This window comes from Rattus norvegicus, chromosome 3 (genome assembly GCF_036323735.1).
Source record: "Rattus norvegicus strain BN/NHsdMcwi chromosome 3, GRCr8, whole genome shotgun sequence".
Classification (NCBI taxonomy): domain Eukaryota; kingdom Metazoa; phylum Chordata; class Mammalia; order Rodentia; family Muridae; genus Rattus; species Rattus norvegicus.
The window spans coordinates 80,115,234-80,257,733 of NC_086021.1; the positions used below are offsets into that span (position 1 = coordinate 80,115,234).

Below are 142,500 nucleotides of genomic sequence, written 5' to 3' on the forward strand. Positions count from 1 at the left end.
GGAATAAATGTAACAATAATAACAACTATTAAGGATTCAAGAGTCTTATATTATATGAATCTTTATAATTTCTTTTGGAACCACCAAAACTGTGATGGACAGGGTGAGTTATAAGCAAAGTACCTGACACACAAGTGAAGTTATTATAGTGAAATGCATCATTTTGTAAGTCAGTATTGATGTTAATTAAAAATATCTTCTCGAATACCATTAGCAGTAGCCATGCAAAACAGTGGTCACTTTTACTCTAACAGTAATGAGAACACTATCAGTTTAAGTATATTTCTTTAGTGTCTTTTTTTTTAAACCGAAATTTTCAGTTATACTGGTCACATTCTTTTTAAAAGATTTATTATATATAAATACACTGTAGCTATTCTCAGACACACCAGAAGCAGGCATCAGATCTCATTACAGATGGTTGTAAGCCACCATGTGGTTGTGGAAATTGAACTCAGGACCTCTGGAAGAGCAGTCAGTGCTCTTAACCACTGAGCCATCTCTCCAGCCCCCCCCCCCTTAAGGCAAAATCAATTTTATTAGATCCTTTAAGTTATACCAATTAGCATGTTTAGTTGCTCCCCTCCACCCTGCCAGAGCTGAGAACAGAACCCAGGACCTTGTGTTTGCTAAGCAAGCCCTCTACCACTGAGCTAAATCCCCAACCCCTTTCTAGTGTCTTAACACTATGCTCAAAATACTTTGAAAGAATGTAGATGGACTAGAGAAGATTTGTCCTAATAATTAGTTTTGGAAGTGAGATTTCCCTGTGCAGCCTAGGCTGGCTTGAAACTCATAATCCTTTGGATTCAGTCTCCTGAGTGCTAGGATAACAGATATGTGCTACCATACAAAATTCCAAATAACTTAAAAAATTCTATTCATTTCTTATTGTGGTTATGTGCATGATGGTGATGGTGGTGGTGGTGGTGGTGATGGTAGTGGTGGTGGTGGTGATGGTGGTGATGATGGTGATGGTGGTGATGGTGGTGGTGGTGATGGTGGTGATGATGGTGATGGTGGTGATGGTGGTGATGGTGGTGGTGATAGTAGTGATGGTGATGGTGGTGATGGTGATGATGATGATGGTGGTGGTGGTGGTGGTGATGGTGGTGGTGGTGGTGATGGTGGTGATGATGGTGATGGTGGTGATGGTGGTGGTGATAGTAGTGATGGTGATGGTGGTGATGGTGATGATGATGATGGTGATGGTGGTGGTGGTGATGGTGGTGGTGATGGTGATGATGATGATGGTGGTGATGGTGATGATGATGATGGTGGTGATGGTGATGATGATGGTGGTGGTGGTGGTGATGGTGATGGTGGTGATGGTGGTGATGATGATGACGCATGTGTTCACACACAGACAAGGTGAGCATGTGGAGGTCAGAGAACAACTTCCTGTAGTCACTCCTCTCCATCCACCTTTCATGGGTTTTAAGAACTGAACTCATATCTTCACTCACTGACCCACCTTGCATGCCCCACCTAGTAACTTAACATTTCTTTTTAAGATTTACTTACTTTATATGTATGAGTGCTTTGTCTGCATGAAGTTTGCGAACCAGGTTAATGCATTTCCCATGGAGGTCAGGGGAATGTGTTGGATTTCCTGGAACTGGAGTCAGAGGCAACTGTGAGTAACCAGAACTGAATATGGAGTAAGAACAGCAAATGCTCTTGACCACCGAGCATCCCCTCTCTCCCCTCCAGCAGCCCCTCAAGTATCTTTTTAAAGTGGCAGATTCTTTTCAGATAATTTTCTTTAAAAATATTTATTCATTTTATTTTTACATGTGTGAGTGTTTGGCCTACAAGCATGTATGCATCCTAACATGCATGCCTAGTGGCTTGGGAAACCAAAGAGAGCACTGGGTTCCTCGGAACCGGATGGAGTTGGAGACGCTTGCTAGCCACTGTGTGGGTGCCGAGAATTTAACCCAGGTCCTCCACAGAAGTGGCAAGTTCGTAACCTCTGAGCCATTCTACAGCTCCCAATTATATATTCTTAAAGATCTTTTGACAACTATGAAGTTTCTCCTTAGAAAAAAATGAACATTTGAGCACGTGTTCAACACTCTACATTGAGTTTTGTGGTTCTCTGGAAGAGCAGCCAGTGCTCTGAGTGAGGTAACCAAATCACAGAAAAACACACATGGTATGCACTCATTGATAAGTGGATATTAGCCCAAATGCTCAAATTACCCTAGATGCACAGAACACATGAAACTCAAGAAGGATGACCGAAATGTGTATGCTTCACTCTTTCTTTAAAGGGGGAACAAGAATACCCTTGGAAGAGAATAGGGAGGCAAAGTTTAGAACAGAGGCAGAAGGAACACTCATTCAGAGCCTGCCCCACATGTGGCCCATACATATACAGTCACCAAACTAGATAAGATAGATGAAGCAAAGAAGTGCAGGCCGACAGGAACCGGATATAGATCTCTCCTAAGAGACACACCCAGAATATGGCAAATACATAGGCGAATGCCAGCAGCAAACCACTGAACTGAGAATGGGACCCCCGTTGAAGAAATCAGAGAAAGGACTGAAAGAGCTGAAGGGGCTTGAGACCCCTTATGAACAACAATGCCAACCAACCAGAGCTTCCAGGGACTAAGCCACTACCCAAAGACTATACATGGACTGACCCTGGACTCTGACCTCATAGGTAGCAATGAATATCCTAGTAAGAGCACCAGTGGAAGGGGAAGCCCTTGGTCCTGCCAAGGCTGGACCCCCAGTGAACAGGATTGTTGGGGGAGGGAGGTAATGGGGGGAGATGGGGAGGGGAACACCCATATAGAAGGGGAGGGGAAGGGGTTAGGGGGATGTTGGCCTGGAAACCGGGAAAGGGAATAACATTTGAAATGTAAATAAGAAATATCCAAGTTAATAAAGATGGAGAGAAAAAAAAAAAAAAGAGCAGTCAGTGCTCTTAACTACTGAGCCATCTCTCCAGCTCCTCAGGCTCCAAAGAGCCTTTTTGGTGGAAGTGGTAAGAGTGGAAAATCTGCCTTAGGTGGATCAAGAGACAACTTGGGAGAAAAATTTGAGATGGCTAGTTTTAAAGAATTTTAGGAAGGTAGAAAGGGACAGAGACATAATGACAGCATAACTATTGGGATGGATTGATGTGGGGAAGAAGTGAGGCATGTCAGAGTGAGAATTTGTGACAAAGGGGTGAGGAGGGAGGGAGGGAGGGAGGGAGGGAGGGAGGGAGGGAGGGAGGGAGAGAGACTCAGAACATCTTTGAGTTGAAAGGCCTTTGCTAGGAGCATAGCAACTGTCCTTTAGAAGCATGAAGAGGATACTACATACACAGATACTGTAAGACTAAGAAAAAAATGACACACAGTGTATAAGAGGTCTCTTGTCATTCCTTCTAGCTTCTTGGTAAATCAAAGTCATCTGCTGATATGAGAAAAGGCCAAGGGAGATTTGGAGATCTGAGGAGAGAGAAGGCACAGGAACAACAACTCTGTGTAGACTTTGGAGACCTGTGATTTAAGCAGTGTATTACTTAGGGTTTCTAGTGCCATGACAAAGTGCCGTGAGTAAAAGCAGTTTCAGGAGGAAAGGGTTTTTATCTTACAAATCTCAGGTTACAGGTCACCACTGAGGGAAGTCTCCAGAGGTGCGGGGTGGGGTGGGGTGTGGGGTGGAGTGGGGTGGGGTGTGTCAAGGCAGAAAGCAAAGAAGAGGCCACACAGGGAGCACTGCTTACCAGCTTGCTCCTCCAGGTGCACACTCTGCATCTTTACACAACAGGAATCACCTGCTCAGGGCGGCCCACTTCTCAGTGGGCTGAACTATCCACATCAACCCTCAATCAAGAAATGCCCTACATGCTTACCTACAGGCAATCGGACGGAGCCATTTTCTCAATTGACTTTTCTTTCACTGGATAACTCTAGTTGTGTCAAGATGACAAAACCCCAGCCAAGACTGGTGGACATGTTAACACAGGCTGACAGACACCCCCTTTCCAGCCAGAGAAGTGTCATTCTCACCCCTCAGTAGGGAAACTTCTCTTTGCAACAACCAATCAAAATGCAGCACTATGGGTCACAGTCCCAGTGGGCACAGACACCTACAGAGCACTCCTACCCCTAAGGCCCGGGAGTCATTGAAGAAGAGGGAATGAAAAGACTGTAAGAGTCAGAGGCTCCTGGAGTTTGCTGTTAGGATGTATCGTCTAGGAACATCAGAAGCTACAGCCATAAAGTCTCACCAATATGACGGCTCAAGTGTGAGCGGAACAACAGATGAGCTACAGTGAGTGAGTTATAGATCTCTCTCTTCAGATCTTCACCTCTTCCTCAGCCTTTTCTCATCTCAGCAGATGACTTTGATTTACCAAGATGCTAGACGGAATGACAAGAGACCTTTCACACATTCTATGTCATGAGACCTCAACCTACACAAGAACTACAGACAACTAAGGAATGCTGAGAGTGGGAGAAGTAGTCTTCCCCAGAGAGGAGTATACCAGTTGGCTATCCAGTATCAGATGGTTATTCCTTAAAACACACACACACACACACACACACACACACACACACATACACAGGTCATTTTATATATATGGAAAAGGGTGTGTTTATAGATTTAGAAATATACATGTATACATACACATATGCAACAACAATGAATGAAACAAGAAAGAACAAGAATGAGGAGGAATATATAGGGAAGGGTTTTGAGGGAGAAAAGGGAAATGATGTAATTATACCATTATCTTCAAAAATAAAATAATTTAAAAAATATGGGCTGACTGAAATAAGTTTACAGAATGACAATTGCTTGGCCCTACAAAGACCTGTGGAAATTGCTCATTACACGTCCTCTTACGCAGACCTCCCTGCACCCTGAGTGCATGCGTGCGTGCGTGTGTATGTGCATGCGTGTGTGTGAGAGAACGTGCGTGCACGCAGAGGTTAACTTGGGGAAACTTCTTCAATCACTCTCCTTTATTTTGGGATACAGGATTCCTCCCCATACCTGGACCTCCTCAATTTGGATAGGCTGACTGGCCAGTGAGCTCCAGGGATCCTCCAGTCTCTGCCTCCCACTGTTGGGATGACAGAAGCTGCCAGGCCTGGGGATCCTTGCCCAGCAGGCACTTTTACTGACAGAGTGAGGTACTATAGCTGGGAACTAACAGAACTGAGAGTGACAGCTAGGTGACGTGTCTCCAAAGTCAACAGGGAGATATAAACTTTGCTTTAACAATATTCATGTTTTAAGGCCTTCTGCGTGGCCCTGGAGTGGACTACCAGCCGTGCCCTGCAACATATGGCTGAGGCAGTTCCTCTGGAACTTTTGTTCCAGTGTTGCAGCCTACGTGGAGTTGGGAACAAGTTCCCTAAGAGCTGACAGAGAGAGAGGAGAAAGCAGAGCCTAAGTATTAAGGAAAGGAAGGGCTTCTGCCCATGCACTGGCCGCATCAGCCTTTTCTGCATGCGTAGGCCGTAAGTGCTATCCTGGGCACCCTCTGGAAAATGCGAAGCTGAACTAACTATCATGTACTCAGAGACAGAATTAAAATTTTATATCTATACTTTAAAAATACGAGTGTTTCATAAATATAAGCCATTAAAATTATTTAGATTTTACAAAGTAGACGGGGAGTGGGAACTCTTTTATCAGATTGGTCTCAGAAAGCTCGCTGACTGCCAAAACACAAGTGCCGAGAAGGAATTAGGTGCAGACGACTTGGGGAAGCCGTGTATGCGGCCAACTTGAACTTCTCTTCTGTTCCCACTGAAGCATGTTTTGGAAAATCTGTGTATGCATCCTATTGTACAGAGAACTTCAAAAGACTTAAGTGGACCACTGCAGAAACCTCAGAATATTGTCTTGAGAATACTTCAAATATTTTCAAAACACATCAGCATAAAACATCTGCACTGTGAGCTGAAGATGCCAATCGGGCTGCCAGCAAAGGCAGAGTTTAATATTCCCAGATGTTATTATATAGTATCTATGATGTGTTGGCTGGGCAGGGTGTGCACATTTGTACATCACAGTACTTTTTCAAGATGTAAATGTAGTCCCCGAAGATATAACAAGAGCAAGGCTGAATAAATTGTCTGGAAAGTAAAATTCGTATTTCTTTTTTATTCTTAGCTTAAAATATGGGGGAAGGGAGAAAGCGAGAAAACTAATTTCTCCATTAGACATCACTTGGAAAATTGATCTGCCACCTGTGAGAACATATGTGCATCTAAAATGAGCACCTCGCCCGCAGTGGGGGTGCACACCTTTGATTCCAGAGGTGTTACCTCTCTGTGAGTTGGAGGCCAGTCTGCCTATGGAGTGAGTTTTGGGACAGCCAGACTACACAGAGAAACCCTGTCTCAAAAAAAAATCCAAAAAGAACCTTGTTTTAAAATAATTGATTGAACTCTATGCAGAGTATTTGGAACAGAACAAAGCAAGATAATTTTACAACCAATAAGTCACATCTCCATCGAAAAGTATTTTGGGGGCAGTTGGTAATGGGGAGCAACCTTGTCCTTGTGAGAGTTGGCAGGAAGGACAGAACAGTGCAAATAGTTCAATTTTTGTTTTACCAGCAGTGCGTCTATCAATCGTCTAAAACATGAGCTTCATTATGGCATGTCCTATATGTATGCGATGTACTTCAACTGTACTCAGGGCCATCGTCCTCTGCCCTCTCTCTCCTTCCTTTTAGTCCTGCCTCTTACTCCCTTTATGTTTTCATATCTTTTAAAAATTAGACTAGGTTGTGCAAATAATAGCAAACATGTATGTCTGGCTGACTGGCTTACCTTACTATGATGGTTTCCAATTTATCCATTTCTTCCTTGATCACACACACACACACACACACACACACACACACACACACACACTCACTCACCGCTCTTTAATTTGAGAACAAACCTACAATGTTTTTGAGGTGTTAGGGTGTCTTCACGTCTAACCGTCTGTGACCATGTGAGTTAGTCAGTCCCCATCCTTTAGCCACCATCAACAACAAGTTGTTTGGTACCCATTACTTTACTATATTCTGCTAGGCAAGAGAGGTACTAAAAGGTTTAAGACTTCTCTCCAATCTGATAAGATGTGTTCAGTAGATTAAAATCAATGAAGTAAGTTGATGCACACCCAGAAGGGCCCAGGTATTTGAGAATACTTCATAGACGGCACTTGCAAAGGGTGAACAAGATATAAGAGGGGATAAGAGCTTGACAGAAGAAATGCAGCCACCAGAAATACAGGCGCTGGACTAGTCAACGCCTGTCGTTGAATAATGAGTAGAGCAGTTTGGTTGGAAAGAACTGTATTATTATTTTATGAGCCTTTAATCCCAAATTGTGTAGAGCAGCTTAGCTGTTATTTTAGCAAATGTGCTGGCTATTGCTATATTTAGCTAGCCTTGGTATATCAGGCTGTCCGACCGTTTACAATTACTTTTATTAACCCTAGGGAAATTACTGATGTGTAACACTGACGCAGTAGAACAATGGGCAGATACTTACTTAGTCAATGCAGTACACAACTCTACGGGCATAAAGTTTCTTGCTCTAAGGGAACAAAGTAGTTGCTCTTGCGAATAGCTGCAGGGAGCCGGGGCAGGCAACAAGATGACTTCGCAGGAAAAGGTGCTTGATGTACAACTGGATGACTTGAGTTTGATCCCTGGGACCCACATGATGGAAGGAAAGAAGCAACTCCTACAGATTGCCCTCTGACCATGTGCGCGTGGCATGTATGGACTCCAGGACAAAGTAATGAAAATGTTTTAAATGCCTTAGGTCAAAAGCAAATAGGATCCTATAGCCAGTTCAGTGCTTTAAAGGGAGCTTCCAGTGACTCTTTCTTTGAAATATGATCTTCTCCACACCCACGATGAGACAGATGGCCTGGGTACAGTGAAGACCTCTAGGTCTGGCCCAGGTCCTTTATCCCCACAAGCTCTAGGACAGTGTTCTTGCTTCTCTTCACTCTGACACAAACACATCTTTACCTAGTGTCCTCGAGCATACTACACCTTAAGTGCCAGTAGCCCACACACCGTCTTTGTTCCATCCTCTGCAAGCAAACCTAGAAATCACGGAAAACACTTTCATTGCTACTTCTACACACACACGCACTCACACACACACACACACACAATACACTCACACACACACTCACACATACATACACACTCACACACACAATACACACACAAACACAAACACACACATACACACACTCACACACACAATAAACACACATACACACACTCACACACAAACACACACACTCACACACACAATACACACACATACACACACTCACATACAAACACACACATACACACACTCACACATACACACACATACACACACTCACACACACATACACACACTCACACATACACACACTCACACACACACACACACACACACACACACACTTCTATGCACAATGCACACACTAAAACAACCAGAACAACAATAAACAAAATCCTAAATTAAACTATCCATTCTCTTGCAAATCCTGCTCTGGGTGAATACCCCAGTCACTCGGTCAGATAATATGTACCCCAAGAGAGAAGCACAGTGAAGACCAGGGTGGGTGGGTGGGGCAGATGGGTGGGTTGTAAACAGGAGGCAGCTGGAGATAAAAGGTTGCCCTGAGTAGGGTTATGTCTATCTTGGTCACTGTACTTCATAAAGTCTGCCACAGTACCCAGTACTCAGTAAATGTTTGTAAGATTAAGATTTTCCCAAGGATGGAAATGGCCACCGGAGGAGAATATAGAGTGTCCTGCTCTGTCGCTTTCCACCTTACTTTTTTGAGACAAGGTCTTTTGGTGAACCTGGAGGAAGTAGGACAGGGAGTGAGAAACAGGACCTGACACTGAGTAAATTGATTGTCAAGATCTATTAAAGAAAACTTCTCTATAGGAATGTATATATATATTCACATATAGATGTATATATTCATATATATTCACACATATATGTATATCTATACATATAAATGTATATACATGTGTATGATATATAGATACACATATATGTATGCACATACATATATTCATAGGTATGTGATATATATATACATATGTATATGTATATACATGTACACACACACACACATGCCTGCAATGCAGACTAGGCATGTAAGAAGAGGATAGGCAACAATGAAGACAGTTTAGATTTTGAGCTATGGTTACCCCAGATACCAGATATAGAATAACAAGACCAATTCTGCACCCTAATACCCATGAGAATGGACCGTCCACTCTGCTCTGGGTTTGCTCAAAATTTCCCAGAACTTAAACAAACTTACAGCCTAGAATTGGTGGGATTTCCACAGAGCACGCACTGATACAATTACCTGTATTTATGTACCCACTTATCTCTAGACTGCAGTGCCCTTCAGCTTTAAAAAAAAAAAGAACCTCACATCAGTTTTGGATAATAAAATAATCGCCACCCTTTAAGTTTACTACAACATAGCATGCAAAACCCTTCCTGCTATATGGCCACCACTTTTATTAAGTGAATGTGGAATCTCAGCGAGCACATCTGTGGTAAGTCCCTTCAGTTCTTTGCTATCTGGCTTCCACTGTAGCTATCATTTCTTCTAATGTATTTATGAAGAAAAGCTCCATCGTTGTTTCTGCCTCACCCTAGGTACCTGTCAGGCCATTGCCCGTTTCACTACTGGGTCCAGCTTTGATGGGTTCTGGGAATCCAGATGGCCAGACTTGTCTGGTAAGCAAGTGCTTACCCACTGAACCACTTCCCCAACCCACGTTATTTGAATACGAAATATCATCTCCAAAGAACTAGAGTGCACAAAGTTACTCAAAGAAAAATACTCGAGTCCTCAGTCTCTTCTCCATTTTTGTCCCTGCAGTTCTTTTAGACAGGAACAATTCTGGGTCAGAGTTTTTGACTGTGGGATGGCAATCCCATCCCTCCACTTGATGTTCTGTCTTTCTACTGGAGGTGGGCTCTATGAGCTCCCTTTCCCCACTGTTTGGCATTTCATCTAAGGTTCCCCCTCCCTTTGAGTCTTGAGAGAGTCTCTCACCTCTCAGGTCTCTGGTATTTTCTGTAGCCTCCTCCCATATCTCCCAACCCCCAAGGTTGCATATTTCCATTCATTCTGCTGGCCCCCAGGGCTTCTCTCTTGTCTCCTACCCCACCCCCAAACCTGATCATGTTCCTCTTTTTCCATCCTCTTCCCACCCTCCCTCCCTCTCACTTCCCTTCCCCCCATTGCTTTCTCCTCCTTCCCAAGTATGATGGAGGCAATCCTCACTCAGGCCCTTCAGCTGTTAACTTCCCTGAGATCTGTGGGTTTTATCCTAGCTATTCTGTACTTTTTTGGCTTATATCCACTTATTAGTGACTACATACCGTGCATGTTCTTTTGGGTCTGAGTCACCTCACTCAGGATGATATTTTCTAGTTCCATCCATTTGTCCGCAAAACTCAGGATGTCCTCGTTCTTAATAGCTGACAAGAATTCCAGAGAGTAAACGAACCATATTTTCTGTATTCTTTCTTCTACTGCGGGACATCTGGGTTGTTTCCAGCTTCTGGCTATCACAGATAAGGCCGCTATGAACATAGTAGAGCCTGTGCTCCTGTGGCATGGTGGGGTATCTTTTGGGTATATGGCCAAGAGTGGTATAGTTGGGTCTTCAGGTAGATCTAGTTCCAATTTTCTGAGGAACCTCCAGATTGATTTCCATAGTGGTTGTACCAGTTTGCAATCCCGCCAACAATGGAGATCCATGACAACATGTGCTGTCACCTGAGTTTTTAATCTTAGCCATTCTGATTGGTATAAGGTGGAATTTCAGGGTTGTTTTGATTTACATTTCCCTGATGACTAGGGACTTTGAATGTTTCTTTAAGTGCTTCTCGGCCAGTTGAGATTCCTCTGTTGTGAAGACTCTGTTTAACTCTATACCTCATTATTTGATTGGGATGTTTGGTTCTTGCAGAGGTTAGCTTCTTGAGTTATTTATATATTTTGGATATTGGCCCTCTATCGAATGTGAGGTTAGTGAAGGTCCAGTTACTGGCCCAACTTGGGATCCATCTCAAGGGGAAGCTCCAAGACCTGACACTATTACTGATGCTGTGGTGCTTACAGACAGGAGCCTAGCATGGCTGTCCTCTGAGAGACCAAACAAGCAGCTGACTGAGACAGATGCAGATACTTATACTCAACTATTGGACTGAAGTCTGGGATCCTGGTGGTTGGAGCGGGGCCTGGTGGGGGGCATCCTCTTGGAGACAGGGGGGAGGAGGAATGGGATGAGCAACTGTGGGAGGACAGACTAGGAGACCATTGGACTGTTAAAAAAAAAAGTAATAAAAATTCTTGAGTCAACCATGACTACATTGACTACACTCATTTGCTTTGCTGTTACTGAAGTCTTCCTGGAAAGGCCTGTTTTCATTCTCTAAGCTTTCCTTTCTTCCTGGCTTTTGCTTTACTGCTTCTCTGCCTCTTTCCACTCTGTTCCTGCCTGGGTGTTCTCTGTGTATTTGTTTGCTTTTCTATTCTTTCATCCTCAGGGATCACATCTTCTTTCTGACTTCAACTCTCACTTAGACACAGGAATGGAGAAACCATTCCTGTGTGGTGGTTATTTTTAACTGCCCGTGTTACACAAACTAGGATCCCCTGGAGAGAGTCTGGGTGAATTGTCGAGGTTGGGTAGGCGTGTTGAGGGTTGCCTTGGTTGTGTTAATGGAGGTAGGAAGACCCAGGATAAAGGTGGGTGGCACCATCCTTTTTGCTGGGGAACTGGACATTGTGAGGAAGGAGGAAGTGAGCTAAGCACAAGCCTGCGTGCATTCGTTTTCTCTCTGCTTCTGCTTACGAATGCAGCTCGTTATGTGGCTAGTCCTGCCTCAGTTTCCCCAAGATGACAGACTGGAATTGGAACTGTGAGCTGAACTGAACCTTTTCTTCCCTTAAGTTTCTTGTCATAGCAACTGGAAAGGAAACTAGGACTCCTAACTTTTCTTAGGGTTCCAGATCAGTTTCTCTTGTATGTCCTGCTGGCTCCTCCAATTTAACACATCTGTGCTTCTCTTCCTACGAAAGCCACCCCTTTCCTTCCCTCGAGGACTTGTTGCTAGGATGTTGGGTTTGGGCACAAAATGCAGTTATAAATATTAAGTAAAAGCTTCACTCACATTTTCATTGATTGGGTACCGGGGAATGAGTTGTTTAAATACACGTTGTTTATGTACACGCCTGTGAAACGTGTCGAAGGTACAAGACTGTGGCGGCAGATGTGATATTATTTCTAATGTCTGTTTTTATGACCAAGAGTCAGTACTATTTGGTCACCAAAGTCATTAATATTTTAAATGTGAAATAAATTGCCAAACGTGAATAGCCTTTGTATAGATGAACAACAATCACTTTTGGCCCACAAAGTTAGAGGAAAAACCCATTTTAGTGGCAATAAAGAAGATTAAATACTCAGATGTAAACATAGCAACAAACACACAGCCTAGATGCGAGCATCTTCAAGTATCCTGCGAGGCAGGGGCCGGCAAGTGAAGAGTTGTCCTCTGTTCTTGCCCCACAAGAGTCAACATTATAAAGACGCCAATTCTCCTTAAATCCTTTTATAGAGTTATGCAGTTCCAATAAAAATTCCAAGAGGCTTTTAAAAACAGCTATAGACGTTGATGCAAAGGTCGTGTGGAAGAATAAACACACAAGAATAGTCAAGACAACACTGCAAAACAAAAATTACAAGGGAAGAAAGACACTGAAGAAGATAAAGGACTCCATGTAAAGAGGAAAGGGATTTTTAAGAAAACAAACTTTGTATCTACCCATTGGTGTTAAAGATATGCGAAGAAGATAAAGCAGAAAAGGAGACTGGTTACTGCAGGGAGGAGACAGGAAGTGGGGGCAGGGAGCATAGCAAGAACAAGAAGGCAATGATACTTCTGTATCAATCTTTTTGGTTTTTTTTTTTAATGAATCTTAAGAGTTAACATATTGAATGAAGGGCCTCATTATGATATTTTCAAATATACATGTCATTATCAAAAAATCTTTCTGTAACTGGTTTTTAGAATTATGGTAATGAGACACACATCCAACTCCCTGATAAATAAAAGTAACTTCAGCCAGGATGTGAGAGAAACCACAGGTAGAATCTGAAGAGTGAGATGTAGATATATAGTGTATGAGCAATATGTAACACCGAAGTGGGTAAAGAAAGAAAACACTAGGGTGGAAAATCGTATCAGGACTATAAACTGTAAGACAAGCCAACACATACCTTCGCATAGAGGCTGGAGAGATGTGTCAGCAGTTAAGAGTGTGGACCGCACTTGAGAAGGATCCACGTTCACTTCCAAGTATTCAAGTAAGGTGGCTCACAATCAGCTGTTACTACAGCTCCAAGGGATCTGACACCCTCCTCTGGACTCTGAGGGCAGCTACACACATGTAAACACACATGTAAACACACACACACACACATTCACACCACCCACCCACCCACACACACACACACACACACTCACACCACCCACCCACCCACACACACACACACACACACTCACACTCACACCACCCCACACACACACACACACTCACACCACCCACCCACACACACACACACACACACACTCACACCACCACCCCCCCCCCACACACACAGACAGAGAGATACAGATATACAAACATATAATTCAAAAAGTTAAAAATAAGGAGCTGAAGAGATGGCGCCACTGTTAAGAGCACTGACTGCTCTTCTAGAGGACCTGGGCTTCAGTCCCAGCACCCACATGGTGGCTCATAACCATCTGTAACACCAGCCATAGGGAATCTGATGCCTTCTTCTGAGGGCACCAGGCATGCAGATGATGCACAGAAAACATACAGGCAAAACACACACACACACTTACACATACACAGACACACACACTCACACACACACACACACACACACACACTAGATATATAAATAAAACCAACCCTGTAACTACCCTCGGAAACCTAATTAGATAAACTATGAGAGAATCTTAGACATCAGTAGTAAGTATGTAAATACTCAAGAATTAAGGTTAATAAATTATCAGGAAAACTGATATTCAAGTTTTTGTTTCATTTTGGTGTATTTTAATCTGGTTCATACTTAAAGTATGTATTTTCTTACTACAACAAACCTGGCAGGGCTGGCATGCTACCGGTTTTTTGTTTTGTTTTCATTTTTTTTTTTTTTGAGATAGGATTTCTTTCTGAAACCCTGGCTATCTTGGAGCTCACTGTGTAGACCAGGATGTCCTGGCCTTGAACTCACAGAGGTCTGCCTGCCTCTGCTTCCCAAATGCTGAGGTCAAAGGCGCGCGGCACCACGCTCATCAGTTTGCTGATTTCAGGTTGACAAAAAGCCTACTTTTTCTAAAAGCCTTGTTGTTGCAATGCTCATTAATATGATAACGGATATTATGAAATATATATGTGTGTCTTATATGTAAGCTTATCTAAAGAGGTATATGCAATCTAATTATATGGTCTTGATTTTGCTATAAAGATCAAACTAATTTTATTAGAATTTGTTTTTTCAGATATTCTCTTTATTCACTCTGGTTTCAAGACCACAATTGTTTTCGTGTTTATGTTTTGTACATGAAAAATCTTTTTGATTTGCTTTATTTTTTATTTTTTAAGAAAGTCTCACTATGCACTCTAAACTGGCCTTGAACTCAGTGTTCTCTGACTCCGTCTCCTGAGTTCTGGGGTTACAGGCTTGGCCATTGTTCTGGGCTGGCAACTTTTATACAGACATAGACATGGGTGCTCTTTTCTCTGCCTCATGGGACTGTAGTTACAAACCTTCTGGAGAAAGCTAAATGAGGAAACTACTCAGGAGAAATGAATGGTTTTTATCTCTCCCTAAGCTAGCAAAAGGTCCCCTTTGAGGTTTTTTCATATATTTTATGCATTTCTATTAAATCTTTGGTTAATAAACAATTAGATGGGTTTCCTTGTGATGTATATGTGTTTGTGCATGTGTGCCTGTGTGTGATCATGCTTTTTTGTTTGAGGCAAGAGTTTTGGTATGTATCCTAGGCTGTTTTTAAAATCACTCTCTTACGGCCTCAATCTCCTGCATATTCAAAGCCACCAAATGCGACTCCCAGTTTTAAAATTCTTCAGCCTTGGAATGACGTACCAATGAGCTGTGAGAGCCCTGCTTCTGTTGCCTGACTGAAGTAGTAGACCTCTGGTAGCCTGACTGCTGTCTTGTACAATACTACTTATATTATAAATGCAACTTTAAAAACACCAGAGGCAACAGACAAACAACATCAGAGGCGGAGTATTTAACTTAAAATTAGGGTCTTTCTTGCCATAAAATATACACAAAACTAAGAGGATCTGGATAGAGTTTGTGTGGATTCGTGTGAGTGTACTTTCTCTTTCAAAGGAGAAATATTCAGTCATTTAAAAAGATCCCAGAGGGGGAAGGTGGGAACAATTGCTGTGATTGGCAGGTGGGTGCTTCTAGCTGAGATTGGCTCTTTTCTATTTCTTTTGAGTTTCTGTATTTTATTTCTGAAAAAACATTTTTTTAAAAAGTTGGCAAGACACCAAATATTTCACCTGATCATCATCTTAAAGTGATTTCATTGATTTTGAAGAGTTAGAGGGTATGATGTTTTCATTTTATGGAGGAAGGAAAAAACCCTAAAGTGTTATGATGAATAGAAGCGCGCTGTGCCTTTGAGGGATTGTGAGGTTCAAGAAGTGTGTCGAAATAAGTCGTTCACTCTCTCCACAAAGGCTATGGTTTTGATACCCTTTCCGGTTACTGAAAGGCTTTCCCTACAAGGCCAAGCACTTAGTTCTTAAGATACCAAATTTCAGTAGGGCATCTGTATTTAGCAAAGGCATTTCACTTGCAGGAGCTGTGGTAGCTTTTGCAACACTGTGACAGCTTTAACCATTTCTTAGGCCACATTGCCTGTAACTTGCATGGGCTCACATTTTCTTTAACACTCATTCCACTGCATGGAAATGACCTATTTGTGTCTCCGACTTCTCAATTGGATTGCAAGCACATACAGAGCAAACACTAAATTTTGTTTCCCTTAGTAGCTCTAGAATCTATCTGAGGGCCAAGCACCAAAGTGGGAATGAGAGAGTAAAGGAATCTTTATGCCCTAACACAGATCTGACTGGAAGGCAAAGGAAACATGGTATCCATGTTATCTTGCATTTCCTTCTAGCTGTCAGCTTTACATCAGAGGTGGCCTATTTCTCCATCACAGGACTTTTCTCCAGAGGGACTCCAAGTGCTCTGTGCTTTCAGATTTTAGTGTTAGAGGACCACCTCCTCACCAACTGTGTCACATACGTTGTGGAAACCATTGTTTTTGAGTGAGTACCTTAGTCATCATTACTATTCCTTCAGCCTTGTTAAGGAGCCAACAGGTAAATCGTGACAACTTGGTTAAGAGTTACAATTCACACCAGATCACAGCCAAAAGCAAGAGTGTCTACACTGGTTTACAAGCCTGTGTACTTCTAGATCAACCCATTACTCTTGCCCATATATTGGTAGGGAGTCTACAGAAGGATTTGGATGCTGTTCCTCCTTTGTGTTCTTCTCTTGCTCTTTCTTTCTTTCTTTTTTTTTTTTTTAGTTCTTTTTTTCGGAGCTGGGGACCGAACCCAGGGCCTTGCGCTTCCTAGGCAAGCACTCTACCACTGAGCTAAATCCCCAACCCCTTCTCTTGCTCTTTCAAAGATCTATCTATTTTCTGTATCTGAGTACACTGTCACTATCTTCAGACACACAGAAGAGGGCATCAGATTCCATGACAGATGGCTGTGAGCCACCATGTGGTTGCTGGGAATTGAACTCAGGACCTCTGGAAGAGCAGTCAGTGCTCCTAACCTCTGAGCCATCTCTCCAGCCCTTCTCTTGCTCTTTATGTAACAGGGCATCTCTGCTGTGGAACTACTTTAAGGTGCTGTCTCAACAACTCAGTTAATGAGATCTGTGTCAGGCAGGACTTGGAATCGGAATGTTCTAAGTACTTCTCATATTAGTCATCTTCAAAGGCGTTCTAGCCCGTGATGGAAGAGGGTTTTGTGCTTGTGTTTGAGACTGGATCTTTCTATGAAGCTCCATGTGGGTTTGAACCCACAATTTTCCTGCCCAGCCTCTTGAGTGCTAAGATTTCAGATGTGTGCTGCTGTGTCTGATTAAAACAGTTTTTTTCTAAGTGGCACAACAAATATTACAGAAAATTTAGAAGAGAGCAAAGAGTTAAAAAACTCAAATCCCAATCCCTTCCATAACAAGATTTTTGAGAAAAATCATTGCACTTTTTATAACTATGTCTTTACATAATTAAATTCACAATAAAATATATTTTTCTGCTGCTTTTTTGTTTAACATTACACCATTCACACTGTCTTCTCGCTGTTATATACCATTCATGCTGTTTTCTATGCTGTTATATGGACTTTATACATGCTAATTATAGATTTAGGGAGGGTATATCTTTGCTAGCTAGGTCTGTAAGGGTCAGACACACATCTAAGGATGACACATGTTATTCTATTGCAGACATCCCTAGCTCTGTTCCTTTTAGTTAACACAATCACCTGAATCCCTCTTTCCCTCCCCTGTGCTAGAGAGAGCAATTAAGGAATCACTACATTTAAGACTCCCTTTACAGAAATGAAAAATATGACTCATCTAAGTTCCAAAACAAGTGATAGCCACAGTGTAGCACCCCTCATTCCTTCCCTGGTAACAGGGCTCTCTGCCCCAGCCCCACAGCCTGCTCAGCCATCCAATCCAATCACTTGGACAAAGTGCTAGAAGTGGGAGTGAGAACATGCAGCTGAGGACGACTGCATTTCTTCTAGGGCAACTTACAAGTTGAAAGCATGTCAAGTTGGTGTTGCTAGCAGCCATTTCTTGTTACCTGGAGAAGGTTCACTTTTAGATAAAAAGAAGAAAATTGAACAGAGATGAGGATGGTTCCAACAGGCCTTCATTAAGTCTGTGAATTGTTGCTTTATCCTTTGTATCACAATAGACCAATGGACTTAAACTTGCTTAAGTTTAGGTTTGATTGTTTTTATAAGTTGCAATCACAAAAGTCCTAATTAACATAGTTCCTGTGACTTTAGATAAGACATCACTAAGACATCAAATGGTAGTCAGTAAAACAGAAAGACTTAGCTCCCAATAACAACTTAGGAAAGTGAGTGAGAAGATATTTAGAAGAATGTTTTGGAAACTTAGCATTTTACTTTATTAAAAAAAACCTGCGGGGGTTGGGGATTTAGCTCAGTGGTAGAGCGCTTGCCTAGCAAGAGCAAGGCCCTGGGTTCGGTCCCCAGCTCCGAAAAAAAAAAAACAAAAACAAAAACAAACAAACAAACAAACAAAAAACAGAAAAAAACCTGCTAATATTTGAAAACTCTTTGCCCATAACAATCAATCGTGTAGCTATTTCTCAAGTGTAGTCAGTAATCTTTTAGTTCATATAACATTGTATGCCTTAACTAGAAGACATGACGATCAGAAAGTCGAAGGAAAAGGAATAAACTTGATAGCCCTGGTCAGTTACGTTCCTTAGGTATCCAAAAGGGAGAGAAAAGTCATGAAGAGATATACGGATGAGCCACCATTATATTTCTAGATCCTTTAACCATCTTTGTGGAGCTAGGCATGATGGCACAAGCCACCTAGCACCTGAAGAGGACAGTCCAGGATACATATCAAGATCTGACTCACCCCAACTTAAAAAAAATTATAGAAAAGAAGAAAAGGGAAGAAAGAGAAAAACTGTTTGGAGTAGTTTGGAGTTATCTATAGCTTTTTGTTTCTTAATTGTATAACATCCTATTTGGGCTAAATGAATTGGCCATAATTAAATCTGTTGATGGTAGAGGAGGGGACTAACTTGAGAAGTCTGGAACTTACTATTTTACTACCAAAGCAGACCCTTTTGAAGGAATTATTGATAAGAGTTTTCTCTTGCAGACATCCTTCGAAAACACTTACATTAAAGTATTAATATTTTGTCAGAAAAATGAAATGTAAATAAAAGTCCTAATATTTTAATGCTTACATAATTCAACAATCAAGTGTTTTCTTGCTATGTAACTCAGTAGCACAAAGTCTAGGTTAGAGACTCGCAACTTTTCTATGACAGAATCATTTGGCAAGTAAGTGATTTTATTAGGGCAAACAATAAGACTGTTAATGTCCTGCATTAATAATTTATTTTCAGTAATTGTGAGAATATCTTCTTAGTAACATATGGATTCTGCAGCACTTTTGTTTTATAACCTCATTCTTAAAAATTCCAGTGGCTTGTTTTCTTGTATTTCCCTTAATTGTGGTGATCTTAAACAGATCTTCAGTTTTAAATCTGCCAGTTGTTCTAATACAGATGCATCAATGTATTTTCTCCAGTTGGCTCTTTCTTACAAAGCAGGCTTGTTTGTGGGCACCGTCAGGACATCTGCATCTTATTGGATTTAATTTTTAGTAATAAAGACCTCCCACATTACACATTCTCCTCAGCCTAAATTCGTTTGTGTGGGAAGCGAAGGAGCTGTCAGTCAAAGAGGAAAAGTAAATCCATATGCTGTGGAGGGCTCAGCATCCTCTGCTACAAGAAGAAAGAAAGAAGGCCAAGCACAGACAGTACCCCAGCAGCCCTCATTTTTAATGTTTTTTAAAAGGCTGGCTGCTGTGGTCTGAATGCTGGTACCCCATCACACTCAAATGTCGAAACCCAATCAGCAGTATGATAGTATTTAAGAGAGAGAGGCCTTTGGGAGGGTTCCTTCCTCACACATGGAATAAAAACCCTTATTACAACACTTGGAAAAATGGTGTTTTTTTTAAACAAGTGTAACTTTACACTTCTAATACTGTAATATTTATATTTTTTTCAATTGTAAGCTATAAATTAAAAAAACGATTAGACTCGTGGGATCTAGTGCCTTTCGTTTACTAGTCCTCCCTTCCAAACCAGACACAGGATCTACTGCAGCCTTGACTTTGGATTTAAGAGATTTTCAAAATGAGCAATAAATCTGCTGCTTATAAATGACCCAGTCCAGCTAGGTGTGGTGGAGCACACCTTTATCCCAGCGCTCCAGACGCAGAGGCAGGAACATCTGTAAATTCGAGGCCAGCTTGTCTACATAGTTCTTGGACAACCAGCCAGGGCTGTGTAGAAAGATGCTGCTTCAGAGAGAAAGAAAGGGGGGTTGGGCAAGGGAGTGTGTGTGAGTGGTGGGAAATTAACCAATCCAAGGTCTTTCCTTCTAGCGTCGATGACAGGTGAAGACACTTGCTGTAGTAGCAAAGGCAGGAGTGTCTTAACCAGTGCTTCAGAGCCATCTCAATCCCATTTTATCCATGTTCCTTGCGTAGCATGGCTTGACTGAAATTAGGCAGAAACATCCCATTTGTCTCGCTTGTGTTCTCTGCATGTGTTTCCAGTCTCTGGCTCTAGCCTTCTCCATTTTGGGGTTCACCTCTACCCCTTATACTTGCTTATTGTTTTCACAGTCAAGTCCTGGGACAGCACACTAAATCTGTCTGAAATAGTCAGAACATAGCATCTGGAGCTTCAGAAAGGCAACAGATAGAAGAGGCTAGCACAACTTGGTGTGATAATAGACTTTCAGTTTTTCAAAGCCATACATAAAGCCCCTTGTGTAGAGGACAAGAATGGAAAGTTGATTGGCAGGAAGATACCTAGAACAGCTCATATCTCTGGGTCAGTATCAACCTCAGGATGAGGAGGAAATTGGACACCACATACACTGTTGGTGTTTCTTCTTCAGCACAAACCAGGGCAGCCTACTATCCTCCTTGTGTCTCTATAAGCCTCACATCAGCCTGAACTTCAACCAGAGAAAAGATGCTTTTAGAAGTACGTTGTGTCTATTTAAATCAGGAAGTTTAAGTTTGGTTTAACAAGCTTCTTATTTGCTGTGGGGGCTACCAATACTTCTATGGCTTACTCTTCAAAACCTTCTACCATTTTATGTCCTCTGAGAAGACTTCTATATACTAGCCTCTGGTATCTATGAATGTGATCTTATCTGCAAATTGGCACTTTGCAAATAAAACTAAGAAAAAAATATATATGTAGTGAGAGAGTAGGCCTTATCCAAGGACTGATGCCTTCACTGGAAGATAGAATTTTGGCAGAGACACACAGGGAGAATGTTGCGTGATGATGGAAACAAAGGTTGAGGTGACTTGTCTAAAGTCACGGAATGCCAGGGATGCACATCCTAGAAGCTGTGCAGAGTGAGGAAGGACATTTATTTCTATGTCCTTGAGAGAAAACATAGTCTTGCCAACACTTTTCACCTCAGACTTCTAGCTTTCAGAACTAGAGAGGAAACACATTTGTTGTTTTAACCACCCAGTGTGTGGTAATCTATTTGGCATCTCTAAGAAAACAATATGCTGCTACTTAAGCAAATGAACAGAAATATGGACAATAAACTGTAATGGAGGGTCAGAGGTCTGTGAACATAAAGGAACAACTGAAGAGGAACTGACCTGGCCAGTACAAGCTGATGCAAGTGTAGGCATGGGCTAGGCCACCAAGCCTGATGACTTGAGTTGGATCCCTGGAACCCACATGGTCGGAGAGAACTAAATATCAAAAGTTGTCTTGGGTCTACACACTGACACACACACACACACCCTTCTGAGCCACATTCTCATCAGCGAAAGGGCGCTTTGGCTCACCAAATGATCTCTGAAAATCAAGTGTAATTTTTGTGCTAATTCTGTAATGTTTATGGTTATTCGTCAATTGCAACCTATAATTTAAAAAATGATTAGGCCAAGAGGAAAGACTCGCGCCCTTGCTTTACTGTTCCCTCTACACTCAGAAACAAGTAATTGAAGTGTTTTGTTCTCCAAGCTTCATTTTGGATGCTTGGAGTTGAAAGATTAAACTATGTCTCCGCTCACGAACCTCCTTCTGGCTAGCGCATTTGAACACATAACCAACACTAATATCTGTCTATGGACCCCAAATCCTGAAGTTAGTGGAATTGAGCCAATTCCTGGGTTTGGCGCTTCAGTAGTCCCAAACCGGGCACTTTAATCTCTTTAAACTTGTTTCTGTTTGGTGAATTGCTGAAAGGTTGCAATAAAATCCAAAAGCGCCGTTACAGGTACATAAACATGTATCCTGAGACACTATGCGGAGAGTCTGATCTCCAAGGGCTCTCACAGGTCCCGAGCGCCCGGGGCGGAGCAGCCGGAAGTGCCGGCGTGCGCTGTCAGCGACGCCGGAAGTCCTCTGTCGGCCTGGCGGTAACCTTGTGGGCCTGGCCGCTACTGCTGAGGTGAGCTCGGCGAGTCTGAGCGTTGGCCCAGCGAAGCTCGTTACCTGCGGCGGGCCGCCGAGGTCGCGCAGGAGGGAGCCGAGGGCTGCGGAGCTCAGGCGCGCGCGCAGGGCCTCGCAGCCGACATGTCTCTGGTGGCGGAAGCGTTCGTCTCCCAGATCGCAGGTAACCCGTGTGGGCGCAGACTGGGCGACGGGGAAGGCGACGGGGATCCGCGTGGGGTGAGGGCTGGAGTTTCCCTGCAGCCGTGGGTCAAGGGTGTTGAGCCCACAGCCCGTGTGGAGGCGGCCATAAGGCTTGGCCTCACTTTCCGGATGAGGAAACTGAGGGCACATGGCCAAGGTCACCCTGCGGGGACAGAATCCTGTCCACATTCCCTCCGCTGCGCTTTGTTCCCTTTCGCAGCGGTTTGTGTGTGTTTGTGTGTGGAAGAGGCCCGGGGTTAGCGTTGAGGTGGGGGCGTGGCTACAGGTTCAGCCCTCGCCTCCCCCAAGGCTTCTGTGGGAGAGGGGCAGCCTCTCTGGTCTTGGGTTCTCAAGTTTAAGGAGACTGTCCCTCTTGAGCCGCCCTTCTTTACCTGTTGTTGTTGATGGGTCTCCGAAGTTCTTCTCCAAGCCATTTGCAAAGTCTGTAGGATTCTTGAACTATTCTTAATTTGCAGGCAGTTTAAAGAAAGTAGGCATCTTTGACTTTGTGGTTCCAGCTTGTAAATATATATATATATATATATATATATATATATATATATATATATATATATATATTTCATATTGAAGTTTTTATTTTGTTGAAAGTGGCTATGATAGAGAAAGAAGAGTTAATGGAATGAATGTTAATTAACTCCAATAGTGTTTTCAGCGTGTGAATAAGGAGATAATCACTAAGATAAACAGGTATATTTGGTATAAGTTAGTATATTGGAAATGAAAAGTATAATGTGTTATCAACATTTCCAAATGCTTTCCACTGTATTGAATTTGTGTGAACAGATTTCCTTTTTCCTTTAAAGTAGCATTTTATAGGAGAGAGGATAGAAGACATATTGTAAGCTACATGAAAGCAGGGGTGCTTGTTTGTTCTCCATTGTATCCTAGTACCTGGCAGTTCTGTTAAAAACCTGTGACTTGAGTAAGTAACACTGAGATTTCAAGTAATGGTTATTTTGTTTCTGATTTTATCACTTAGGTTGAAAAAGTTAGGCCTATGAAGTGAGATAAGTGGTTTAATTTAGCCCGATGCTGTGTTATAAATCATTTTACAGTGAATGTTCACATTCTGAATTTATATATTCCAATGTGTGATTTCTCTTCAATAAGAAAACGAGGAATGATATTTGTTAAACTTTTAATAAGTTCAGAATTCTACCTCAGTTAGTGAAGTTTACAAATTTCCAGGAATTTTGTTATGTTGTCTTAGGTTGTTTGTAGCGATCTGTTGTACCAGAAGGAAGCATTTAAAGATAGGTAATTCAGTAAATAGTAAATAGTATTGGAACAGCTCCTAAGTCAAAGTATTGCATGAATAAATTCTAGATGTATTAAAGATTTAAATGTAACCCAAACTTACAATAAAATAATTAGTAAAAAACAAGGATAAATATAAGGTATTTTAATAATATTGGATAGCAGAAGGAGTTTCTAAGCAAAACATAGAGTATACACTCCATAATAGAAATGGTTGTATAAGAATATGGAAAGTTTTTGATGTTAAAAAACACCATGGAGAGCTGGGGGTGGGGCTCTTGCCTGTAGTCATAAGCACTTGGGAGGCTGAGACAAGAGCATATTGCAGGCTTGAGGCTAGCCAGCCTGGGCTTTATAAGGAGAACATGTTTGAAGTAAAACAAACAACAACAATAACACCTACACCATAAATATATACATAGAATAAGAAAATCATTTAATTATTAAAAAAACTCCCAAAAGAAAGGCAAAAAAATCTGAATAAGTATTTTATAAAAGCAGAAATACAGATAGAAAGTGAACAGGTGGAAAGATGGGCTCCACAAATAACTGACCATCCTTCTATTTAGGCGAAAGGGAATATGCTAAGCTCTAGTACTGTCAAGGACTTACAGAGAAACATTACTTTCTAACCTATAGTGAGAGTAAACAGCAATATTTGCTAAAATGTTATACTTTAATCCAGAAATCACCCTTATGTGGATTTATTTAGTAGAAATTTGAGGTCCAATTTTTAAAAGAACTATACAATAATCTTCATTATTTCTGATAGTAAAAAAATAAGAGTGTCCCAGATGTATATCAGATTATGCTATAACAATCCAACAGTTTTGATTCAGTATCTAAAATAGATGAGTTGTCAGAGAGGTGTGTGTACCTCATTGTCAGCACTATTCATGGTAGCCAAGATGTGAAAGCAAACCTGGTGTTTGTCAGTAGATGAATGGATCAAAGAGATGGGCATATACACAAAAGGCATGCTGGATATCCATGACAAGGAGCAATTCTTCCATTGAGTCCATTCTATATGAGTCATTTAGACGCATGCATGTTTTGTTGTTGTTTGTTTCCTTTCATGGTGACTTCAGGTGGAAGTAATGTCATCTTTCTTAGATTTCTATTGTGTGACCAAAAGCAACTTGGGAAGGTGGGGTGTATTTCAGTTTATAATTGAACCATAGTCTATCATGAAGGGAAGCTAGGGCAGGAACTCAAGCAGAGACTATAGAGGAGGAGGACCACTGTTTCCTGGCTTGTTCTCTGTAGCATTCTTAACCTGCTTTCTATAAACCCACCCAGGACCACCTGCCTAGGGGTAGCACAGCACCCACAGGGAACTGGACTGACTCTCGGATACCAACCATTAATAAAGGAAATGCCCTACAGACTTGCCCACAGCCAGTCTGATGGAAGAATTTTTCAATTGAGTTCACTCTTCCAGAATATGTCTAGGTTTGTGAAAACTTGACAGAAACCTACCAGCACAGATGTATATTTCAAAATAGCCAAAAGGATAGATTTTTAATATTATCACAGAAAAGTTGATGATTGATGATAGACACGTTAAGTAGCTTGATTTACTCTTTATACATTATGTACCTATGTTAAAAATATTATGTTTGTCATTTGAAAAAGCAAATTTATTTCTGGCATGGTGATAAACACTTGTAATAGTAACAGAGGCAGGAGGATTGCCAGTTCCAGTATAGTCTGGGCTGTATAGAGAGATCTTGGCTTGGTGGTGTTGGTAGGGGGAAAATAATAATAAAATACATTTATAAATATGTATACTTGGGTGTTTACAGACACTGATAGTTAAGAGATGTGATAATATGTTAGCTTTCAAGCTAGGAAAGTTTAGTATGATATACACCCTGTGTGAACTTATTAAATAGATTCTGTATGGGCAGGTATATGTTTACCTGAGCAAAGAAAAACAATTAGAACAATTCAACTAATTCTCCTCAGGAGTTTCAAGAAAATATAAACTGTCGGTAGAAGATGGAGGAACTGTGTTTCTGATTTATTTGAATTACCTTAGTGAGCCTGTTTTACTTTTGTAATTTAAACAACTATACATTTTCAAATTAAAAGACTTTACTTAGGAACAGAAAAAAAAGAAAATCTGGGTTTAACCTTGACCTTTAAGTGATTTATAAATGTAACTCAGATCCAATAGCTATCCACAGTATTTTGTTTTGGGTCATGATTTAGCATTCTTAGAAGGAGGTTAACCTGTAGGGTAGAGATACATGTTTACATAGTTCTGTTTTAACAATAATTATGATTTTTTTGTAACTGATAAATATCTAATATATATGGTAGTTCGGTTATTCTTCCTCCCAGTGGTCATGAGCTAGCACACATGTTGATATTTCTTCTGGAAACATTTAAGGCATCTTAATGTTAAGCTGGTATCTGTGATCTCTCTCTCTCTCTCTCTCTCTCTCTCTCTCTCTCTCTCTGTGTGTGTGTGTGTGTGTGTGTGTGTGTGTGTGTGTGTGTGTGTGTGTGAGTGATATTTCTGCACTGCCTGCCTCAAGAGACTGATTTGTAAAGGGCATATTTATGCAAGCTGCTTTAGTGTGGATCTGCAATGTTCCCCAAAGACCCATGTTATCCAAAGTTTTGATCCCCTCTGTGGCATTGGGAACTTGTGGCATTTCTTCAAGTAGAAAGTTTAAGAGGTGCTGGTTGCGAGACCATCATCCCTTTTGCTGTGTCTCCACCGTGAAGAGTTTTATTTAGATACACCTGCTTCACCACAGGTCCAAAGCAGTGAGTCTGCCCTACTGTGAACCAAAACCTCCTAAACTGAGGCAGAGACAAGCCTTTCTTGTTTGTAAGTTGATTATCGCAGATGTTCTGTTAGAGTAATGGTAAACTTACTCCTAGGGCTTTCTTTGTCTCTTTCCTAGCAGTGCACCTCTGGCTCACAGCTCCCATTCTGATTCAGTGGGATTGTTGTCTTTGTAAAGTTTTATTTTCGTAAAATATTCGTTGTGACTTCTAGGTTCAACACCTTCCTTGGTTTCCCAACGTCAGTAGGGCTAAGTGGTAAAAGCCTGTCTATAACTAAGTCCAGGTCTGCTACTTTAGCTTCCGCTCTTGTCACTCCCTTCCTGAACCTCTAGACTTTCTAAAGTATTTGTAATGTCCACCTTTAGCACACACTGTTGTCTGCTTGATATGGCCACGTCAACAATTCTGGTTCCTTCTTAAGACTCAACGCCATTTGAGTGTGTGTGTGACTAGGACAGTTTTTCCTTGTCAAATGAGATTCTTTTTTAAATAATAATAATAATAATAATAATAATAATAATAGTAAGATCCATGGTCATTATAGAAAAACGAAAATAATACAGAGAACTATAAGGAGTGAAAAATCACCTGACAGCCTGCTGCCAAAATTAAGACTTTAAAATCCCATCTCATATTCAAAACTTTGCTGAGCAAATCTATCATTTCTTTCTCCTAAATTAAAAATACAGGCATAGGTAATACAGAGGGTGCATTTCTTTTGTCATATGATATAATGGGATCTCTTCTCATGTCTATGATGAAATTACTTTCTGTCATATTTGAATGGCTATGTAGTATTTCATTGTAGTAAAGAAACCATAATTTACTTGTGAAAACCCAAAAACCAATGGGTTTTTAGGATTTTTTTTTTTTTTTTGTTTGCTCTGTTTTGCTTTTTTGAGAGAGGGCTCACTAAGCAGCCCTGCAGTTTGGCCTGGATCTTACAATGTAGACCAGACTGGCCTTGAACTTAAAAGAATTGCATTTGCTTATGCTTCCGAGTGCTGGGGTTTGGGGGATGTTTCATCAGTCAGTATAAATGAAAGGTTGGAGACAGCAGATGCTCTGCACACAAGAATACCCACACCAGCTCGTGCCGTTGCATGGCTGACCAAGCACATAGAAAATGAGAAAAGCACTGTTAGGACCAAGGGATCTAGGAGGACAGGAAAGCATTTTGGGACCAGGTGCTATTTGTAATGTGTGATCTCAGGGAGGACTTAGTCCCTTTCTTACAGGGCTTTTAAAAGTTTTAAAAGGCTTTTTTAAAAGCTTTTAAAACTATGGATTTCAGTTGTTTGGTTTCCTTCTCAGCAGCACCTACACTAGAATAACCAGGAGAAGTTGTTTTGCATGCATCACAATGGCCCTTGGTCTTGCTTTGCTTTTCCACCACTTATTGTGTAATATTTCTGGTAGCTTGTGTTAGAGAGAGAAAAAAGAGAATTTGGCAGGTCAGTTTGGTCAAGTTGATATGTGCCAAAGCCATCGAAGGTGTATATGATTTTTCTCTTTGCAATGGTGCTTGCATTTGTGGGATAAATTTCTTAAAGTAGAAGAGGAATTTGAATTATTCTTACCCAAGTAACATGGAAAGAACAATAAATTATGACTTTGAAGGAACAGTTGGTTCTCTAGATTATTACAGGTTAGATTTGGAATTTTAAAAGGATAAAACATGGTCTTGGATATTGAATCTGCTAAAAACTTTAAAAGATGTATTTTATTTTATTATGGGCATTGTTTTGCCTGCATGTATGTCAGTGTGATAGTGTTGGATCCCCTGGGACTGGAGTTACAGACATTATGAGCTGTCATTTAAGTGCTGGAAGAACTCCTTACCGTGCTCCTAACTGGTGAGACATCCCTCCAGCCCTTTAAAAATTTTATAAACAATCTCTGTATTTTAAATTTTCATTATTTTTTTCAAATGACAAACGTTCCTAACGTAAGTTTCTGGTTTGTTTATTTATACCTGAGCATGAATAGGTCCCTAAATGTAAGTAAGTATCTTGAAAATAAGTGGCATTAAACATGCATGTTTTAACTCATTAATGATGATAGTTTGGCTAGTCATCTATGCTTCCCATGCGATGGGGACTAGGATACTTAATATCCCAACTTCATTCAAAAATCTTAGAAGACATTTACAATTTCCTCTTTTACACTTAGATGAAATGTAGCTCAGTGGTAATCCATTTACCTATCATGTGGGTGACCCTGGGTTTGATCCCAAACATTAAACATAGACATGCATACACACACAAAATCAGGCATATTTTAAAAATGTTTTTATATTGTAATAAAGTATGCTTTGTTCTGTTTTTCCTCATCTTAGTACAGGACATCACACCAAGAAAGGTTCTAGAGGCTGAGATAAATGGTAAAATAGAGGGTAAAATAATCTTACAATACTGGTAGGAGTGTAATAATAATATAGCACAGGGGAAGAACATTTTCACATGCAAGACCTGAGTTTGATGTTCAGTACCACCAAAAGAGTGTTTTTATTTTTTAAATTTTTAAAAATTTTGGTATGAAAGGGCAGTGATGCTACTGTCGATAAGACCATATTGCGCTCTCAAAGTATTGAATGATGAAAACTACAACAGATAATTGAGGAAATGCATTAATAATTTAAATGTGCTGAGAACAATGCATTCAATTGTTTTGTTCTTTAAAATGAAATATTTTCTTAGTTGTTTTTACTCAGTGTTCTGAGGATTTCCCAATAGCATTGAGGAAGGCACCAAAGAATTACTGAGAAGTTATTGAACTGGCCATCATATTTTAGATAATCATTTTTTCATTATCAGTCATATAGATAGTATTGTATCATGGAACTTACCATGTTGGTAGCTGTGAAGTTGATATTGAAGGGGCAGGTGGTGAAGGCAAACAGACAAAATAAGGTTATACTCCAGATGAAAGGCAACATGTCGTTGATTGACAGAAGTATGGCCTATTATTTGGTCCTACGTATTCATGAATATATTGCAAACCAGATTCTTTTTTTTTTTTTTTCTCCTTTTTTTCGGAGCTGGGGACCGAACCCAGGGCCTTGCGTTTACTAGGCAAGCGTTCTACCGCTGAGCTAAATCCCCAGCCCCGCAAACCAGATTCTTAAAGGCAATGCTTTGCTCCCTTTGGAAATTCTAATATGTTGCTAAGATTCTTTGAAAGACATGTTTATTGAAAATTGTTTGCAGTTGAGGTAATGTCAATTTTAATTTTCTTGTAAGTTCTATTACAGTTTGATACTCTTAAATAACTCCTCTTTCTATGATGTGTTTGGTATGGGACCCAGTGCCCCGAGTATGTTAGGCAAATACTCTATCACTCAGCTATACCCACAGCTCCATAATTTTGAGCGATTTAGCTTAAAGGATTTTGGTGATGGGTACTCTCTTAAATTTGTCAGTATCATTTCTGTGGATGCTTTTGAGTTATTAATGTTAGCTTAAGCTTTCTGTATTTGAGTGAAAATTGAAAGAAAACATCACCAAATGTCTTAACATTTCTAAAACATTTAAAAATATCTTGAGAAGTAGTTATTAGATAGAAGATATGAGATAGATAAGAGATTGAAAATTCAGACTTTTCATTTTGTTTTAAAGATAGAAGTTATAATATTCAGTAAATTTAGCTAAACTCATTTATATGGGGGAAGAGAATGTTCGCCTTGCCAGTAAGAAAAATTCATGCTTTAATTTTTTATTGCTTTGTAAATGACCCTCTATTCTTGAACTCTTTTCTTATTTTTGTATAGTCTATAAATGAATCATGGTTTTGAACTTTCTTACATCAGTAATAAAAATGAAATTTGATGGGTTAGTAATGAAGGCTCTTTTCATAAAAAAGTCATTTTGTCATGACAATTTCCATTAACTGTAACTATTTAGCAAAATAGAAGTCATAAAATGCATTTCATTGTGTGTTTTTGTGCTAATTATATATTTTTATCACTAAGAACTTTCCTAAACCACAGAAATTTCTTTAAAACTTAATTTGCCCTTGGATTAAAGAAAAGGTTTTTGGTGTATATTTATTCTATTGAATACAACATTCTTCGGTATAATAGAATTTCTTTTCACATATATTTTATTATATGGTCAACCTAAGCATTGGCTAAAACTTTATAAATTTTATCTGCTTATCATTAAAAGGCTGTTGTTACTGATTGCTGACTAATTATTTGGCCATTTGTTAGCTACCTTTGCTTATTAGTCTTCATGATAAATGAAAAAAAATTTTTTTAAAGACCCAGTAGAATACAGGGTTCAGTCCTCAGCACCACAAAACCCAAAAACAAGCAAACAAAAGCTTATGGTCATCTTGAAATATAAGTAATTTCTTTGATTTGCATGTTTTATTAAAGAGTTATTATGTTGTCATTGTTTTTACTATTATCATTATCAGTTAAAGATACTAATTTGGCCAGTGATGAGAACTAGTTATAATATGTAAACTATTTAACTAGTAATTGTTTTTTTGTTGTTGTTCTTCAGTTGGAGTAATGAATTATTCTTTATAGATTTTCCTCTGTATTAGTGTTCTACAGATGAGGAAAGTCAGTGGGCACAGGTGTAGACATGAATATGTGAGAGGGAATTTATTTGGGGAATTAGCTTATTTGATTTTGGAGGATGAGATGTTTTACACAGACTGTCTATAACTTGGAGAACTTGAGATGGACTCAGTTCAAATCTGAAGTTCTGAAAACCAGAGAAGCTGTTGCTTCAGTCCAAGACTGAAGGGCTGAGAGAACCCACAAAATGACTGACAGTAAGTCTCAAGAGTCCAACGATTGTAGTTCTGGTGTCCCTGGGCAGGAGGCAGGCAAAAGAAGGAAGAGGGTGGAAGGGAATATGAATCTTTTCCATTTCTTTTTCTTGTGGTATGGTGGTGAATGTTTATTTTATTTTATATTTTATAGCCCACCATCAGGAAGTCAAGGACAAATTCAGGGTAGGAACCTGGAGGCAGGAACTGGCATGGAGGAATGCTGCTTATTGGCTTGTGACCTGAGCCCACAGGAATAAGGGTCCTTCATGATAAGGTGTTGAAAGGGAGGACTAGGGATGAGGAGATAGAGAAGAGAAGAAGCTGGAATAAGGAGGTCTAGCACAAGCTGGTGACTTATGCTTATGCAAGTTTAGTAAGTGCAGTGTCTTATATGTCTTTTTATAAGGGAGAAATGGGCTGAAGTCAGCAGAAAGCGAAATAAACAACGTTGGCAAAGAACCAGGCACAGCTGCCTTAGGACTTTACCACAGCCCTTCAGTGGGGAAAGCCAGATTCCCGCCTTTATCAGATCTGCCCCTGGGCAAGGACAGAGAGCCAAAGTTCCATTTGTATTTATCAGAACCTCTGAGAAAGCCTTGGAATGGTCTGTCTCCCAACAGGCTTGCTCCCCCTGGCTTTCTTTCTTTCTTTCTTTTTTTTTTTTTATTAACTTGAGTGTTTCTTATTTACATTTCGAGTGTTATTCCCTTTCCCGGTTTCTGGGCAAACATCTCCCTAATCCCTCCCCCTCCCCTTCTTTATGGGTGTTCCCCTCCCCACCCTCCCCCCATTGTCGCCCTCCCCCCAACAATCACGTTCACTGGGGGTTCAGTCTTAGCAGGACCAAGGGCTTCCTGTTCCACTGGTGATCTTACTAGAATATTCATTGCTACCTATGAGGTCAGAGTCCAGGGTCAGTCCATGTATAGTCTTTAGGTATTGGCTTAGTCCCTGGAAGCTCTGGTTGCTTGGCATTGTTGTTCATAAGGGGTCTCCTTCAAGCTCTTCAAGTTCTTTCTCTGATTCCTTCAACGGGGGTCCCGTTCTCAGTTCAGTGGTTTGCTGCTGGCATTCGCCTCTGTATTTGCTGTATTCTGGCTGTGTCTCTCAGGAGCGATCTACATCCGGCTCCTGTCTGCCTGCACTTCTTTGCTTCATCCATCTTGTCTAATTGGGTGGCTGTATATGTATGGGCCACATGTGGGGCAGGCTCTGAATGGGTGTTCCTTCTGTGTCTGTTTTAATCTTTGCCTCTCTCTTCCCTGCCAAGGGTATTCTTGTTCCCCCTTTAAAGAAGGAGTGAAGCACTCACATTTTGATCATCCATCTTGAGTTTCATTTGTTCTAGGCATCTAGGGTAATTCAACCATTTGGGCTAATAGCCACTTATCAATGAGTGCATACCATGTGTGTTTTTCTGTGATTGGGTTACCTCACTCAGGATGATATTTTCCAGTTCAACCATTTGCCTATGAATTTCATAAAGTCATTGTTTTTGGTAGCTGAGTAATATTCCACTGTGTAGATGTACCACATTTTCTGTATCCATTCCTCTGTTGAAGGACATCTGGGTTCTTTCTAGCTTCATGGTATTGGTACAGAGACAGACAGATAGACCAATGGAACAGAATTGAAGACCCAGAAATGAACCCACACACCTATGGGCACTTGATTTTTGACAAAGGAGCCAAAACCATCAAATGGAAAAAAGATAGCATTTTCAGCAAATGGTGCTGGTTCAACTGGAGGGCAACATGTAGAAGAATGCAGATCGATCCATGCTTATCACCCTGTACAAAGCTTAAGTCCAAGTGGATCAAGGACCTCCACATCAAACCAGATACACTCAAATTAATAGAAGAAAAACTAGGGCAGCATCTGGAACACATGGGCACTGGAAAAAATTTCCTGAACAAAACACCAATGGCTTATGCTCTAAGATCAAGAATCGACAAATGGGATCTCATAAAACTGCAAAGCTTCTGTAAGGCAAAGGACACTGTGGTTAGGACAAAACGGCAACCAACAGATTGGGAAAAGATCTTTACCAATCCTACAACAGATAGAGGCCTTATATCCAAAATATACAAAGAACTCAAGAAGTTAGACCGCAGGGAGACAAATAACCCTATTAAAAAATGGGGTTCAGAGCTAAACAAAGAATTCACAGCTGAGGAATGCCGAATGGCTGAGAAACACCTAAAGAAATGTTCAACATCTTTAGTCATAAGGGAAATGCAACTCAAAACAACCCTGAGATTTCACCTCACACCAGTGAGAATGGCTAAGATCAAAAACTCAGGTGACAGCAGATGCTGGCGAGGATGCAGAGAAAGAGGAACACTCCTCCATTGTTGGTGGGATTGCAGACTGGTACAACCATTCTGGAAATCAGTCTGGAGGTTCCTCAGAAAATTGGACATTGAACTGCCTGAGGATCCAGCTATACCTCTCTTGGGCATATACCCAAAAGATGCCCCAACATATAAAAAAGACACGTGGTCCACTATGTTCATCGCAGCCTTATTTATAATAGCCAGAAGCTGGAAAGATCCCCATGGCTTTCTTATACAATCCAAGACTACCTGCTCAGGGACTGTACCACCCACAGTGGGCTTGGCCTTTATGTCAAATTTTTATTCCCTCTGGTCCCTTAGCTGAGATGGGGAAATACTTAATTACCAGTCTCTTTTGGAAACACCCTCACAGACACATTCACAAATCACACCTTAATAGTTCTCTCAGTAGCCTTTGATCCAAACAAGTTGAGTCCTAAAATTAAATCATACTCCCCTAAAAGATTTCTCCATATTGCCATTTGCTCGTCTTTTAGAAATCATGGACTACAGATTAAAGATAAGTATTTATATTTCAACTTACTGTCTAGATTATTTTTGTACCATAGCTAATTGACTTTATTGGTCTGTCTGCAGTCAAAGATTTAAGTTATGTTAAATGAAATGAATCAATTGGATTTTGTCTTTTAGAATAATGTAACTGCTATGCAGATCAGCTTTCTGTCCCTCCCTCCTCTCTCCTCCTCTACCCTCCTTCCCTCCTTCCCTCCCTCTCCCTCCTTCCCTCCCTCCTTCCTTCTTTGCTTCCTTCCTTCTTTCCTCCTTTCCTGTATGTCTCTGTGTCTGTCTGCCTGTCTGCCTCTGTCTGCCTCTCTCTGTGTCTCTCTGTGTCTCTCTGTGTCTGTCTCTGTCTCTGTCTCTCTCTCTCTCTGTGTGTGTGTGTGTGTGTGTGTGTGTGTGTGTGTTCATTCATGTTCTTGATCATGTTCTAGACCTCTGTTGTCCTTACTGCTGTTCACCTTACTTCTCAGGGCTTCTCTCAGTGTAAACGGAAGCTCACCAATAATGCCTATGGCTAATCTGGACTTGTTCCTGGGATCCCTGTTCTGCTTCCCACTTTATTCTTTCAACAATATTAGACGATATTTACTATTTCCCCTTTTACAGTAAGATAACGAAGTAAGAAAAGGTTAAACAACTTGTCCAAGATTACTTACATGATAAATTGTAGAATTGGGAGTCTACATGACTTCAAGACCTAAACTTTTTCTCTATACCACCTGTTTTCACTTACTGTGCTGTAAATGGTTAGTATCTCTTGTTTCCTTCCCTTTCACTCTACCCAGTCAGTAAAACTAAATTCTGGAGTACAGTGACAATTTTATATGCATCTTTGCCTTATTAAAGCCATCTAGGTATTTAATAACTTGTTTGTTCATTTAAATGGGGGAGGATCTCACTAAAGTGTCTTCTAATACATAGCTTTTAGTCATATATCCACAAATACATGCTTGAGTAAGTCGAGTACGGTGGTCAAAAATCTCAGTTAATCTACATAGATCCTCAATATTACCTTATCTGAGCTAAATGAATGAAAGAGATGAAGAGAATTTAATCTTATTTTAAGTGCCACCTGTGTCTCTCGGACATTCTTTTTAATGTGTGTATTATATGTATTAACAAAAAAGATATAGATCTGGTAAATTTACTTTCTGAAAGGCTATGTAAGTTTATGTATTTACACATTTATACATCACAAGCAACAAAAACTCTAATACCGATCAATAGGCTTCTTCCTAAGAACTTGAGATAAATTGTAACCAACACTGTAACTCTAAGACACTTTCAGACTCACAAACATATATATTTATTTTAGACAAGGTCTTACGTAGTTCAGACGAGCCTTGCACTTGCTGTGTGTGTAGCCAGGAGTGAATCTGAACTTGATTCCACTGTGCTTACCTTCTGAATGCTGGGATTAAAGGCATGGGCCATAGCACCTGGTTTATAGGGTACTCCCAGTTTTTGTGCATGCCTGGCAAGCTCTCTCATAATTGAGGTACACTCCAAGTCTCATAGAACCCTTCTTGAGAGTCCTTATTTGAATATGTTAGTCTTTCATCTTTGAATATGCACTTCCTTGCCCTATGCTACGCAATGCCACCTACTTATGTTTCAGGCGTATGAAAATGATGCCACAACTCCTGCATTTCTCCTTTTTAAAAATACGAGTCATTTTCTAGTATGAATTTATCTCTCAAACTGTTGAGTGGTAATTTTTAAAAACTTATTTTTATTTTAATTTGTTTCTTTGGGGGGGGGGTATATGCACGTGAGTGCAGGTGCCTTTGGAGGCCAGAAGAGGTCATTGGGTTCCCTGGAGCTGGAGTTAGAGGTGAGTGTGAGCTGCCCAGCATGGGTGAGTGCTGGAATCTGAGTTGGGTCCTCTGCAAGAGCAGTATTGTGCTTTTAACCACTGATCCATCTCCCTAGCCCTGGAAGAATGATTTCAGTCTCCTGTTTTGGGAAGAGTCACTCCTAAACACATTTTGTTGTAAAGTCTTTGAAACACCCTGTCTTCATTCACCCTGTACTTGGGGGATATTATATAATCATCTCATGATTATTAGCTGGGATGTGTTGTTAACTTTTTCTATAGTTTGCAGGTTGAATTAATGTTGAATTTAATACCTAATAAAGCATTTTTTAAATTCTCATTTTGATAGTCTAATTATCTTAAAAATTCATTTGCCTAAAAGATGTTGGGTTTTAAACTTAGTGTATTTGTTGACATCATTGAGGTAATCATTCTGGTGTCTAATTTATTTGTTTTCTTTGTGGTATGCGGTAACTTGATTGTTTGAGATCAGCCAAGTACTTATTTGAACATTTTAATATATTGCTAGTATTTGCATTTACAATTTGGCAAAAAGTCATTCGAATTTGGGGATAGACTGACTGTGCAGTGTGTCTTATTCCTTTTCTCTAACACTGTCTACGTAGTGTTGCTAGGCTGAAGTAATAACATCTATGAGCTTTTAGAATATCGTTGCCTAAGGATAAACTGAATTTGACTTCATTAGTGCACAAATGATAGGTTTGTGTAGAGTTATTATGGCATTAATCAATTTGATGGATTGGAAAAATGACAGAATTGAAGTAGCATGTAATATTAGTGCCTATTATTTTACAAATTATGTCTTCACCTACATTCATATGCCAGAGGAGTCATGTTGTACTTTAGAAATGCAAAATTTTAAAACACGAGAAATCAACAACAGAGGGGACCTTTTTTCATGGCCTGTCTCTTGGCCTCTTATATTAGATCAAGAAATGGACCTTGGAATCTAGACTTTTTTATTAGGTCACTCCTTTCATAATTTGAAGTACCCTGAATGAATGGGATGGGAGGATCATCTGCCACCAGAATGACTTAGCACTTACCTTGACATTGAGGACACTCAATGTGATATGTAAATAAGAGACTTAATAATATACTTCTGTGCATTTATTTGCCACCAGTCATTTCAATAGTGTTCTAATGGACTACTAGTAAAGAATATTGATTCTTTTTAGGATTATATTTATTGATAAAGCTTAAGGATAGCTTAAATACAATTAAAAGAATGTTGAACAAATATATTTTGATTGTTTCATCATGTATAATGCTAGCAATTTATGCATTGTTTTATGGCTGTAACAAATTTTTAAGAGTTTATTTAATTTAATTTTTAAACTTAAAAATTTTAGTTTTATTAAGACAGTGTCTGTATGCTGCCTGTGTTATCCTGGTACTTGTGATCCCCTTCTGCCACAGCCTCACAAGTGATGTAATGATAGGATGTGCCACCTGCCTGTGTCTGTTCCTTCTTAATTTTGTTTTGTCGTCCTCAACATAAATACATAAAGTGGTAGAGAAGGTCTATTTTGAAAGTGTAAGAAGTAGCCTGGCTAGAGAGATGGCTCAGTGGTTAAGAGCACGGACTGCTCTTCCAGAGGTCCTGAATTCAATTCCCAGCAACCACATGGTGGCTCACAACCATCTGTAATGGGATCCGATGCCCTCTTCTGGTGTGTCTGAAGACAGTTACAGTGTAGTCATACACATAAAATTAATAAATCTTAAAAAAAATACCCAATTGCATAAAAATAACCCTTCTTTATTCCCTAAAGATTAAAATATAGAGACATCCTCTTTTGTTCTTGATAAAGGAAGACACTAAGTAGGAAATAATCAGGGCATTGACTAGGGCACTATAGAAAGCTGGTAAAGGACTGAGTAGCTTTTCAATAGCACTAATTGGGATATGCACTTAGTGCTCTGACTTATTCTAGTTCTTTTTTATTTCATATTTACAAAATAGGAATACATTTCTTAATAAAATTGAGTGTATATTTCGTGAATACTATTAGAATAACAATTCTGTTGTTTTGAATTTAAGATTTGTCTTTATGTAGATGACTGCTTTGTCTACATTTGTATCCGTAGTTGCCTACAGAAGTCAAGAAGAGGGCACTGGCCCCCTTGGAACTGGAGTTTCAAACCATGGTTGTGAACCACCATATGAGTTTTGGCTAGCCTTTACTTACTGAACCATATAGTAATTTCTTTTCTTAGAATGAATTTCTCTATAAGCAGGCAATTTGTGTGTGTGTGTGTGTGTGTGTGTGTGTGTGTGTGTGTGTGTGTGTGTGCCCTGTACATGCACATGTGGGTAGGTGGAGGGCAGTGGGTTGACATCAGTTACTTTCTACCTTATTTATTTTGACAAGGTTTCTTACTAAATCTGGAGTTAACCAGTTTGGTTTACTGGGCAGCCAGCAAGCCCAGTGGACTTCCTGCCTACGTTCCCTGAACTGTGATTAGAAGCATGTGCTGAAGTACCAAGCTCTTTAAATGGTGTCGAGTGTCAAGCTTAGGTCTTCATGCTTGGATGGCAAACACTATCAACTGAGCCATTTCTCTAGCTGCTAAAACAGGTTGTTTTACTTTGAAATTCTTACAACAAATAGATTTGTTGTTGTGATTATTTAATCTCAGTGGGGGTTTCTAACCCACCTTTGATCATTTGGTTTCCAGATAAAAGATACAAAACTTTTATATTTATAGTAAGCCTTAATAAACACTAGAGCTGGGCAGATATCTATCTCTATGCTATTATGTATGCTTCCTGCCAGTGACCCTGAGGTAGAACTTGCCATACATATTCCGTCCTAACTTTTATTGGCCAGTCCTCATGGCCATGTCTTCATGATTCACCTGGTCCATGGCATCTTCTCTCCACCTTCTCTTTCCTTCCTTGTGGTTTCTGTCTCAGACTCCAAGCCCAGGAACTGAAACTTTGCCTATTTCTCTTCTGCCAAGGTACAGGCTTGTAGGCATCTTTATTCTCCAATCAGGGATAACTTGGGATGGGGGGCAAGGTTACATAGCATCTAATGTGCAGATTCTCTTGTCCCTGGGGGTAACCAGACCTTGGGGTCCAGTATTTAGCATTACAATACATAGCAAAAGACTAAACCTCAACAGAGATTAGCTTGAAATGGTGATTAGACAACAAATTGAAACTTGATAAATTCAAATTTAATATTTTGGCATGTATTATTAAAATTCTGTGATTTGTTTGAAGCAATTGAGAATCCAAGATAACAAGTAACTTCAGGACTATAGAAAAAAATTGTATCTAAGAATTTATTTCTTAGGAAACTAGAGATACAATATTGACCTAACAGTATGATAGTGTAGAAAATGAGGTATGACATAAAACAAATATAAACTATATGGACTGTACTGTAAAAGAGGAATTATATTAATTATAAGATCCTTCTTGATGGATGTGACATTGTCTCTGAAGATGTGTGATTGAATATTTGCCAGTAAAAAGGATATTACAGGGAAACAATTCAAGCAAATTCATAAAAGTAAGAGAATCTGAAGTGTTCAAGAAAACAACATATTCTAGTTGGACAGAAAGAAAGGTCTTGGTGTTAAGTGGTTAGGTACCCAGGGACCCTATTAGTATTCTCTGCTAATTCATTTATGTTTTTCCCTTAGCCTTTTTTTTTTGGTCAAAAGTTGATTTTTCTTTTCCAAGAAAGAAAAGGATTCTTTCTTGTTCAGGAGCACATGAATACCTGGGTCCCATGGTGAAACTTGAAATAAGTAACCAATTAGAACAACATTCTGTCATGTGGGATAGAGTGTATATCTTGTACTGTGCAAGATAATCCTTTGATGTTCAGAAGAAAATAGCTGTAAATTAGCCATGCATTTCTTATGCAACTATAAACCCTAAAAACTTGACATTTCTATTTGACATTTTACATTTAACTACATAGTTTTCATCAGTGTCTTGTTACTGTGATGAGTTCCTATGAAAAAACAAAGCAGAAGTTTATTTGTGGTTTCAGAGATTTCCAAGTCTGGTAAGCTGGCCTGAGGAAAAGGAAGGCAGCCGTCATGGAGAGCTCAGGGCAGAGGGAGGCCACTTGCTGGTGGGCAGGTAGTAGGGTAACCTGGCCTTCAAAGGCATATCCCTAGTGATGTACTACCTCTGATCAGGCTCTACCTCCTAAAGTCTATAGGTTTCCCACAGAAGTTTCAGCTGGCCACCAAACCTTTTAACATAGGAGATTACGTGGGGTTCGTGTTCAAATCATAACAATCAGATTTTAATGCTAAGGCCCAAACTCTAACACGTTGTCTCACTGTTAATGCTTTCTACATCCTATGACTTTAACCTAGGGTTCATCATTTAAAATCTCACACCCCATTAATGCAGTATTTCAGCATGCAGGCCCAAATAGAGTTAGCAGTCATGGTTGTTGATTCCTTTAATAGATATCAGACACACAAAATGTTTACACTAAGAGTGAAAGTAGGAAGAGTTAAATAAGTTGAAGTTGGAGATCTAAATTTGATTTTTAAAAATATGTTTCTTGGTATCTTCCTTATCTTCCTTGCAGTACTCAGCATAAAATGATACAGAGCAATAAAACCCAAAATTTATCTAGATAGCATTTTCTGTATGCTAGGTTCTAAGAATGACATGAATTTTAGACTCACAGTTTATTTTCTGCTTGGACACATAACTAAGCACTCAGATTATAAAAACCGGTGTCTGTGTAAGGGAGTGTTTGAGTAATTTAGGGAAATCAATAAAGACTTCTAGGGATAGCTCAACTGCACCATTTGTAGGATACAGTGCAAAATGAAAATTTGAAGCTCTTGCCCACAACTATAAAGATTCCAGGACTGGGGCAGCAGAGCACTTTCATAGGTTTGTAGGCTTAATTTTTTTTTTCAAAACTTACTTTAATCAGGGTTTTTAAATGCTTCAACCTTCCTTTTAGCCCACTGACTAGAGGTAGCAGAAAAAGGTTAGTAGGAAAAGGGAGTTGTGGATCTGTTTAGAAGTAGTCCTTTGGGGTGATTCCAATCTTCATTGTCAGGATATCAGCAGTTCAGTCCAATAGCAAATATCAAACACGAATCAATCCAGCAGAAACTCCACTGAATTGGCAGGCATCAGCAGAAGTAGCAAGAATCATTGGGAATATCATGAGAAGTCCTTTGGTGTATTTTTCTCAATGAACTATAAAGATCAGCGAAGACCAGTGAGGCACAGCAAGATGTGGCAGTGCACGAGTGTCCTCACTGTCTGTGGGGTTATAGTTATACTCTTTCTAGACATCACGTGCCCTCTTAAGCATCTGATCCAGCAAAACATATATCCTCTTACAAGACAGCTTCCAGAAAAACATCATGTGACACAACTGAGTTTCCTAAGAAACCAGAAATTTCTGCTTCATAGGTCCTTCCTGATTGCTGGCTCTATTAAGTTGCACAGGTTATATGTTTATAAACCAGATTCTACCTGAGCAAGTGACATTTGAGCTGAGATGTGATGACACAAGATGGGGGAAAGATCATTCTAAGTAGAGGAAACAAAAAGAGTTTTGGGGCAGGAGAAACTGGTGCATTTAAAAACTGGATGGAGGGTCATTGTGCATGGAACACAGAGTGGGAAGATATGTGTAATGGGTAGAGAGTGTGATTTTCCTAAGGGTGGGAAGGATCTGGGACATCATGTTGTGGGCTTGGATTTTTATTGTAAGAACCACATGTTGGCTTAACTTTTGAAAAAAATTATATATATATATTTATATATATACTGATATATACTGTTGCTGTCTTCAGACATACAAGGAGAGGAAATTAGATCCCATTACAGATGGCTGTGAGCCTTCGTGTGGTTGCTGGGAATTGAACTCAGGACCTCTGGAAGACCAGCCAGTGCTCTTAACTGCTGAGCCATCTCTCCAGTCCCTATGGCTTAGATTATTTTAAAAACCTACTTTTAATAAAGGTTTTAAAATGTTTTAACGTCCCTTTTACCCTACCACCCACCCACCAGAGGCAGTGGAAAGGGAAGGTTAATAGAGCAAAAAAGGATGTTTGTTTAGAATATTTCTATGGAGTAAATCTAGCCCATGTTGTCAGGATAGTAGTGTAGTTGACACGAATCAGCAGCAGCAACTCAGTGTATTCACAAGCACCGTCTATGAATCAGCAATGGCAGATTGATCTAGAAGAAACCTAAGGCTTTCCAATTGGTCCAAGTCCACAGAAGCATTAAGAGTCTGCCGGAACACCACCAACAATTACCAATACCACCAAGTGTCATCAGTGAAAAACAGTGTCAGCAAAGCCCAAGGATGGCCAACAAAGAATGACAGGGCGTACAGTACCATCCCACATTGTCCACTGTCTGTTGAGCTATATTTATATCCTTTCTAAGCAGTACGAGTTCTTTCAAGCATCACTCTATGCTTGAAACACCATATGCTCTTTTTTCAGGTTGCCTCCAGAAAAGCACCATGTGTCTGTCTTAGCAAAATATCTTTTCATATGTCTGCTTTAGCAAAAACATCCTCTCATAAGACAGGTTCCAGAAAAACATCACATGACATAACAGTCTCCAAGGGAATCAGATATTTCTACTTCAACCACATGTAACCTTTGTATTGTTTAGGTATAAGTAACTTGCACCTTAGCATTGAACAACCCTTTTGCCTAACTTTCATTTTTTTTTCTACTCCCCTCATTTTTGTCTTTTTGAGACAGAGTTTTACCAACTCTCTTTTAAGAAACTACTTTAGTTTTACCTTTTCTAATTGAGGCTGCTCTTTCTCTAAGGATATTTAAAATGACCTTTCATATTAGGGAGTGCTTTAGTAGTAGAAGTTGAGAGTACATAGAGGTAAGTGGTATGAAATATTATTATTGGAAGTAGTTTTGGGTGTTGTGGTTTGCTCTGGAGTTATCTGTATTTTGATGCTAATTCCGCTGCTCCTGGGACGGCTGCCTAGTCCTGTATTCAGGACTCAGGTGACTTCAACAGAATCTCCTCCCCATTTAATTTGTAAAATACAGGTGTGGGCCGATACAGGATAGAACAAGGCCTGTCATTGGACGAGAAGGAAGGATGGGCGGGAGAAAAGAGGAGAGAGGAGGAGACAGCAGTGTAGCCTCGAGACAGCAGTGTAGCCTCGGGACAACAGGAAGCCGTTATTGAGATTCCACGCTGTACCTTTACTGGTTGTTATGAATGTTCTTAAGGGATGGATGTAGCCGGCTGCTTTGTATGTCTAGGTGGGCAGTTATATCTTACCAACTGGATCAGAGGTTATTGGGTTGTGTGTTCTTCCATGTGCGGGTTTAAGTGTAAGGGAGTGTGGGCGACTGGTCTGGGCCACCACGGAGTTGGGATGTGTGTTTCTGGCATAGAAACTTGCCTTGGGACCTAGATAGGTAGAGAAATTGCTGCCAGGCTCAGAGAGGCCTTCGGCAGTGTGATATGGGCTAGAGCAGAGCGGGTGAGACGCTTTGCTGACTGAGATTGAGATATCTATCAGGTATCTTGGGGCACCGCGATACCGGACTTGGGGCCGGGTAAAAAGACTGTTTTATTTTTATAATTTTGCAACATTTGGGCTCTAAAACATTTCCAGTCAACTAAAGGACAGTTAAAAACTGAAAATATTGTATTGTCTTAATTTTAAAAATGCTACAGGTGTTATAAGTCTCTTGTCATTTAAAAATGTCTATCCCTTTATTTGACACATAACTCAGGGGCAAATGATGGAGTGGGACTTGCTTGATATTGGACAAGAGAAAAACAGAAAAACTTGTCTTTTTGGACCGAATCTTTTGTCAGGTGTTTACAATAAAAGGCTTTAATTACTGCAGCAAGAAATAGCCTTTATATTTTGTCATATGTGGGAGATAATTGTTCATGCTTCTTAGATTAACTTGTATCAGTAGTTCTCAATCTTCCTATTGCTGTGACCTTTTAATACAGATCCTCGTGGTGATCCCCCAACCATATAGTTATTTTGTTGCTACTTCATAAGCATAATTTTGCTATTATAAATCATAGTTGTAAATATTTGATATGTGGCCCCTATGGAAGAGGTTGGTCCTCCCAGGGATTGTGACCTGCACATTGAGAACCACTAACTTGTTTAAGAGCTTATTTCCTAGAATGGCATCTCCATGGATCATTTGTAGAGCTATCAACGTGCCCCCAACATGGAATGTTCACTCCTAGCATACTTGCAGAGTAGCACTAGTGATTATTTTCCCCACACCATACTTTAAATATAATTATTTAATCTAGGTCATGTAGACTGGGCTCATATTAATGTATGTATGCTCTGAGATGCTCAGGGGTGAGTTAGATGACTTGTTATTTTCTGTATACAGTTTCTTATCTGTTGATCCATAATGCTAGATTTCCCAGCTGTTAAAATGGCTATATTAAGTTCATCAATATAGGGGTTGGGGATTTAGCTCAGTGGTAGAGCGCTTGCCTAGGAAGCGCAAGGCCCTGGGTTTGGTCCCCAGCTCCGAAAAAAAGAACCCCCCCCCAAAAAAAAGTTCATCAATATATTTACCTTTTAAAAACTGGTATGTTTTATGTGTGAAGAAAATATCAAATGTTTTCATAGAATTTTTTCCTGGAAATTTATTTTCAATATCATGAGTTGAAGTACATTTTATGTATTCTACCAAGCAAAACATTAAGCCCGTCCACCCTAGTTTCCAGCAGTAGGGCTTTCATACCAGACCTTTTGGTATTTCTAGGCAGCTTTGCAGTTGGGTAATATTTTGCAAAGATTCTATTGCTTTCATGTAAGTATATACTCTATTGGATTATATCTGGAGAATCTTTCACAGTGAAGGTGATGAATTAACTCTGTGTGTGTGTGTGTGTGTGTGTGTGTGGTGTGGTGTGTGTGGTGTGTGGTGTGTGGTGTGTGGTGTGGTGTGTGTGTGTGGTCTGTGTGGTGGTTGGTTGGTTGAGTTCAAACCCAGTATTTCATATATGCAAGGTGAACACACTGTTTCTGAGCTACTGGAATTGAAGTTTCAATTAATGTTCACATTATAGCTCATATTATAAGCTAATAGAGTAGCAAGTATGGTATGCAAGGTGTACATTGTGGCTCACACAGAGGTATAGGACACAACTACTTCCTTAGTAATTAAGTCTTAATATAATTACCCTTTGGAAATTTTATAAATATTATTTCTGTGTTTCTTTATGAACAAGGTTAATAGATTTCTTTTACCAATTACCTCTTAAATGATCCATCTTAAAATACTTACATATGTAGATTTCTTTTAAAATCAACTATTATATTAAAATTGATATGTTGCTATGTCAGAGACTGGTTCAACATAACATAGAAAACTATCAATTATTAACTACCACAACCCACTTTCTTGTTAAGAACAACCATAATTGCTGTATTAGGGTTAATTATATTGGTGTTTTATTTCCTTTACAGAGATCCTGATAGTTCCATATTCCTCAGCATAGTTGAACAAACACTGTTTAAAATTGAATGTTTTTCCTTAGCCCTGAGAGATTGTTATTCTCTATGGATTTTCTATACGTGGAATCTTCATGTATTCTGGAGAGTAAGGGTCAGGGACAAGCATCATCTGAGGATTAAACTAAGCTTTACCAACTTTGTTTCACACTGTAATGCTGCTCACTGCTTATTATACCACTGGGCTGTTAGTTTTTGTAGTATGACAGTCCTGAAGTCAAGGCAGTAGATCCTTTCATATTCATTCGGATTGCTGTGTTTTTAAATACTACTTAAAAAAAAGAAAGGTGGTAAGGCTGTTGACAGATGTGTCTGCTTCTTTCATCCAGTGACATTTTCCTTTTTGATAAGTATAATAAATTGTTCTGGACATTATTTTACTATCTTTTTTGTACTGAATAAAATATTAGTATTTTTGTATGTATTAACAATATTTTGGGCATAACTATTTTTAAGGAAGCTATTTTATTTTTTAATTATCTTTTAATTTGTCAAGATAGTTTTTTTTTCCTGTGAAAAACATTTCCACAATAAGAAAGCATTGAAAACAGCCTAACCTTTGTCTGCAGGTTATCATACAATCTAAGATGGTATGATTCATTGTTGTAGTTAAGTGTCACCTTACAGTAGACTTTGAATGCCTGCCAATGTACATATTGAGGAGCTTGGCTGATTATTGATATGCTTTTGTGCCACGTGCCTACTAATCATTGCCTTGTTTCTGCAGCTACAGAACCATGGCCTGAAAATGCAACCTTATATCAGCAACTGAGAGGTAGGTTCTTGTTCACAATTAAAAATGGTTTGGTATCAGAATACACTTACAACCAGCAAACTCACTAATTAAACCTAGCCTGTTGACCAACCAAGTAAAGAAATGAAACTTTGCAGCCCCTAAATGTACTAATGTAATTTCCTGCAATGAGAATATAAAACACAAAGAAGGGATTCCCTTGTATAATTTGTCTATTAGGTTTTACCCAAACTTGTACCTGCCAGTTAAACCAACTATTCATAGCCTATAGGGTCCTTAGTTTATTATTGACTCATTATATTGGCTGCTGTAGGCAGTGTAAAATGATGTGGTTGCAGGAGTACTTGGCAGATTTACTGCACCAATAGCTGAGACAGCAGATTTTTGAAGTCCTGTGGTAAAGTGGGCTCTCAGTAAAAAGGCACTGTTAAAATGTATAGGCTAGGATGGTTCAGGCTCCCTTTAGCGGCTCTTCATATATCATCAGATCACATTATGGACCCCATTTGGGGCTCAGCAGCCTGCTACAGTTGTCAGAAGACTGCAAAGTAATGAAGACTAATAGGCAGCAGCTCCCGTCTTCTAAGCTTGGAATTTTTATTGCAGTGAACTTGTCATCTTTCTTTTGTGTGACAGACCTAGACACTGTGCAATATTAACTGTAAGCTGGTTTATATGGTTGTGAATGCTTTTACTTTTAACTAGAAAGATTTGAACAGATAACTATTTTACTTCATTTTAATGAAAAGAAAATTATTTTTAAAACTTAAAAAATAAGCATTTTTTAAAATAATTTTAATTGCTGATAAAATGAGATAAATGATCAAATAAATTTTAGAACAGTCCTATTTTATCATTATTTACACATGGTAATGTAACCAAAATTATTACATAAAAACATTGATATAAAACTTTATAATTTCATTAGTGTAGAATTTTTTTAAAAATAGCTTTAAAAGTATTATAAATATGTTTTGCTTATTTAGAAGTTAAACTTTTGGACCTTTCATTATGTTTTCACAGGGGAGCAAATTTTGCTTTCTGACAATGCAGCATCTCTTGCTGTGCAGGTAAATATGTAAACAATGTCATTTGATTCTTTGTGCTAAAGGATTTCTATGATTTGGAGTTGCAGTCCACTCTGAGTTTCTGATACTGTATGTTTAGAGTTTTTCTGTGCGACTTACCATTATCAGTATATCTTATTCTTCTGTGAGGTATGATTTTTATATAGTATTTTCAGATGTCACTATGCAAAATAAACTTCATTATTCATTCCTTTAAGCAAAGTTACTTTTAACCAGTAGACATGTTGTGTCTTAGCGGTTGTTTTTACTTTTGGTTAGATATGGTAGTATTTGGTTTGGAGCGATAATTTCACTTGGAGACTTAAAATTATTTTCTAGCTTATTTGTGAAGAGTTACTCACTGCGTATTTTCAGTCGTCAGTCTGCCCATTGCGCAATGCTGACCTTCATTCCATCTGCTAGTTGTCAGGCAGTTAGAGTCTTTCTAGCTACTCCTTATATGTTTATTGATTACATGTGCATTGATTATTCCCAGTTCCCTATTGTCTGCAGTGGCTTTTTACGTTGTATATTATAGTTGTGTAATCTGAAAAATATTTTTAGCAGTGTAAACTTTAAATTGTATTATGGAAGAATTGTTTATTTGGAAAAAGTAAATGTTTTTGTAGAGTTAGAGTTTATGTGAACATTGTGCATGTCCAGCTGCTTAGGCACTCGGTTTATGTAGTTTGAGTCACAGGGATTTACTGTACAGCTCAGAAAGGAATGAGCAGATCTGTAACAGAATTGGAGGCAGGACTGTGAGCTGCTGCTGGACAGAGAAAGGGAGGAGAGAGGCTTTACCAAGCTTTTGTCACTTTGGAGGCATAATGCTAATTATTAATTTTAATAGTTTTAGGTCATCTCATTTATAGTTTTATTTAATTTGATGACCTTTGGGTTTAATATAAACATCTAGTATAGCAGTAGATAGCATGGCTTTCAGCTTATCTGTGTTTTAAAGCAGGCGGGAAGAAATGTGCTTGGATAATTTATTAGTTGGCAGGTCTATTATGTTTCTTTTACATTCGTTTTATGTCTTTTACCAAGAGTATAAGTTGTAATTTTTGCTTTTATTTATTGTTAAGTGTTATTTAATTTTTATTTTCTTTTTATCCTAACTTTGATAAACAAATTTTCAGTTTTGTGTAATATATGTATATGCACATACACACACTTTATACAGCTTTTCTTAATCTTTTCTCTTTAGTAAGATAAATGGAATTTAAGTGTCATATATGTCATATATATATGACATAGTGTGTGTATATGTGTGTATGTGTGTGTGTGTGTAGCATACACTGAAATAATACACTCAGTACATATATATTGTATAAATAGTTTGTCTTGTCTGATAAACAACAGTGCAAATAAATTATTTGTTGTGTGTAAAATAATATTTTCAATCTTTGTATCTTTGAAAAGACAGCTTTAGGGCATAGTGAATATTTTAGATGATGTAGTGTTTCTTGACCACTTTTAACTGTTACTTGGGACATAGCACTTTAAGGATTTAACAAAGCAAATTAACATTTTTTTTTCCAGAAAAATTTTCCAGTGCATGTAGTGAAAGAAAGCTATTTTGTATGTGGTTTCAGCAGGTTTACTCCTTACTAAAGCCATCTAAGGATCCCTTGTGAAGAACCCTTAAAATGAAATAATATTATTGTAGGGAGTACTGCAGTAATTAATGTTGAACAAGCAGGAAAAGTATTTTGGGTAGAAATAGACATAACTCAGCTAGGGAGTGTTTGGCTTATTGAAGACATGACAGTGGTTAAGCGTGTTGGGTTGTCAGACTGTTGGAGGAGTGCCATTGGGTATCCCTACTGGGCAGACAGTGTTTATAGGGCAGCTTTCAACAGTGAGCTCTCCAGCTCCAAATGTAAATGGTGTCAAGTTTGAGCAGCCAAAGTATAGATGATTTAATCAGTTCCTATACAAAGCAAATGTCAGAATATCACTATTTTTAAAATAGGTATTTAAGTTTTTCCTGGAAGGGAAGAAAACAAACCAACGTGGTGTATATTATTGTTTTTATGGTTCCTATTAATTTGGTTTTCGCCATAGTTTCTCAATCACAGTTGCAACTGAAATAATACCAAAAAAGACCTTTTAAAAATAATTGAATTTTGCTCAACCATTTCAATTTTTTATCCTACATATGTCACTTAGATGATAAATTAACCAGCATATATTAAAATTCTTGGTTTTCCTCAATATTCTTTGGCTTGACAGCTGATAGTAGCCATGACTATAAATGTGACTTTCCCACATATCTGATATAAACTTTATGGATTAATTTTCTCCTATATAGAGAGGAGCAGCATCTGTTTAGAAGAATCAGCTAAAGTCTTCATGTTTGATGTACAAACTTGATCAAAACAATGTGAGAAGTATTTATAAAGTGTATATTTTCTAGAAGAAACCAGATATCAAACATTGGGCATTTTAATAGCCAGGTATGCCATCAGGAAATTCAAATTTTACTTATCATGGTCGGTAGTGTTTATTATATTCCAGAAGCTAAGTGCTTGGTTATTTTTAATGAAAGACACCTTTATGACTTCAGTTCAAAAGACAATAGTTTTCTGTTTGGTGATCAATTCTCCAGTGATTTGCTTTTCTTTGTATCATTTATCTACAAGTATAGGTTTGTGTGAGTGCTGCTTGGCTATGATGGAATCTTGACTGCTGACTGTAGTAAAAAGTTAGTCTGATATATTTTCATGAGCTCAGTGTTTGTGTTACATTGTGTGCACACACATTGTATATAGAGAGACATTTCTCATTTTAAAGTGCTACTTTGAGAGACTTAGGGTTATATTGATTAGTAAAACAAGCCTGATCTCTGTTACTATTGTCTCTTATCCCCCAAATTTAAATCTGTACAGCAGATAATACAGCACTGGCCACTAACTCAAAAATTTCTAGTAGCCTCATTAAAAATGTAGTTACATTTTAGTAATATGTTTTTTAAATTAATTAATTTATTTATTTTTACACTCCAGATTTTATTCCCCTCCTGGTCCTCCCCACCCCCAGGGTTCCACATACCTTACCTCTCTCCCTACCCTGCTGTCCCACCCCAAATTTTAGTAATATGTTTTACTTAGCCCAGTATATGAAAATATTATCACATAATCAATACCGAGTACCTTTTTCATATTAAATTCAAAGTCTAATATTTACAATTAGACTGGATCTCAGTTTCTGCTAGCTATAATTCATATGCTCAGGGACAATATATAACTCTTGCCTCTGGTATTGGACAGTACTTGTTTAGAAATACAATAGAATAAATACATGAACTCTTAAGTTTTTGGAAAAAGTACTTTTAAAAAACTTTAAGACATGCTGGGCATAGTATTGAATTCCTTTAGTCCCTTATTTAGGAGGCAGAGACCGCATATCTTTGAGGACAATCTGGTCTATATAGTGAGTTCAAATACTGCCAGGGTTACATAGAGAGAGCCTGTTTCAACAGCAGCAATAAAAAAACAAAGAAAACAAAACTCCACAAGACTATGTCTATACTGTTTCAGACTGTGTTCTCTTTTATAGCAAGTACCACAGAGTGAAAGGGGAGTGTATCTCTGTTCCAAGAACTCTTTGTTTTACAGGGCGTTGGTGGTGCACAGCTTTAATCTCAGCACCCCAGAGGCAGAGAGCCAGTTGGGTATCTGGGTTCTAGGTTGTCCAGGATAGTTAGGGCTGGTCCATAGTGAAACCTTGCCTCAAAGCCCCCAAAATTAACATATTTAAAACACTTAGAAAGACACTTTGGGTATTATAAATATGTGTTGGATATTGATTATTTCCTTCTATCTCGACTCTTGGCAGAAATACATTTAATCAATTATAGCAAGATGATTAGAAGCTTGTAGGCTTGATAATACCTGGAATAAAATATTGGTAAAATTTTAAGGGGGCCACTTTTATGTTCATATGAACATTATAGGTTTTATAACCACATTAAATACAGGATTTATTAATTCTTTTGGAATTTCATACATGGATTTTGATCATATTTACCCTCCTATTCTTCCCGAACTCTTTCCAGATCTACTCCCCATTTTTACCCTCTACCACCTTTGTGTCCTTTCTCTTCTTTCTATTATCCAACAAGTCCAGTTTCTGTTGCCCATATACTCATGGGTATGAGGCTATCCACTGAAACATGTGTAACCATGTTTTCACTATGCCTAAAACATGTTAATATTCAGTGGGTAAACCTAATGTTATCTAAGAATATTAAGACTTGTTTTAAAATTTAATATTAAATGTTTGTGTATAATTTGTTCTCCTGAGAGCTTTTTTTTTTTTTAAAGATTTATTTATTATATATGAATACACTGCAGCTGTCTTCAGACACACTGGAAGAGAGCATCGAATCTCATTACAGATGGTTGTGAGCCACCATGTGGGTGCTGGGATTTGAACTCAGGACCTCTGGAAGAGCAGTTGGTGCTCTTAACCACTGAGCCATCTCTGCAGCCCCCTCCTGAGAGCTTTTACGTAGAGTATTAGGATCTATTCTTACTACAGCCCAATGAAAGGACTACTGTAACTCTAGTTTTTAAGTTGTAGGGCCAAAGAGATGTCTCAGTGATTAAGAGCACTGGCTGCTCTTCCAGAGGATCCAGGTTCAGTTCTTAGCATCCATATGGTCCATAACTCCAGTTTAAGGTATGACATGGTATACATGGGAAGCACCAATACACATAAGAAAAATAAAAAGAAAATCAAATGTGGCACATACATACAGTTCCAGCATTTTGGAGACCGAGGCAAAGAAGGTCACAAATTCAAACCAGCCATTGGCTAGAGGAATTTCAGGCCAGCTTAGGCTATATAGTGAGGTCCAGTCTTAAAACAACCAACAATAAAGCCAGAAAACACAAAACAAAAGTTGTAGAAATCTTTAAAGTTCAGAGATGGTCTTTCTGAAAACACAGAAGCCAGCAATTATGGAGGAAAACAGAAAGCAATGGTATTGGTTAGTTCTGCATATGGGTGACACTGTGCTGAGCACCTCATTTTTATTAACTTCTTATATGCGGCTAGTACTGTGTGAGTTACATGTCAACAAACCCTCTCCCATGAAAGTCCTGTGGAAGTGGTTATTACAATTCCTACTTCTCCACAGAAGAGAACCACGGTGAGGCAGAGAGGTTCAGATGTTGGCCCAGTAGTGTGTGAACTTTTAATCATGCATTGTTTCTGACATTTCCTAGCATGATATACCTTACATTAAGGTATGAAAGCTAAAACATGTCTGAGTTATTGGAATTTGAAAATGAAGTAAAGGTGTTCTTATGTTACTAAGCTTGTAGATAGTGAATAAGAAATTTTCTTGAAAAATATTAAAGCTACAGAAATAGAAGATGTTGGTGGAGAATTAATACCCATTTTGACTTCAAGGAATTATACACTTGTTTTGTGAATATCTTTTATATATATTTATATATGTATAATATATGTATTATATATAAATAATATATAAATTATATATACACAATACATATATTAACCATATATAGTATATATATATAATAAAATACTACTTTCTAGTGGGGTTTAAAAATGTTATTTAACATATAAAGCCAATTTAAACAACCTTTTCTTTTTTGTGTGTCTGAATATAGAATCTATAAAACTCGATTTTTTTAGTGTCACAAATTGATGATTATTAGAATATTTCATGAAAAAGTAACCTTTTTTTACATTAAGAATCACATTTAAAGGGACTGGAGAGATGGCTGAGTTGTTAAGAGCACTAAGTGTTCTTCCAGAGGACTGCGGTTCAATTCCTAGCACTCACGTGGCAGTCACAATGTCTTTAACTCCAAGATCTGACACCCTCACATAGACACACATACAGTGCACATAAAATAAAAATAAATAAAATTACATAAAAGCAAAGAATGGCATTTAAGCTCAGACTAAAAATAATGTGTTTCATTTAATCTTTTTATTTTCTTAGGTTTTTTGGTGAGTAAATAACTCTAAAAATGAAAAAAGATAGTAAAAGCTATTTTCTTTCTGTTACATTGTCAATGCAACATTTTTATAGGCTTCATTAATGGTGTGAGTAGTAACAGATTAACCTGTAAGATGGGCTCATATATACTTAAGCTCATGGCCCTTGCTTTTGCTTTTCTAGCAAATGAAGCTTTGTAGGTGGAGGTATTTACTAGTGCTTCAATGGTAATATTCTAATGTAGTCTTTGGAGGTGAGCAGTGAGAAATACCTTCTTTCGTTTGGATTGCAAATCAGTTGTTAGATTGGAAAATGTGTGAAAATAGCTCCTTGTAAGTCATTTAGATGGCCACAGTGACAGCTTACCTGCCGAAGTTTAGGTGAAATAATCTTGAGTATTTTTGTTTCATACAAGTTGTTCTATGCAGGTGAAGTGTCAGCTTACACATACGAAGACTAGAAGGATGCTGTTAGTTGATTTGTTAATAGAGAATGAATGGAGTATTATTTTCTAGAATTATTTAGTAATTAAAGCTGCTTTATAGTTTCATAAAATATAAATTTAAAGATTCTAAAGTCTATCCTCAGTTTGATTACCTCTGTAAAATGAGGTTTTGTTTACTTTCAGAGTTAGGAGAAGGCAGCAATTACGAAAAGGAATGTAGTGACAGGCGTCCTTCTCAGTGTTCTAAGATGCGCAGGATCTCCACAAACTGCAGATGTTTCCTTGATTTTGTTGAATTTAAATGTAAATTCTTGAGATTTATTGTTTTACATTACATTAATTAGGTCATGATGGTAAGTTACACTTACAACACCTGGCATGAGTTATGAAGTATAAATATAAAGTATGAATAAGGAGAAAATATGATGTTTATAAAGCAAAACTGGACTTAGATTGTAAGCAGAACTTAACAGTAAATCAATCTTAATACTCACATTAGTTCTTTAGCACGTAGGTGGTAGGATGTGCATAAAACATCTGAATTAGTCTTGTAGCGTTTGCACTCATGAAGTATTGCATATTCAAAATATACTAGGAGGCTAAGTGGTCATTTTAAGTAATTTGTGAAGTAGTTTATACCAGTTAATATTTTCTAACGTAAATAGTTATTTATCTTATTAAAAATCTATGTTTTTATATAGGCCCCTGAGAGATTATAAGTTGAGTATAATCACTTTTTTGTTTGTTTCTTTAAAAGGTAAATATCAAGCTGTATATTAAATTTTGTTGGTTAAATAGAATAATGACATAGTGGTAAGAAGACTATTTTTTTAATAGAAAAATGCTAGCATTCTTCATTATTAGATGTGTAGTATCAGCATAATCGATCCAGCAATATTACATTTGAGCTGAAAACACACTTAAATTTGAGACCATACACCATCTGGTATGAGTGAAACATCTTTCATATAGTTCTAAGATGAAATTACCCTTGAATGAATAGCATCTTCATTTATCTTCAAACCTCTTCTGTGCTTTTAGTGAATCTGCTCTTTCACCATTCCACAAGAATTACATTATACTGTTATACCAGAGTACCTCTGCAGTGTGAAATAGATTGGTTTGGAAAATGAACTTGGCTTTGCTATAAATTACATTCACAGGTACAAAGGAATTTATTATTTTGTTTAAAATAGTCACAAACATAATTATAGTCTTAATTTATGTTAAACTACAAATAGAGCTATTACTGTAACTGTATTAGCAACTTAATATGTCTCTTTAAGAATGATACCTAACACTTCTCATTTGCAACCTTAGATACATTATTTCAATTACAGGATCTACAGCTGTTTGATATAAAATGAATTATTTTGTGGATATATTTGTTCGTAGTTTTTAATTTTAAGACATCTCTCTTCAGTAAGGTAGAAAATAATTTTTCAGTTGTCACCACAGAGTTTCCTTTGTGTTCTAGTGAAACAGGATAGGAATTACAATTCAGAATCATTTTCATTTTGTGCCCTGAAAGTGGCATTGCATGCTTGAGAATAAGCCTTATCAAATTTTCACGCAATGTGTTTCAGATGTAATTATGACCTGACTAGACTCTGTTGTAAGGTGGGAAGCCTGAGCCATGTAGACTATGTACCCTTCTAGATGTTAAGTAGCTTTCTTTTTCTTTTCTTTTCTTTTTTTTTTTTTTTTTTCCGGAGCTGGGGACCGAACCCAGGGCCTTGTGCTTGCTAGGCAAGTGCTCTACCACTGAGCTAAATCCCCAACCCCTGTTAAGTAGCTTTCTTAATGTGCTCTGTGTGACACGAGAAGCTGGATTAAGCTTTCAGCAGTCTTAATCTTCACTAATGAAAAGTCTTTAAAATTTTGAATTATTTTAACATTTACTGGCACTTGGCCTATGTACTGGTGATATGTAATAAATGACAGTATTATGTGTTAACTTTTTTCATTATTTTTTTAAATTTTTTATTAGATATATTTCTTTACTTACATTTCAAATGTTATTCCCCTTCCTGGTTTCCTGTCCATAAGGCCCCTTCCCTCCCCTGCCCCTCTCCCATACAGGTATTCCCCCCATACAGCCCCCTTATTGCCCCCCCCCCCATATTCCCCTGTACTGGGGGTCCAACCTTGGCAGGACCAAGGGCTTCCCCTTCCACTGGTGCCCCAACGAGGCTATTTTCTGCTACATATGCAGTTGGAGCCCTGGGTCAGTCTTTTGGTAGTGGTTTAGTCCCTGGAAGCTCTGGTTGGTTGACATTGTTCTTATGGGGTTGCAAGCTCCTTCAACTCTTTCAATCCTTCCTCTAATTACCCCCAAGGGAGTCCTGTTCTCAGTTCAGTGGTTTGCTGCTAGCATTGACCTCTGTATTGGACATGCTCTGGATGTGTCTCTCAGGAGAGCTCTATATCGGGTCCCTTTCTTCATGCATTTTTTAGCTTCATCAATCTTATCTAGTTTTGGTGGCTGTATATATATGGGCCACATGTGGCCCAGGTTCTGAACGGCTGTTCCTTCAGTTGCTGTTCTAAACTTTGCTTTGATATCCCTTCCTAGGGATATTTTCTCTTCCCCTTTTAACACTCTTTTTTTTTTTTTTTTTGGTTCTTTTTTTTTCCGGAGCTGGGGACCGAACCCAGGGCCTTGCGCTTCCTAGGTAAGCGCTCTACCACTGAGCTATATCCCCAGCCCCTTCTCTTCCCCTTTTAAGAAGGAGTGGGAGCATCCACATTTTGGTCATCCTTCTCTCCCCCCCCCCCTTTTTTTTTTTTTTTTTTTTTTCCCAGAGCTGAGGACCGAGCTCTACCACTGAGCTAAATCCTCAACCCCGGTCATCCTTCTTCTTGAGCTTCCTGTGGTCTGTGGATTGCATCTTGGGTAGTTCCAGCTTTTGGGCTAATATCCACTTATCAATGAATGCATACTAAGTATGTTTTTCTGTGACTGGGTTACCTCACTCAGGATGATATTTTCTAGTTCATTCCATTTGCCTATGAATTTCATAAAGTCATTGTTTGTGATAGCTAAGTAGTACTCCATTGTGTAAATGTACCATATTGTTTGAATCCATTCCTCTGTTGAAGGGCATCTGGTTTCTTTCCAGCTTCTGGCTATTATAAATAAGGCTGCGATGAACATAGTGGAGCACGTGTCTTTGTTGTATGTTAGCGCATCTCTTGGGTATATGCCCAAGAGAGGTATAGCTGGGTCCTCAGGTAGTGGAATGTTCAATTTTCTGAGGAACCTCCAGACTGATTTCCAGAGTAGTTGTACCAGTCTGCAATCCCACCAACAAAGGAGGAGTGTTCCTCTTTCTCCACATCCTCGCCAGCATCTGCTGTCACCTGAGTTTTTATCTTAGCCATTCTCACTGGTGTGAGGTGGAATCTCAGGGTTGTTGTGATTTGCATTACCCTGATGACTAAAGATGTTGAACATTTCTTTAGGTGCTTTTTGGCCGTTCGATAATCCTCAGCTGAGAATGTTTTGTTTAGCTCTGTACCCCATTTTTTTAATAGGGTTATTTGAATCTCTGGAGTCTAACTTCTTGAGTTCTTTGTATATTTTGGATATTAGCCCTCTATCAGATGTAGGATTGGTAAAGATCTTTTCCCAATCTGTTGGTTGTTCGTTTTGTCCTAATGACAGTGTCTTTTGCCTTACAGAAGCTTTGCAGTTTTATGAGGTCCCATTTGTCGATTCTTGATCTTAGAGCATAAGCCATTGGTGTTTTGTTCAGGAAAATTTCCCCAGTGCCCATGTGTTCAAGATTCTTCCCCACTTTTTCTTCTATTAGGTTGAGTGTATCTGGTTTGATGTGGAGGTCCTTGAACCACTTGCACTTAAGCTTTGTACATGGTGATAAGAATGGATTGATCTGCATTCTTCTACATGCTGACCTCCAGTTGAACCAGCACCATTTGTTGAAAATGCTATCTTTCTTCCATTGGATGGTTTTAGCTCCTTTGTCAAAAATCAAGTGACCATAAGTGTGTGGATTCATTTCTGGGTCTTCAATTCTATTCCAGTGATCTATCTGCTTGTCTCTGTACCAATACCATACAGTTTTTTATGACTATTGCTCTGTAATACTGCTTGAAGTCAGGGATGGTAATTCCCCCAGAAGTTCTTTTATTGTTGAGGTATAGGTTTCTCTGTCCTGGGTGTTTTGTTATTCCAAATGAATTTCCAAATTGCTTTTTCTATCTTTATAAAGAATTGAGTAGGAATTTTGATGGGGGTTGCATTGAATCTGTAGATTGCTTTTGGCAAAATGGCCATCTTTACTATATTAATCCTGCCAATCCATGACCATGGGAGATCTTTCCATCTTCTGAGATCTTCCTCAATTTCTTTCTTCAGACACTTGAAGTTCTTGTCATACAGATCTTTCACTTGCTTGGTTAAAGGGACTATTGTGAAGGGTGTCATTTCCCTAATTTCTTTCTCAGCCTTTATCCTTTGAGTAGAGGAAGGCATCTGATTTGTTTGGGTTAATTTTATACCCAGTCACTTTGCTGAAGTTGTTTATCAGGTTAAGTAGTTCTCTGGTGAAACTTTTGGAGTCACTCAAGTACACTATCATATCATCTGCATATAGTGATACTTTGATTTCTTCCCTTCGAATTTGTACCCCTTTGACCTCTTTTCTCTGATTGCTCTGGCTAGGACTTCAAGAACTATATTGAATAAGTAGGGAGAGAGTGGGCAGCTTTGTCTAGTCCCCGATTTTAGTGGGATTGCTTCAAGTTTCTCTCCATTTAGTTTGATGTTGGCTACTGGTTTCCTGTATATTGCTTTTACTATGTTTAGATATGAGCTTTGAATTCCTGATCTTTCCAGGACTTTTATCACGAAGGGGTGTTGAATTTTGTCAAATGCTTTCTCAGCATCTAATGAAATGATCATGTGGTTCTTATGTTTGAGTTTGTTTATATAGTGGATTGCGTTGATGGAATGTCGTATATTATTAAACCATCCCTGCATCCTCGGGATGAAGCCTACTTGATCATGGTAGATGACTGTTTTGATATGTTCTTGGATTCGGTTTGCAAGAATTTTATTGAGTATTTTTGCGTCAATATTCATAAGGGAAATTGGTCTGAAGTTCTCTTTCTTTGTTGGCTCTTTGTGTGGTTTTGGTATAAGAGTAACTGTGGCTTCATAGAAAGAATTTGGCAGTGCTCCATCTGTTTCTATTTTGTAGAATAGTTTGGACAGTATTGGTATGAGGGCTTCTATGAAGGTCTGATAGAATTCTGCACTAAACCCATCTGGTTCTGGGCTCTTTTTGGTTGGGAGACTTATAATAACTGCTTCTATTCCTTTAGGAGTTATAGGGTTGTTTAGATGGTTTATTTGTTCCTGATTTAACTTTGGTACCTGATATCTGTCTAGAAAATTGTCCATTTCCTCCAGGTTTTCCAGTTTTGCTGAATATAGGTTTTTGTAGTAGGATATGATGATGTTTTTAATTTCTTCAGATTCTGTTATTATGTCTCCCTTTTCATTTCTGATTTTGTTAATTTGGACACACTCTCTGTGTCCTCTGGTTAGTCTGGCTAAGGGTTTATCTATCTTGTTGATTTTCTCAAAAACCAGCTTCTGGTTTTGTTGATTCTTTGTATAGTCCTTTTTGTTTCTACTTGGTTGATTTCAGCCTTGAGTTTGATTATTTCGTCCCTTCTACTCCTCTTGGGTTTATTCATTTCTTTTTGTTCTAGAGCTTTTAGGTGTTCTGTCAAGCTGCTGACATATGCTCTCTCCTGTTTATTTTTGCAGGCACTCAGCGCTATGAGTTTTCCTCTTAGTACCACTTTCATTGTGTCCCATAAGTTTGGGAATGTTTTATTTTTCATTTTCATTAAATTCTAAGAAGTCTTTCATTTCTTTCTTTATTTCTTCTTTGACCAAGTTGTCCTTGAATAGAGCATTGTTCAACTTCCATTTATATGTGGGCTTTCTGTCATTATTGTTGTTATTGAAGACCAGTCTTAGTGCTTGGTGATCTGATAGATATACATGGGATTATTTCTATCTTCCTGTATCTGTTGAGGCCTGTTTTATGACTGATTATATGGTCAATTTTGGAGAAGGTTCCAAGAGGTGGTAAGAAGAAGGTATATCCTTTTGATTTAGGATGGAATGTTCTATAAATATCTGTTAAAACCATTTGGTTCATAACTTCTGTTAGTTTCTCTATGTCTCTGTTTATTTTCTGTTTCCATGATCTGTCCATTGATGAGAGTGGGGTGTTGAAATCTATTATTATTGTGTGAGGTGCAATGTGTGCTTTGAGCTTTAGTAAGGTTTCTTTTATGAATGTAGGTGCCCTTGCATTTGGTGCATATTTAGGATTGAGAGTTCATCTTGGTGGATTTTTCTTTTGATGAATATGAAGTGTCCTTCCTTATCTTTTTTAATGACTTTTAGTTGGAAGTCAATTTTATTTGATATTAGAATGGCAACTCCAGCTTGTTTCTTCGGGCCATTTGCTTGAAAAGTTGTTTTCCAGCCATTTACTCTGAGGTAGTGTCTGTCTTTGTCTCTGAGGTGTGTTTCCTGTATGCCACAAAATGCTGGGTCCTTTTAATGTATCCAGTCTGTTAGTCTATGTCTTTTTATTGGGGAATTGAGTCCATTGATGTTGAGAGATATTAAGGACTAGTGATTGTCGCTTCCTGTTATTTCCATTTTTAGAGGTGGAATTATGTTTGTTTGTCTCTCTTTTCGTTTCATTGCAAGGAAATTATATTCTTGCTTTCTGTATGGTGTAGTTTCTCTCCTTGTGTTGGAGTTTTCCATCTATTATCCTTTGTAGGGCTGGATTTGTAGAAAGATATTGTGTAAATTTGATTTTGTCCTGGAATATCTTGGTTTCTCCATCTATGTTCATTGAGAGTTTTGCTGGATACAGTAACTTGGGCTGGCATTTGTGTTCTCTTAGGGTCTGTATGACATCTGTCCAGGATCTTCTGGCTTTCATACTCTCTGGTGAAAAGTCTGGTGTAATTCTTATAAGTCTGCCTTTATATGTCACTTGACCTTTTTCCCTTAGTGCTTTTAATATTCTTTCTTTGTTTTGTGCATTTGGTGTTTTAACTATTATGTGATGGGAGGAATTTCTCTTCTGGTCCAATCTATTTGGAGTTCTGTAGGCTTCTTGTATGTTTATGGGCCTCTCTTTCTTTAGGTTAGGGAAGTTTTTCTTCTATGATTTTGTTGAATATATTTACTGGCCCTTTAAGTTGAGAGTCTTCACTTTCTGCTCCACCTATTATCCTTGGGTTTGATCTTCTCATTGTGTCCTGGATTTCCTGTATGTTTTGGGTTAGGAGCTTTTTGCGTTTTACATTATCTTTGACAGTTGTGTCGATGTTTTCTATTGTATCTTCTGTCCCTGAGATTCTCTCTTCTATCTCTTGTATTCTGTTGGTGATGCTTGTATCTACAGCTCCTTTGTCTCTTCCTTAGGTTTTCTATATCCAGGGTTGTCTCCCTTTGTGCGTTCTTTATTGTTTTTATTTTTCAATTTGTTCACCTCTTTGGTTGTGTTTTCCTATAATTCTTTTCAGGGATTTTTGTGTTTCCTCTCTAAGGGCTTCTACTTGTTTACTTGTGTTTTCCTGCATTTCTCTAAGGGAGTTCTGTATGTCTTTCTTTCTTTTTTTTTTTTTTTAATTTATTTTATTTATATGAGTACACCTTAGCTATCTTCAGGCACACCAGAAGAGGGCATCAGATCTCATTACGGATGGTTGTAAGCTGCCATGTAGTTGCTGGGATTTGAACTCAGGACCTCTGGAAGAGCAGTCAGTGCTCTTAACCACTGAGCCATCTCTCCAGCCCCTCTGTATGTCTTTCTTAAAGTCCTCCATCATTATCAAAAAATGTGATTTTAAATCTAAATCTTGCTTCTCTGGTGTGTTTGGATATCCAGTATTTTCTTTGGTGGGGGAACTGGGCTCTGATGATGCCAAGTAGTCTTGGTTTCTGATGCTTAGGTTCCTGTGCTTGCCTCTAGCCATTGGGTTGTCTCTGGTGTTTGCTTGTCTTGCTGTTTCTGGGAGTGACTTGACTCCCTTTAGGCCTCTGTGTCAGCACTCCTGTAGAACTGTTTTCCTGTTTTCTTTCAGCCTTTTCTGGGAACAGGTGCTCTGACTTTAGGTGTGTTGGCGCTCCTGGAGAATGAATTTCAGCTCTAGGTGCAGGCAGGAATCAAAGGGTCCTGCCTCTGATTGCTCCTAGGTCCTTGCACCCAGCGGGCATAGTTGACACTATGCGATTCCCTCTTGGGTCTGGACTGTGGGCAGAGGGTAGTCTCCTCTGACTTCTCAGGAGTATCCACACTAATGAGGGTCCAGCTCTCTCCCCCACGGGATTTGGGTGCAGCGAGCTGTTTGACCGGATCAGTTTGGTCCTGAGCGCAGACCAGAATGGAGGCCGTCTGTTCCTATATCCCTGTGTCCAGAGGCACTGTGCAGTTTCCCCTTGGACCGGGGATGTGGGCAGAGGTGTGCAGAGGTGACAGTCTGTCCTGGGGTCTCAGGATGTCTGCACTCCTGGGTGTTCAGCTCTCTTCCCCACAGGATTTGGGTACCTATGTGTTATCTTTTAAGACAAATATTAATTAATACATCAAATAAAGAAGAGGAAAGGAGCTAGCTAGTGCTGCTTACTGGTAAAAGCCAATTTTTTTTTTTTTTTGCAATTAACGAAAATTAAGTGAGTATATTACATGTCCCTACCATCTATTTAGGTTATAAAAATTAGATTTTTTGTTGCTATTATTTATTTTTTTTAGTTGCAGTTATAGTAGAACTTTATCACACACTTCTTAGAGCTTAGGGAAATCTTGGTTTTTCTCTTCACTCCCCTTCTTCAGGGAGTGCCAGATGTGCTGCTAGTGTTGTCAGGTTCTTGCTGTACAAGAGTTGTTCTTTTTCTGCATTCGACTGTTTTATACTTCTTTCACCTAATTTACTCTTAAAGGTTAATTTTATTTATATGTAATTCTAATAGGCAAAGCCTATATATTTTTTATTCTGATTTTGGTTGCTTTTATAAAGAATCTATTTTTTTCCAAGCTGTCAGATATTGATGTACCTAAAGTTGAGTCAAATATTCCTGGAATAGTATTCATGGGAGTGTGCACTAAGGAAGATTCTATTTTCTGATGTAATCTATCTTATGTACTCTCAAGTGGCATTTTCATGCTTTGGTAGCAAATTTGACTTATGTAAAGCATTTTTTTGTTTATTGAGTTATAATTTCTGATTACTAAATAGGTAAACTGAATTCTTCTTAGTTTTCTAAACTAATGTCTGCTTACTGATATATGTAAGTATTGATTTCTTAAAATACTACATAATAGGAGATGAGTTTACTTTAAAGTCCTGAGTTTTGGATTCATAGAACTAGAAGATGCCAATCATTTCATGCCAAGGATGGGTAGGAAAGACAGTCATGGTCTGCAGGTACTGACAGAACTTAATATTCTAAAGGGACAGGTCTTTTAATTGCATGATTTTGACAAATTATAAGTAAAGCTTTATGTCAGAACTGTGTGTTTATTTACTTTCTTTTGTTTTTCTTTTACTTTCTTTTTGTTACAAAAGATTATATTGTTATGTGTATTGAAAATAAATCATTCCCTTTTTTGGCTCTGGTGTGTTACTGATGCTGTAAGAACAGGCCATACACCAAATCACTTCTGCTGAGGCACTCTTGATGCCTCGTGGTTTGATATAGGGTACAGGAGAAGGCAAAAGTTGATGAATTCCCACTTTGTGGCCATGTGGGTGTCAGATGAAGATGACAATGAAGATGAAGGTGAGCCCTGGGCGCCACCTGCATTTGTGTCAGTACATGGTAAGGAGCTGTTTGCAGGAGTCCTTTCATATTCGAGTGAGGCTCCGCTCTTCCCACGCCATCTGAACCAACAAGATGGCCTTTGCTGGGGCTCACAGGCTTCAGACAGGTATGAGTGGTGCCTTTGGGAATCCTAGGCACAGTGGTCAGGTCATCATGTCCATCCATATCAAGTAACATGTATGCAGAGTAAGGAACATGTGATTGAATCTACATAGAGCCAAGTTCAAGTCCTCTGACCACCAGAAGATCCACATCTCAAAGAAGTGGGGCATCACTGGATTTAATGCAGATGAATTTGAAGACATGGTCTTTGAGAAGCAGCTCATTTCTGATAGCATCACCAAGGAGCGGTCCTAGACAAGCTGTAGGCCCTGCATTTCTGAGGGTCTCTGAAGAGCTCTCCTGTACTCTACCAAATCATGTTCAGTAATAAATCTCACATTCAATCAAAAAAATTCAGTACTTACATTCTTCTTTCTTCTTTTTTTTTTTTTTCTTTTTCTTTCTTTCTTGTTTTTTTTTCCGGAGCTGGGGACTGAACCCAGGGCATTGCGCTCTCTAGGCAAGCGCTCTACCGCTGAGCTAAACCCCCAACCCCCAATTTTTTTTTTTAAATTTTTCATTATTACTAAACCTAACAAGTATATGTTTTTTTCTTCTTTTTTCTTTTCTTTTCTTTTTTTTTTTTTTCTGGACCTGGGGACTGAACCCAGGGACATTCTTCTTTCAACAAAGTAATAATGCATGTTTTTCATTTATCCTTTTAATACCTAACTAAAGATATTTGTTTTAGCCCAGAAATTTGTTTTTTTTGTTTGTTTTATATAAAAATATGATTTCCTAAGTAGATACCTAAAGTAATAAAATATATGAGGTCACCTTTTTTTGAAGTTATCAAAATTAAAGTTTTCCTTCTCAGATGGTATTTATTTGGACTAGTTCTGTTACAAGATTGAAAATAGAACTGAGGAGCTAGAAAGATGTCTTGGCAGTTAAGAGCCCATACTATTCTTTAAGTTCTTAATGTTTGATGGACCACAAATACCTGTGACTCAAGTTCTAGTGGGATATGTAGCCTCTGACCTGCATGGGCACCCACACATGTGTGCGCACTCCCAGCCCCCACACTTAAAAATACTAAAAAAAAAAGAATGTGAAAAGTGGAAAGTACTATTTTGGAACTCCAATTTCCTTCTATTCTACAAAGAAATACTAGTTAAATCAGAGCTTCCTTTTGCTTTCAAGTTTTTACATTATTGAAGATAATCATGGTCTATATAAGACATTGCAGGCTTGCCAGGATTATCAATAAGAACCTGTCTCCCCCCCCCCCCAAAAAAAAAAAAGTGAAAAAGTCACTGAAAAGGTGAAGATACCTGACGTCACCCTCTGATTTCTATGCACATGAACATGTAAACACAAGAAAATGAAAATCTACTCACATTGACTGTGAATTATGAAGAGAAGTCATTTGTTAACAAGAATCTAGGAGGGACTAAGGTCTTCAATAACACAAGAATTTGAAAGAATTTCATCCTGAATAATTGTCAGTTGTTAATTACCAATCATTGTTACCAGAAAAGGTAATATGGTATATTGTACTTGTAGAGTATAATTATATCAGGGTCTTATTGGTAATCCTTGCAAGCCTGGAATGTCTTATGTAGATCAGGCTAGGCTTAAACTTAGAGATCTCTCTGCATCTTGTGTGCTGGAGTAAAATCATGGGCCACCATGGCCAGCTCCGTACTATTTTTGAGACAAGGTATCTCACTGAAATTCAGTGAGCGGCTGGACTAGCCATCTAGTAAGCTCTGATTTTCCTCTTCCCCCTACCCTGAGATGGGGGCCACTCTGTGCTTGGTTTTGGATGTTCTGTGATTTATCTCTTTAAAATTTTTATTTAAGTTTAGGTTTAGTGTGTGTGTGTGTGTGTGTGTGTGTGTGTGTGTGTGTGTGTGTGTGTGTCAGAGAGAGAGAGACAGAGACACTATGTCATTGTCATTGTGTATAGAAGAGTCAGAGGGCAACTTTTGGGATTTGGTTCTTCTGTTGGGGGTCAAATTCAGATTGTCAGGCTTGACTGCATGCACCTTTACTCACTGGACTATCTCACTGGCTCCCAATTTTAAGTCTTAAATGAAACCACATATCAAGATTTTGAGTATTGCTGGAAAGAACATTGAGGTAGCAGAAATAACACTGTGAATTTTCCAATAAGATGAGAAAGATGGTGATTCTGCAAAATTAAACCATCAATATCTTAACAAAATTTTGACATTAGTTATCCATTAAAGAAAGTTAAAGCAATATATAATATTGCTTATGTACACAAATAGAAAATGTGAATGAAATTTCCCTTAATATATAATTGTTACAAATTTTATATATTTACTAATGACTTAGTCCTTTTTTTAAGTAGAATATTTTCCTTTGGAGACCTTAAGGTTGCTCATCATGTTTAGTGCAGCGTTACTCTGTGAACTATTAAATTTAGGAAAGGAGTAAAGAAAGAGTTCTCTTTAAATAGGCATGAATTTTTATCAAGCTTATTGTATTTCTCTTTATTTACAGACCTTTTTGCAGATGTGTAATCTGCCTGTCAAAGTGGTATGCAGGGCAAATGCAGAATATATGTCTCCATCTGGTAAGTGTGTGTGGTTTCTGTTAGTACTTTTTGTTTGTTATTTAATATTGAGGATTGAACCTAAGGCCTTAGACATGATAGCAAACACCACCTTATTTCTAGCCTCCAATGTTAAAATCCTTTGTTTGAATTTTTTTTTTTCTCTTTGAAGAGTTATTTTCCTATTTTTTTTTTCCAAGTAGCAGTTCTAAACTTAATCATGAAGAACCATGTGTACAAACTCTGGTCTGAGGTGTTTAACTGGATTGTTAAGGACATGTGATGTCAGAATTCCTTAGTCTTATTTATAGGGCTTTCCTTATCAGAAAACCCACTTTCACACCTATGAACCTGGCTTTTGTTTGTTTGATTTACATTCTAGCTGTTGTCCCCCACCCCAACCCCCTTTTCAATCCCTCCTCCCACAGTTCCTCATCCCATTCCTCCTCCTGGTTGCTTCTGAGAGCGTGCTCCACCCACAGCAGGCCTCCCCCTTCCCTGGGGCTTTGTAGTACAGCCTGAGGTCAGGAATGGTGTTTCCCCTGGAAATCCTTTTATTACTGAGAATTGTTTTGACTATCCTGGCTTATTTGTTTTTTCATTTGAAGTTGAGAATTGCTCTCTCCATGTCTGTGAAGAGTTGTGTTAGAATTTTAGTGGGGGTTGCATTGAATTTGTAGATTGCTCTTGGTAAGATGGCCATTTTCAATATGTTAATCCTACCAATCCATGAGCATGGGAGATCTTTCCATCTTCTGAGATCTTCTTCAATTTCTTTCTTGAAGGATTTGAAGTCCTTGCCATACATACAAATCTTTCACTTGCTTGGTAAGAGTTACACTAAGATAATTTTCTACTATTTGTGGTTACTGTGAAGGGTGTTGTTTCCCTAATTTTTTTCTCAGCCTGTTTATCATTTGTATAAAAGAAGGCTGCTGATTTGTGTGAGTTAATTTTATATCCAGCCACTTTGCTGAAGTTGTTTATCAGCTGTAGGAGTTCTCTGGAGGAATTTTGGTGTCACTTAGGTATATTATCATATCATTTGTAAATAGTGATACTTTGACTTCTTTTTTTTCTAGTTTGTATCCCCTTGATCTCCTTTTGTTTTCTAATTGCATTAGCTAGAATTTAAACTACTATATATATAGTTGAATAGAGAGGGAGAGAGTGGGCATCCTTGTCTTGTCCCTGATTTTAGTGGAATTACTTCTAGTTTTTCTCCATTTAATTTTATGTTGGCAGTTAGTTTGCAATATATATTGCTTTTATTATGTTTAGGTATGTGCCATGAATTTCTGATCTCTCTAAGACTTTTAACATAAAGGGGTATTGTAATTTATTGAAGGCTTTTTCAGCAACTAAAGAGATGATCGTGTGACTTTTCCTTGAGTTTATTTATGAGTACATTATGTTGGTGGACTTTCATATATTGAACCATTCCTGAATTTCTGGGATGAAGCCTTACTTGATTGTGGTGAATGATGGTTTTGATGTGTTCTTGGATTTGGTTTGCAAGAATTTTATTGAGTATTTTTGCATTGATATTCATAAGGGAAATTGGTCTGAAGTTCTCTTTCTTTATAAGGTCTTTGTATAGTTTAGATATAAGCATAATTGTGCTTCAAAGAACAAATTGGATAGTATTCCTTCTGTTTGGATTTGGTGGAATAGTTTGAGGAGTATTGGTATTAGCTCTTCTTTGAAGGTCTGGTAGAATTTTGCACCAAAATCATCTGGCCCTGGGCTTTTTTTTGGTTGGGAGGTTTTTAATGACTGCTTCTATTTCCTTAGGTGTTATGGGACTGTTTAGATAGTTTACCTGATCTTGATTTAACTTTGGTATGTGGTATCTGTCCAGAAAATCACCTATATTTTCCAGTTTTGTTGAGTGTAGGTTTTTATAGTAGATTCAGGTGATTTCTTTTTTTAATTTCTTCAGTTTCTGTTGTTATGTCTCCCTTTTCGTTTTTGATTTTGTTAATTTGGATATTGTCTCTGTGTCCTTTAGTTAGTTTGGCTAAATGTTTATCTATCTTGTTGATTTTCTCAAAGAACCAGCTCTTGGTTTTGTTTTTTGTATCCTTCTATTTATTTCTAACTGGTTGATTTCAGTTTGACTATTTCCAGCCCTCGACTCCTCTTGTACGCCTTTGCTTCTTTGTTTTAGAGCTCTTAGATGTGCTGTTAAGTTGTTTGTATGGGATCTCTCCAGTTTCTTTATGAAGGCACTTAGTGCTATAAATTTTTCTCTTAAGACTGCTTTCATTGTATCCTCTAAGTTTGTATATGTTGTGTCTTCATTTTCATTGAATTCTATTAAGTCTTTGATTTCTTTATTTCTGCCCTGACCAAATACCATTTAGCCAGATAGTTGTTTAGTTTCCATTAGTTTGTGGGCTTTCTTTGATTTTGTTGTTATTGAGAGTTCATCTTGGTAGATTTCTTCTCTTTCATGAGTATGAAGTGTCTTTCATCATTTTTTTGATAAGTTTTGGTTGAAAGTATTTTATCAGATATTAGAATGGCATCTCCAGTTTATTTCTTGGGACCATTTGCCTTAGTCTGTGGTGATTTGATAGAATGCATGGGATTATTTCAACCTTCTTATATCTGTTAAGGCTTGTTTTGTGCTCAATTATATGATCAGTTTTGGAGAAGGTTCCAGGAAGTGTTGAAGAAGGTGTATCCTTTTGCTTTAGGGTGAAATGTTCTATAGATATCTGTTAAATTCATTTGGTTCATAACTTCTGTTAGTTTCACTGTGTCTCTCTTTTAGTTTCTGTTTCCATGATCTGTCCATTGATGAGAGTGGGGTGTTAAAGTCTCCTACTATTAATGTGTAAGGTGTTTTGAGCTTTAGTAAAGTCTCTTATGAATGTGGTACCCTTGCATTTGGGGCATAGATATTCAGAATTGAGAGTTCATCTTGGTGGATTTCTTTTCTTTGATGAGTATGAAGTGTCTTTCTCCATCTTTTTTGATAAGTTTTGGTTGAAAGTCTATTTTATCAGATATACAGCTTATTTCTTGGGACAATTTGCTTGGAAAACTTTTTTCTAGCCTTTTACTCTGACGTAGTGTCATGGAAGCGTGTTTCTTGTATGCAACAAAATGCTGGATTCTGCTTACTTATCCAGTCTGTGAGCCTGTGTTTTTTTATTGGGGAATTGAGTCCATTGATGTTGATATTAAAGACAGAGGATTGTCAGTTCCTGTTATTTTTGTTGCTGGAGGTGGTATTATGTGTGTATGTGTTATTCTCTCTCACTCTCTCTCTCTCTCTCTCTTTTTTTTTTTTTTTGGTTGTGAAATGTTTACTTTCTTGTGTTTTCTTGGATGTAGTTACCCTACCCTGTATTGGAGATTTCCTTTTAATATCCTCTGTAAGGCTGGTTTAGTGGAACGATATTGTTTAAATTTGGTTTTGTCATGGAATATCTAGGCCTCTCCATCTATGGTGATTGAAAGTTTTGCTGATTATAGTGGCCTGGGCTGGCATTTTTGTTCTTTTAGAGTCTGTATGACATCTGTCCAGAATCTTCTTCCTTTCATAGTCTTTGTTGAGAAGTCTGGTATAATTCTGATAGGTCCGCCTTTATATGTTACTTGGCCTTTCCCCCTTGTAACTTTTTTTTTTTTTTTTTGGAGAAACATGATTTTTTTTTTTAAAGATTTATTTATTTTATTCATAGATGGTTGTGAGCCACCATGTGGTTGCTGGGAATTGAACTCAGGACCTCTGGTAGAGCAGTCGGTGCTCTTAACCTCTGAGCCATCTTTCCAGCCCCCCTTATAGCTTTTAATATTTCTTTCTTGTGTTTATGTAGTGTTTTGATTATTATGTGGTGGGAGGATTTTCCTTTCTGGTCGAGTCTATTTGGTGCTCTGTAAGTTTCTTGTACATTTATGGCCATCTCTTTCATTAGGTTAGGGACGTTTTCTCTATGATTTTGTTGAAGATGTTTTCTATCCTCTCGATTCTTCTATTTCTTATATTCTGTTGGTGATGCTTGCATCTGTAGCTCCTGCTCTCTTTCCTAAGTTGTCCATCTCCAGGGTTGCCTGAATTTGTGTTTTCTTTATTGTTTCTATTTCCACTTTTAGTTCTTGCAGCATTTTGTTCAATTCCTTCACTGCTTGATGGTATTTTCCTGTATTTCTTTAAGCGATTTATTTATTTCCTCTTTAAGGGCTTCTACCTATTTGCCTGTGATTTCCTGCATTTCTTTGAGGGAGTTGTTTATATCCTCTTTGAAGGCTTCTATCATCTTCATGATATGGTATTTCAGGTCATTATCTTGCTTTTCAGACCTGTTAGGGTGTCCAAGGCTTGCTGTAGTGGGAGAACTCGGTTTTGGGGGTGTCAAATTGCATTGGATTCTGTCTTGTGTTTGCTTCTCACCATCTGGTTATCTCTGGTGTTCACTGTCCTGGGTGTCTCTGACTGGAGCTGGCCTCCTTGGAGGCAGGTGGAGCTCTGTGACCTGGGTAGAGCTGGTATCCTGGGAGTCAGGCTGTGCATTTTTTGTTGTTGTTGTTGTTGTTGTTGTTGTTGTTTTCTTTTTTTCAGAGCTGGGGACCGAACCCAGGGCCTTGCGCTTGCTAGGCAAGCGCTCTACCACTGAGCTAAATCCCCAACCCCCAGGCTGTGCAGTCTTAGGTTAGGGTGGGCCTTTTATGTCTCTGGTTACAGCAGGCCTCTTGTGTCCCTGGTTATTGCAAACTTCCTGGGAGGCAGACAGTCTGTAGGGTGTGGGAGGGTATCAGGCCTAGGACAGGAAGGAAGGTGAAGCTTGGAAGTGTGGATAGGTCCTGCATCAGCTGGGCTCTATGGGTGTCCAAGCTAGCATGGGTATTTGGGTAAGATTCTCATCTGTCTCCCTGGTTCCTTTGGAACTCTTGGAAGGCAGGCATGCTATACAGTGTGAGGGTATCAGGCCTGCTGATCTTGCCCGGGGTGGAGAAACAGACCAGAAGGAAGGTAGAGTAAGAAGGGCAGGGGTAGGTTTCTAAGCAGCTGGGCTCTGGGTGTCTGAGCTGGTGTGGGTATTAGGGCAAGATTCTCACCTGTGTCCTTGGTTACTGTGGACCTTCTGGGCGGCATGTTGGCTGTTGGGTGTGAGAGAGTATCGGCCAGCTGATTTGGCCCTGGGTAGAGAAGCAGACCATAAGGCTGAATCTGTTTATTATTTAACATACCTCAGTTAACCTTTCCTATAGAACAGGTAAAAGAAGAAAGCTCATGAAATAATGAAATTGTCTTAGTCACTGGGTCTGGGTCTTAGTCACTGAAATGGCTTTCGGCTTTCTTCTTTCTAGTGTTCTTTTTAAATGATAAGAGTAATCTGTGTGTTTTATGCTAGTAGATTTAAGCAGTCAGGATGATCTTAGGTGTCATATGCTAGTTGATTTAACTAGTATTAAATAGGATTCAAATAATTTTGGTATAAAAACATAATGTCACAAAGCTAATTAAGTGTTAAATATAATGTCACAGATTATTTTAGTTATGGTTTTGCTGGAGCAATACTAACACAGAATCACTCCTTCATGAATAAGAGATTCTGTATAATTGATTAGTGTAAGTATGCTATATTGCTTTTTTTCTCCTTGGTTGAATTTTACTTATCTGTTTGTTTGCTTTGGCCCTGTGCAACAGCTTTGGCTGTCCTGGAATTTGCTTTGTAGACCAGGCTGACCTGGAACTCACAGAGATCCCCAGTAGTGGGATTAAAGGCATGTGCTACCACACCTGGCTGCTATATTGCTATTTATACATATAAACATTTGTCAATCTTCTCATTTTGATTTGGTGATTATTTAGGAATTACTTGCGTTTAGCATTTTCTTTTTACCCTTCATTTTTCTACTAAGATAGTTTATACTTCAGCTTGTTTCAGATTAGTATTTCCTTTATCATGATTTGGAGTTATGAGTTCAAAATTTAAAAATCTGCCTGCTTGATATTTAATTTTTTTTTTTAATGTAAAGAGACCGAGTGCTCACTGTCAGTGTTCTGTTGCTGTGAGGGGACACCATGACCACAGCAGTTCTTATAAAGGACAACATTTAGTTGGGGTGGCGTATAGTTCAGAGGTTTAGTCTGTTGTCATCATGGCAGACAGCTTGGTGGCATGCAGGCAGACATGGTGCTGGACAGGGAGAGAGGCCTACATTTGGATCTGTAGGCAGCAGGAAGAATGAGTGAGCCACTGGCTCTGTTTTGAGCTTCTGAAACCTGGAAGCTACCCCCAGTGACACACTCCTTCCAACAAGACCACACCTCCTAATACTACCATGCCCCTTTCATTCAAACCACCACACTCAGTATTGATCTCTGGCTCTCTTGGCACTGTCTTTGTAGACCAGGCTAGCCATGAACTCACAGAGATCCATCTGTCTCTGCCTCCTGAGTGCTGGGATTAAAGGCATGCGTCACTATACTCAGCTTCTAGTGGACTTTTTAAGCAGAGAACGTAGAAAACTTTTTGGCTAAAAGTTTGGAAGTCATTAGTCCTGTGTCAGTTATTAACTATTTCCTTGGGGAGTTTCACTTCTCTTTGAATTTCAGTGACCTCTTGTGTTACATGAGATATTCAGATTAGATGCCGTCTAAGTTTCTAGCTAACATTCTCGGAATATACAAACTTACTTGACAATATGTTTATTGCTTTCTTTAGGGGGAAATAAGTAATTAGGGCTACAGAGATGGCTCAGTACTTAACTGTATGTGCATGAGGCCCAGAATACAGATCCTCAGCACCTACACAAAAAGCTGGGCCTCTTAGCACCTGTCAGCAATCCCAGTGTTAAGAAACAGAGGCAAGGCAATTTAGTTAATCCTTGAGCTCTAAATCCAGTGAAAGATTTTCAGACTGATAGAATAATGATAAAGGGCAATGATGTCAACCTTTGGCCTCTGCACACTCATGCTTGGATGGGTGAACACACCAGTGTGAATACACACACACACACACACACACACACACACACTATAGGGCATAGAGGAATTTTAATCTGGCAACATGGGTGCTCTGGCAAGGGTTCACATCAAAGACTACCTAGGTCTGCATAATGATACACTTTAATCCCTGTAGCTGGAATACAGACATGCCTTTAGTATACATCTTTAATACAGTGACATCTAATTGGGGAGCAGGCAAAGTGACTAATCAGAGAAAGATTTGACAAATGAATCAGATAAGATATGCCCAACTCTCATGAGACCAGACAAGAGAGGCTACTTAAGAGCAGTGCAGGGAGAGAGGTAGTGTTGAGTTCAGTTGAGGTCCTGCCTTTCTGGTCAGTTTGTGCATTCAGTTCAGTTCTTGGAGTTCAGAGGCAGTTTTTCCAAGCAGAGCAATTCAGTCAGAATCCCAGAGAAGTCAAGTTGAATCAGTTTGGAGACAAGTTTGAACCAGCCAGCAAGAGTTTAGAAAGGGTAAGTTTATTCAGCAGTAAGTCTAGGAGGCTGAAAACATTCTAGGTCTGAGTTAGCAGAAAGGCTGGAAGCTGAAGTCTTTAAGGTCCAGGCTTGCAGAAGATTAGATTGTACAGAGGCTAGAAGCTTCTAGGCCTAGACCTGGGGATAGTTACATAAAAGCAACACTCTGGGTTCAGTCCAAGCCATGTAGTCATAAAGCTTGGGTATGGCTCTCATCTCATCCCATCATGGAAGAAAATAAAAGGGCCATTTACAACGTGCGCGCGCGCGCACACACACACACACACACACCCCACATCAAATAATAAAAATCTTAAACATCATACTTTGTAATACCTCTTAGTCTAGGCATGAAACAGTTTATTTTCTCAAGATCTCAGATGACCTGTATTCACACTAATAAAGATCTTTTTTAAGTCAAAACCAAAACAACAATGTAGCCTAATGTTTATCCAGTTTAGACACACCCTCCCTCCCTCTAAAGCAGTATAAAGAATATACCATTGGTAATAGGGACATGCCTTCCCAATACATCTATTGAGTGTTGTGTTCCAAAAGGCTTGCCTTTTCTTTGTAGTGTTATTACATAGATGCAGATGAAGCTTTTATTGGTGCCAGACACCTCATCCATTACCCTCAGGCTGACTAAGCCAGAGAGAAGTGAATATACTGAGCAGTAGCAGGAAGAAGCCTGCTGTTAGCATGAACTCTGCTTGAACTAAGTCTGACAGCAGGTCCTGTCCTTTCACATTTGGAGTAGAGTCGCTTGCTGTTTAGAGTCACTTTTCTTCTTTATCTCTCAAAATTGCATTAAGCATTAATGTTTATTAAAATGGAATATTACTCTCTAATGTGGCATTTACTTAAAGACACCACAGTTTTTCCCTCCTCTTTCTCTTCTGCACTCCCTTAATGAGATGTGAATCTAAAACCTCAAGGATGTTGGTCAGACATTACCCCTAAGCTGAGCTGTGTCCTTTAGTGTTACCATTTTCATAAGCTTACTGTTTGTTCTTTTTTCTCTTATATCTTGGGAACATACTCAAACTAACATACCCTATAGATGGTAAATTCTTTGAGCCAAAGACATTAATGCATTGTTATGTGCTAAAAATACTGACTTCAGTGGGTATTAGATTTAAAAATTAAAAAGTATAAAAGAAATCTTTTGAAATTACATTTCTCAGCATACAGGAGACAAAGGCCAGTATAGTCTACATACAGGTTAGCCAAGACTACATAGTGAGACCCTGTGTCAAACAAAACACAACTGTACCTTTTAGTGTGGATTGAAGCTTTGCTCTGTACTGTGATGAGAAATCCTTATTTTAATTTCTTTGAAAGTTTTCAGTGATCTTGAACTGGTGTCCTGTCCTGGTCCATGTAATATGAGTGATTGAGCAATTAGTATAGTGTTACCTCTGAAGTGTGAACGCTACTTGTTTGTTTTTCCTTCTTTGCTTCTTTCTTCTCTCTCCCTACTTTTTAGTTTTTGAATTTTAAGAGAGTTTTACTTTCAAGGCTGTTCTTGACCTTAGAATCCCCCTGCCTCTGCCTCCTGAGTTCTGGGATTATAGGCATGTGCTACTGTGCTTGGTTCTTTTGTTTTAAAATTCATTGGCAATCATTGCTTAAAATTTAGACTTCAGCAGATGCTTCTGGCTATAATTTGGAAAATTATAATTTCATAATATTTCTTTATAAATAAAGCATTTTCTGAGTTTTCTTGTTTATTTATTTATTTTTTTACTAGCACAAACTTTAATTTACTGAAGCTGTTTTCTCACATCTTTTGCCCTCAACAGGAAAAGTACCTTTTATTCATGTGGGAAATCAAGTAGTGTCAGAACTTGGCCCAATAATCCAATTTGTTAAAGCCAAGGTAAGGAAAAAATACTAAATGCATTTGACCATAGTCACTTTAAGTGACCTTTTCATATTCTTTAGTGTTTCTTAGTATCTTTATTGATTTTTAAACTAACTTTACAAAATGCTGATGTAAATTATTAGAAATTATTTCTCAACTATAAGTTGAGTGCTTCTTTATAATATAAACCAATAGCAAAGATGTTGGTTGATTTTTGGAAAATGGAAGATGTTTTCTAATAAAGAGTATGAGAATTTCTGTCATAAATGAAGCTTTTAAGTTCTTATTAAAGATCTGGTTGATCTTTGAGAGAGGAGATATAAGATCTGTCTTGAAGTTGAAAGTATTAAGTTACGTACTTGAGTGATCTGTTCATTGGCTTAATTTAGATTTTAACAGTTAGAAAAGCACTTTCATTAATGTTTATAGAAACATTTTTCTGGACCTTTACACAGTTAGAAAACCAGGTCATACTATTATATGTTATTTTGTCCTTTAAAGTTACCAATGTATTTAGAAATGATTCTATATTAATGACTATACATAGATACACATCTTTAAAAAGCCATACACATGGCTTTCTGTTATATTACATGCATTATATAGTTTTTCAGTGGGCATTTGCATATAGACCATTTATTTTAGGAGTATTAAAATACATTTTCTTTGACATAAACTTCTATATACTTGTTTCATTAAGATAACTCCTTCATGGGCATGGTGCTTGTTAAACACTTAGAAGTCAGATCTCTGTTCTACATAGTGAGTTCCAGACTAGCCAGGTCTACATATTAAGACCCTGACTCACACATAGCAAAGAAGAAGATGAATTCCTGAAAGTGTTGTCAGGATGCTTTGGCATATACCTTTTAATAATACAGACCAGATTGTCAGATTTAACTAATAAATAAAGACTATATCATTTTATGTGTCTGTCCATTTCTACAATGTCTTAGAGAGTTCTGACATCATCTCTTTCTCCCTATGATGTCTTTATTAACATTGGTTTTTTTTGTTTTAATTTTTTTCTTTGCCTATTTTATAAGTAGTACATGTTTTGGTATTTCTTTTGTTTTTAAGGTTTATGCTTAAAAAACAGGGCTTACTAGTGATCATTTTGTTTTCTCCTTTATGAAATAATTCATTCTATAATTCTGTCTTTTGAAAATATAGTGACAAATTAATACTACTTAGTAGTGATTGAATATTAGGTATACTTTGTTTTAAAAAGCATTTTGGAAATTAATGCACTGGACATTTAGATATTGTTATACTAGTAAGATAACTGAAAGATTTGTATATTTAATCAGATTCTCTTTTAAAATTTTTTAAATTCCCTTTAGGGCCATTCTCTTAGTGATGGGTTGGATGAAGTCCAAAAAGCAGAAATGAAGGCTTACATGGAATTAGTCAACAACATGCTGCTGACTGCAGAGGTATGAGAGGATAAGGCCTAAGACAAAATACAATTTCGTACAGTCTGGATTCTCATATAAAGTTCTCCTTACAGAACTCCTATAAAGCCATTGAGAAATGGGACAAACCCTCAGACAGGGGTGGTCATCTGAATTATTTGATCATCATCTATAAAAAAGTTTCTTGTTATTTGCACCAGTTTTTCTGTTCATTAGGAGTGAGTCTTGCCTACTTACTGCTCTACTTTAGCCATTCAGACTTTAATAGTCCCCATAAAGTAATGATGTTTAGACACATATTCTGTAAGTAAGACATGTTTTCTGTAAAGTATTGCCGATGAATTTAATAATTCTGTGCAGTGAATAGCCAAGAAGAAAAAACCCATATATTTGATTCACGAAGTTGACTTATTAGAAATTACTATGGTAAGAAATACCTTTGCCCCTTTTCAGTCTTTTAAAGTTTCAGTGACTGTTCCTTTGTTTCTAGTTGTATCTCCAGTGGTGTGATGAAGCTACAGTAGGGGAGGTGAGTGCTTCTGCAGCATTTATCTTAATTAAAATTTAATGAGAAAACACTTTTGCTCAGAATCGCAAGTCCCTGCTCATAAATGAAACATTGTGGTTTGTACCATTAGTGAGACAGTTTTTCACTTACTTTAATTTTGCTTGCACATACATTTTAGGGAAGCTATGTGTCATTGTTTGATAGAACTGGTTGTAAAGTACATAAAGTTTATATATTTTTAAAGGGAATGGTTTAAAAATTTAATTTTTTATACTATGAGCTATATATTTTTTTTCCAGATTGCTTTATGTATGTTCTCCAGAAATACATACTTTTAAAAATTCTGTTTGTAAAAATGCATTACTTTTTGGAAAGATTCTGCCTTTAACAGCCTTTTTCCTTTAGATCACTCTTGCTAGGTATGGGTCTCCTTATCCTTGGCCTCTGAACCTCATTCTGACCTACCAGAAGCAGTGTGAAGTCAAGCGTAAGATGAAAGCCATTGGATGGGGTAACAAGACCCTGGACCAGGTCAGTACGTATGGACGTTTAAAAGAGCTTCCATTCTTACGCACTGAAAGTGACATTACTTCACAGAAATAATTTCAGTGTAACATTGTAACATCAACAGCGAAGCACTTGCTGTTGTTTCTCTCTTGCGATGTAGTTTTATTTCTTTTATGAGAGCTGCACATGTTTATTTGCCTTAATGACAAATACAATTTTCAGAAGTCCTGCCACCTCAGAATTGCCTTTCTTCATTTGGATAATGTTTTTCTAGCTGCCTTAGTAATACTGTCCTCCTCTGATGGGATCATATTATGCCTGCTATTCTGTAACTTGATTTTTCTCCCTCTAAACAGTATATTGTGGGAATCTTTTATGTCAATAAATAGATCTGCAGCATCAGAGCTTAAAAAAATATTAAGTTTCTTAAGTACTTAATGTAATCTGGGTTTTTTGGGGGGGGCCTTAAGTTTATTAAGGTATCAAAAAACAAAATAAATATAAAATTTCAAGATCATGAAGTTGAGCATCTTTAAGCTATAACTGGTGTTCTCTTTGCCAAATCTATGCCTGTCTACTGACGTGCTACAAGGGTTAGCAGGTGGCTGTGGGTAGAGTGAGGCCAGGCTTCAGCAGCTCTCAGTGTGCCATTTTTATGAGTCCACCTTCCCTCCTTCAGTGTAAGCAAAATCGTTGAATATGTGGACTCAGGAAAACATTGTTGGGAGAATAAAATTTTGAGAGAAAAACTTTGTTAAGTAGTCCTCCTTATCAGTATCTTAAATATGCTTGTATTTGCTGTTAAGTCTTTCACTCTCAAATTGATATCAAACTGATATCAAAAGCATTATTTATGTCATGTATGTGGTTTGTGGTGTTAAAAAGTTAAGTGGATTATCATAAAGTATGATACAAATAGTCTTACTTTTATTGCTTTGCTAATTTTGACATTTTTCTTTTTGGTTCACTGCTTGTGTAGGTCTTAGAAGACGTAGACCGGTGCTGTCAAGCCCTTTCCCAAAGACTGGGAACACAACCTTACTTCTTCGATAAGCAGTAAGATGTTTTGTTATTGTGATATGCCTTTGCTTCATAGAGGTTATAAAGATCTTGTATCACAAAGGCATTATTTTTCAGGAAGCACTTATAACTTTGCTCTTCTAGGTGGGGACTTGTTACATTGGAAAGGGCTCCACTCCCCTTTTTGTTATGTCATTGATGTTGAGAGCTTTCTGTCCACATATTTTATTCTCAAGCAGCAGGACATATTACAGAGAAAAAATATATATATAAAGACTTACTTTTAAATTTTATTTTTGTACTCATTAAATATTAATCCTCTCTTGGCTGTTAGACATAGTGCTGGCTCTGGGGAACTAAATTTTCTAAAGTTCAGCCCTTCTCATTTAGTTTTCTTAAGGTCAGCCTTATAAATCAATCAGTTGTTCTATGATTGAACAAAGGTATTGATAGAGATAGTTCAAGGTGCTGTGAGAAGTATAAAATAATATTTTATATACAAAATAACTTTGTATATACAATAAAAATTTTAAAAAAAAACCCTGTCAAGTAAAAACACATGAATATGCTGTTAACAGGGCCTCAGTCTGCAGTGACTGATGCTTGAGGACCAGGAAAGTCATTAAGAACAACAGTCTCGTCAGGTAGATAAGAACTGTTTATCCTTTAAGAGCTATGAAAATATTCTTAAGTATAGACATTAAGGAGTACAGATAAAATATCTGTATGTATATAAATTGAGTAATTAATGTTCTATTAACAAGATTAAACATAAATGCTAAATGTAAACAAAAATTTTCCTTCATTAAAAATTATAATTTTAATATATTGAAAGTAGTTGTCAGTTTTGTAATCCAGTATGTGATGCCGCTTAAATGAATGTTTTAATCTCAGTGGCTTTCTTAAAAGGCTTTTTATTGGCTTATTGCTAAAAATAGATTCTTTAGGTTGATAGTTTTTCTTTTCATGTGTTTTTATGTATGGTATGCATGCATGTGTGTGAGCACACGTGTGTTTGGGTATGCATGCATGTATAGGTATGTGCTTGTGGGAGCCTGAGGTTGATGTCAGAAACCTTGCTCTTAATACTCTTTGAGGCAGACTCTGTAGGATCTCTGAACTGTTGATAGGGCTCACATCTCACTAGCTAGCTTGCTGAGATGTTGTTCTCTCCCTGCCTTCTGAGGCTGCAGTTAAGGAGAATACCATGTCCACCTGACATTTATGTGTGCGCTGGGGGTCATTCTCTTGTTTATAGGGGATATGCTTTTACTGTTGAGCAATTTCCTACCTCTAGGATGATTTTCTTTTTATTTAAACTATATTTATTTTTATGTGCGTTTATGCTTTGTCTGGTTTGTACCTGGTTTCTGCAGAGCCAGTAGAGGGCATTGGATCCCAGAATGCTGGAGTTATAGGCAGTTACCAGCTGTGATGTGGGTGCTGGGAACCAAGTAGGTCCTTTGGAAGAGCAATTAGTACTCTAAGCTACTGAGCCATCTCTCTAGCTTTAGGAATTATATTGAAGGATATATTTAATTTTTAATTGTGCCTAATCTTTTTATTTTTGGAGATAAGGCTACTACTATGCAGCCCTGGAACTTGCTTTGTAGCTTAGGCTGACCTCAAACCCATGCTTGTTCTTGCTTAGCCCCCCAAGTGCTGGGATTGCAGGCCTGCGTCCCATGCCTCGCTGGCCATCATTTAATCAATATTAGATAAAAGGAAAGTACATTTAGAAAAAGGTGACCTGTAATTTTATTTTGTTTTGGTAAAACTTTTTTCCATTTCTTTACAGTAGTGGGAGTGATTTCTTTGTGAGACACAGCATCTTAGCTTGTAAGGCATTTGCTTAAGAGAAATAGATTAGATTCTAAATTGGAGGCCTTGCATTCTACCCTTGACTCTCACATATACTGAGTAGTGACAGATTCTCTTTTCTTTGTACCCTCTTTTACTCCTAGTTTTGACTTACCTGCTGAAGATGTTGAGTGAAGACATGCGAAGGAAACCCAAAGATTTTTGCTTGTTTTTAGAAAGAGGAAAGAAGTTAGATCTTGTACCAAGAACAGCAATTGAGAAAGAAGTCAGCAGGAGCTTTGATTTGCATGTCTTAGTAATAATTTTGTAGCTCACTATTTTTTGTGTGTGTGTGTGATAATTTTTCTAATATGAAGAGATGGCAAAATAAATAATATGTGAAAAAAATTAGGAGACACCTAGACAAAACTAATAGTTTTGGAATTAGATGATACTATAGAGGATGTCAGAGAAGAAGACAAAATAATAAGGAAAAAGGATGGGCAGGAGACTTATTTTAAATGGAAAAGGTTAGGAAAATGTTCACGTTTTACAGCACTTTTCATTTTGATATTCAAATGAAAGAATATCTAACTGAAATGATGATGATGATTCAAGATAAGGTGGTAGTAGGACTTTAAGAATATATCATCCTAGAATATTTTTCTAATAAAAGTCTGTAAAGATAAAAGCAGTAATATATTTGAAATATCTTAATGATCGAAGGAAGAGAATTTGCACATGGGTCACACACACACTCATCCATACCCACACATAGCCATATCACTGTCCAAAGATCTCTTTAAGCACAAGAATGGAAAGTTTATTTTTTTCCTTCATTATATAACAAAGGAATTTAAGAGCAGGAAGATGATGGCTTAACATTGTAGAATTTACATTTATGGGGTGTATGCAGGGATCATGCATGTGTGCTATGACATGTTTGAAGGGAGTTGGTTCTCTGAATTTACAGTGCGAGGTCCAGGGCTTGAGTTTGAACTGTCAGACATAGCAGCCATTGCCTTTACCTGCTGAGCCATCTCTCTCTGGCACAGTATGTTGTTGCTTTGCCATTGGCTTTCATAAGAGCTGCAAGTTTTTCTGAACTTTTGCCTTCGGGGTAGGATGCATAATTCACTTTTAGTAGAGTTGGTACTTTTATGGCTATGATTTTATGAGTTTTAGGAAATGCATATAGTTATATAACCACAAGTACACTTCATTTTAGAAAAAATCAGTTATATTTATTTGTGTGTCACAGGGGTGGGTAGTGGGGATAACCGTGTGCCACGGTTCAAGTTGGAGGTCAGAGGGCAACTTGGAGAAGCTGATTTCTTTTTCCTTCTACCACATGGGTTCCTGGGATAGAACTCAAGTCATCAGACTGGACAGCAAGTTCCTTAACCCTGTGGAGCCATCTTGCCAGTCTTACAAGTACACTTCTTTTTTAAAAAGGAATTGCGGGAATTGGTAATTTATAATAATCAGAATCAGTTCTTGTGAGTCACTGAAATTTAAAAGGATTGTAGGACACGATAGGGAATGCCTTTAATCTCAACACTTGGGGAGGCAGAGGCAGATAAATTTGTGAATTTGAGATTAGACTGGTTTGCATAGAAAGTTCCAGGCCAGCCAGTACAACATCAGGAGACATTGTCTTAAATTTGAAGAATTATGCTTCAGAAGTGTGCTTGGGTAATGTGTTTGCTTTGCTGGCTTAGTTATTACAGCCTACACACTCATAGACTTTAAAAAGCAACTTTAGCAATCTCAACACCATCAGTTCTGTGTGCACCATTCGAGTTTTACAAGTAGATGTTTTATAACACATGGCATTGTGATCACTTAAGGGTACTTCTTGACCCACTGTCATTTGAGCACAGATCGTTGATTTGACCTCATTCAGAGCCTTCATTTATTGGTACAGAATGCTCAAGCTATACAAGAACTGAAGGGTGATTGTCACTAAACAAGATTAAGAAAATAAGTCCCTACTTGCAAGAGCTTACTTTTTAAGCAGTGTGTTAGGGATGTAGGAAAGTTACATTTGTATAACTTCTGTTGGGGTGCCTTCACCCTACATTTATCCACTTGTGTCTTTGGTTCTTTGTAAGGACCTACTTGTTATTGATTCTCTGTTTATGATGAAAAAATTATGGTACTCTTAAGTTCAAGTACACTAGTGATTTTTAAAAAATGCAACCCTTTTGACTGCCTTCTTAAATATGACCACGGGTTGCACATTTTCACTTTATTTTATTTTTAGGTATGGATTTGCTGTATAGCCCAAGATCACCTTGAATTTACAGTATTACTGAGCTGGGACTGAGTGAGGCAGTTATAGGCATGTGCCAGTTGAATGTCTCACTTTATGTAATACTCCATCATTGCACCAGAGAGGGAAGAATGCCAAAAAATGGGAATAATTGTTGTTAGAAGGAAAGATTTCACTTTCTGCAGGGTACTTACCTTTCAGAAAATCCTAGAGACCTAGTACAGGTACTGTACTAGGAACTGGGTATGTAAAGATTGAGGCACATGGGGAACCTGCTGTGTGTGTGTGTGTGTGTGTGTGTGTGTGTGTGTGTGTGTGTGTGTGTGTATTTTTCCTTTTTTTTTGTTCCCTTTTTTTTTAGTATACTTTCTGGCACACTGGAAACCTACTGTATTTATTTGATTATTAAAATAATGAGTATATATATTAACACAATTAATACATCAAATCATAGTTTTCTTTTATCATGTTCTAAAATGGAAAAAAATCCTGTCAAGTTGTGGGAGGGTTTATTTTAATGACTTTTTTCTTTTAAATTGATAAATAAAAAAAATTTTTTTTTAAATAGGATGCGTTCTACCATAAAAACGAGGCAGCTCTCATGCTTCTCATCTTTACTTTTATTTTAGACCTACTGAACTTGATGCTCTGGTTTTTGGCCATTTGTACACCATTCTTACCACACAGTTGACCAGTGATGAACTTTGTGAGAAGGTGAAAAACTATAGCAACCTCCTTGCTTTCTGTAGAAGAATTGAACAGGACTATTTTGAAGACCGGGGTAAAGGCAGGTTGTCTTAGAATTGTGTGCCGATTAGTTATTTTACAAATAACTAACTTTTGGAATATGGATTACTTGAACAATATGGTGGTAGTTGCAGGATCTCAAAACCAAAAACTCTGTTGTTTGAAACCTCAAAAGTACTGCATAATGTCATGTACATGTTCTTTGTATTGTTATTTGTACACCTTCACTTTGAATTGTTTGATTTGTTACATTATATTCTATATCTTGACTTTTCTTTCTTTAAGATCATATAAAAATAAACTTTAAGCAACTGAGTGTGTTTCATTTACTTTGGTCTTTTTGGCTACTCCCTGATCGTAGTACACGTGGAGTAACCAGTTCTCTAAGGAAAGCAGTTGACATGTGTACTCTGTACTAAGTACGTGGTGAAACTCGTGACAGGGGAGTATTACTTAAAAATGTGCACGGAGAGAGTGTGACTAGATCACAGCAAGGCAGTCTCAGCCGTCTGACCAGCTAATGTAAATTGCACCGACCATGTCGCATCAGTGCTGGGGTGGGCTGACAGAACTGTTTCGTGGAGGTGAGCACATCTTGATATTTTTATTTTATCTTTCATTTTGGTAAAGAACGGGTAGTTTTCACAGGAGTATTGATGGGAATTCACATGCATACTCCAAGGATTATAATCTATAGATCTATATCTATAGATCGTCTCAGATTTTCTGATATTTCTGTTCCATTGCCCTTAGTGATGCTGTGACGGATCAGACATGAACCTGTTATCAGCAGGTTGAGAGTTAGTTATTTGATGCTGCCTTTCATCCTTTACCAAGCATTTCTAACTTACTTAATCTGCATAGAACACTTCACGGCCATTATCATCTCCAGTTTACAAAAGAGGAAATGGAGACACAAACAATTCTTAAAATTTTTCACACATGTATACAAATATTTTAGTCGTATCCATCCCCCACCCCTCCCAGTACCTCCCATCCTCCCCCCCCCCAACTTCCTGTCTTTAAAAAATTACAAAGTTTTTTGTAATTGTTGTGTGTGTGAGGCCATCCACTGTAGGGTATGGGGTGGCCTACCATTGGCTTCCCTCTTCCCAAAGAGAAGTGTTTTCCTTCTTCAGCAGCCATTAACTGCCCTTGGTTCTCAGGGAAGAGTGGCACATTGGGAGGAACCCTTCTCCCCTCCGTGCTCACAGTCTATCTCATTATCAATTGTATTTCATATCCAAATTAACACTTGTCTCTCCTTTGAGACAGACCTCAAACTCAGAGATCCATCTGCCTCTGCCTGCTGAGTGTTTGGATGAAAGATGTGCAGCACCACTGTCAGACTCCAAGTTAAAACCTGGGGCAATGTTCACCTTTACGTCCCATAGAGTGAAAAAACAAAAGGACAGTACCTCAGCTACTGTGTAGCTTTGGCCTGGAACTCGCAGCGACCAATCTGCCTCTGTCCCTAGAGTGCTAGGATTATAGGCCTTTGCCACCACTTCATGTTTTTGTGTGTGTGTGTGTGTGTGTTTGTTTTTTCTGTTTGTTTATTTTTAAGGTTTTAAACATTTTGTATGTGTGAGTCCTTGTCTGTGTGTTTGATGTATACCAAGTGGTATACATGACCGGTATGGTACCCTCAGGCCACATCCACTGTAACTGAATTTACAGGCAATTGTGAGCTGCAGTTATATGTGTTGGGTCTGAACCTGAGAACAGCAGCTAGTTTTAACTACTGAGTGCAGCCCAAAAAAATGCTTATTTTAGTCCACTCAACAAACAGCCAGGGCTGTGTGGTATAAAAGTAAGTACTCTGGTGGGAGTAAGCAGTGTGTGAAATTTAAATCAAAATTAATCTGCAGTAAGAACTCTGGTTGCCTGGGGCCAGTTTTTATCTTAGTGGGTTAAATGAAGAGGAACATATTTTTGGAGGATAATGGGAATTTATTTTGATTCTAATGTTTACAAGGTACATAATTTATCAAACTACATTTTATGTATATAAATTAGAGCCCAATAAAGTTTAATTAAATAAATAATAATTCTCTTTGTTCTCTGAATCATAGAAAGTAGAGAGATTCTCCTTTTAAAGCTTTGGGGGTAGCCCAGGCTAGTGCTTTGTCACTGGCTCCTGAGCACCAGCTGCCCTTGGCTATTCATGGAGCTCGTCTGTCCTGCTCAGGGAGACGTGGTGGTAAATGAGCTCCAGCCTCAGGTTAGTTACTACTCGCTGGGCTTTCCAGTACCTGGCTAATGAGCACTGCTTCTTGGTTTAGATTGGTTCTTTTTTCACTTTAGATTCTGGTTAAACCTGATACCCAACCTGGGTGTGGTCCTCTGTTCCTGTTTCCTTGTCTCTTATACCACTGTGCTGTTTTCAAGTGATTCAGTGCTTACACCACACATTGCTTTAGATAAAGTAGAACAGTTTTTAGTTGAGGAAGTCAGTACCTAGTCTGTGTCATATAGCTCTCTCTGTCCATGTAACTGTATGCCTGTTGTCATTGCTCCATGTCTCTCCGTTTAGGCAGCAGTCACACACTCAGTCAGAAAGGCAGACAGGTGCTAGTGGGGGAGCTCCGCCATGTTAGAACTCACCCATCTATGTAATGGCATTAAAATAAAACTACTTGCCTGTCAAATATATCTTGAACCTCATTCAGCTGACTGAGTCCCGTCATGAACCCATTGACTTGACTTGGGACTAAAACCGTGAAGTGCCAGTGGGCATGGCGATTTTATTCTAGCACTTCAGAGACAGGTAGACACATCTCTGAGTGTAAGGCCACCCTTTTTTACATAGAGTGTGTCAGGGCACCCAAGATTACTCAGAGAAGTCCCATCTCAAAAAAAAAAGGCAACGTAAAGAAGGAGGCAAGGGAGCTTTCTGTACTTTCTCTATGGTGCCTCTTACCCTCTGCCTGACTAAGGACCACTGATGCTTAACTCGTGTCTAGTGCTAAACAATAGTGACAAAGTTGATGGCATCCTGTGGCTTTAGTTATTGGCCATTGTGAGCAGCTTTCCTTTTTGCCAGTAGCAAGTGTTAACTTTGCCCTGGCTTTGAAAGCAAAGCTACTTTTGTGCATGCTTGCAGTGTTTCAGAAGTAACGAGAACTTGTGTAGTTCCCAAATGACCCGTTGCAGTGTCTAATACTTGGGTAAGATTTCCATTTTCTCATTTATTATTTGGTCAGTCACCCATTTAATATATATTTAAATGTAGGCAGAAGTGAGGTGGTGGTTTCTTTTCTCTGAAGGTACTTAGAACTGAGTGGTTAGGAGCAAGAAAACCCAGCACTGGGACCGCGAAGGCAAATATTGCTGAGATGGGCTTAATGAAGCCTCAGAGGATCAGCTGGACTGTGGGCAAACGCCTCATTTCCCGTGGATGTCCCCCCTCACAAGTGGAACAGAGCTTCCACAGTCCTCACAATTATCACCCACTTGTTCTGTAGGTCTCAAGTTGGGTTTTCCTTTTTTTTCCCTTGCATTAGTCAGGTTGAAGGATTCATGGTATTAATCACGAGTGAAGTTGTTATTTATCACCTGCTGGGTGAGAAATAATAATTTTGGCACGAGTGGGGCAGCAGGCCAGAGGTACCAAATTAAGTAAAACATCTAAACACTAGCAAGGATCATTTCTCTGATTAATGAATTGTTACAAAGAAAAAGCGCTGCTCATTATCTGGTCTCGCCAATACAGAATGGGGCATGTAAGAGAAAACAGGACCAGCTTGCTCAGGCCAGTTTTTGTTTGTTTCATTATTTTTCCCTTCTATAGAATTGTGCTGCAGTCACACCAGCTTTTGGTTTTCTTTGTTGCCAAAGCACAGAAATGGGAAAATAACTTGTTTAAATAATACATTAGAAGATATTAAAATGGTTATTGAAACAATGATTTTATTTTTTCTTTTTGAAACACTGTCTCAGTGTATCCATGGCTGGCCAAGACCTCTAGGTAGACCAGGTTGGCCTTGAATTCAAAGAATCCACTTGCCTTTACTGGTATTAAAAGTGTGCACCACCAGTAAATGGCCTAATATGATTTTTTTTGGTAACTTTTAAGATATTAAAATGATTTTTGAAATGGGATAGGTGACTCACCTTTAAAATGTTTAGACCTCAGCTGTATAGAAATCACCCCAGTCCCATTACTGGGGGTTGGGTGAAGGGCTTTCACCCACTCAGCTATTCAGCTTTCTTTGCAATTTTTAGTTTGAGGTGGTCACACTGAGCTTTGCAAGGTGCCCTTGAATTCGCTGTGAGGCCCAGACTGAATTTGAATTTAGAATCCTGCCTCAGATCTTGCATAGCTGGAACTGTTACATGTGCCACCAACCAGGCCCAGTCAGGTTAAAATGTTATCTAAAAATGCTAACATTTTTACTATTTCTGCTAAGTACCTTACTTAAAAAGGGGTCAGTTTTCATTTGTGGGTCTTTTGGGGGGGGACTATTTTAAAACAGGAAAGTTTGTTTCACTCTGATTCCTCAAGAAATGTTTACATTTTATAGTGATATTAAGAACTTTCTTTTCTGTCCATGACGGGGATAAAGAGGAGCAGTCTTATCTTGCCTTAAGTAACTAAAGAAACCAGATGGAATATCTGAAGTAAAAGGTTCAAGACACGGAACTAGATTTAGAACAGTGATCCTTTCCTTACGGGAAACAGCTTCCCCTTAAAGAGCATTTCTAGGTTGCCCAGATAAGATGAGAACCCAAGTAGAAGCAGCAGTCTCCTTGGGTTGAGAATTTATAAAGCAGAGTCTTGGAGGGAAGACACCTGCATAGAGAACTCTGGAGGCCTGTCATTTTTCGTCTTCTACCAAGTGTTGGCTGTACCATGCATATGGAGAAACCACCTGGGATACAGCAAAGAACTCTGGGAAAACCCAGCAGAACAGTCTTGCTCTCACATAAGGCTGTGCATGGTCTGTGTTCCTGCTAGGGAGAGTAGAAAGGCCACTGACGAAGCCTATAGATGTTTCAGAAGGCCATCACTTTGCTTAGTGTTCCGTTTGGAGAGTGGAGGAAGTGATGAGTTATTGCATAGTATTTGCATACCAAGGACCCTGTGCCTCAGACCCATGGGGGTGGCAAAGTCTTCCCAAGGTCAGGCTTAGAAGAATGGCAGAGCTTCCTTCTAGTTACAGAAGTTACCAGATGTTAACTAGCGGTTAACCATTAGCTGAAACCAGTATGTCCAGAAACTATCAGCCATAGCTTTCCCTTCCTTCCCAGATAACTGCAACCCAAGGCCGTTCCCCCCTAGATCTACTGCGATTAGGTTTGTGGTTTAGCTAACGCTCTGAGTTAGCTACTGGTGTGCCTACATCAGAACACAAGGTCCATCCGATTCCTTCTTTTCTCTGTATGTGTCTATTGTTTCTTCATTTCCCGACATTCTAGGTTAGTCCCCAAGCTGTGTAGGTCATGGAAGTTAGGGCCTGATTCGGTGCCTGCTAATGGCTGAATAGACCCTCTAAACAAAGCTGGGGGTGGGGTGGGCAGGGGATGGATTCCAAGTAACATTTTAAAACATAGCCTTGAATTAGTTAAGGAACACAAAAATCTCTAGTACCCAATAATATAAAATTCTGTGTCTGGAATCCAATGAGGAAAAAGAAAAAGGCAAAATGTACAAGGAATCAGGAGAAAAATCAGTTGACAGGACTAGGCCTCGAAATGGCTCATGAAAAGAGTTAGAAAAGGGCGTGCAGTGTTCACACTTCATGTTTAGGGAAGGTAAACGGAGTATTGTTAACACATCCTAGGTACAGGACTTTGAACATGTGCTAAGGGCTGAATACAAACCAATCAGGATTATATAGTTTGCTTTCCAGAAAGTGTATTTTAATAAGTATTGAAGGTCTTGAAAAATTGTATTTTCAAACAAGAAAATAATCCTGATTATTCAATTGCTAAACTTCATTGTTGCACTAGAAATTACCTTGTGATTTTTATGTCATGTATATCTATGGGTATATCTGTGTGTGTGTGTGTGTGTGTGTGTGTGTGTGTGTGTGTAGAGAGAGAGAGAGAGAGAGAGAGAGAGATACATGAGGATAAACTTCCTTTTTTATTTGGTATTTTGTTAAAGCTTTATAATGCATCTGATAATTAATGTAGATTAATAACATATTTCTGCTTCCTGTGGACTTTAATAGTAATTAAAGAATACTGTTTCCATGCATACCTAATCAGAATACAATGTGTCAAATGAGACTTTCACTTCTGAAATAGTCCAGGAAAGAGGGAATTTATTTTAAGCTCCTTTGACAATGATTAACTTGGAAGACTATATATAGTACTTAAAGTAACTGACTTAACATACCAAGTCAAAAGCATCTCTAGTAGAAGGGTCGTCAAGGATATCTGTATTTGGTCTCCTGTTACAGTGCCAAGATTGAACCCACAAATATGAAAAGCATCCTCTAACAAAACTCAACTAGTGCTTCCAAAACCTGAAAATTGAGCTGCTATGTGATCCATTTATACTTTTCCGGGGAATATTCCTGAAGGAATCCAAGTCCGGATATAATAAAGATACTGCAGATCTGTGACAGAAAGTGACAGTAAATGTCAGGGCTAACTGAAGCAATGTGGTTGACACAGAGTTTCTGTGAAAGGGCCATGGGAGATGAATTTAGAAGTGTGTATTTGAAGTAGATTACAAAGACGTTGAGGGTATTTGAGTAATTTGGACATTTAGGCAACGTGTTTGTTTTAGGTAAACCTGTGCATGGAAATTGCACTGGTCAAGACGGAATCAGAAGACTCGAGTCAGACTCCTGCTCCAGTTGGTAGCAGCATACATGTGTCTGACAGCTCAGTCCCTCTCGGAGGCTGAGCCTTCTCATTGAAGGAGTGGAAATCTTAATACTGATTCCATCCACCTCACTATCTTGGTGTAAAGGGCAAATGGGTATTGTGGAGAATGAAGTGCTCCAGAAACTCCAGTGTTACTTTTATTGGAGAAAAGAATATGAGGACTTGACTGGCTATTAAGAAGTAGTGTACAGCATGCCACCAGTTACCAAGAAACAAACAAAAAGAGAGGTCATTTTATTAAGCTTATGTAGCTAATGTATATCAGGAAGATATAAAGAAAAAAGAACACAGAGAGGCCAGTTCTGAGAAAATTTTGGAAGGAAAGGCTAACAGAGATGAGAGTTCATTGGATGTGATTTAAACATGAGGTCCAGAGTGTTAGAAAAACAAAGGACATTTTTGAGAGATTAGGAGGTCAGTTTTGGGTATGTTGAGTTGGACATGCAGCAGGAAGTCTCCATAAGAGTTTTAATCAGCACGGATTTTTCACAGTCCAATAAAGCTGTCCAGGAATCTTGTGTAATATAAGAGATTCAGTAACCAGTACTTGGTAATTTAAGGCCATAAGAACAGAGGCCTGGAAATGGAGCCTTGACAATGCTCATTTTATAACATGTAAATTGAGTTTGTCAGAATAAGCTCCTAGGGGGTTGCTGGCCACATCATACAAATTTCCTAAATCTAATTTCACAAAATCCACCATGCTTGATTTCCTTCTAATTTTATTGTTAACATATGTATGCTCCGTTTTCCCCATTTTGCCATTAATTGAAAGAGTAACAGGTACTCACAAGTGGCAAATATAGATGGGAATTTTGTTAACTGCTTCTTTTAAAGAAAGTGCTGTTAATTGAACTCAGTGCTTCATGTGTGCCAGACAGACACTCTACCATCCTGCTACAGCCCCTCCCATCGCCTGCTATTTTCAGTTGTGTGTGTTTAATTTCCGGAAATCATGTTGAAACACCACCAAGACACCTTTGATGACTGTGGGTTCCAAAGCAAGCCTGGTCTGATGTGTGGTGTTTGCTTTTTAGAATACTTAAGTTTTTATTTTTAAAGGTTTTTTTTTTGACAACTTTGTGCATGTAAAGTGTAGTGTTTATTCCTATTTCCTTTCTTCTTTTCTTCCTTGTTATCTCGACCTTCCCTATAGATCCCCCCTCCCTTGTTTTACATTTGTGCCTTTTGTTTTTGACCCCCTGATTTTAAACCGAAAGCTCTGTGTGACTGAAACCATCCTTTGGAGCCTTGAGGGTTCAGTGTTAAACAATGAAAGCCTCTCCCCATCCACAGTTGGCAGTTGACCGGCCTAGACTTGGGTAGGCGCAGTGCAGGCAGCTGAAGCTGCTGTGGGATCCTACCTGCCATGACTATCGGGCTCTGAAGGTAGCATTTCGGGTCTCTTTCCCTCTCTGTTGGCTCTTACATTCTTTCACTCCCCAGTGTTCCCAGAGCAGTCCCCCAGCGGGAGTGCTGTGGGTGTCTTCTTCAGGGCTGGGCACTATGCCACCATTTATTCAAGGATGTTGAACACCCAGAAATCGTCTGCATCTGCCCCCTTCACTGTCGGCATCCAGAGCGGGAGGTGCCAGCTTTGATTTAGAACTTACTTTTGAATTAAAGACTTGGACCAATCCTCAAAATCCATATTTGGAAACTTTCAAAGTCTAAATACATTCAGTGGCAGAGGATGAGAATTAAATACCACACATCATCTAGGGAGTTTGTGTCCATGTGAATTTTATAGTAAAACAAACCCATCTGCTTCTGATTAAATTACACTCCACCCAGAACAGTGATTTTCTGGATGTTGTTTGGTGTCCAAACAGATTCGGTTGGGATTGTCTTCAAGATTCTTAGTTATTCCTCTCTGTCTTTCCTTCTCCCACCCTGATAAAAATGGAGAATGGGAAGGTGGGAGAAACATGCTGTGTTCTATTTGAATACAATGTCTGGGTTTGAAAGGAATAGAAAACGTTCCTTAAAAGCAAAAATAAAACTTGGAATCTGGAAAGTTTGAACGAATTAAATATTTAAACATTTATTTTTGTGTGTGCGTGTCTGGGGTGCCTGATCTCGGAGAGGATGTGACACGTGTATGTGAGAAAACTGTTGACGTGTTCCTAGAGCTGCAGTGGTCTACAGAGGTGCTGGCTTGTCATGGCACTGTGTAGGAAGGAGCCCAGGTCTATAGCAATAGCAAATCCTCAGAATAAATCGCATCTGCTGGTTGCAGCAGTAACCCGCTCCGTTTACGGCTAGAGATAGCAAATACGCCCTGCGAGTTCTTCTCCAGAAGAACAAATACAGGTCATTCCTAAGGCATTTGGCACAGCAGTCAAGCAGGGCCAACAAACTTCTCCCTTTATCAAAATACATTCATTCCCGTTTTCAAATTGCTGTTTTTGAGTCCTAAATCTCTACCCACGCTAATTTCTATGGGTCAGACTTTGACCCTGATTGGAAGGAAATCTGGAGTCAGATATTCACAGCGGAGCTCCCACCTTCCTGTGTGTCAGAAGCCATATTGCTGCAAATGCCTCACACACCTAGGAGTGCGGCTTGTGGAACTGATGAGGTGAGAGCGCGGTACAGCGGCACGGGCCTGGTAATCACAGGACTGAGGAAACACATACATCATCTGCCACACAGGTTGGCATTTCAAGTAAAAAACCTTCACACTGTGTAAGGTGTTGGACAAATGATGGCCATATGCATGTTTGTCTGGGTGCAGATGGCTCGGTGTTCTCAGAGAGGAGAAAGCTGAGCTCGGCTCTTTTTTGCAGACAGTTTAATATTGGTGACACAGTTTATGTCCTCTGCAAAAACAATAATGGAACGGAAGGTGACATAAATTATTTGCAAATCGTTTGACATATGCAGGGCATTGTCCTTGCAATAATCACCATCCGTCTGTCAGTTTAAGATATGAACCATGCCACAGCCATTTTATATCACTGTGTTAAAGCTTTCACATGCTGTAATTTTACAGATTTGTTCTGTGTGGATCCACGGCAACACAAATCATATTGGATTGTGTTTAGTCATGTACTGTATCATGCACATTGCTTAGATAAAAACAAAAGCACACATTCCATAGGAATTTTGAGGTAGTCTCTTCCATTTCCAGTCTTTGTAAGTTGGTGCCCGAATAAAATCCCCCATCAATACAATCACTCAACTTGAGTTCATTTCTCAAGTTAAGTGAGTTTATTTATGGGATTGTTCGCTTTCTAACTACCAGGCTATCCAGGCTGTACAGAATTAAAAATGGTTCATCATAAGGATATTTCTTTACTATGTTTTCTTTCACAAGATTAGTATGTAAGTACCCAGCGATATGTCATAACCTCTCATTAATGTTGTATATGGCACTATTGCGTATATTTTCAGCCCAAGAATATAACTGCAAATGGTGATTACATCGCAGGCAATGTTGTCCTTGCTTCTACCGTATGACTTAATGCCATGTGTCATGTTTTACTTATTGAGCAGTTGATGCCAATCGGTGTTGAGAACTGAATTTTACAGTGTAACCATATGGAGCAAATGTTTGAAATGTGTCTGAGTCATTGCTGTATCGCACATATTTGGAGCAATTGATAAATGACCTTTAGAGCGAGTTTCTCGATTTCCCACAGTTTACAAGAAAACTATAAATTCTACAGCATGGCACTCAGAATCCGAGTGCAAAATTTTCCAGAGAAATATGATTTGTTTTATTTGGCAAAGGTACTTCGACTCTGTTGTATCAACAAAGCCGCATCTGCTGTCTCTCATTACGTGGCCCTTAAAAAAGATTTATTGCATTTCCATCTTTGAAATAATATTTATTCGTATGGCAGCTAGCCATGACCAGTACGCTCTCACAATTATCGCTTTACTGATAAGTGGGCCGAGACGTGCATTTACAGACAAATTGTTTTAACCTGTCTTAAATGGTGCACTTAAGCGGTACATCAGGGGATTTGACATTAAGTTTAGATGATTTCAGAAAATCTCTATAGTAGCATTAAATTGGAATATACGTGGCACCCGGGAAAAAAATTAAACAAAAAATTTAAGCTTGACGTAGATGCCAATACAATCAAGCATTATACAAAGGACTGAATGCGGAGACAGAGTTGTTTTAATTGTCCTCCAACAAACTTAACTAGCCCATTATCTTGTGAGTTGCTGCCAGTTTGCTGAATGGAGCGCTGCACTTCTGTTTATCCTTCTGTGAGCCAGGTCAGCCCGGCATCCGGCCGCCCGGTGCGCTCTTCAGCTCCCCGTGCTTTTTATAAACATGTCCTCACATTAGTTCCCCCAACTCGGTGATCTTACCACCTACTCTGCTGCTCCTTTCTCTCCTGGAACTTTTATGCTAATTTCTGTTGTGAGGCACGTCTATGCTGTAGTCAATCCCTTCATCTTCATTAGCCTGCCAGGCCTTTGAGACCACGGTGGCTACGGCAGACTCAGTAAATACTGGTTGAATTGGATCATTTTTCGCTACTTGTTCTTCAGCGCAGTATTGCGGACCATCAGTAGCTACCGTGCATGTACCACCTTGTTTTCAGTTCACTGCCCGCCGCTGGCTTCAGTCCGTGTCACCCCTCTGCTAGTGCTCACCTAGGAGTCCTTTCAGGAGTTTCTTTTTCCACACCCTGATTTTATATTGTACATGCTTTCTCAGCTCTGCGTACTGCTTTCTTCTCTCTGCTCCGGGGGACATCTTGTCCTCTCCCATGTTCTGACTTATTTCTCACCAGCAGGACTTCTTTACACATTATTATCTTCATGCTAATGTTTGTAGGCATTTTCTTTTTCATTTTAGTTGTGATTTTTTGTTTGTTTGTTTGACACAAGATCTCTTATGTAGCCATGACTATCCTGGAACTTTGTATGTAGGCCAGGCTAGCCTCAGACTCACAGAGATCTACTTGCCTTTGCCTCCCAAGTGCAGTGTACCACTATAACTGTTAGTTATATCTCTTTTGTGTTTGTTTGTTTATTTTGAGACAGGGTTTCTCTGCGTAGCCCTGGCTGTCTTGGAACTTGCTCTGTAGACCAGGTTGGCCTTCCAACCTGCCTCCCAAGTGGGTTAAAGGCATGCACTGCCACCCCCACGTGCTGTATTGCTAAGGGTGGTTCAAGAGTGAAGAAAGAACAGACATGTTCATATGGAAAAGCTGAGGTCAGGTGGGTTGTGTGTGTCTGACGGGGTGAAATCAGCTACACGTCAGCCTGGAACCTCAGCGTGTTTGTTATAGATCCCATCTGCAGACGCCAAACCCAGACACTACTGCTGATGCCAAGAAGCGCTTGCTGACAGGAGCCTGGTATAGCTCTTCCCTGAGAGGTTCCGCCAGCACCTGACCAATACAGATAGAGATGCTCATAGCCAACCCTCGGACTGAGCCAGGGACCCCAGTGGAAGAGTTAGGGAAAGGACTGAAGGGGCTGAAGGGGATGGATGGCAACCCCATAGGAGGGACAGACCAGGTTTTCTTATATTGCCTAGGCTGTCCTTGAACTCATGAGCTCAGTTTATCCTCCTGCATCAGCCTGAGTATCCAGAGCTACTACTGTGTGCCGCTGTGTGTTCTGTTTTTGTTTGTTTTTATGTTTCTTTTTCTTTTTTTGTGGGGATTTAACTCAGGGTCTTATCCACATTAGGTAAGGGCCTACCCCTGTCGGGGGACATCCATGTCCTCCCCTTACATGCATACTTTTGCTAATGGAATAGATTCCTAGATATGAGATATATATTCCTAGATATACAAGTTAAATGATGTGACATTTGCCAGCAAATTTCCTACGGATAGTCTAATTTTGTGCGAATATTAGCAGTGTGCTTATTTCCCCAACAGCCTCAATAACAAAGTATGTTTTCTAACTCGGACTTCTTACACTTTTTTCCACTCAAGACTTCTTTTGCTCAAGAAACTTTTACATGGCCAAAGGTAGGTACAGCAGACACACCAACCATTTACTTGTAATGAATCATAAGGAAAAATTCTTAAGCAATATATATATAATTTATTTATTAAAGATGAAGGTAAATTTACACAGTAATGAGATTGTCTGCTTGTTTATCTCTCTTGAAATTTTTCTGGATATTTGGTATGACAGAGCATCTTCAATGTTTCTCAGAGTTGAGCGCTATTTTGATTTGATAATCAATGTTAAGAGCTCTACTTTTTAAAAAACAAGCTTGTAGTTCATTATGGTAGAAGTGTGTTTAGGGCCAATTCAGAAGCTGTTGGAAATTCTGCCCCAATCCCAAGCCAACATTGTCTTTTTTTCTAACTGAAATGTGTCAGCAACTCTAACAGTATTTTAAACACTAAGCTTTCTAACACAGCACAACCGCAAAATAGTTTGACTTGTACACATTGACGAAATCACAGTAGGAAGATATTAAAAGGTCTTTCCATAGTTAAATAGATGATTTTGTAGGAAGAAAAGCTCTATATGCAGTGAAAACAGAGTCCGAATGCTGTGTGTTCACAGAGGCTGCAGAGAAATCCCACTGTGTGCTCCAGCACCACTCACACACCCTCCTCCTGGTGCTTTGCAGTCTGTATTATTCCTTCGGTGTTGCACTTTCAGAAACCCTTTACTGTTCCCACAGATTTTGAGATTCTCACATTCAGTTATGTGACCTATTGGGGGGGGCTGTTTAGAAGCTTAGTGCTAATGGTTGATTTATATTTCTCTTCTAGATAAGAGATAGTTCCTCAGGTTAGTTTTAGAAATAAACTGTATTGTCATGCATTTTATATTTAACAAATGTGAATTTTAAGTTTATAGAAATATGTACCATGTGACTGTCATCCAAACCAACACATACAGCCTTTCCATCACCCCACGGTGTCTTTAACACATACAGTCAGTGAATTAGCCTGTGAAAAACACCCAGTGTCACTGCCAGCGTGACGACGAGGAGGAAGGCCACACTAGAACACCGTACTCACACATGGATGATGGATGTCACATGCTGATTTGGGCACCTTGAATCTCATAGTTCCTTGGATGCTCTCAGTGTTGCCTAACTGAAAAAAAAATGTTTGTTACATTTTCTAAGTCGTTTAAGGTGGGAAGACAAGCCTCACTGTGAGAAGTAAGAAGCTCCCGGTGTACTTGCAACTTTTGCTTCCTTTATTATGAGATTGGACATCGTTGCAGATGGTTAAGGATGGCTTGTCTTTCTCTTGTTGGCCTGTCCTTCTGTGATCTTATTGGATACTGTGTCTCTCCCTTTTCCTGTCTCTCTAGATATGTGCACATATAGGCACATACTATGTGTACATATGATTTATAAACACATGCATCTGTCTGTATGCAAAATAAAGGTATTAACTCTGAAATAAGTTGCTAGTTTCTGCCGTATTTGTGTCTTTATTTTCAGACATTATTTGCTATAGAGAGGCTAGTTCACATATGTGTAAATGTAATATAAAAACTTACTAATTAAAACAACCCAGATTGTGGAGGAAACCATCCATTCTTGTGTCCTTTCATTTAAAAAAACAAAGTTCTCTACCTGGCACACATACTGGTATGTGGATGTGACGAATGCATCTAGTTTTGCCTTTCTGACATATAACTGGCCAGGTAACCCAGTGCTTCTTATTAAAAAGCCAATTTTCCCTCACTGATTTAAATATTTATTAAATCCTAAATTTGAAATATTTATTAAATATAAAATTTCTTTCATGCGATTGAGTCTAGCTCAGGCTTTCTTAATAGTTTTATGGTCCTGCTCATTAGTGTACAGAATCTATGCTGTTTAATATTTGAGACGACTTTTGTTAGTTTGCTCTTTGTTTTCCTGACTATTTTTGATTTGTTTTGCTGTCTCAAATCAACTTCATAACCTCCTTGTTTACCTGTAGACAGGAGTGGAGGGTAGTGGAAGGTACTTGTATTTGACAGATAGAGATCTATAGAAAAAAGTCCCATTTAAGGAGCATGTTTGAAGGTTAATTTTGCTGAAGCAGGTGTTACACGGAGGGGTGATTGGATTAAAGGTCATTTGGGAAACTGGAACCCGACTGAGACATTAACCTTGTACTTCACCTAACAAGCAAGAAAAACCTGGAGAACAGAAATTGGGACACAACAACAAAAGAAGTAATTTTTATATCTTACTGATTCTATGCCAGCCTAACTGTGTGTCTGCGTGCAGTTGCTAAAGAAGTTGGCTTGTCCCGATTTTGGCATTTCCTGTCACATAAAAGGACAGGATTGTCTGCTGCCCTTCAGATCATCTGGTCAGTCTTAGATGTGTGCACCGAATGGCTAGCCACTGGCAGCGATGGTTGCTGTAAGCCATCTGCTCTTGGAGTCACTGGGAGAAAATGCTGGGAGAATCATTATGTGTTACTAAAATTTGAGCCTTTGGAATTCATCAGGTCTGAATTCAAATCTTAGAACCATCCTCATTTTGTAACCTTGGGAATCAGCTTCTCTTTTGCAGTGAGCTCCCTATTACTTACCCCATAGAGGTTCGGCTGTTTAACTATTATACACTCGTGGCTCTTTATCCACTTGTCTCTTGTTAAGGCATTGTAATATACTTCTCTGTAGAAAACCAACAGTATAGCCAGGAATATTAAGCATGATCTTGTTTTTCTCATAACTCTGTTCATAGAGTAATTTACATTTCATTTATGTCCTATTTAGACTCTGAGTGCTACAGAGAATAGAATGTGTTTATTTCTTGGAAAGAATGGTGTTAGAAACAAATCTGGAGAAGAGAGAAGCTGGAACCCTTGCTTCTTTTGTGGGAGAATCTGCTGGAAAAGTTGAACCAATCCTGAAATATCTATCTGTGGTTTCCAGAAGATGCACCGAGTTCCTTCCTGGGTGTAGAGAAAACTCGGCCAGGTGGAAACCCTGGATCTAGCCATGTCAGGGACTGATCTTGGTTTTCTGAGATTCAAATGATATAAACCCTTTAATTTATTAATCTGATATGATAAAGCACAGCAAAAACATTAAGATATTTTCTTATACAACATGTGAGTCTTTGCCGAGCAGATCTGATTGGCTCATTCCTGGTACCCGCTGTGTGTCAGTGTTGCCAGGCCGTGAGGGAAGCAGTTCAGGTGAAGGTCTCTTGCTTTTGGAAAAAACACAGTGGCTAATTTCTAGACTAAAGGATTTAAGTTTTTGGATCTTCCAAGCAGTGTCTGGGGCCCTGATGAATAAAAGGAAAGAATAGGATTCTGTGTCTAAAAAAGAAGAAAAATCAACCTCATGATACACAGAAATGTAAAAGATATAAATAGATAGTTTCGTCAGAGATACCCTATGCATTTGGATATAAAGTCTAGGAATGTAATCTTGACTTATGTTGGATTTTCCTATAAACTAACTTTGTGATGTAAGTAAATGCTTAGTCAGTTCCATTACCTTAGCATGCACCGATCTATGAAAATATGTATATTCTACATCACCCAAAAGATCGGTCATTTCATGGTTACCTTCAAAACATAAGGTGAATTCTGGCCAGTGTGCTAGTCAGGGTCTTCCTGAGATAGACCCTTTGGTGAGGAGTAGACCCAAAAACACATTTATGCCAATGTATCAAGCCCCATACAACAAACAAATGAGACCACCCCAAATCTGTGGCTTCTCAGTCTCAGGGCCTCAACTGCAGTTTGTTTTTTTCCCTTTGTTGAACAAACAGATGTGTGGATTTAATTCCTGTCAGTACAGTACCATTAGAAATGCACATAAAATCCCACAGAGGTTTTGCTCTCCATGAGCTGAAGGGAATTTAACAAAGCTAAATGCATAACCACACGTGTCAGGCCTACTACAGCAGAGCTACTGAAGCTTCCCCTCTGGGTGGGACCAGCCTCAGGTGACAGCAGGCAGATAAATTAGCTCGAATTCAGTTTCTTATCTATGAATTCAAGCGTAGACTTCGGTGAAGAGCTAATAGCGTTACTGGATTACAAGATGTCCAGTTCGATCTGAATTTCAGATAAAGAATGAATTTATATTTAATATAAGCATGGCCCAGGTATAACGCAGAATGTAGTAACTCAAATTTATATAGCCATTTACACAAAGTTAAATTTAACTGATATTCTTTATATTTCTTTTATAATTGCTTCCTTATTGAAAAAATTCTGTTTTGAAAGTCTTTGAGAATTTCATAGAATGTATTTTGACTTTATTCTTCCCAATTTCTCCTAACTCCCAAAGTAAAATAGAAATTTTACTATAAACTGAATTTTTAGATGTGTATGTGAAGTAAAAGTGACATGTAAAGTGGAATGATTAAATTAAACTAATTAGCAAATCCCCTGATCTAGGTATTTTTAAGAAAACTAAGCTTTTAAAGAAAACTAAGCTTTTAAAAATTTGAGCTCCAGCCAGGCAGTGACAGCCCATGCCTTTAATCCCAGCACTTGGGAGGCAGAGACACGTGGATTTCTGTGAGTTGGAGGTCTACAGAGTGAGTTTCAGGACAGCCTACACAGAGAAACCCTGCCTGGAAAAAACCAACCAACCAAACAAACAAAAACTTGACCTACACATTACTAAAAGCTAGAGCAGTCCATTTCTGTGCAGCAGATCTCTAGAAACATCCCTGTTAGTCTGAAGATGTTCCTGTGTTCTTTGTCAGTCCTGGTTGGGAGGTCTTTGAAGGATAACTGCTCATATTTAATTATCTGTGAAGTTCAGCACAAAAGTGTGTCTGAGGTAAGTCCAAACCTATATATTCACCTTGTCTCTGTAGGCGGTGGTCTGTACATTGGAAGCTTTGGTGGCACTTACTTACCTGTGCAGCGTAAGATCCTTGGGATTGTTCTGAGGCTGAAAAGTCTCTGGGGCTCTTTGCCTTTCTCTCACCAACAGTCTCACCTCCACCTTCTGTTTTCTGGCTCAGCTGAAGACCTGGCATCCCGCCTCACTTCCAACAGGTCACAGTAGGAGCAGAATTCCAAGGCCAAGTTCAGTCCTTGGCTTTTGTTAAATATTTCACAACTACTGAGTCTTTATGCCCAGAGGTTCCTTTTATTGAATTTTGATGTCCGATCCTGTCTCCTTCAAAGGAATTGAATCCACTCGTACAAAGATTCAATTTGAAACTTGTTATAAAGGATTCTCCCCCGATGTCTGGGTAGCCAGGGCCACCAGCAATGGTATTGTTCCTCTGTGTTGCTCCCATTGTAATGAGCAAACAAGCCAAATCTTCAGATCTAGCACAAGGCTAATTGGAAGAAGCATTTCAGCTCTATTATTCAGTGGATTGAAGAGAAAATAGGGAATTAACATTTGATGTGTGCCTAGGGTCCACCAACATGCCAGTATTTTGGGTCATAATTTATTTTGAAAAAGGACTTATAATACAAAATGTTAAATAACAAAGAGGTGGCCAGCTATGCATCGGCTGACACTTTCTCTGAAGAGTTATCCTCTTTTCTAAATAAGGGTCTCTGTCTCCAAGAGACCAGGCCTTGGCAATGAGGAGGACTGGAAGTGATGGAGTGAGCATATTCTATGTTTGGGCAAGCATCTGATGAAGAGAATTCAATTATTAAAGGTCTGAACCCTGTCAAGTGAGGTCTCTATGCATCTGCACAGGTTCACCTCCATTGAGGATGGCTTCTTCCCTCAGATGAACATAAAATTCAAAGAAGTCACTTGCTCATAGGAAGCTGATTCTGGTCTGGCCCAGATCACTAGTGACTTTTATTAAGTTGTAAACATGACTCCCACAGCTGATGTGTTTCTGTTTAGCATGTGAATTGCTCTCTGTCACTGAGGATTTGTGATCTTTTGTTGAAGGTTTCCACTGTGGCAAAGGGACTGAAAAGCAAGATATAAAATTGTATTCAGACTAATACGAATCATGGCCTCATTTTTAACCTTAGGAATTTTGCATGGGCTCGAGAGACAGTCCTGTTTTAAGACAGTTAACTGAGCTCTTACTTGGCCCGCATCCACTAATTATAAACTATTGAAATGCAAGTGCATTTTTGAAGTGTCTGTGCACCATAGTCATTAAGCTGCATGTGTTTTCCAGATGTTGGCTAACTTATGCAAATCCCAGGAAAAGCATTTTCCTTCTTTGGAACTTATAATGGTCCCTAGGATGCTGAACTCCCATAATTTTATTGATTCTGACTTTAAGTATTTCAAATGCCACCACACTGAAATTTAGGAAGACAATTTCTTCTCTCCAGATAGGGTTTTGAAAGCTCTCTGATGTTCTTGGAGATGGTATCTAAAAATGTGGTCAAGAATGGGGAAATTTATTCTTTGACAAGTAGGTGGGAACCATAGCGTGTAAGGGAGGTTGCCTCATAGCAGCAAAGGTCTGGGTAAGGTAAAGATAGGATGGGAATGTAAGTCTCAGGCCTTTCCTCTGGAGATTTATGCTGGAGAGAGCCTAGGGAGGAAGGAGGGCTTGTTGAAGGACATTTGGAGAGGGGAAAGAGAGCAGAGGACGTCAGGGATTAGAATTGTGTGTGGTACCTCCCTTAGTCTTTCATAGACTACCAAATGAATATTTGAATCTTTTTTCCTTATTTTAAGAATTTGAGACAGAACTTGGCCTTGAACTGGTGATTCACCTACTTCAGCATTTTGAGTGCTGGGATCTCAGGTATGACCATGACAACTCCTTATGGTGATTTTCTGGAGAGAGGGGCGGGGAGGAGAGGAGAGGAGAGGAGAGGAGGGGAGAGGGGAGGAGAGAGAGAGAGAGAGAGAGAGAGAGAGAGAGAGAGAGAGAATGCTCTTGAATGGATTTCTTCCTGGGGGTAGAAACAATAGTGAGTGATTTTTGAAGAAGGTTGAAGCTTTATACAATTCATTATAATGCTGAGTTGACCACCCAAAATATTAAATGGAATCTTTTGGTTTCCATACCTTAGTGAGGCTGGGGAGACTGGTAGGATCTGGGCTAGTCCCATTCACTATATGATAATATTGTTGATCTGATGAGTGCTGACAGATAAAGGATTCCAAGATCTCTTGGGGGAGGTGGGAGCTGACTGTTGGCCTGTACCAGTGTGACTGTCGAGTGATTCAACCGGGCAGTTAATACCACTGACCCTAGGAGCTTCCAGCTTATGCTGAGAGTGGTATTTCACACACTTGTTAAAGCACCTCTAAGACATTGATTAAAAGTACGGATCCCTGGCTTTCTCTTGGAAAGTGTGATGGAGGAGGTTGGCAGGAGAGGGAGGTGGTGTAGGATGAGGCCTGGGGATCTCTGCTTTTAATAAATGTCTTAGTTAGTGTTCTGCTGTGAGGAGACAACCAAGGCAACTTATAAAAGAAAGTGTTTAATTGGGAGCCATTATGGCTGGGCCATGTAGAGGTAGGCAGGTAGGCCATATGCTAGATGAGTAGCTGAGAGAGTTCACACCCAACCTGAAAGTTTGAGAGGGAGAGAGACTGGGCCTGCTATGGGCTTTTGAAACTTCAAAGCCTACCCTCAGTGATACACCTCCTCCAACAAGGCCACACCCACTCAAATAAGGCCACACCTCCTAATCCTTTCCAAACAGTTTCTCTAACTGGAGAGCAAACACTCAACTATATGAGCCTATGGGATCCATTCTCATTCAAACCACAAACATAAGCATGACAAGGAATCTTCTGACTGCCAAGTTTAGAAGACATTTATTTTTGATGGGTTTAATATCTAAAATGCCCTGGTTGGCCTGGTACCACCTACTATTCAATCCTGGTATTTGCTAAAGAAATACATGTTTCTCGATCTATCTCTTACCTGAATGTTAGAAATACTGACACCTTTCCTCGTTTCACTATTACTAGTACATGATAATCCAAATCTCTCTGTTTGGTTGGTTGGTTTTCTTTCTTGAAAACCATTTCACTCCTGGGATTATTTTAGTTGCCTTTATCTAAGCTCCTGGTGCGCGTAGACAATCAATTGTGGATCACAATTGCAAACCATTTTCCAAACACTGCTGTGTCCAGGAGAGGTGTGGTGGTTTGAATTTGATGTCTCCTAAAAGTCTCAGGCATTTGAATACTTGAATGGCTGTTTCGGGGAGGATTTGGAAGTGTGACCTTGTTGGAGGAGATGTGTCACTGGGGACAGGATGATGGTTGCAAAAGTCCAGGCCAGTCCCGGTGCTCTCTCTGCTTCCTGTCTGGGGATCTGAGCTATCAGCTGCTACTGCCATGTTGGCCTGCTTGCTGTCATACTCCCTACCATGATGGACTGTAAGCCCCAAATAAACGCTTTCTCTACAAGTTACCTTCGTCATGGTGTTTTATGACGGCAATAGTAAAGTCTTACCTTCTCCCTCCTACTTCCAGATGCCCCCTCTCTGCATTTATGTTCTGACCACACAGAACAGCTTTGTAGTACTCATGGATTCCTGTAGGTCTGCTCTTCTTTCTGGGATGCCAAATCTAAGTTCACTCATATCCAGGCAATTATCTCCACTCCTTAAGGGTAGGTGTATCATGCAGCTACATTGAGGGGAGAATTCATTAATTCCACTCATTATATGTCACCTTGCTGGGCTACAAGCTTGGCATTTCCAACAGTGTCACAACCCTTGCCACCTAGCCTGCGTCCAGTGCCTTTTTATTGAGAGGAGTAATGTCTGTTATTGTACTTTCTCGTGCCCTTCAGCATCTAAGCATGTCTTTGCTTCCAGGGATGTACACGGGCATCAGTGTCTACAAAGTAAGCCCTTGAACATAGGTTGATCTGAAAACCTGGATTCTGGATCCTCATAGAAATTTGCATGACTGCTGGGACTCACCTTAGTGCATCAAAAAGCTCATCTGAGACATCCTTCTGCCGTCTCACCCTGGCTTACATATCTTGGCATCACCTATAACCTTTCCTATGTGCTCTCTTACACTTTACTTAAAAATCATCAGAGGATCCCGATTTTGATCTTGCGGAAACCCAGGAAAAAAAAGTTTGTTTTTTTTTTTAACCCAATAAACACTGACTTCTACTTCCTTTTCGTTTTTAGCTCTCAGATGTCTGTCCTAGCTTGCCTTGCGCTGCTATGGTTTCCCAACAACTTGGGAAAGACAGGATTTGTTTCCTCTTACTGCTTCCGGTCTGTCATGAAGGGAACCCAAGGCAGGAGCTGAAGTAGAGACTGTGGCGGAGCACTGTTTACTGGCTTACTCTCCAGGCTTGTTCAGTTGCTTTCTTATATAACTCAGGGTACCTGGAGATGGGGATAGCATCCCCCACAGTGGGCTGGGCCCTCCCACATCAATCATTAATTTTAAAATTACAAAATGCCCCACAGACTTGCCTACAGGTCAATCCGATCGAGGCAATTCCTTAGTTTATGTCCTTTCTTCCCAGATGACTCTAGTGTGTCAAGTTGACAAAAACAAAACAAACAAACCCCATATAACATTTCTCTTCTTGACCAAACAGCAGGCTTTTAAAGTCAGATCAGCTCAATGCATGAATCGCCATTTGGATATGAATGATTGCAAAGGGATATATTTTGTTAGATTAAAGTAGAAGGGAAAGATATGAAGACACATGGATTGGCATTCATTCCAGAGTTATTTTGGAAACCATACCTTAAAAAGAAATACTTTCAGAATGTGCGTGAAAATATCTATTAAGAACATATGTCTGCCAGCTCAACCCTAAGTCTCTATGAAGGCCCGTGAGCCCCCAGTGCACTGGCCCCAGCTACTTCTAAGGAGCATCCCCTACTATCTGCCCTTTACCTACGTGGATCTAGCCAGATGCATTCGTATGTGCCCTGTTTCCTAAGCCCCCAGCGCTTCTTCTAAGTCTATCCCTTCAATTACTTCTCACTTAGCATCTTGTCAGAATTGTACCCTAACTACTCCATTAACCATTACTATCCCCGTCCTGCCGGGACCTCTGTAGCTCTCTCAGACCCTTCCTCAGGACCCCTGTCTCTGTAGCTCTCTCAGGCTCTTCCTCAGGACCCCTGTAGGGACTCTCCACCCCCAAACCCCCACCGCCGGTCTGTCTCACAGCCTTCATCATGGTCTGAAACACCCATCACTTCTGATGTGCTTTTTTCCCATGTCTGTCTATTCACTACCACATTATTAGCATGTAGACCAGTATCTGCTGATACGCTTGGAGATCAATCGATATTGAATTTAATCTATACCCTATAGTATATTTTTAAAACTACATTATTAAAAAAGGAGGAATAACATGGAAGATTGGAAAAAGTTTACCTCTTAAGGTATTGCATTGTAGGCAATTTTGCCACTGAGATGTTAAAAATCTTGCCTGAAATGTTTTGATCTAGTACTACTAAGACCTCTTAGATGATAGGATAATGATATTCATTCTTAACTATAGTGGAAATTGGAAATGAGGAACTCAACAATATGGTGTTGCTTGGTAAGTTACTAAATCTATACTTAAAAAAATGTATGTAGGCGTTTTGCCTGCATGTATGTCTGGTGCTGGGAACCTGAAGAGGCCAGAAGAGAGTGTTAGATTCCCCTAAGCTGGAATTACAAATGGCTGTGAGCCACCAACTGGGCAACTCAACTGCCAAGTCATTCGCATGTCATTTAATCCCCTGGGCAACGTTTCTTCCAGGGCATCCACTTGTCTGAGGCCAAGCTCAGATAAAAAACATCTTCCAGAAAAATTCATCACAGGTAAAGTGTCTTTGGACATTTAACTTAATTAGTGGCAGGTTCTAGCTCCCCACCAGAGTTTATAATCTCACAGGAGTAGCTTATGGAACGGTCACCATTTGTTCTCCTGTTTCCTTAAACAGCTATCTCAGGCCCCAAGATGTCCTGTTTATAAACAGTCATCGAAGAGGCCAAGGAGCAGTGCGAGCCATGTGATGGATTACCCGCAGCAGTCTGACTCCGCCTATCGTCCCTGCTGGCTCTAATTAAAAGATGACTAAGTCAGGGGTCTGAGGCAGGGATGACAATAGGACCAGCAGTCCCCGAAATAGCAAAGGAAAATGGATGCCTGTGAGTGATTGCATGATGTCTGGATTAATGACCAGGAAATGAGCGATTATTGCACACTTACAGCTAGGCTGCTTTGTAAAGCTTGCAGTGCGCTCGGAGCTGTACACTTGAACTTGGGGGAATTGAAGAGAGGAGTTTGCTCAATTACTGCTTGGCTGGATAAATGCATATCCAAGCGGGGCTTAAACTAAGGGGATGATCGCTTTCTGTTCCTGACGTTTTAGTATTGATGTTTCTAAAATAAACATAATCTTATGAAGCCCATTTTATAGACACGTGTAGTCTCCAACCAGTTGTGGACTAGAGAATCAACTTTCATGACATTTCCTCTGCTCCGGACTTAGAACAACATTAGTTTGTATTTGAATAACTGCTTTTCTGTAGAGTCAAAGCCTCCCACCCCCGCCCCTGTTTTTGGTTAATATATTCTCAGAGCACTCCAATTTGGCAGTGACAGGCATCCTTATTTTTCTGTGGCTGATTGGTTCAGTAGGTTAAAGCATCATTCAAAGAGGCCAAAGTCCAGCATTTGATTCCCTTGTGGGGGCGAGTTCTCTAGGTTGCCTGCCTCACCTCGGCCGCCATCTTGTAATGGTGTCCATTCATCACAGGCAGAAATGGGAGGAAGGGTGAGGGAGGATTAGAGCAAATCCATCATTGCTACTGGAAATCTAACTGATTATGCCCACCTCCCAGCCTTGTGGGCAGGAGGAGGTCAAGTGTCTCTATGCAAACAATAGCACTATATGTAGTTAGAGAAACTGAGGGCCAGAGAACATCCGTTTTAGATGTGGATTAGAAACAAAACAAAAACAAAAACAAAACAAACCCCATATGCTTTTGTAAAAAACGAGGAACTAACGTGAATTTTCTTACCTTTCAGTCAGTTTGATTTTCCTAGACATATTATAAAAATGCTAGCCACTGTTTAGCCTGGATTACCCACGGGGGTCTGTTTATTTCTTGAGCTACAATTTGTTCTAAAAGCTATCTCGAATTCAGTAGTTTATAGACAGAGGTCAAATAAAGCCTTCCTCACATGTATCCTCTCACAAAGAATGGCCTGCCTTAGGAACCTACAAGTAAAAAGTACTTGACCATAACACATATCAGAAGGCAGATGTTTTGACTGATATACATATATATGTGTGTGTGTGTGTGTGTGTGTGTGTGTGTGTATGTATATATATATATATATATATATCAGCATTATATGTGGCCTCATTTTATATTTGTAGGATATTTATTTATTATTAGAATTGCTACCCTTCTTTTGTGAATTTCTCTGACTTTGGCTTATATCAACCCTCTGCTTTCCCTCTATTTATTACTTATTTTTGCTCCAACAGGTGTTGCTTCTGAGAGGCCCCACTGCTCTTGTTCCACACACTGTCCTGTCAGGCCCCCTGAGGCCCCTTGGGGGCTCAGCCATACTTTACCCCAGATGTCTCACAGCTACTGAGCTAATGTGTGGGCTCTCTGTGGTGCTGAGAAAGCCTGCCCTACATTCCACCCTGTCCAGCTACATGCTGTATTCTCTCCTAGCTGCCTTTTGTTAGCCTATGCTGAGGTGGCCAGGAGTAGCAGCCAGGGCTGCAAATGGTATTTATGTACTCTGATGGGAGCCATTTGGAGTAACGTTCCAATGTGCTCTGTCTACTGATGACCAGGAGGGCTCCAGTTACAAGACAAACAGCCTTGCACTTCTGACTTACTTCCTATTGATGACTGGCCTCCAGGCTTGGGCTCATCTGTTCCTACTTTGTCTACCAGCGTTCGTTATCCGTCGCCATCCGTGTCCAGGAAGGAAATACCCAGTTCCCCTGGTCTGAGGATGCTGCAATGTGACTGCATGGACCAAATTATAGTTTCATTGCTTTTAGCTGTGTGATGTTAGATTGGTTACTTAACCTCTCTGACCTTCACTTTTTAAAATCTTTCAAATGAAATGCTGCTATAAATCATATGTGTAGTGAGAATTTATTTGGTTGGTTAATATGCTAAAAGTCCACAGAAAAGGCTGGGAAGTTTGTGCTATGCAAATGCTCACAGGAAATTATTCCCTCTCATCTTTCCTCTGTCTGTCCTTCTGAGAAACAAGAGCTCGAAGCTGCCCATGTTTCTTAGTCTTTGGCAAAAAGGTGCAACATCAGAGCTAGTAAACATTCCACACCTTGGACTTGCTTCCAACTCATTTCCCAAGCTCAACTATCAAAGAAGCCGGCATCTTGCCATCTGTGCTGAGAAACCTCTAGGCCAGTGTTTCTCAACCTTCCTGATGCTGCGATTCTTTAATAAAGTTATTTTGTTATAAAATTATTTTGTTGCTATTTTGTAACTAACTTTGTTACCACTGTGAATTACAATGTAAATTCCAGCTTCCCCCCCCCAACACCCCAACGACCCACAGGTTGAGAACTGCTGCTCTAGACCCTCACCCTGGATAGAAAAGGGAAGGGAAACATGTCTGCTTCTAAGCTGACTGTCCTCGGATTTTCTGAAAGCAATCCATTTGCAATTTGGAGATTGTCTATGCTTTGAAGGCCAGTAGGACAGCTAATGTGATCCAGTACAAAGGACTTAGCAGGACTGGGAGGTGGGGAGGAAGGAAATTATCTACTGGGAGCAGTTCTAAAGAAGACATAGCAATCTACTTCCAGAGTGCAGAATTAAGTACATTGTTCAGATGACTGGAACTTACAATAAAGTTTGACAAATCTTTTGACAAAGATCCCAAAATTTTTGCTTTAAGAGGAATCCTCTGAATCATGAGGCTGTGTTCTTTCAGCTTCTTCAGTGGCATTTTCTGAGGTGGCTTCCGTATGTATGACTGAATGATGGCTACTCTCTCTAGTCATCAACTTCAACAGCTGTCCTGGGACTACCTATGAGGGTGGGGATTTGTCTTAGTATCTTCCAGTCTCTCACCATTTAGACCCGTGTTTCATGCGGTTTGGACCAGTATTTCAGAGCTTATGCACCTACGACTGCTGATGCTGTTCCTGGAGCTAGGCTACACACCATGGTCAGCTTTTCTCTTCACACTTTCTGGCTATCATTGGCTTTGCTTTCTCTGCCCATCCATTTTTCCATAGTCTCTAATGCTCTCAGTGACATCCACACCATGGACATCCTCGATATGTGAGCAGATCTCACTCTCCTTCCCCCAGGAATTCTCCTCTTTTGAAACCTCCCTTCTAGGCCCCGGACCTTCTTGCTGCCATCTGACTGGAATATTTTGGAGGTTCATGGTTCTGCGATCTCTCTTGGCCTCTTACCTACATTAATCCTGTTTTCTTGAAGCCTTTATAGTCTCTCTCTCTCTCCCTCTCTCTCTCTCTCTTTCTCTCTCTCTCTCTCTCTCTGTGTGTGTGTGAGAGAGAGAGAGAGAGAGAGAGAGAGAGAGAGCGAAGGAGGAAGAGGAGGAGGAGGAGGAGGAGGAAGAGGAGGAGGAGGAGAGGCAAATTGACAAGGGTCCTGAAGAAAAAGGGTATAGCTGGTAACTGTTTTTATATCCTGTTGCTAATGGCTTTGTCTGCCCCCCCGCCACCACCACAAGGGTGGTTTGGTTACGGCTTATAAACCGAACATCATTTCCATTTCCAGTGCTTGTTGTCTTCTAGCTCCTGAGGTGGCCTTTGGAGAAGCCAACTGTGTTTTATGCCTGGTCATTCATATGCACCTGGTCTCTGGTCCATTTGAAATTCCTCCCTGGAATTTCCAGATATGGGCATTTTTTGTTAATTCTGCTAGGTCTTAGAGGCCTCTCGTTCTTCAGAGTCACAGACTTCCAATCTAAGAGTTTTCGTTAGACGATATTCTTTAAATTGTCTATTGCTGATATTCTCCCCTTGCTGTTTTCTTTTGACTATCACGGTTTTCTTTTTCAAAAGATTTTTCTTGTCCACTTCCTTTTCCCTTTTTACAACATTCTATTTTGTGACCTCAAGGCGTCCTCTTGTCCTCTGAGGATGTTAACTGAAGCATCAGATGTTGTCTTCTACACTCTGTATGGTGTCTTTCTCCAACATCCTTTTTTCATTATACTGAACCTTCTGACTTAGGTTCCTGTCTTCATGTTGGAAAATCCCTTTTAAAGTCTAGTACTTTTGCTATAGGTTTGAAATCAAGGGTCATATTATAAATTTTTTGATTGTTTGATTTTCTCATATATTTGATAAACTATTCAAACAAAGTATAGGAACAGAAATTTATTTACAATTAATTATTCCTCCTAAAAAGACTCATTATAAAAAAAACCAGTCATGTGTTTGTGCTATAAGCACACATTCATATAAATTATTCCATAGTAAGAGACTGTTTGAAATCTGTCATCGCATGCTAACCCTAGGCCCACTGGTATCTATGCATGAATACACCGTCTACATGGATGGCTGTGATGTGTATTTAGCCCCTGATGGAGACTTCTCACTTGTCACTACTAAAAGTAAGATTGCCTGACGCCTTGTTACTCCATTTTTTGTCCGCTTGCTTGACTGCTGTCTTAGGAAGAAATTTTAAAAACAAATTTACTGGGGAAAGAAAGGGGAAAAAAAAGATTCTAGAACAGAAAATTGCATCTGCCCAGAACTATCGCTGAGCAGGATCTCAGCTACCGGGCTGTGCCATCCTGCGGTGTGTAGGAACAGACACACTGAGAGAATGGCCTTTAGCTCCATCCCTCTCCCAGTTTGTAGCCAGGCTGGTCACAACTCAGGCTTATTGTCTAGAGAATTGATTGGTCTTGGGTTTATTTGACTGAGTACCTCAACACAGATACAGTTATTTATATAGGGAAGATAGATAATAGATAGATAGATAATAGACAGACAGACGGACAGATGGAAGTTAAATGATACATGATAGGTAGATATAATACATATATATTGCATAGACCAAGCCAAAAAATTAGAGATCATCTAAGTTAAAAAATTAAGATTTTCTGCCTATACTGACATGAATCCTTTCTGTTTTGAAATCCACTGGTCTGGAATTAGAGAATTTCGTCTGAGAATGAGAGGTTTTAGAATCACCTCAGCAGTAGGGTGGTCAGTGAATCAGGGAGAATAATGGAGTCTGAGAAACTTAGGTAAAAGCTGCTCCTCCTTATTCCTTCCTCAGCACCCACCTAAACCTCTCTGCATTGCAGGCTACCTCTCGCTAGCCGGGAGAGCCTTAACTTGCCTTTGCTCCCGAGAAAAATGACTCCCTCCAATGCCATAGGAAAGTATTGTATGGACTGTTTTTTCCATTCTCCTAGTCTAGGATCTGAAATGGAATTTTCAGATTAGTTGCAGATGCCCTCCCCACACCCTCCTGCACTGGCTTTAGTAACTGGATGCACTTTAATTCAAAAGGAAACTTCTCAGGCCATTGAGCTTCAATACAGTTTAATGCCTTAAGGCTGTGAGGCTTGAATTCGTGGAGAAGCCTGAATAAATGTTTTCAAATATAATGAAACACAACATACGTTCTTTTGCTTTGCTGCAAGTTTGTTTTTGGCTTTGTGTTCAAGTAAAAAAAAAAAAAAAAAAAAAAAAAAAAACTGGCATTTGCTCATGCCCAGGCTGCAAATGTCCCAGCGGATGGCCCGCCTTTGACTTCAGTTTGTCTGGCCAAGTCTCAGAAACTTGGCTTGTTCTAGAGGGAGGATCACAGTGACCCTGGCTGCTTCCTGCTTGCAATTTTCAGATAGTCCCAGATGACCAGTTTGTGTTCTAGGCCAGAGTAACTCTTTTGCAGAATGAATAATATTTTCTTAAGCGCTTTTAAGTTGCCATTCATTGCCCATTTTAAAAATGATTTAATGAGTGAAAATATGCTGTTTATAAGTCCCTTAGTGCATATTTTTTAGAATGGCTGAATGAGTCTCTTTGTTTACACACATTTACTACAATGGCCAAGGGAGATGTTACAACGGTCAGAAATCCCTTAAGATGCCGTGCGCAGAAAAATCCTATCTGCCTGGTTATTTCTTTCAACATCAAGTCCTTTTAACAAACGACTCACTTGAACTCGTAGATCATGGTTCCCACTTTTACATGGGAGAGAGTAAGGCTTTCAGATACACAAACGGCTTGTCCCACTGAAAGCCAATGGCAGGAGCTAATCAGGAACATAGTCAGCTTTTACATTGTCTAGGGCTCTCTCACCCCTAGGCTGGGGAGCTGGGGAGCGCATGCGCCGGGAAAATATCAGGAGCCAGCAGAGAACTTAGAACCCACGCTGTTTTAACTCTGCAGAGGCAGACAGCCGTGTACACTGGGCGAGCTAACCATGGTATTTTTCTATTTGTTTAGCCAGATCCCTAAATAATCTCTTATTAAGTAGATTCCTGCCAGCTGTATGAGTTATTGTGTGTGGTTTAAGGAAATAAAACCACATTGATTTAAAATATTCTCTAATTCAGATAAGACCGAATTAAGGAGCAGTGCAGTATTGAATGTCATTTTTCATGGGGAAGAAAGTGCTAGCTTTGAATGTCTTAATTTGAAAAATTAGCTCTACTTATGAATTTGTTGTTATCTAATCTTTCTGGGGTTCTGAATACTTTCATTCTGCAAAATTAACAACCATTCTAATTTTAAGTAGGAAATTGCATTTAAAAAAATCATTTTCCAAGAAGAGGAAAATTTAACTTTATTTTTGAAAGCCGTGTCTGTGTGAGCCATCTGTTAGGAACAGTAAGCGACTGGAAAGAAATTTAACTGAAAACTCAATTATTTAGTCAGACCGCGTCATATCACAGTGTTCTGTTACTGTGAAGAGACACCACAGCCAAGGCAACTTAGAGAAGAAAACATTTAATTGCTGGCTTGTATACAGTTTCAGAGGGCTAGAATCTTATACTGGCTGACGGCATGGCAGCCTGCACACAAGAATGATGCTAGAAAAATTGCCGAGAAATTTACATCCTGTTTTGCATGCGGAGAGGGACACAGTATGCCTGGCTGAAGCCCATCCCCAGTGACACACCTACTCCAACAAGCCACACCTCCTAGTCCTTCCCAAACAGTTCCGTTAACTAGGGGCCAACCATTCAAACATAAGAGCCCACAGAGGCCATTCTCATTCAAACCGCAATTGCCTTATTAATTAATTAATTAATTAGAGATAGTACAATCTAATCACAACATGTTGTTTCCTCCATTCCATATTTATCCCACCTTTCAATTTCATGACTTCTTTTTTTTTTTCAATTGCTGACATACACACACACCTAAATATATAAATACACCCTGTTTAGTCTCGTGTGTATATTTTCAGGGCTGACTACTTGGTACTGGATAATCAATTGATACGCTCTTCCCTGGGAAAGACTATTATTACTCCCAATCTCAGCATTCCTTCATTGCATGTAGGTGTGTGTGTGTGTGTGTGTGTGTGTGTGTGTGTGTGTGTGTGTGTGTAATATTTAGGTTTTGGAGGCATTCCTTCATCTACTTTAGTGTGAACATTGTTGTTATTCTTATTCCACTCATGTTTAGGCAGTCATGGTGGTGACTTTTTGGGTGTAACTCGTGACATTTCTAGGAGGCAGAGCTTCACAGCAAACCCCTTGGATCCCTGGGCTCTTGTGATCTTTCCCTGTACTCTTCTGTGACGATTCCCCAAGTCTTAGGAGAGGCAGTTGAACTGTAGTTGTATCCACTAGGACTGGGCTTCACAACTCTGCATTTTGATTGGTTGTGGTTTTCTGTAATGGTCCCCATGGTTAATAGTATGATCGTGTTCCTCAGTGGGTGAGAACTACACATATCTGTGGGTCTAGGGACAAATATTTAGAATATAATTAGGAATTGTGCTGGTTTAGTGGAGTGGTGTTTTGGAATTCTGCCCCAGGATCCATGACGTCACACTAGTTGTGGGTAGGCTAGGGTTCTGGTAGCAGACATGATTTCCCTCTTGTTGAGCATGCCTTGAGTCTGATTAAGAGAGCTGTCGGTGACCACAAAGGTATTTACACCACTATTGTACCCTCAGGTGTCTTGTCATGCCGGTGGTGACTGTACTTCATAGGCATCAGAGCAGAGTAGGACCTTGGTTGGCTTCCTCCGTTGGAAACATGTACAGTGCCTTCTGGTACCATGAAAACTAGTCCTCGGGGAGGACATTTTCAGGTCAGAGGTCTCTGGGCACTGTGTATGAAGTGTATGATATCTTCATCAGTAGAGACTTAGCTTCCATCTCAGGGCATGGGGCAACCAAGGGTAACGGCAATAGACTACATAGTTTGAGAGTCTCTTGGACAACCCTGACCTGATTCAAAAGAGAACTTCTCATGCCTGGTGTTGGGGGTTTTGTTAGGTGGTCTTTGGCTTTTGGAGGGAGTGTTGTTAGAGCCTAGACAAGAAAATGTCACTTAAACGACATTTTCATATTTATGAACAAACATACATATTTTAGGTAAATGGTTAATAGTATGATTCTTTCTGACTGTTTCATATATCCTTGTTGTTTCTCCCCCTCTGCTTCTCCCTTCCCCCACCCCAATTAGATCATCTCTTTTCCATCTCCCTGATGAGATTACGTGTGCCCTGTTATTCAGTGCTCTGTTGCCCCCGCTCCCCCTAACCCAAAAATAGTTCCTCTTTACTTTCCTGGTTTCTGCAGTTACTCTAGGTTATATCTTCTCATCTGAAGATTTGGATATAGGTGACTCAGATGAGAGGGAGCATTCAATGCTTGTCTTTCTGGGTTTGGGTTACCTTTCTTAGTATTGTGCATATTATGCACATTATGGTTTTAAGTAATAGCATTATCACGATATTTTCTGTTTAGTTGGATTTTTTTAAGAAAAATTCAAATCCTTTGAATAAAGATTTTTCTTTTAAACACTGATTGATTGGTTGTGTAGGGATGTGAATGGCCATTTTGCATATTTGGAGGTCAGAGAACAGCTTTTGGGGTTGATTTCTTTTTTCCTTCAACCATGTGGATTCAGGAATTGAACTCAGGTTGTCAGGTTTGGTAGTAAGCACTTTTACTTCCTGAGACATCCTTCTGATCATGAATAAACTCCTCCATCATTCCCTTATGAAAAACCATGCCCCTTGGGGCTGGAGAGATGGCCCAGCTGTTAAGGGAACTGATTGCTCTTTCAGAGGACCCAGGTTTGATTCTCAGCACCCACTTGGCGGCCTACAACCTCCTGTAACTCCACTCCCGGGAGTCTGATGCCCTCTTCTGGCCTTTGAGAATACTGCACACATGTGATGCACATACCTACAAGCAGGCAAACACCCATACACATAAAATCAAAAAGAAGAAAGAGAGAGAGAGAGAACAAACACAAAACAAAAACTCCCAAACACTCTCTTGTTGCTTTTACTAGGGTGCCTAAGAATGCTAAGAAGCCTATCATACTGGAGAGGGAAAGGCAGCCACTTCATCATTAACCCAGCAAAGACAGGGCCAGTAACATCACAATTGTCCTAAAACCCTCCAATTAGAATTAAGAAAATAAAAATTACTATTTGACTTGAAATTTAAAATCACCACTACCACCACCACCACCACCACCACCACCACCACCACCACCACTACCAATACCATCATCATCATTGTCATCATCAATAGTATTGTGTGTGTGTTAATGGGGGTGTGGGTTACATGTTTGTGAGCACATATGTAGAGATCAGAGGACAATCTTGAGTGTTGTCCTGAGGAAGGCCAGTTTGCCTGTCTATCATTGATCTAAAGCTCACCAATTCAACTAGACTGGCTAGGCAGTAAGCCTCAAGGGTCACTTTGTCCCCATCTTCCTGGGACTGTATGCTATGATACATAGCATTTTATGAGGGTTCTGTAGATCAAACTCTCTCTTCTTGCTTCTGTGGGAAATATTTTACCAACTGAACTCTTTCTCTCCAGCCCTGGTGAACTATTTCAACCAATCTTTTGACCCAAATTATTCTGAATAATCAGACATGGACCACTAAAGATTATGCATTGTAGAGGGAATTATAAGGGACACAGGCCAATCACAAGACAACTCAATTTTTTTGAAGAGTTAAAGTCTAGAATTGCAAATGCTTAAAGTGGAACTCTCTCTTTAAATATTTTTTAATTATTTTATTATATATACATATGAATAAAAATTATTAATTTTATATATATAAGCGTTTTGCCTTCATGTTTGCATGCGTACCACATGCATACCTGGTGCAGATGGAGACCAGAAGAGGGCATTAGGTCCCCTGGAACTGGAGTTCTAGATGGCTGTGAGGCACTATGTAAGTGCTGGGAGTCAAACCCAGGCCTCTGAAAGAACAAGTGCTTTAAACCGCTCTCTAGCCCTCCCTTCCCTTTTTGAACAGGGGAACTGAGGTCATTATAATCCTACAGTGCATCTCAGAGGCAGAGAACAATGAACGATGATTTTCTGGAGAGCGGAGGCTCTCACTGATCAGTTTTCAATACATATACGCCCTTCTGTGGCGGTCTGTATCAAAACCCATTTCCTTGGCTCCTTGAGAAGTGGCTTTCACCCAGCAGATCTCATTTCCTGTGCAGCCGTAATAGCACAATGAAATTTTATCAGGTGCTCGGTAATGTATAGTCATCAATGAATCTAACAAGGATACATTTTATAAGAAAATCAATAAAAGAAAATGGTTATCTTGTTGACTGGAGCCAGCATGCAGAAATGAAAAATAGGGAGGAAAATATCACTTTGCATTGGACAGGGTTTCAGTGCACATAACAGGCTGTGATTGTCTCTTCAGAGTTATTAGGTATCTAGAGAAACAACAGCTAACAAAGGGATAAAAATATTTCAGCCCCCTTTAAGTGTCAAAAACAACCATAGAACCACTATTTCATTCCTAATCTATTGTTTGAATAAAGTGCCACTTCCTGGCCCACTGAATGTTTGTTTTTAGGTTGACAGGAGCAGCGGAGCCGCAGTTTGGAGCAGGATCACGCATGGGAATTGAAAAAGATGGTGAATTGAAAAAGAAAATCAGTGCTTCTGGGAGGTGGAGGTGCCCACCTTTAATCCCAGCACTGGGGAGGCAGAGGCGGGCAGATCTCTGTGAGTTCAAGGCCGGCCTGATCTGCACAGTGAATTCCAGGACATCCAGGGCCACACAAAGAAGCCCTGCTCAACAACAACAACAACAACAACAACAAAAACAAAAACAACAACAACAAAAACAACAACAACAACAACAACAACAACAAAGTGGGGGGGGAGGGTGAGGAGAGAGAAAAGAAAAGAAATTGGTGAAGGTGTCCATCAGCTACAAACCTAGAAGATTATGAGAAATAAAGCTTTGAACTTACGACAACTGGGGATCTTCTACCTGGACATCTGTCCACTGTTGTCTTGGCTACAAGAATGACTATAATGAATATGCCTTTGGGAAAGAGAGAAATTGATGTGTGCTATCAAAAAGAATAGAGAACACTTAAGATTTTAAACTATACTAGCCCTAATTGAGATAATCTTAAGGGTTGCACTATTTCGGTCACCTCTTTCTCCCGTTTGAACATCATAGTCGCTTAGAGTTGGGAAGTTTGAAATTATTTATTATTTCATTTGAGATGCGCATTCCCTTTCACAATTGTATTTGCTCCTAAAATCAGCTTTCATCTTCTATCTCTACCCTATTATATTTAATCCTTTTATTCTTTCTATCTTAAAGGCACATGATTTTAGTTTTTAATTTTTATAATTTCTTTGGTTTTCTCATGTTAACCAGGATGGCTTTGAATTCACTATGAGTCAGAGGGCAGCCTTGAACTCTTTGTTTGTTTGTTTTTTTCCCCAGAGCTGGGGACCGAACCCAGGGCCTTGCGCTTGCTAGGCAAGCACTCTACCACTGAGCTAAATCCCCAACCCAGCCTTGAACTCTTGATCCCCCTGCGTGCTCCAACTCCCAAGGACTAGGGTTACAACTGCACACCAGCATGCCAGGCTGATGTGTAAAACTTTAGAAGACAGATTATTTCAAACGCTGTTCTCAGCTCTCTTCAATGCAACTGCTTTACATTCTTCAAACACACAAACTCTAGGCTGCTGTGATCACTTTCGAAAACACCCTTAAGTGTAACTCATCTTTCTGCCGCAGGCACCATCTGTTTCCTCCCCTTGGTCACTTCTCTCTTAGCTGAGACATAGGACAGGAGGTCCTTTTCTTTACTGATACTTTGTTTCCCCAGGAACCTGTTGTTTTTCTTTTTTCTTTTATCTTTTTTTTCTTTTCTTTTTTTCGGAGCTGGGGACCGAACCCAGGGTCTTGCATTTGCTAGGCAAGCGCTCTACCACTGAGCTAAATCCCCAACCCCTCTTTTTTCTTTTCTTTTCTTTCCTTTTCTTCCTTTCTTCCTTTCCTTTTTTAATTCATATTTATTTATTTATTTATTTACATCCCAAGCGCTGCCCACCCTCCTGGTCCCCTCCTCCTCCTCTCCTTCTCTTTTTATCTGCTTACTCTTTTGCCTTTGCCTTTGTCTATTCCTAGACTTGTGGCAGATCTTCTCTGAAGCACATTAGACACCCAGGGGCACCCATTTTTTCTCAGCCCAAAGTAGGACCCTGTGACACCTGCTCGCTGCCACCCTAGAGATCTTTGTACAAGTGTCCTTGAGGTTCCCTTTGCCTTTCTTCATAGGGATCCTGGGCGCTCTTCCTTGATGAGCCATCCCTTTGGGTTGTACGTTTGTGCGCAGTCATCTTTCCAATAAACAGTGCAAAGAAAGATGCCTTTCTGTATTTGCATTTGCAAGATTTTATTTTATTTTATTCTTACAGTGGATCAGCAGATTGTGAGAAGAGAACCTTAATATTCAGATCTCCCCCCACCACCACCACTGTCTTTTAGCCACCAATCTATTGCTTCCTAGCCTCTTATCTGACACGAAGGTTTCTGACACCTTCCTGTGCACATTCCTCTGCTCTGTGACTAAAGCTTCCTCTGAATTCCTTGGTTTCCAGGGACTTCATGATGCCGGGCTCTTCCCTTGCTGTGGTCGGTGTGAGATCCCCCTCCCCCACTTCTCTTTCCCTGATCTTTTTTCCTTACCGGTTTCCTCCCCACTCTTTGTGTCTTCTTTGTAGAAGTTAGGCTTTCCGGGCTGGCTAAACTTTTTACCCTTCATGCTCCTGTCTAGATACTTCTTGGATCTCTCTTCAACATTGTCTTCTGATCATTCTATTGCTTTTCATTTCAGAGATTACAATTTCTATGACTTCTTTACTGTTAGAAATTTTTTTCTTAACATTTTAAAGGACCTGGCTCATTTTTTTCTTTTTTCTTTTTCGTCCCTACTCTGTTCCTATTTGCTGAGTCTGATCACTGTTTTCTCTCCTCAAGCCGCCCGCTCTCTCCTTCTCACTCTCCTCTTCCCAGTTTCCTTCCTTCTCTTTCATGTTTGTGGTATTTTCTAAACGTCTAGTGACCCATTACTATCTGTGAATTTGAGTCTGTGCTGTGTCCTGGAAGGTGTGTGTGTGTGTGTGTGTGTCTCTGTGTGTGTCTCTGTGTGTGTGTCTATGTGTGTGTGTGTGTGTCTGTGTGTGTGTGTGTGTGTCTGTGTGTGTGTCTCTGTGTGTGTGTCTATGTCTGTGTGTGTGTGTCTGTGTGTATGTGTGTGTGTGTCTGTGTGTGTGTGTGTCTCTGTGTGTGTCTATGTCTGTGTGTGTCTGTGTGTGTGTCTATGTCTGTGTGTGTCTCTGTGTGTGTCTCTGTGTGTGTGTCTATGTCTGTGTGTGTCTCTGTGTGTGTGTGTCTGTGTGTGTCTCTGTGTGTGTGTGTCTGTGTGTGTCTCTGTGTGTGTGTGTCTGTGTGTGTCTCTGTGTGTGTGTCTCTGTGTGTGTCTGTGTGTGTGTGTGTGTCTGTCTCTGTGTGTGTGTCTCTGTGTGTGTGTGTCTGTGTGTGTCTCTGTGTGTGTGTCTGTGTGTGTCTCTGTGTGTGTGTGTCTCTGTGTGTGTGTCTTTGTGTGTCTGTGTGTATGTGTGTCTGTGTCTGTGGGTGTGTCTTTGTGTGTGTGTCTGTGTCTCTGTGTGTGTGTCTCTGTGTGTGTGTCTGTGGGTGTGTCTTTGTGTGTATGTGTGTCTGTGTCTGTGTGTGTGTGTCTTTGTGTGTGTGTGTCTGTGTGTGTGTCTGTGTGTGTGTGTATGTGTCTCTGTGTGTGTGTATGTGCATGTGTGCATGTGCACAGGGACGCACACATGGTGTGGTGGTGATGGGGGATGGGGGTCGATATTGGTAACCTGATTTCACTCGAGGGACTAGACAGGCTGTTTGAATTTTTGGTATTCTTCAGGATGCTTAGTTTTCTAGCCTGACAGCCATAAGCCAGGCTCCCAGCTTCCTGATGTTCTAGGGGAGAAGGGCATTGTTCGGGTGGAGACTCGACTACAAATCAGGCATCCCCAGTTCCACAGCCCTAGAACCTGGAGCCTCGCGCTGGGTTCCGTGCTGCGGTGACATCTGCTCCTCTCCTTTCCCTCTACTCGCTGCCTGGACAGCTGTGCTCTGAGCTTGAGTTCACTTCTCTCTCTTTTACCCTTTACCTTATTATCATTTATTATTACTATTATTGCTAATTTGCAGATTTGGGGATTGAACCTACAGCTTCGTGCCTGCGTGGCATCCTTCACTCGTCCCTTTTCTTTCAAGTCGGGTCTTCCTAAGTACTTGAGCTATTTGGGGTGTAGGGTGGGAGGACGATGAGGCTGAGGTGGCTTTGAACTTTTGAACCTCTTGCCTCTGCCTTTGATTGCTGGCATGTGCTATCAGGGATCAAGGTCGTATTTCTCCTGCACCATTCCCACAAGGACTGGGGTGTAAGAGTTTAAGGAAGCATTTATTCTCAGGGAGGACGCCCGAGGCATCAACTGTCCATGCCTTCTTAACCTGGGTGTGAGCCTTTTTTCTTTGACCTGTCTTCCATGAATCCACATCCACACTGGCTTTATGTTCTTTCTATTCACCAGCCTTCCCTCTTTCTCCATCTCTGTTTCCGGTCTTTGTCAAAAGCTCCAGCGACCTCTCCCTTAGGTTCACTTTTCATGTTTTCTGACTTCCTGATACTTTGATTCACAGTTGTATCTATTTTTCTTTTGAAGTGTGTCTTTTATCCATCCTGTCCTTTTCATGTTGATTCCAGTTTCTCTCAACAGGGGTTTAAACTCTGAAATTCCGTATACACCGTTTTTATCACTCATCGCCTAAGAATCATCCGTGTCTCTTTCCCAGATAGTGAAACCTGAAGCGCCTCCCCGTACTGACAGATCTGCCGGTAACTGATTACTTCATCGGCAGCAAATTTGTCTCTGTTAAGGTTCAAACAAATCATAGGTTCCTCATGAAGTTTCACAACACTCTTCATTCCTTTGCAGGCTAGTCTGTTTCACTCCCCCACTTTTCCTCTGGTTTCTATGGTGCTAACTGACTTGCATGAATCCGTGCCTCATGGCCACCTCCACCTCACTGGTCCAAGTGCATCTTTTCTCACTCAGCCCACCTCTCTTACTCTAGCCTCTAGCAGTAGCTTCTAATCTTCAAACTTGACTCACGTCTCTCCTCCCTTTCCTGCCCTGGTAGTCAGTGGTGATCTGACTTAAAATTCTATCGTATCTCGTGTTTATATGCCTCCTTCTTCTTTGAGAGAGCCAGCTCCTGAAAGGAAGGTACTCCTTAAATATGCTCCATGAAAAAGTGGAAAGAAATAAAAGATGATCGAGTTCCTTTTCAGAAAATGAATTTCTCTAATACTACATGATGTTTGTGGAGAAGAGCTAGGTGTATTCTCTCTCTCTCTCTCTCTCTCTCTCTCTCTCTCTCTCTCCCTCCCTCCCTCCCTCCCTCCCTCTCTCCCCTCCTTCCCTCCTTCCTCTTTCCCCTCCTCTTTGCCTTTTTGAGATAGGGTCTTGCTGTGTACTCCAGGCTGGCCTTGAACCCACTGTATAGCTCAGACTAGCTTCAGATTTTCCATTCTTCTACCTCAGGTTCCCAAATGTATCTTTATTAAAAGACCTTTTCAGAAGGAGAGAAAGTTGTAGGATTATTCTAATCCCATATAGAAATAATTAGTCTATATTTTGTGCAGTTAGAGTAATGTTTTGAAATGAGTGCTGAAATTGCCCATAAATCTGAACTTTAGATATTTGAGAGCATTGCTAGTCACTCTGGTTATCATAAAACCTCATCTTTAAAAGGTACGTATGATGCAGACCTCAAGAAACTTTGAAACAACAGCAAACTCAAGAATAAACCTACCAGGAAAATCACTGCCCCACCCCAAACTTCCCTTTCTGTGTTGTGGATGCCTATGGGTTCATCACAAATATTGAAAGCCAAGAGAGAGCAAGTCACAGTCACAACTGTCTCTGGTAAATTTTCAGTCTTTTGAAAATGGGTAATCTGTTCAGCGTGTTTCAAAATTTCCCCAGCAATAAGGCTTGGCGAACTCAAACTACCAGTTATCTGAGGAGAATTTCCATTAGGGAATGTTAAGAAGGGCTCAGCTGGAGCATCTCTGAGAGTGAGGTATGGATTTAGAATCAAATGAGATTTTGAGAATAGCAGTCACTCGATGGGGAGGAAGACCACAGGTTTCAGGCTTTTCTTGACTGACAGGGTCCGGACTCAATACTACCTCATTACTCAGTGAGGTCTTAAAACTGTTATGAAACTGCCTCCGTCAGTCACTGTATTGCTTCTCTGTGACCGTGACTATACCATTGCTTCCATGACCAAAAGCAACTTCTAGAAGAAAGGGTTTGTATTGGCTTATGGTTCCAGAGGCGGCGTCCATTAAGGCAAGGGAGGTGTAGCAGCCAGAGCTGTCATTTCAAGGGCATGAGAGAGCAAACTGAAGTGGGGTGAGACTATAAACTCTAAGAGGCTGGCCCCAGTAACGTACGTCCTCCAACAAGGAGAGTACCACACGACTCGGCTGTGAAAGGGAGAAAGATGTGGGTGCTCCCAAGTGCATACAGGCTTTAAAACAATGAAGACTTGGCCAGGCAATCTTACCCACACCTTTAACCCCAGCACTTGGGAGACAGAGGCAGATGGATCTCCATGAGCTTGAGATCTGGTCTACACAGAGAGTTCCAGGTTAGCCAGGGCTGCATAATGAGGTGCTGTCTCAACCAAAATACAAACTTGGATTGGGTAGTCTAGATGGGCTTGGAGAGTCTTTGGTGACCCCTTTACGGCTGGGTTAAAGAGCACAGTCTCGAATAGTAGGAACTCAGCAGCACTTAGAGTAATGTATTTGTGCTCTAAAGTCCTCAAGTCCTTTCCCCAAAGTAGAAACACAGTGCTTATACCGAGCTTTCTTTTTGCTGAATCTTCTTAGTTTCTTACTGGTGATTACAAGACCATGATTTTTCACGCCGTTTCTGTCTCCTGGTGTCCTCAGGAGTATCTTATTCTCTTGTCACACAGGCTGTGATGGGAAACGGGCAACTGTACTTTGCTCTCCTGGGTCAGTGGGTGATCAGGGCTTTTAGGAAACCGAGGAGACTAATCAGGACCTCTCTGGGCTCTGCCCACTTGGGGACGTGGAACATTCCTAATGCTACCCGGTGGCTGAGTCATTGGATCTTTATTTTCAAGAGTTCTGAAGTGCTCAGCTTTGAAGAATATTTGAGAGCCCTACTACTGGTCTGGGAGTCCGGATGCAGCCTACAGAACTCTCTGATTTATGGGACCTTTCTCTCGACTTGTTCAGTGGGGAGTCACTTGCCAGATACTCAAACAGAAATACGGCTCTTGGTGGTGATAAACATTGGGAGAAAAGGGCATGAAATGTAACCGAGAAAAGAACGGGATGAGAATGATCGCACCGAATTCACTGTGTTATGCTAGGCCTCCCTCCCCATGAGATGGTGAGCCCTTCTCTGGTGGCAGACACAGAAATATGGCACCCCGGAGCTCCAAGCCTGGGCAGAGTAGGCATTTCACAGAGGCTGCCTCTGAGGGACTGGTGTTGATTCATTTTGAGATACAGATCATGTGGTCCTTTTTTCTACAAACGGATTTCTTTATTTTTTTTTCTTCTTTCCCTCCCCATCTCTCATTTATCTTCCCCCCCCGTCACACACACACACACACACACACACACACACACACACACACACACACACACCAGAATCCGGCTGAGTAGCAATGGGTTTGAATTGAAAGTCATTTTATCTGAACTGCTATTTGTCTGTAAGAAATGAGATTCGAACCGATAACTCAGATTAGTTACAGCAATTACCTACCCACCAGATCAAGGGGCCACTTTTAGATTAGACTAGACATGTAAAGATTGAATTGATCTCCTCTTTCCTTTAATCAGTGATTCTCAAAGCATTCCCAGGCCAGCAGCATCGGTTCACCTTGGAACATACTAGAAATGCACATTCCTGGTCTCCACTCCAGATCTCCTGAATCAGAGATTCTAGGGGTCCATCAATCTGAGGGGCCTCGCCCTCCCCCAATGTCTGTGTTTTCCAGATTCGTTTCAGTCACTCAGCCCTGCAACCCCACTCTCTTGTCTTTTCTGTTCTTGACCTTCGTTTGCTTATCTTCTCTAACTTTGTATTTCAAAATAATTGTAAATTCATAACAACGACAAACAGCAAAACCATCCAGGGAGGTCTTAAGCTCCCTTGATCGCTTCTATCAGTGTTCTCAACCTGCACAGTTCAGCACGACGCGGACTTCGTGAGTGTTGAGTGTACTCAAACGTGTCTGTCCATGTGTGGGACTCGTCATCAACTCCTGATCGAGACACCAAATTCTTACGCTAGTATCAGGCTTCCTGCGGCTCTCTCCGCATTTATCCCGCTCACTTCTTGTCCGCTCCCAGCCTTAACTGTAGGCACCATTGGTGTTCTTCGTCTATAACTTTCTTGTTTCAAAATATTTTAAAGTACTTTAATGTGGTTACTTCTATGAACGTTTAGCCTAGATATATGCATGTCTATTATGTGCATGCCTGGGACCTGCAAAGCCCTGAATCGGGTAGAGAATTCCCTTCCTGGGGTTACAGGAAGCTGTGAACCTCCACACGGGTACTGGAAGCTGAACTGAAGTCCTCTGCAAGAGCAGCCAGCGGTCTTACTGGCTTTGCCCCGTCCCAGTCCCTGCTTTAAAACATTTTATATTGCTAATTATTATTCCACTGGGATCATATAATATGCAACTTTTGAGGATATTGTTTTTTTATTTTTTTAAGGAATAATTCTGTTTCTTTAAAAATATTTATTTGTGTGTGTGTGTGTGTGTGTGTGTGTGTGTGTGTGTGTGTGTGTGTGTGTTCAACGTGCCATACATGTGGAGGCCAGAGGACAGCTTGGTGGGGTTTGTTCTTTCCTTCCACTGTGTGAGTCCTGGGGATTGAACTCATGTTGTCAGGCTTGGTGGAAGCGTCTTTACCTGAGGAGCCTCTCTCCCATTCTGGCATTGCCTTATTATTATTTTTACCTTCTGCTTTCTTTGGGGATTCATCCAGGTGATGGCATGACCAATGGCTTGGGCCCTTTGTCCTTTCTGATAGCATCCCATGATAAGGATGTCCTGCAGCCTGCTCACCAGGCTGTTTTGATTAATATGGATAAAGCTATTGATGCTAAGACACAAGCTTTTGTGTGAACACAGATTTACATTTGCCTAAAACATCCACGAGCATAATTGCTAGGTCAAATGACAGTTCTGCCTTTACTTCAACAGACCCTGTGGCGTCCCCGGGAGCTGTACCATTATCCACTCACATAGCAGTGTGTCCCATCTTCTCTACCCTCTCTCTCCCTTCGTCACAGTTCTCAGTTCTAGCCATCCACTCTGACAGGAGTGTACAGATGTCCCCTTGGAGCTTTGTTTTGCATTTTCACAGCAGAATGACGTTGAACACATGTGTGTATCTGCCATCTGGATATCTTCTTGGATCAAAGGGTGGCTCATGCCTTTTTTGGGTCTGTTTTCTAGTTGTTTTTTTGCTGTTACGTTTTGAAAATTCAGATACGTGCTTTGCGAATATCTTCTCCCTGTCCTTGGCTCTTTTCATCCTTCTAACTAAACCGTGGCACAAGGTCCTCATTCATCAAAGTCTTCTTTTATGGGTGGTGCGTTTGATGTCAATCAAAAATTCTTCCCCCTGTTGTAGGTTCCAAAGATTTTCTATTTCTTTTCTAAACATTTTTCTAGTTTTCCATTTTTGAAATAACTCTGCAGAATCAGAGTACCAGCAACAGGAGCAAACAGCAGCAGAAGTGGCCGCCATCTTTGCCTTCCTTCCAGCTGGGGGGGAAGTCACCGGCACCATCGGGCATGGTGGCAGCTGACAAGTGTTTGCTTTCGTCAGGTTGATGACGTTTTTCTTGATTTCTAGTTTCTTTCTTTTAATTAAAAAAAGGGTGTCGAATTCTAGCAAACGAGTTGCCAACTCATAATTTAATTTTCTTTCTTAGTTGCTTAGATTTCAACCTTTGATTTTCTTTTCTTTTTTTCTTTCTTTCCTTCCTTCTTTCTCTCTCTCTTCCTTCCTTTCTTTCTTTCTTTCTTTCTTTCTTCCTTTCTTCCTTTCTTCCTTTCTTCCTTTCTTCCTTTCTTTCGTAAGGAACCGGGTTCAAATTTGATGATTGCAATGTGCTAAACTTTCGGCGAGAGTTTTCTCCCTGCACATTGGGATAACTCTGTCTTCATAAAACGAATGTCCCTTTCTCTTGTATCTTCTGAAGAAGATCTGGAAGGCTTGGTGTTAATTCTCGCATGAAACTGTCCATAGGTTTCTTTTTCAGGGTGGAGGTGGATGGGAAGGTGGGTGGTGTAGGTGGGCAGACTGTAACAACTTCAGTTTCTTTAATGGTTAGAAGAATGTGCAGGTCACTTATGGAATTGAAGTTGAACTTGGTAATCAGCTGTTTTTTCAGGAGTTGACTAATTTCCTCCAACAGAAGAGCTGTTTGTATTAACCCTCTGTTGTCCCTTTCATGGCTCTAGGGTCTGAACTGACCGTCTCTGCTTTATTCTTGAGATAGGCGATCTGTGTCTTTGATCGTTGTTGCTAGATGATTGCAAGCTTTATTGCATAAAGAATACCAGGTTTTGGTCATTGTTCCTCTCTCTTGCTTCCTGTTTTTCATTCACTTCTTCTTCCTGCTGCTTCCTGACCACTGGATTTGTGATCTGTTCTTTGAAGTAGGGACTCGGATGGCTATCTTCAGGTTTTTGGTTTGCTAATGTGACCTTGCTTCCTTCTCTACACTGAAGAGACACGTCCCACAAATTAAGTATGTTTACTTCTCTCACAATGGAGTTCTATGAAATTTTAATTTTTATTTCTCTTTGCCACAACCACTGAGAAAGAAAGGGCTTCTGCTCTTGTTGGTGGACATCTACTCACACACGTGACCCTGTTTGTTTGTAGATGGCTGTCTTGGTTTTCCAATAACTCAGTTGATTTTCTGTTTAATAATTTTATCAATGGTCAGAAGAGGATGAAAACCTTGACTGTGATAATTGAGATGGTTAGATGTTGGCTTTCAGGGGTTCTGACTTTTTTAAATGAAATGTTAACTTAAGCATCTGTGACACTTCTGAAGCAGACTTTACACACATCTTAGTCCCTTTCTACAATACAGATAGTGATACACACCATAGAGATTGGACTATTACAACCAGTTCCCACAGTTTTCGAAGGTCTAAGGGCATCTGGTCTCCACCCTTCCCACTCTCATTCCCAAAGGTGTATTCCAATGGTCTACTGCTTGGCTTAAGATAGTGTTCCTAAAACTAGCCTGCTCATAAGGACACTGGGGTGCTCACTAAAATTCAGATGCCTTGGCCTTATCTAAGGGCTCGAAAGAAAGACCTGAGGATGTTTAACAAACATCCTATGGAATTCCAATGGTCAGGCTGTTGCTTTTCAATACATACAATTTCTTATCTCCCCATCCATGGTTCTTCTACCCTGATACTCCAGTTATCAAGCATATAGCCAACCACTTCTGTAAAATATTTGTAATTAAGGAGTCCCTGCTTGACGTTTTCTAATTGAAAGGGACTTTTATATTAGCTAGTGTATTTATTAATTGTTGAATGATTTGTTTCCCCAGTGTGAGCACTAAAAAGATGTTTGTTAGTTTCTATGCCAAATACTATAACTGGGTATTTTAACAGCAAAAGGAACAAATTCTATTTCTAGGACAGTTCATAGGTACAGCAAGAAGCAGCAGGTGAGATGAGCTGTGGTTTAGGAAACACTACACTGAACTATATTCTGTATGAAGAGCTGATGTCATAGCATTTAAGAGAGTTCTAAGAACGCAATGGAAAGAATCAGTCAGTCCACTCTGCTCTCTCTAGTATGAAAACGCTAGCTAATTGAAAATAGCAGGAAGTAAGTTCACTCCTAAGGTTTTATAATGTCTACTAATGTTGCTATGTAATTGCCAAGTAGTAACTCGGAGAGTCGTAAAACACCAGAGACGCACTGCTACCTCAGGTTCAGAATCAAGCGCAATGCTAGAAGTATGTTATTTAATTTTTTCATTTTATAGGCAATAAAGGTGGCGGGTACTGGAGCAACCAGACAGCATTATGCAGTGTGTTTTAGATCTGTAGCGCCTTTTAATCGCACTGCCTCCGAGGTAGGTTACCATTAGACCTCACAGATAAGGAAGCAGCAGCAGGGAGGTCAGAAGTTTGTACCCACAGCTTACAAACGGAAGAGTTGATTAAGATACTCTCCTAGTCGGAGAAAATAGACAAGTACTCAGGAGCGATCCCTCCACGTGAGAGAACATAGCTCTGTCGGTTCCAACGGATACATAAAGCCATGTTGGATAGATTGCAGTGTCTTTTGGACCCTTTCCTGCCAGCCATTTGAGCCTCGTTCTCACAGCTTTGTGAGAGTAAATGTTCCGACTCATAGTTCCAGAACGCTCTACAGAGTCCCTGAATGCCAAGTTTCTTGTTCTTCAGCAGCACACAGGCAGACAGATTACTCAGAAAGAGCATAATAGGTGACTAAAACCAATGTCACCTACCTTGTCAGCTAGGTTTCTCATACTCGTAAGATTTGGGGGTGAATTTTGTCCCCTCTCAAATTTGTATATTAAAGCCCTAACCCTTGATACTTCAGAATGCGACTGTATTTGGAGTTAGTGCTTTTGAAAAAAATTGTTAGACAAAATGGGGGCTGTAACTCAATATGACTGGTGCGTTTATCAGAAGGGGGATTAGGACACAAGACAGACCAAGGAAGGGCACGGGAAGGAGGAGGTAATAGCCTGCAAGTCAAAGAGAAAAGCTGCGGGCAAAATCAAACATGCCCCCAAAATGCCACACCTTAATCTTGAACTCAGAGCCTCCAGTGGGTGGGAGAATGAGTTTCTCTTGCTAAAGTCACTCGGACTGTGGTCGTTTGTTATGGCAGCGCTAGCATACTGTTACAGCACGGTTGTCAATGCTCATACAGTCCTGGGAATATTGATATTTGAGGAAATATTCTTTTCGTATAGAACAATTAGCAAAACAAGTTGTATAATTTAGGGCATCTCTCCTCCTCCTTTAGGCACAACATGGAGAGACACAGCGGTGTGAGTGACATCTTTGCTACAGAGCCTCAGGTTTGCTCAGTCTCTACCACTAGCTTTCTTAGAGCCGAGGCAAGTACATTGAGCGATGTAATGTTGAACCTTCTCCCGACTTTCCATGCAGTGGGTGAGAAGGAAGATTAGCAGAGCACCCTGGGCAATGGGCAGAAGCCCTGCCTTGACCCTCAGCCTGGGACTTGGTTAGTGAGGTCATATTAGGTTGAAAGGGTCCATCTTAAAAAGCATTTCCATTTTAGATATTTGGTGAGTAAAAGTAAAAAGAGAAAAGAGAAAAGATGATTGCAGGAAAGGGGATGATGGAAAGAAATGGTCTAAGGGTCTTTAAGGAAAACATCATTGTTGTTCAGGGGCCATCAGTGAGGAGCCATAACTCTCTCCAGGAGAAGGAAGCTTTGAAGGTTATCTTTCCATTTGGAATGATCAATTTTAATATTCCATTAAAATGAATATATTACTATACTTGGCATTTTATTTGAAAATAATCATTTCAAGCCCTTACCTAACACTTCTTCCTTCAAACTTTTTTTTTAAATCTTAGTTTACATCAGTGCTGTGTTCTGCCTCTACGTATGTCTGTGTGAAAGTGTCAGATTCACTAGAATTGGAATTACAGGCAGTTGTGAGCTGCCATGTGGGTGCTAGGGTTTGAACCCCAGTCCTTTGAATGAATAGCCAGTGCTCTTAACCTCTCAGCCATCTCTCCTGACCCTTCTTCCTTCAAACTTAAGGAGCATTAAACATATTTGCACAAGGTTTTCCTAACTACATCCTGTGGGGCCGCAGGCAAACAAAGACAGCATTTTTCCTTTGGAGAACTATCTGTATGAGGGAAAAGAAAGGATTTTGATGCCATGAATATTTTTGTCTTGTCCTAAAAGATGCCATTGCAGACGGAACTATCACAAGGCAAAAGCCAATTCTGATAGATGTAAATGGCTTCAGTGCACTTAGATCCTAAGACCCCAGGAAGTGGCAATCAACCCTAACACAAAGAGAAAAACACACATCTGTCATTATTTTTAAAAATGTTTTATTTTTGAAGTAAAAGCACTGAGTTTATCAAGAAAATGAGAACACTCCGGAGGATGGGTGTGGGCTACTGAGTGGAGGGAAAAACCCTGAGTCCCCGTCCCTAAACTGCAATTCTGGCATATTCCAGAATGTCTAGTTATGTCAAATTTGATAGGTTTTGGTACACTTCAGTCTTAAAGTGTTAGGATTTATGACAAAAAGGACAGGCCTAATTAAAAAAAAACCTAAAAAAAAAATCTCTGAAGTATTCTAGAAGCTCTCATTCTACCAGATGATATATTTAATGAGCATACATTTGATTTGATAGACACGTGTGACCATACATTGTCAAATGAAGGACTGAGAAGGCTATGCATATCTTAGGCACATGATTACAGTTATCAAAGTTCGTGAGCATACACCGAAGAGAATATTACTCACGGAGCCAAAGTATGATGATTTTTCCCCAGTAAGTTCTGTATTGAAGACGCTGCAGGAACAATGTCGTTGTGAGCATAAAGCGTTTTTTGTGTAGTATTTTGGACAAATGCTTGGTTGTCCAGAAGATCCATCTGCGTGGATCTGAAACCCTGTTGGATGCTGTCTGTTCTATTTTCACAAAGAAATGTCCACACTGCCGTGTCAGTGTTTCCTAGCACATTGCTTCCGGCAGACGGATTTCCTCTGGGGAAAGAAAAAGCCCCGAATCCTTAAACCAACACGCCTACCTGCAATGGAGCAGACGAGCTGTGCACCGGAAAGCAGACTGCAACCATGGTGGACAGAATATACCCAGGGACGGTTTTCTTCCCCAGACTCAGGATGTCCTTGAAGCAGTGGCTTAATGTGTGCGAAATGATGGGAAACGCGAAGAGAACATATCGAGTAAATGGCGAGGCCCGAGGGATTTGTAAAGGGATATGGAGCTTCCTAGTGTGGAGCACCAGGTCTCAGTTCAAAGGCAGCTGTGCTCAGCCATGACTCACCAGCACTGTACACAGGCCTGGCCTGCTGGGAAGAGAGCCCTGTGCGGGGTTTCCTTGTCAACAGCTGGGGAGCTGGAAAACAGAATCACCACTTCAGCTGGTGTTCATGGAAATCTAAACTCTCCAGGAGACTCAGATCTCTGCAGCCCCTGCTTCCCACCTTCTCAGATCATTCCCCAGCGCTCCTCAGGACCATAACATGGGCTGGGATAAAAGCATGTCCTGTGGTTTAGTGACTTCCCTAATCCTGCCAAGCCAAGAGGAAACCTTCCTTCACGACCCCAGTTGGCTGAGAATCGACTCGAGGTCTGAAACAAATCATGCAGCAAAGAGGCTCCCACCCTACACCAGAGAGCCAAGTTGTGCGATCCCTGGTAGTTACCACGGTAAAACCCTGGTTCAGTCCTCAGAGTGGACTCCTAAGTGGGAGTTGCATAAACGTGGTCTTGTTCAGTCTCCAGGACCCTGGCACACGACTCAAGATCTCAGAACCTACGGCTCAGCTCTGGGGAAATAAAGAGCAGGTTTTAAAAGCCAGGGAAGGGTTGGAGGAATGGCTTGGTGGTTAAGAGTGTGTACCGCTCTTCCAGAGGACCCAAGTCCTCAGCGCTCAGAGTCTACACTGAGAGTTTCATATCTTGCTGTTAACTGCAGCTCCAGGACTATCTGCACCTGTCTCCACAGACTGAATAAACAAACAAACAAACAAACAAACAAATAAATACATGGACATTTTAAAAAAAGGCATTCTCATTCAGCTCATCCAGGACTAGCTGCTCCTAGATAAATAAATAAATAAATAAATAAATAAATAAATAAATAAATAAATAAATAAATGGGCATAAAAGCGTTCTCATGCCAAATCGTCAGGTTAGGACCAGGCATACAACTCACGCTTACAGGCAGAGGACAGCTTTGTGCAGCCCTCAGTAGGAGAAAGTGATGAGCAAGGGGTTTTCTTCCCAGGAGAATCAACGTTTACCCAGGATTCATGATATGCTGGAGCTGGTGGGGGGCAACTGTGGCTGAAGAGAAAGAAGTGCCTGGAGCTATGGACTTGGTTTGTGGGCCCGTATAACAGGATCATCCTGGTTGACCTCATAGTCTCTTGAAAACTGGTTTCCCCGTGTTTTAGAATGTCATATTGCATCAGGAGGGCTTCTGGGCTCTGATAGGTTTCTCAAGGTACTATTTTTAAGGGACTGTTGGACTCATCAAAAGCCAGGGATTAGCAAAATGGAAATCACCCGTGATTTAAGTCATTAGCAGACACCAAACTGCTTACGTTCCCTGTGAATGGGCAAAATTAGTTTATTCTGTAGAAAACTGGGGATTGTTTACGGGCATGAGAAAGCCAAGCCTGTGGTGACATTAAATGGAATTGCTCTGTAAAAATGCATCTGTGATGAAAACTGCACAGAAAATGGTGAAAGCGCTCAGGGGAGGGAGGAGAAATACGGGTGTGGCTTTCTCTCTCTATATTGTTACGACACTTTATTTACTGCATCCGTTATTTTTTCAACAACTAAAAACAGACTTCCAAACCACTTTTACCTTTAAATTTAGTTTATGGAGTTAGCCATACTGCTTCAGAGAAAGCTCATTGGGCTGCACTTACTGTGTTACACAGAAAATAACACATTCGTGTGCCTATAGATCCATTTCCTTCCCAAACCACGCAAAACAAAACAAAAAATATAGGCGGCTAGACGGATCTTTTCCTATAAATAAAAGAAGCAGAGACAGTAAATCTGGAAGTGGCAGATTACATTACTGTCATATCAGGAGCCCAAGGTGGGGATAAAAGTGCCATTTATCAACCCCAGGGAGCTACGAGCCTGTGGATTTTCTTGTCCTCGGTGTTACTGGAGTTTAGATAATTCCAGACTTGGATTCTTTATCTGAGAACTTCATTTTTGCAAAGCTATTTAGTAAAACAAGGAGTGGAATATAGAAGTCCAATGGGGAGCAAAGATAAATGAGTGAAGCGAGCGGAGCCTGCGCATTTCCGACCCCAGCAGGAGGCAGGAAGTGTTCAGAGGAATCCCGAGTGTCAGGATACGCATCACTTCCGCAAGCCCAGCAATTCCTTTCCAAAAAACGACTTTCTGGGTCAGGAATTAATGTCCCTGGTTTTAAAACAGAAGTTTAGGAGAGAATTAAACACAATATGGGTGACAATATCTGTATTTATCATATGCGTTTTCATGTTAAAGGAATACATTTCTGTCTCATTTTAAAAACACACGCAGTATGGCCAGATGTGGTGACTGCGCTCCAATCATCCTACTCAGGTGGATGAATCGGGATCCTGCTTTCAAGGCTGGATTGTGTCTACACAAGGAGATCTTCCCCCACTCAACCCCCCAAATGGGCATGTATTTACCTTGGTAGAAATTTGTGTGTGTGTGTGTGTGTGTGTGTGTGTGTGTTTTGGGAGGGAGTGACATTGAAGTAAGGCAGAGAGTTATTAAATTTGAAAAACAGTGCATCATTCTTTCCCTTTTCAAAAGTCTGCAGATAATGCCTGAGGTTCGAAGGTTACTGAAGAAGGAGAAAGAAGCTTGGCAACGTTCATGGACAAGCATTTTCTTCTGCTCTGTCATGAACGAGATCATCTGAGACGGATACTGTTTCCCCTGATACAGTGATGGTATCAAGGTCTTAGAGCTGACTGACACCCAGGCTACCATCAGCCTACCTCAGAAATCAAGCAACTTTACTTCAAACAACGGTTGTTGTTCCAAGACATCACTCAGCTGGTGATGGAAGCAAGTTATTACAAATAGTCAATTAGGAGGAAGGTGAAGAGAGAGAACCGCTGAAGAAGACATGTGGTCAGTAGAGGTTCTTGGCCTCAGCTCCTCAGCCTAACAGAGGAAACCATAGCTTTGCACACTGAGTCCCAGAGTATGGATTCTGATGTGATGTAGAGGAATCCTGAGAGGGGATGGTGGGCAGAACCTCCTTGAGGAAGGCGAACCTACTTTTCTCCTTCTCCATCTTGGCTCACCCTTCTCTCACTCTACACACAAGAGGCTCCCAAAGCACCGGGTTTCTCATTTGCAGCTCCATCACCTTTCTAATTACTTCTTCCCCATCTGTCTCCATGTTAGATTGGAGGCTCCAGATGTGCAGGCCCATCTCCTTCACTGTGAGCAAGAGGTCCTGAGCCTTGGGCCACCCTCTCTCTCCCTTCCATGGACATACCAATGCATAGTCAAGTGTATCCTCTTCAACCTCAGAGCTGGTGCCTCGACTCCTCTGGGACATTTTGGACAGGCATGACATAGCAGTCTAGGGTATCTAGTGGGTATTTAGTGGGCGTAGGACTGGGAATAAGAGTAGATCCATCACTGTAGATAGTGATAGCCAGAGAAAGGGGCCTCATTTTCTTGGCTCTAAACTCAGGAGGCTTCACAGTGAGGTTTCTCAGAGAGAGAGAGAGAGAGAGAGAGAGAGAGAGAGAGAGAGAGAGAGAGGGGAGGTCTGAGGGGTAGCAATGGTAGGGTTTGGATATAATCCTCACCAGATCACCAGAGATGATTGTATCCTTTCTAGTGTCTTTCTGTTACTTTTCTAAAACTTTTAGGGGAAGAGAAAAAAATTTCTTCCCATCATGGAGAGAGTTTCATCTTTTTAGACATAGCGCACACACACACACACACACACACACACACACACACACACACACACACAGGATTTTACCTTCTCTGTCACCAACAATTTGTAGGTTCACACAGCATATCTAACTCACTCCTGACCGTGTATTTAGAGTTCAGCTCATTGGGCAGAGCTTCAAGGCAAGCACATTGGGTTTCTCTCGTAGTACCTATGGGGTAGATGCCAATGAAACTGGATGGATGGTTTGAATAAAATAAATGGAAACCACAGACAGAAATTTTTGCTATGTGAAACAAAACCATTTCTCTTAGAATTAGACCAAACACTAAATGCTGTCTTGAAATTAAAGTTCAGGGTTTCCATAGAGCAGAGAGTGCTGAGGGAATATTCGAGAATTAGCCATCGAGAAAGTTCCTGGGGACCAATCAGGGCATCATTTGTTCTCTTCCATCCCTTTATACTAAGAACACACGACTCACTCTGGGGTACCCAGAATGCACCTCACTTATAGCAATAGAGAAACAAGCAGAAAAAGGACTATATAGAATAATGGAAATTCCATTAAAGAGAGAGAGAGAGAGAGAGAGAGAGAGAGAGAGAGAGAGAAAGACAGAGAGAGAGAGAGAGAGAGAGAGAGAGAGAGAGAGAGAGAGAGAGAATTGACAATTACTTAGAAGTCAGGAAGCCAATTTTTCTAATCAATACCTTGCTCAAGAAGGAGAGCTTGATGAGGTGTCAGAGTCGGAAGCATTATCAAAGCTGCATTTGCTTTGTGTAGGTCCTTAAGTAGTCCTGGTCAATTCAGAGACATCTGAGCAAGGACAGCCAGCAAGGAGTAACGAATGGTAGGGCCTGAGTCTTTACACTCCAGTGGCCAAACTTTACCATAAAGGACAAAGCTGGAAACCAGACTCAGGCTGCTTTGGGCTCGCATTCGCTGGGTCTTCATCTAATTCCTAAGAGCATCTCTACCCGAGCCTCCCCCCCACCCCAAGGATAAACATCGTAACTATAAACAGGATCAACCGCAGAACCAGGTCCCTTGTGTCCCAGGCAGACTCTTGGTGGCATTACAAAACACAACCTGAATGTTATTAAGGGGGAAGTGGAAAACAAAGAGATTTCAAGTAAATGCATGAGACGAATTTTTCGTCATCCCAGCTTTATTTAGCATGTGAGGATTCGATGTCACCACATGTGTCCATCACAGAACAATTGCAGCCTAATCAGCCAAAGGGACAGGGGTAGTCTCAGTTTTCAGAAAACCGTGTTCATTTAGCTGTGGTTTGAAGCGCCATTACGGCAGCTGCACAAACCCTGCAAAGAGAGCACCTTGGCTGTGGATGGAAAAGGAGAAAAGGGAACCGAATTTGTTTTTGCAAGGTTTGACCCAAACCTTTCCCCATTTGTTTTAAATTACCAAGAAAAGTAAACATTTTGGCGAATCTTTCAGAGAGATTTATAGGTGGCCCTAAATGCAATCTACTTGGTGACTGACTCAATTTTAATTCCTTTGGTTCTTCCTTGCAGAAAGGGCCACACTGTTACCGCTTGCCTGGTCAAAGGTTACACTTCCTGCCCTCCATCAACGTAGCTAGACATGTGAGTGTTTTCCGATGCTAGTCAGGTCACCAGCCAAGGGGATCACTCAAGCTAAGTATCTGATCAAGGGGTTGCTGTAATGAATGCTGTTACCAGGTATGCAATTAGCGGCTCTAGCCTTCACTGCTTTAATGAAACGCATACTGGGTGCGCTCACTGAAGGCCTAATCTGGAAAAGGCAGGCAGAACTAGAGGCGTGGATAGCCATTCTGCCTTTAGTTATTTCTTTCAAATATAGGAGCAGGAATAGAGCTCAGCGAGAGGACACTTGCCTAGCATGTGCGAGGTCCTTGGATCAATCCCAACATTGATTTTTTTTCTTTTAATGACTTTCCCATTCTTTTTTTTCATTGCTTATTTTTCTCCCCCTTTTCTCCCCTTTTCCTCCCTTCCTCTCTCCTTTCTCCTTCCCTCTCCTCCCTCTCCCTTGTCTTCCTTTTCTTGTATGACAGTTTTGTGCTCTCATCTCAGGGCATTTGGAAGCACATCATACCGTGCTTGGATTGCTCCTACTCATAGGTCTGCACAACACAAGGGTTTAGTTACTTGAGTTGTCATGTCTGTGCCAGTCCTGTACACATTCCTTCCCTGCTCTCTACCACAGAGAACCCACACTGAACGCCTTCGAAGAGCCAAGCGCAACTTCTTTACTTGCTTGAGATCGGTATTTCCTTTTCATAGTCAGAGAAACTGGACCACAGACACGGAGCCAGCATTTGAACCCAGAGAGCCTATGCCCAGCGAACTTGGATCAGAGCGAAACAGTGCACCCCTCAAAGTTGCTTGAGGTCTTAGAATTCTCTTGCTACAGTCTTCTCTCAGAGCGGCCCTGCTTTGCCCCTCAGGAATGAACATGTGGGACTCTGTCTCCAGAACTCAGACTTAAATTATAGTCTTTTCAACTCAGGATGGCACAGGTGTGGAACTGCACATGGGTGTTCACTCACATGTCAGTCTGGCCAATCAAGTCTCACACTGCTCAAGTGCTGAGACCAGCTCGGGGACACCTCCTGCTCAGTCCAGTCCCACCAGAGTTAATCTGATCACTTCTTGGTGGAAGCAAAGAGAAATAGTAAGTTTGTGGTGGTATTTGAACCTGGTCTTACTCCATCACTGTGGGCAGCGTAAAGTCTGTGAAGGGCTTCAACATACAAAGAAAAACCTACAACTCCCATCTAAGAGCCAGAGAGGACTCAAGCGCGGGCCGTCCGTAAGAGCAGCACATGACTTAGAGATGATGAAAGCGTACGCTAGTCCGTGTTTGTAGTATATCATGGATACTGGAATTGATAAGGAATTAATTAGGATCGGCCAAAGATTGCTCTTTGTGTCTCCTGAGTGATGAACAAAGATCCTAGCCATTGGTCAATGGCGGGGACACATCTTTTGGTAGGGGAAACCGAGACAATTATATTCTGCTGAGCAAGAGAAAGGCACAGCTGGCCCTATGGAATCGTAAGAGTCAGGAGTGGGCTGCAGCCAGATCCCCACTATCTACAAGGAGTAGAACAAGTAACATAACCTCACGTTATGGCTGATAAAGTCCTGGAGCACTTGGAAGAGCGTCTTACCTAGGATGGCAGCTGAGAAAAATGTGGAAAAGACGAATCAAAGAGCACAGAGACAACCTCTCTGCTTCAGTTTCCCCAGGAGAGTGCTCAACATTCAGACTAGTCAGCCTGTATCTTATTCATCTTCCTTAGCACCCAAGTGCTCTGGGGATGTCGGTATGGACTGAATGAATGAATGAGAAAACGGGGCTGACCATACCCGGGATGCCTCGGAAGCAGGGCAAGATAATAGTTATTGATCAAATGGCTGGAAGCTACGGAGAGTTCAAGAGGACTTGGAATGGAGCAGAACCATTTTTCTTGACAAAAGTGAAGAAGTCATTAACCGGATGGGAGTTGTGGTTTCTTTGTGGTGGAGCAGGTGGGAACGGAGAGCTGGGGTAGATGGGTCTCTCTGGCTCAATTAGATGCCCTGCTTGTGCTGTGTCTTCGGCTTCCCCACCAATCAATATTCATATTCTTAATGTTCCCTGGCTTTGCCTCTCAGAGAAAAGCCACACGGGGACCCAATTCCAGGTGCCTTGACTTCGCTACATCTGCTTTGTGTAACTGTCATCTTCTATGTGATACCCCAAAGTGTCTTCACTGCCCCCCCCTGCAATGTCTGCATCGGCCAGCCCATTTACCTTCTCTCTGAATGGTGCACATAGCTTTTGTCTGAGCATTCTCAGTGCACCTAGGAAATCAGCTAAATACAAGTCCCCCGTGCTTTCTGACCGACTTCCCATCTTTCACTTGAGGTTGACTCTCTTCCCATGTAGATCCTAAACCGAGAGAAAATGGCCGTAATCTTTCCCCTATTCTTCGAGGTGCAGGAAATTGCTCTGGTACTTGGAGTCCCTTCCCAGTAACCAGAACAACCTCTGGCCTCGGGTCCTTCCCCGGGCTGATAGCTTCATGTGCCAGGACTCTGCCTTGCTCCAGTGATCTCAGGAAATGGAATTCCTTTCTCAGGCTGAAGCCTTCAAATTTACATCTTTCCTCTTGCATTCCATTGTACGTGCTGTACGTTAATTCCCTTAGGGTTCCTGTGCATTTAACTCCACCGCTTGTCGGCCTTATTGCTCCCATTTCAACACCCACGGCAAATTCCCCAAGCTCAGTCCAGCATAGAGCCCTTTTTGCCTTGAGTAACAAGAGAGATACATTGAAGATAGTTTAAGTGAGCCCCCCTCCCCCTCGATCTTCAGTACCTGATAGGCAATTTTCTTCCTGTAGTTTTTCTATTATAAATATGTCAGATATTTTCTGAGTTTTCTAAAGTACACCTTTGCTTTCTATTTTCCTAGTCTGCCTTGGGGAGAGAACTCTCATCACATTTAGGGGTCAGGATGCTCCACTGGGGAGAGGAATAGTGGTGAAACACCAGGTTTTCCGTTTCCTTCCTCCCTGGAGGTATAGAACCACTTGGCACGAGGACATCTTGAGATGCTGCCAAGAAACAGCTCTTCTGTAAACCAGCTCATTAGGTCCTTAATTTCTGTGGCATTTATCTGCCTGCCTTTATCATAAATGGGCTTGAAAATGGCAACTGGCTTTTCCTATATTTTCATCTCCCTTCTACACTCCAGGCCAACCTTGGGATTGGGTCCCCCATTCCACAGGAAGCTGCTCCACATGTGGAATTAAGTTGTTATTGACTCTGTATTTGTTTTCTGAAATTAATATCGCAAAATTGAGGAACGTTAAGAATAGGCTTATGGCCATCTATGAAATATGTTTGTATGGTCAGTGTAATTACATAGGATAGTTTTGGTCACAAATGTCAGGACATCTGATATAGTGCAATGTGAACCGATAAGTATGGGGTTTCTAATGTTTTACACCCCCCCTTTGCTGTTAAGGTTGTAATGGCACCCCTTCACTCTCCATTTAGATTTGAATGCTCAACGTATGTAGTCCCCTGTACTAGTTGTTGGCTAGGACAGTCACACACAAAGCACAGGCTTCCTGGCTTAAGACACTGCAGACTCACTCTCTCATGGTCCTGTAGGTTAGAGCGAGACACAGGATAGTAAACTGTGCGCCTTCTGGGAGCTTCAGTGGCAGATCGTTCCCCTTATATTTTATGATTTTAAAAACAAAACAAAACACAGCCACAGAAACAAACAAACAGCATCAGTGAGAGAGCTCACACATCAGAGTTCACATGGATCACACTTGTCAATGTGTTTTGTGTGTTCTCATGAGCCGTGCACTGTACACACCACAGCCAATTTTACAATTCCTTCACCACCAAGGAAGGCCAACTCTTCCATTATTCTCGGTTCCCCCACTTGACCCTCACCCCAACCCCTCTTAACCAGGCAGTTACTTTCTTCCTAATCTCCATG

The 142,500-nt window shown here is 40.1% G+C and overlaps 1 protein-coding gene and 2 long non-coding RNA genes across 7 annotated transcripts in view; 2 read left to right on the top strand and 1 right to left on the bottom strand.

Annotated features, from left to right (window-relative positions):
• Nucleotides 1-10,577, bottom strand: part of LOC134486290 (uncharacterized) — a 14,008-nt gene extending 3,431 nt beyond the window's left edge. The window contains exons 1-2 of the long non-coding RNA XR_010065099.1: nucleotides 10,398-10,577; nucleotides 1,525-1,618 (exon numbers count right to left, since the gene is read on the bottom strand). This is a non-coding gene — a long non-coding RNA (uncharacterized LOC134486290). The remainder of the gene's footprint in view (nucleotides 1-1,524; nucleotides 1,619-10,397) is intronic.
• An 11,745-nt stretch (nucleotides 10,578-22,322) lies between these two features.
• Mtx2 (metaxin 2) lies at nucleotides 22,323-84,314 on the top strand. Of its 5 annotated transcripts, none has more exons than XM_006234371.5 (10): nucleotides 22,323-22,563; nucleotides 46,374-46,421; nucleotides 47,424-47,470; nucleotides 66,362-66,434; nucleotides 75,666-75,742; nucleotides 77,071-77,163; nucleotides 77,633-77,671; nucleotides 78,056-78,181; nucleotides 79,137-79,213; nucleotides 81,142-84,314. In XM_006234371.5, the coding sequence occupies exons 1-10, from the start codon at nucleotides 22,524-22,526 to the stop codon at nucleotides 81,170-81,172; spliced, it is 651 nt and encodes a 216-aa protein (XP_006234433.1). In that variant the 5' UTR covers nucleotides 22,323-22,523; the 3' UTR covers nucleotides 81,173-84,314. The 5 variants fall into 5 exon arrangements, with proteins under 5 accessions (XP_006234433.1, NP_001008287.1, XP_006234432.1 ...); NM_001008286.1 differs by having other exon boundaries at nucleotides 22,364-22,563; nucleotides 83,882-84,314; XM_006234370.5 differs by lacking the exon at nucleotides 22,323-22,563 and adding an exon at nucleotides 43,223-43,400 and having other exon boundaries at nucleotides 83,882-84,314.
• Nucleotides 84,315-126,711: 42,397 nt separating this feature from the next.
• Nucleotides 126,712-142,500, top strand: part of LOC134486383 (uncharacterized) — a 29,733-nt gene continuing 13,944 nt past the window's right edge. The window contains exon 1 of the long non-coding RNA XR_010065229.1: nucleotides 126,712-142,500. This exon is cut by the window's right edge and continues 12,785 nt beyond it. This is a non-coding gene — a long non-coding RNA (uncharacterized LOC134486383).

Bases quoted from the DNA above. Each gene is read 5' to 3' on its own strand.
- Mtx2 (NM_001008286.1), top strand. From the start codon at position 22,524: ATGTCTCTGGTGGCGGAAGCGTTCGTCTCCCAGATCGCAG. The intron at 47,471-66,361 runs GTAAATATGTAA...CTTTATTTACAG, and splicing joins CAGCATCTCTTGCTGTGCAG to ACCTTTTTGCAGATGTGTAA. The intron at 77,672-78,055 runs GTGAGTGCTTCT...TTTTTCCTTTAG, and splicing joins ATGAAGCTACAGTAGGGGAG to ATCACTCTTGCTAGGTATGG.